The 144179-nt window shown below is 41.7% G+C and overlaps 3 protein-coding genes across 4 annotated transcripts; 1 reads left to right on the top strand and 2 right to left on the bottom strand.

Annotated features, from left to right (window-relative positions):
* Positions 1-21858: 21858 nt before the first annotated feature.
* Positions 21859-28451, top strand: STMP1 (short transmembrane mitochondrial protein 1). The gene is made up of 3 exons (XM_074582882.1): positions 21859-21979; positions 25585-25638; positions 27989-28451. Exons 1-3 carry the CDS (start codon positions 21965-21967, stop codon positions 28067-28069), a joined length of 150 nt encoding a protein of 49 aa, XP_074438983.1. The 5' UTR covers positions 21859-21964; the 3' UTR covers positions 28070-28451.
* A 9029-nt stretch (positions 28452-37480) lies between these two features.
* Positions 37481-64105, bottom strand: SLC13A4 (solute carrier family 13 member 4). 2 transcript variants are annotated; one of them, XM_074582864.1, is made up of 16 exons: positions 63156-64105; positions 56985-57113; positions 54255-54391; positions 53533-53714; positions 52724-52778; positions 51025-51064; positions 50301-50378; positions 48624-48814; positions 47207-47326; positions 44704-44805; positions 43460-43561; positions 42307-42404; positions 41038-41168; positions 40054-40215; positions 38389-38526; positions 37481-37756 (listed from the first exon to the last, which is right to left on the bottom strand). In XM_074582864.1, the coding sequence occupies exons 1-16, from the start codon at positions 63252-63254 to the stop codon at positions 37619-37621; spliced, it is 1902 nt and encodes a 633-aa protein (XP_074438965.1). In that variant the 5' UTR covers positions 63255-64105; the 3' UTR covers positions 37481-37618. The 2 variants fall into 2 exon arrangements, with proteins under 2 accessions (XP_074438965.1, XP_074438974.1); XM_074582873.1 differs by lacking the exon at positions 44704-44805 and having other exon boundaries at positions 63156-63395.
* Positions 64106-65444: 1339 nt separating this feature from the next.
* FAM180A (family with sequence similarity 180 member A) lies at positions 65445-95861 on the bottom strand. The gene is made up of 3 exons (XM_074572740.1): positions 95599-95861; positions 69387-69487; positions 65445-68382 (listed from the first exon to the last, which is right to left on the bottom strand). Exons 1-3 carry the CDS (start codon positions 95672-95674, stop codon positions 68041-68043), a joined length of 519 nt encoding a protein of 172 aa, XP_074428841.1. The 5' UTR covers positions 95675-95861; the 3' UTR covers positions 65445-68040.
* Between the last annotated feature and the right edge of the window lie 48318 nt (positions 95862-144179).

Here is a 144179-nt window from a genome sequence, read left to right as displayed (position 1 = left end):
CAGCAGTAAAATATTTTAAACTGGTTTTGGGTGAAAACAAATTTGTGCTAAAAATACACAGCAGATACAAGCGCCAAGAATACAAGTACAGAAGTAATTCCATTGTTTGTGAAAATCACACTCAAATAGCAGGGGCTGCTAGACATTCAATTTCAATAAAGAATTTTTTTCAAGATGATGTGAAGCTAAGCATCAAAAGGAGAGTGTCTGGATTTGTGTAGTGCACAGTTACAAAGCTCCAGGTACCAGACGAAATGGAGGAAACAATGTGATGTGAAACATAGAATCTTTTAGGTTGGAAAAGACCTTTAAGATCATCAAGTCCAAAGTGTGTGCTGCTACTTGACAGGGTACTCCATAGGTAATGTAAAACAGAATTAAAAAAAAAAAAAAAAAGAAAAGAAAAAAAAGACAAAACCACCTAAATCCACAATTCCAGGTATTTTCTGATTGTGTTTGAAAACAAATTCCTCAGGGCACAACTGAAGCCATGTACACCTAGGAGAGTCCTACTCCTGTCCCTGTCCTGCTGGTGGTAAGGGCACAGGGTGGCAACTGGTGTACTGAGAAGGAGGGGAAAGCAGGCATTTAACCAAATTTCTGATTACCAGTGCATGAAAGCTTCATGGTCTATTACACTTGATCAACTATATTTACCCTCGTGCTCCTTGCCATCACTTCTCATTAGTCCTGACATGCAGCTCAGAGGAAAAATGGCAGAACTTATGCAGCCAATACAAGGCCACAATAACATCTTTCAGGTGTTGTATTTGCTCCTCTCTCAGCTTCATTTTCTGTTCCTCCTTTTTGTACCCACACTTGTGAATGGGCAGAATCTAGACCCAGCTGAGACAAGAATCTGAGAAAATATCTTATTCTTTAGGGACTGCTTAGCAACAGCTGTCAGCAGGCATATAAGACTAGGCTAATATTACATATAAAGGAAAGAGAGAGACTGACAGGACTAACTCCAGTGGTCTACAGTAGCTTCCAGCTGCACTGTAAAAGGATGGTTTTTGGTACACCAGGACAGGGCTTCAAGTGTAAGTGTGTGCTTTCTCACCAGGGACTAATACTAAGGATAGTGAATAGACAGTTCAAAGAAGTTGTGGGATGTCCACTGCTAGAGGTTTTCCAGATGTCTGCCAAGTATATTTTAGGCATGAGGTGCCAACATGATCGTGATGATTAACTGAGGTCCCTTCCAGTCCTATTTTCTATGACCGTATAATTCTGATGTATATTTTAATATATTTTATGCCTCCTATGAAAGAGGAAATGCTGCTGTACAGTTTCTTTAATAGTATTTGGTGGTATATTTTTATTGACAGTGAGGCCCCTGGAGCGCAAGATGTCAGATGCATTGACTCAAATATAAATAATTAAATTGTTTTTTTTTTCTCCTCCATTAATTCTCCTCAGCCCTTTACTCCCATCCTCCAGATAGATTCCTTATTAACATAATTGGAGCACAGAGTTTTGTTTTTCACTTTTCAGTAGAAAGTTTTGTTGTTTTTTCTCCCCCCATGGGAATTCAGGGCGTGAGCTTGAGCACAGTTGATTGAAATGTGCCTTTTAACTTTGTCTTAAGAGAAAACCTAGAAAAAACATGAAAGAAAAACAACTCTAAATGAAAAGTGCAAGACACCGACTACTCCACAGCTCCTGTTTTGAGTGGATCAAAAAAGGTTGATAGAATAAAGTCAAGGTCTGCCTGCACTGGCGAGACTTGTAATGAATGAAATTGCTGGGGACTTCAGCCTGTTTGTTGTAATGAGGAGAACTCTTCTGTGGTCAAGGTTCTTGGCTCTGGTTGTTTTTATCCATTTGCTCTCGGTGCGTGCTTTATAGATGAACCATTATTGGCAGGAGGTAAAGCACATGTGCAGTCAGTTGGACATCCAGGAGCCTCAGTAAATACTGAGATTATCCATAAGAACAAAGGAAGCATTGTCTAGATAAATTTTGACCATAGCAAAACCTGGTAAAATGTCAGTCTGTCACATCCAAAGGCATGATAAGCATATATTACTGTGTACATAGGAGGTGACACCTTTATGCTCTCTGTTTTTCTGAGCCTGAGATGTCCTTTGAATTATTACAATTCCTGGGGGAATTCTGAGTTACCAGCAAATCACAGAATCACAGAATGGTAGGGGCTGGAAGGGAGCTTCAGAGATCATCTAGTCCACCCTCCCTGCCAAAGCAAGTTCACCTACAGCAGGTTGGACAGGACCATGTCCAGGCAGGTTTTGAATATCTCCAGAGAAGGAAACTCCACCACCTCTCCGGGCAGCCTGTTCCAGTGCTCTGCCACCCTCAGAGTAAAGAAGTTTCTCCTCATATTGAGATGGAATTTCTGGAGTTACAGTTTGTACCCTCTTGTTGCCCCTTGTCCTGTTGCTGGCCACCACTGAAAAGAGTCTGGCCTCATCTTGACACCCGCCCTGTAGATATTTATAAGCATTGATGTGATTCCCTCTCAGTCTTCTCTTCTCCAGGCTAAACAGACCCAGGTCTCTCAGCCTTAAATGAGAAGAAGCTTCATGGCTGTATCCCCATCTTCACATTTCTCTTCAAGCTGAGAGAGTTACGGAATTAATTTTCTAGTTCATAATCAATAACTACAACACTAGAGTGGAACAGAAAGTATTTAAATAATTTCATAAATGCCATAAATATCTCTTATATATCATCTTGTACTATGTGATTTAATTTCACAAAGCCAGTGCTGTAGGATATAGGAACCTGTGAATCTTTCCTACTGTGCCCAGGTTCTGTACAGAGACTTTGTTCTTCTCCAGTTCTCAGAAGTGCAGCTCTTACTCTATGCATGAAAGAAGAGAATGTTCCTGTTCCTTGGTGTTTTAGTTGCTCGAGTGCTTTCCTGACTATCTTGCTGCTCTCCTACTAAGAGGAGACTTTAACTTCCATAGTTAACAAGTTTGCCATCTCTCCCCTCTGCTTTTGAAGCACCCAAAACATATGCCAGGCAGTAACATTACAACATGTTACAAAGAGATAAAATGGAGTCGCGATCAATCAGATCCAAAGATGGCATGGATAAGAGAGGAAATTCTGGTCCATTTAAGTTGCTGGTAATACGCTCACCTCTCTCTCTGGAGCTAGATCTTTTTGTCCTGGCTTTTCTTAGTTAAAAACATGACACTTAGATGCAAACTCTTTCCTGTTGGCCACTAGGTGGTAATAGGGCCAATGAAATGGATTGCAGCCAGCCAGACAGTGAGTCTGCAAAAGTTACTGCTTCAGAATGGAAATTAAGAGGTGGATTTTGTCCTGAAAGTACACACAGGCAAACTGCAATGAACTGAGTTGGGATTTAGCAGATCCCTAAGGAAAACAGGATGCCAAGGAGGGCAAACAGAGTGGCTTCAAGTGGGCTCAGCCTCTTACTGCCAGGCCTGCATCCATATCATACCCCAGACTCACTTAGGAATCTGCTGCAAAAGGAAGAGTGCCACCTTCAACACCTCCACTGCCAGGAGCCTACAGACTTTACTTGGCTGAAAGTCCTCAATCTGCCTCTGATAGCCCAACGGTGGCTTTAAAAATGAGAGTTTCTGATGATCTCACTTTTCAGTATCCCCAGCAGATGTTAGGATCAAATCTATCCTCTGAGCATTTAATTTCAGTGCATCTTTTTGTAACATGTCACCTAGAAAAGTCCCTTGAAGATTAACAGTGATCTCCTCAGGAAGAAAGAATTTCCTGAGAAGTTACAGTGCGACAGACTCCCACAGTAGTATGAAAACATTATACCACCTTCCTAATGAAATCATAAACATCTACCCAAAGAAAGTGGATAAAAAAGTGATTTCAAGTGGAAGTACCTCTAGCAAATTTCAAATCAGTTCTGCCTCTTAAAATAACAGAAGATCAGAACAGCATCACAACAAATTAAGTACCTGACCAAGCATAACAGGAAAAATAAAACAAATATGATTTGTTACTCTCCAAATTAATAAGGAAGTATACAGTGCTGGCACAAAACACTTGGTCCCATTGTATCATCCTTGCTACCTCCCCACCCACCATTTCATACTTGAATGTATTCCTGTATGACTGGAAGAGATGGGATCATCTTGAAGGAAAAAAGTAACTTCGTGGCTTGTATTCGATACTTACTAAATTATTATTTCTTTATAATAGCCAATATGTCTTTAATTTTCAGGGTCTGTGATAATGGAAATGTACCTTTTAAGGAATAAAAAAATAGATCACATTGTTCCCTTGGGACAATTTTAGGCAGGCTAACTTCAGCTAACTTAAATGCATTCACTGAAAGGATAAGTTACAGCATTTACAAAACTAGCCTTTGTACCCACGGGCTGGTGTTCTCCTTCACTATATTAAAGTATTTTGTAAAAACATGTTGAGCAACAATCAAATATTGATATAAAAACTATACAAGTTGAATGTTCATTTATCAAAAAAAGCCTATTTCATATTCTACCAGAAGCCTGGCAGAAACACGGTTAGAGCCATTTAGGAGCACATAAACAAATTAGCAATTTGGAAGACAAGCTCAGATCAATAAATGTCAGATCAGTAGGGTCTCTTGAAAAAAAAATTAGATGGAAGGCACAACAGAGATGTGTCTTTTAATGGATTACAAAGGTGAAAGTGATTAGAGATAAGATTATTCTGAACCCTCTTCAATAAATTGTGCTCAATGCCTTCCTGACAAAGTGATTCCTAGTATGGAATAGTATGGAATTATACTTCCAAATATTTCTAGAATATCTGCTAGTATACATGTTTGTGTATATATGTGTGTGCATGTATATGTACAAATACACACACACACTTTAAATAAGATAATGTTGCAGAAAATGTTGGATTCCTGGTTTGTATTCACTGTGGTACTGCCAGAGAGATGAATGACCTTGAATCAAACTCTGCTACTTTTCTATGCCTCAGTTTCCCCATTTGCAAAATGATGCCAATCATACTGACTTCTTCATGAAGTGTATTGACATCTGCTGATGAAAAATATTTCATGTTAATGGACTGAAACTTGTTTACAGCTATTTCTCACTAGTATGACTTAGGTAAAATAATAGCCATGAGCTTGAGTTCAAAAGAAAAACCTGTGTCAGTGTCAATGTTTTTACCTCCTAGTCAGCACGCTGCTTTTTGCTGCACTTATCTTTTCTTTCCATTGGCATTGTGTTACAGTTTAGAAGTCTTATCAGGTCACAGCACTCGCATAGAGAGCACATAAAGGTTTCATTGCCCCAAAGAACTCAGGGATCTATGACAGGAGTTTTCAATGCGTTCGTGTCAGCTGCATTTGTACCCTTCACCATTGCTTTCTCCACAACATTTCCAATATTGCTAACTTTCATGCTGTTAGTGGGTTTTTTCCTCTGAGGCTCAGAAATACAAGGGGAAAGAAGAGAGAAGAGAAATTCTCCCTCTGGATCTAAGAGCCTATTCTCCAATTCCTTTTCACACTCCCACTCTAGCAGGCCCTGAACAGCTACCTGCCTGTCTGGCCTAATGATTTTCACGCTTACCAAAAGCTTTATTGCAGGATGGTTATTTGGTATCTTTTAAAATGTTGCCATCCATCTCTCTCAAAGCAAAAAGGAATCTGAATAATACCTGACAGCCAACAGATGCGCAGTCAGTAGACACAAAACTGTTTTGAAATTCTCCTACTACCAACCTAACAACAGCATAACTTCTCTTTGTTGCAAGATATGAAAAGCAAACAGAGTGAGATGAGAACACATGCATGAAAGGGACCTTCTTTTCAATACTCAAATTTTCCAAGAAATGAAGAGCTTTTTATACCCAGTAATCGGTCACACCTTGTAACTGTGTGGCTGAGGGGTGCAGGAACTGATCAGGCTGATTTTGTAGGTTTTGCACTCTCTCCATCCCATTATTTTACCAGAGAATGAAAGAAACAGGACATAGACCAGCTTTCTGCTAAGGGTGAGAGCAACTGTACCTAACAGTGCAGTTCCACAACAGTTTTAGGCCGTTCTAATGTGGCGCCATCTCTCTCTTCCTGCTGCACGCTGCACACTCCCACCTTTCTGATCCTATGACCTCATTCAGGGAACAAAACCAAATGGTTCAGGGAATGAAATCAAATGAAAACTAGCCCTGGAAGGAAAGCCTGATTTGTTTTTGCCTGGTTTAATGTTTGAACCCGTTCACTGCAGGACCAAATGGATGGTGACGCTGTTGCAAAGGAAAGGGTGCAAATACAGGCTTAAGATAAGGTGTAGTGCCTCTTCAGCATCCTTGCTACCTAACCTGTTTCTGGCTAAACAAGGAGTTGAACATCCTTCAGCACCCTGATCCATGGTACTTCCACAGCTTGAGAGCCCTCCTTCTAAAGCCAAGCATTCAAATATTGCTGCTCCTCTCTCTCTGTAAACTCGTAGGCTACTGAGGAGTGGCCCCTGATCACAACAAGCTCTTGAGCTCACGTCTTAGACTTAAACATGTGTTGAAGAGCTTTGTTGGACTGCAGAGCTCACGACTGCAACCGTGTGGGTTCCTCAGAATGGGCTTTTCTACTTCCACTTCAAGTGCAATGTTACATGGGTCTGCTTGAAGAAAGAGATGAAGTACCACAAAAAGAATAAAAAGCATCGTAGCCATTACTGTCATCTGTGCAAAGAAAGCATTGCAATGGCACCTTGCCTCTTATGTCTAGTTTACCGTCTTCCTTTGAAGAAATATATTCAAATACTAGGGAAGAATGTGCTTATTTTGCCTAGTCTGCAGACTGGGTTTTGCAGCAAAGCTTCTTCTCAGGGTTTCTGAGCTTTAGGCTTTAACCTGTGCCAAAGAGTAAAGGAGGTGGAAACGGTCAGGGCAAACTGCCTGGGATCCTCGGGCAGAGGGAATGGAGGTAATGATGGGAGAAAAATGCTTAACTGGAATGAAAGTCAAAGATAATTTATGAAAAACAGCAACAAAATAGTTTTTCCAAATAAGACTTATTCACATAATTCACTTATTTTTCTGCTGTTTCTATGGGCCTTTTTATTTGAGGTGGAATGGGACTTTGAAAATCATTTAGCTTGCGTTGTGGTTTAACCCCAGCTGGCAACTGAGCTTGCTCACTCCCCCCACAGCAGCATGGGGAAAAGAGAATTGGAAGGGTAAAAGTGGGAAAACTTGCGGGTTGAGATAAGAACAGTTTAATAATTGAAATAATCATAATTATTATTATTATTGTTATTGTTGTTGTTATTAATAATAACAATAATGAAAAGGAAAATAACAAAGAGAGAGAAATAAAACCCAAGAAAGACAAATGATGCAAATGAAAACAATTGCTCACCAAGAACTGACCAATGCCCAGGCAGTCCCTGACCAGTGGCCCTCTGGCCAACCTTCCCCCAGCTTCATTGATGAGCATGACATCATATGGTATGGACTATCCCTTTGGTCATTTGGGGTCAGCTGTCCTGGATGTGTCTCCTCCCAACTTTTGCACACCCCCAGCCTAGTCAATGGTGGGGTGGTGGGCTCAATGGTGGCTCAGCAATAACTAAAGCATTCTTGAATTATCAATACTGTTTCCATCACAAAGCCAAAACACAGCCCCATATTAGCTGCTATGAAGAAAATTAACTCTAACCCAGCCAAAACCAGCACAGCTTGTCCTGAGGCATTCACATGATAAATAATATACTGCATGCAAAATAATTATATATTACACTGAAAAATTAGGGAGTACTAGGATTAAAGAGGCCTTTTCAACTGTGCTGCTTCCCTTTGTGCAATTCAGCTCCTGTATAGCCACGTAAGTTTTCATTTCATGCTTACATACTGTTTTTCTCAGCAGGCACTCTTCCCGCTATAAAGAAGTCTCAAGGCTCTATGGAGACTGTGTTTAAGCATTCCTGCCTGGGGTCCAGGCCATCAACTCAGTAGACCATTCAAAATGAAGTTGTTTTATATGTTGCTGCACATCAACAGCCTTAAAAGGGCCATGTGGCACGACACAGCTGTGCTCTTCTGAGTGTTTTAGACAGAAGGAAAATGAAACTTTTGAAACAGCAAGACAGGATTCTGAAAGGAAAAAAAGATATGGATCTGGTAAAATCTAAATAAGAGGACAGTGTCTAGTGAGGCTTCACTGACTCTGGGATATACTAATGGAAACTGCTCTGATTGGTAATACAGCTCCAGCAGATGCACTTCATACAGTGCAACCTGCGACACATTGAGGTGAGGCTTTCCTATCTATAACTCCTTCTTACCAAGGTTTCTCTGCTAGCAAAGGTCTGTCACTCAGGGATCACACCTCCTCATATCCCTGAGCAATGCCAGCACAAATTTTTAGAGTAGATTTGGCTTCTCTGGACCTGATCTGATATCAGGTCTTTTAGGGGTTAGTTCATGAAGACATGAAGGGAGAGCAGTTTAATTCCCTTTCTCCCTTTATATCTTTAAGATATAACTTACAGTGTACTGTGAAAAATTCCCTAAGTACAGAAGCAGCTTCAACTGCAGCTTAACACTTTGGTTCCACCTTTGTTTCTTACTTTAGGCTTTGACTTAATTCTCTTCATGCTTCAGTAGACGTGAACTGTAATAATTAGAGCTAGCTTTTGAAATGAGCTGCAGGGATAATTGCCTGGGCTCCCTGTGTATGGAGAGATGACAGAGGGACCATTAAGTTATCTTAGGCTGTGCCTATGCTGAGGGGCTGGTGTGCTTTACGGTGTCTACCACAGCCTTGGGCTCCTGGTCTCCAAGCCTGCCAGACCTGGCATGACCCCTTTTGGCCAGCATGATGGGATTTTCTTTCCCTGGAAATCTGCCTGAGAGGAGAATGAGAGGAGGGGCTGTTGCGTTAACTGAAAAGTGTTCCTGGTTCCACAGTCACCATATGGAAATGTCAGAAAGGAGAAGGAGATCCATGAGTTACTTTCTCACTGTAACGCTAACACTCTCTTTGCTTTTTGCCAGTAGTTACCTGCAGTTTTCTGTTCTTCTACAGATAGCTGGTGTTTGCTGAAGGTTACGCTGAAGAAAGATGCTAAAAAGTGGAAGAAGAATATATCTAGCCATCCTTCTTCATGATGTTTAAGTGGACTATACGTGCAAGCAGCCATCTGGTGCAAATAAAGGACAGGAAGGGGAAAAGAATATTATCTTTTGTTTTTGCTAACCACTTTGCTAAACAAGCATCAGTAACCTTAGAACAACATTTGTTTACCCGTGTTTTTCCACAGAAATTCTTCCTCAGATATAAACTGATTTTTAATTAGGCTTTTGACCCTTCTGTGAAGGGCTTTTAAACAAAAAGGGTAGGGGAAAGTTTCCTGTACTTAGGGTATTTAACAGGTGAACGGTGAACTGAGCCAAAGATCTGCTATAATGTTACAAATTAGCTGGTATTTCTTCTAGCAATTTTACTCAGGCTTTAGGAAATGTTTCCAGTTACTATAATAGGGAAATAGCTGAACAGTTGAGGGTTAAATTTGCATTGAATATTGGGTTAAGTTAAATCCTCAGTGGGGAATGAATAGTTACTAAGGCAACGGGAGCATGTATTCGGTACCTGTGATTCAAGTCTATATCCTCATGCTCATTAACTATCACATTGTTTATTAATATTCACTCTAAAATGGATGTTGCCAGAACCTCTTTGCTTTGACCTAAGTAGCAAGTCATGAATTAACGTGAAAAGAACATGTGACTACTATCAATATATTACGATGCCTCTTGAGAAGCACAGATCTTTGTATCTGAAGAACAACTTTTGCTTCCATGTAATAAAACGTCAAAAAAGCATTTGTAAACAGAATTCTGAAGGGACCTCTGCCCAGAAAACAGCAGGACCTACCACGATCTCCTGAAACAAGCAGTAAAAAAATAGCAAAAAAAGCCAGGCCAAAATACCCACTTAGATACTAAGCACCAATAAGATTTGCTATGCAGGATCAGGCTAAGAGCATCTGACTCTATGTGTTGTTGAAGACCATGACCAATACGAAGTGTTTTAGGCGAAGCTGGAGCACTTGTGTATCCCTATTTTTTTCTGCTGTGATAAATGAGAATAATATGTTCAGAAAATATATCCTAGTTTTGGCCTACGATAGTTTGCAGAGGTCAGGAACATTATGGTAAAGACTTGCAAGAGCCAGCACACATTGTACGACACAATAGCACTTCACAAAGCTCTTAAGACACTTTTTTGTAGCCTCCCACAAGAACACAGAATCAAATACACACAGCAATTCATCCCTGAGCTTACTCATTCCTCTCCCATTCACAAATTCAGTAACAGTAACAGATGCTTCAATCTGAAACAAAAAAAATATATTTAAATTGCCTCCTTGTGAGTGAAAACTCTTCCCATTCAGAATCATCAGAGCCTGTTATTTAATTTTATTTAGATTTTAACTCCATGTTAAAATATACACAATATTATATAAAGCTTACATGACACTTAGACATGAACATGGTGTGTTATTTTAATAGTGTACATATATGACAGTGTGACTGTGTCTGTGTCTGTGTGTGTGTTGATGGAAAGCATGAGCTTGCCTTGCTGTTTCTTGAAACGCTACCAGAGAGAAGTCAGAGTCAACTGGATCATCTCAGTTCATTACTTCAGTAACCTTTCAGAAGGCAAGGCATAACATTAGTCCCTTTGTAAACTTGGCCCTAAACACCCAATGCTTTCCATAATTTGGAGTTAGGCCTTTGAGTCTATAGCGTTTCCTCATCCACAGAGTTTACAACCCACATAGCCGCAATGCTCCCAAGCGTAACAGAGACATGTCTATCAGCCCATCTTAAAAAATTATGCTATTGAAGCAAAGGATCTCATTCTTCACATCCAAGTGAGTCTACGAAAGCAGAAGCACTCAGTTACTGAAACAGAACTAAATCGCCTGTTCTAAATGACATATTGCAGACAAGTATACAGCACGGAGTTGATCTCACATTGATCAATGTGGCAAAAAAATGAACATTTTTGCTTAAGCTACAGTCTAATATCCTACAATATCCTTGACTTTAACTGTCTGAAACCACAGTGATTTGCACACTCCCTGTAACATCACATTGGCCTAAACACAAGAATCATTCAAAGGATTAAAAAAAAAATCATGGTAGGAAAAAATTTGTACATATTATAAGTTCCAGACTTTTTGGTTCATTTTTATTAAATTATTGTCAGTTTTCCATTCTGTAAGGGCAGCTGTCACATGAGACTTGGCACACACTGGACAGCTATGGAAAAGAGGTCAAGATGTCCTCATAGTTAGGATGCTTTTGAAGATACCATGGGATAAAAAGAACGATTATCAATCAAACATTAAAATCTATGAGGAAAAAAGTATTTCTGACAGAGATTTAAGAAGTGTCTGAGTTTTTCACTTGAAGTAGTCTTTACTTTCCTTTCTTTTGCTAGCCTCAGATGCTTGCTTTCTCAGACGCTATAGTGATGAGAATTAGATTAGCCATTATACTAAATACCCAAGCCTTTCTATAGTTAAGACCAGCACCTCAGAAAAGCATCTGAAGTCTTTTGGATTTTACTAGCAATTGAAACTCTAAATCCTCCTTGGGGTCCTTTAAAATACTTAGCCCAAACACCAAAGCCAGGAGACGGCTGGGGATGCTGTGGGGCTATAATTTCCTGGCAGCAGGACTCTGAGGCATCCAGGCACAGCAGGCAGGGGCAGGGCTGCCAAAGAGCATTCATAGAAGTTGTGCTTCCCAGATTTGGTTGAATGGGTTGTCTTGTTCAGGGATGGAAACTTGGGAAGTGCCAGCACAAAATTTCTTGGTAACTTGGTAACTGGAAGCATTTGAACTCTGATTCCTTGCCAGTGAGCATGACACTCATCAAAGAAAGGCAGAAAGAAAGTGAATATCAAATAACTGTAATCAAGTAAGTAGAGTTTCTCAGTTCTATGTGATGTCTGCAGGTTTTTCATTTCCATTGAAGACTAAAAAGAAATACAAACAGGGCTCATCAGAAAGCATCACTGTTGATTTTCTTGCATCAGAGATTAATTGAATATTTAGACCCACAGTCCTGCAAAGGCATGACCTCTGTGACTCGTCCCGTGAAGTCACCTGAACTTCTCCCAGTGCAAACCTGGAAGCCTTTCCAAGACAAGAGTTTTTGATTGACTTTGAGAGGACTTTTAAAAAAATCTCTTCTTTTTGACATTTCTACTGTAAGGAAAACAAGTGGTAAAATATTCTGACCCTACAGTTGATCTCTAGATTCATTCAGATTATTTTAATAAACTGAAGAAATGATGTCTAAGAAAATAAACCAGACAGTATGAGGGATTTTTGTTTGGGGGTTGGTTTTGGTTTGGTTTTTGGTTTTTTATTATTGTTTTTGTTTTATAAAAAACAGAACAAACAACCTTATCAAAGAAAGAGGAGAGCTAATTAAAATCTGGTCAGATAATCTCATTCTTTTTGAAAAGCTGCTTGGTAAAGTGCAACACTATAATTAGATTATTCCACTAAGTTTAACGAAGTGGGTCAGTTAAACTAGTGTCTCTCTGCCTCTTATGAAATATGGTGGAAATCCGGAGTGACTTTTGGAAGAAAATAAGTGTTTGAAACTTAATTTTTAATAAATATTATCTAACTGTGGGATAAAAATATTAAAAGATGTTGATAATATTTTTCATATTTTGAGAATACTTCGTAAATTCTTACTTGGGAAAAGAGCACCATCTACTGATCGTCACTCTGAAATTCCAGTATGATGTTTCATTTACATGGGTTTTACTTATATACAATATCACAATCTTAATTCCAGAAGCTCTGGATAACTCTTCAACATGTGTGAAAGAATGCTTATGTCTCTTCAGCTACCAGCTGATATCACTGTGATGTTTTATTGTTTTAGTAACCAGCAACACCTTAGCAGCAGAAAGCATGCTTAAGAACTTCAGAACCTATGGTGATATGAAATAAACCCACATTATCACTAAAAGGATGGTACATTCTTCCTAGTACAGTTGCTTGTTACAGATACCTATTTCTTGCTGGCACTTTTTAGTTATGTGAAGAACTAACCTAAACAAGAGAAATGGTTTTTTAAGTAGGACCTGCTTTTCAGCTGCCCCAAGGGGAAAAGGACAAGGACTACCCTTTTCAGTCCCAGCAATGATTTATGCCAAATTACAGCATTGTTTAAGATTACATTAAAAAAACATGCAGCCCTTCTGCACTAAAGAGAATAGTGAGTTCTTGAGTTCACCTCCGAAGCCTTTCTTGAGCTTGTTTTTCTGCCAGAGAACCATCTGTGACAAAGAACACCACACTGAGTATTCACCAGAGAGCGCAAAATTCATCCAATGCCATAAACACTCTCCCCACTCACACCCAGAAGCAGCAGCTATACTTAAATCTCAGGTCATTACTCAGGTGTTCTGCCAGACACATTCTAATTATATTCTTTTAATTACATCGCATATGTCTTCTTTTTATAGCTGCTCTGAAGGCACTGACTTTTCTTCCACAAAGGTTGCTCAGGCAAGTTCTTTTCTTTATTTTCTTTGTCTCAGGAATAAATTATTACACTCCAGCTAGTTTGAACAAAGTAGTGCTCCAGGACCAGTGGGGCGGGCTGCCCAGTGGGGGTGGGGAGGATGCTGGGCACTGAGGGTGGTGGTCCAGCAGGTCCTAGCGGGGCAGAAATCTGGCTGGCCAGGCAGCAAGGCTGTGAGAGTGACGAGGATAGCTGCAGCCTTGCCTTGGACAGAACTGAGGACTGGAGAGCCCGTGTAGCCTCTGACCCAAGGCATGGAGGGCCCTAGTGAGGTTTCTCCCAGCTCTGTCTCACAACCCCAGGGGTGGCAGTAGAGACTGCAGAGCCTGCTGCTGCTCTCAGGGCCCTAACAGCAGCAAGCATGCCTAGCCACAAGTAGCATTTTTTTTCTTTGCTCATTTTCCTGCACATTCTATAGGACCTGAATTCTTAAAAAGCTCTAGTGCTGTTCTGAAAAGCGACTTCAGAAAATTGATGTGCTGGTGATTGCTGTCATCCTATGAGTGACAGGGCTATTTTCCCAGTGTCTCACATCTGATGTGATTGTGACAGTTGTCTCTAAAGCAGAACGTGAGGACCTGAACCAGGAGCTCCCACAGCTGCATGCACAGCTACAGCTTGAAACTGCCAGCTAAATCTCCATGACTGGCACTCATGCCCTCTGCAGGTCTAGAGTTGAAAGGCAGAATTGCTCAATCATTTCTTGCTTGACTCAGCCTTCAGTGTTCTTGAATTCCTTGTCCCAGGGGTATGCGATCATGGGAACATCTCGGTTGGCCGGGGGAGGAGTTGTTTAGAGAACATTTCTAAATCTTGTGGCTTCAGGGTGAAAACTTAAAACTATGACTCCTTTGCATTCAAGATACTCCATTACCCTGCCTAAATATAAAATTATCAGTCTTTTGGGTCTGAAGTTTTTCTTTCTTTATACGCTGGAACTTTTACTGGACAGGCAGGGGTAGATGGTTATTTCGTGATTTTTGGATGCAAGGCTTGGTAAGACTGAAAAATCTGTTTCCTCCGTTAAAAGGAAGAAAAAATGAATGAGTGGACATAAACAGAAAGCATAGTAAAATCATAGGTTAGGATAGTTCAAGTGGGAAATGTCCTCAGAAGGTCTCTAGTCCAACCTCCACTTCCAAGCAGCAGCTCTGAGCTTAGACCAGATCACTTGGGGCTTTACGCAGTTGAGTCTTGAAAACATCTGAGGATGGAGACGGCATAGCCTCTCTCAGCAACATGCTCCACTGCCTGGCTGACCTCATGGTGAAAGAGCTGAAAGCTAAGTGAGTCCAAGTTAAAATATAAGTTGCCTATACATATGTATATGTTGAAGGAATGGAGAGAAAAGGATAAAGTAGAACCATTTACATGGGGAAAACCAGAGCCACTGAGGTGCGCAGTCAGATATTAAGCAGGTAGGTTAGAACCATCTGTAAGCTGTGCATATCACTGGATAATGTATATGATAAATTCATAGATAGAGTTTGCAGGTGTCCTTTTGTGGAAATGCAGGATTAAGTTGCAATGCTGAAGTGGAAGGCATGGCTGAACTGGTCAGAAAATGCATTTTCAGGCATCTACAAGAAAAAAAAAGTGAGGTTGAATTATCTTTTTTTTTTTTCAAAATTTTTTTTTCAAAATATTTCTTTGTAATTCATGTTGTTGGTTTGCTTTAGGAGCATCTCATTATTATTACTTTGCACATAAATTCAGCTGGTATTTTGGGTTTTCTAGCTATTTCTCAAGTCCCTCTGAGTCTCTCCCTTTGTGCCAAGCAACTTAGGGTGTTACTCTAAAGAGGAGCGAGTCTTAGATTTTTAGGTTCATAGATTGAATTAGGACATCCAACATCAGACCATGCCATGAGAATAAGGACAAATTTCTCATTTTTTATTGGAAAATGCAGAAACAATTTTCAATGAAGCTAGGCCAGGCTCCAGCATTGTTGTGTCACCCCAGGACTGTGACAGACCCCTCAACTCCAACTTGTGAGTCATGCTGCCCTTCAGACCTGCTGCTCAGAGACCTTCCGTAGGGTATCTATCTCTTCTGTTTCTCCTGGGGCTCATGCTCCTTATGCTCTAAAGTTTCCCTTTTTCTGGAAAAGAGTACTTTTAGGACAAGGGAAAGCTCTGGAGTTCATTCTAAAGACCCCTGGGCCAGGTGATTTCTGACAGAATATGCCCGTTCCAGCTGTGTCTCTGGTGATGGCCCATTGCCACCAGGACAGCAGAGAGGAGCAAACACTTGCAGGTTGTGTGAGGGCTGATAGGAAAAGCTCAGCTGCGCTCTCTGCCCCTGACACAAAGCTGGGCAGACTCAAGTGTGCAGTTAACATAAGGAAGACTTTAATACTCTCACATACACTATGGGGAAAATGCAATTTCTTTTTTCTAAAAAAGCAGTATTTTTATAAAGTAAATGGTTTGCCACTTTCATTTTACTTTTTTGGTTTTTTGTTTGTTTGTTTGTTTTTCTGTATTGAACTAGGCTAACTGTTTTGTGGTGTCAGGAATTATCTTTGAATCTCATAGTGTTCTCTGTAAAAATTAGACTTTAAAAGAGTCAGTATGAACCACCATAAAACATCTATCTCTTCTAATCAGTAACTACATTTGAAAACTTGGCCTTAGACAACTTCAGGCTCATGTGATAAGTCAGTGATACCTTCTGGTTTTCTGTGAAAAATATACTAGGCTATTGATTGGAGAACTCCAGAGGATCGTTGGGTTACAGTATCTAAGAGGAGAAAGAAGTTATTTTGAAAAAGATGTTTTCAACAAGTTTAAATTAAGAATAACTGCCTCTCCACTGGAAAAGATTTGAGGAGATGCAAACTGAAAGGCTATTTAATTTTTTTTCAGGTCAGCAATTATACTTGGTATATTTAAAGGTGGTAAGTTCTGATAAGTTTTCATAAGCTGATTGCCCTACAATTCTAATTTCTTATTTCATATTGTTCTATACATATTATGTGTATAATACATTCTGTATCTATTGTGTACTAAAATGGTGCATGTCTCCACGGCAAGACAAAAGAAGTCCTGGATAATTACAGCTCCTCAGAAATTGTTCAACTATATCACAGATTATATAAAAGATATTTTACTAAGGCAAAGAAAAGAAAATGGGTAGGACTGAAAACAAAATAAAAGGATTAAACATAATAAAAAGTAAATAGAAGTTTTAATATATGGTTTTCTGGCTCCATCTGGTGTTTATTTTACAGAATTTCTAGCTCAAGAAAATCTGTTTTCCACTCCCCTTTTCAGCTATACATTGGAAATGAGGAGTAGTATTAAAAAGACACTTAAATTTATGCATCCTAAGGGCTTACACTCAAAGTTGTATATTAGCTAATGTGAAGATACAAGAATAACACTTTTTTTTTCTTTAATCAATGTTTATATCCTAAGACTTAAATCATATTCAGATCTGAGAAAGGGCTTCTATGGCCTATAACTTATCATTTTCCCTCATGATGTAAGTTAGATTGCTAAAATACTGTTCCTCCCTACTAACTTTGCCTTGCTTACATCCTCATCATGGCTAAATCATCAATACTACTGCTTTATTCAAATTAACTTTCAAACACTTGCAACACGACTATCACAAGTATTCACATCAAATGTTTTATTGTTGCTGCTTTCAGGTCAGATAATAACATATTTACTGACTGCACAGAAAAAGCAAGTTGGAAGGAAGAGTGAGAAGATCACCACTTGACCACTCACTGGGTCAAATGTTTGTGGAAAAAGTACCTACACAGCCTGGGACATAAATCACTTAGTATCACAGAATCATAAAACAGTCCAGGTTGGAAAGGACCTCAAAAGATCATGTGGTCCAATATTTTGAGGGAAAGGGAGCCTAGATGAGATTACCTAGTACCCTGTCCAATTGCATCTTGAAAACCTCTACTGATGGGGGCTCTACCAGGTCCTTGGGAAGGTTGTTCCTGTCACTGATTGCTCTCACTGTAAAAAATTTCTTTCGTATATCGAGATGAAACCTCTCCTGGTCCAACTTGTACCCATTGTCTCTCGTCTTTTCCATGTGGTTCCATGTGAAGAGAGAATCTCCATCCTCTTTGTAGCTGCCCATTAAGGGCTGTAATACTGCGATGAGGTACCTCTTGAGCCTTCTGTTCTTCAGCGAGAAAAGACCTAACTCCTTCAGTCTTTCCTGCAGAAAAACATTGATCACGACCCTCTGAGTGAGGCCTGTGAGCCAGTTTCCTACCCATCTCACAGATCACCCATCCATTTTGTATCTTGACAGTTTGTCCAGAAGGTGGCTGTGGGAAAGACTGCCAAATGCTTTGCTGAAGTCCGGGTAAACAACATCCACTGCTCTCATGATGTTGACAGAAAAATGCTATTTTGTTGTAGAAGGTGATCAGGTTTGTCAGGCCGGATTTGCCTTTGGTAAATCCATGCTGGCTTTTCACAATCACCTGCTTCATTTGGTTTGTAATATTTTCTAGGGGGTCTCATTCCATTACTTTCCCAGGGACTGAAGTAAGACTAACAGGTCTGTAGTTTACTGGACCCTCTTTTGGGCCCTTCTTGTAGATGGATATGACATTTGCCCTCTTCCAGTTATCAAGGATATCCCCTGATCTCCATGACTTTTCAATTATAGACAGTGGCCCTGCAATGATGTCAGCCACTTCTCTTAACACCCTGGGGTGGATTCCATCCGGGCCCATAGATTTGTGTTGGTATGAGTATAAGCTGTTCTTTGTTAGCACTTCTCATAATATAATGGCAATAACACCCTTCTTTTTCTACCGGGCCTAACATACAAAACTGTTTTGTCCTGGTATGTTCATACACCAGCAAACTTACTGTAAAAAAGAAGGGTAAATTAAATATTATCCTTTAAGAAAGGGATTCTCACTTTCAACGGAGTGTAGTATATATATACCTGCACGTGCATTTTAAACACAATGTTAAATCAACATGAATGCATTTTCAAATATGATTTGGCAATTGAGAGTAATGTAGAATAGCCAGTACTTCCTGACAAACAAGCTTTTTGCATACCTCACAGGCTTGACTATACTTGTAGAGGACCTGACTAAAGTAGATAGCATTGAGAAAGTCTTCACTAGCAGTAAATGTATTAAAAATTACACCTTTTTTGTCCCTATCTCAGTTAGAAAAATGAGTTTTCCAACCTTACTCATTTTAAGTAGCTTACTCTCCAAGATTCTTGGTTACAAGGGACAATCTGTTTTCAAAGATGTTGTTCATTATACGTATGGATATTACTGTGGCCTTTACAACTTGCCTGCACATACTCATTGTTCAAAATTATCAGACTATCTGTATGTCTCATCTGCAGGTGACTGAAGAACTCACTGTACTTGATATTCAGCTTTTCAGCTTTGGTTTTGATTGAATGCATGCAGTAGCTCCTGGGATCTCACTGGTGCTCCATGACTTTTACATTCTCCTTTACACTGCAGATATTCGTACTCCTGGATTCAGACCTGTTGTTTTCCCACACGAAAGACTCCATTTCCCAAAACATGCGTGTGTGATGGCAAGGTGGAAGGAGCTAAAGCAAAGATGCTGTACATCAGTTGTCAGTCTCACTGAGACCAAGTTTTCCTGGGGCAGTCAGCCGAGTGCATACAGCTCAGTACCACACAATGTCAATGCACACCCATTTGGGCTACTGCTCCTCATCCCATCCTTATTCTCCACACACTGTTACCAATCTCTATGGTAACAGCTAGTAGCTACAAGAGAAAAAGCTGCAAGAGCTACCTGAAACAAGACCCAGACAGCCTTGAGCCCCTGGTCTGTGAAGGATTATGACTTGTATCATCCTCTGGCAGGACAAGCAGGGAATGAAAACAGCAAAGCAAAGGAAAAACAGGCCGTGTAACAGACTCATCCCCTAGCAGGCAAAACAAAACTGGTGCCATGTAGCACAAGGGACTCCTTCCACCCCCTGAACATTGCCCAGAGTACCATGAGTGGTGGTGGAGACAGGGAGTCTTGTGTGCCTCTTCCTGGTTCCTTCTCTTCTTCAAGATCAAATAAATGCACTTCAACCGACTTACAGCCAAAACCCAGGCTGGAGTAAGTGCTGCCTGCTTATGAGGCATATCTGGGGGAGCTCAAAAAAAGAATGGTTGTTTCTTTTTTCTTTTTTTTTTTTTTCCCCAGCTATAAAAACACGATTGTTGCATTTGTAGCTGTCATGTATAGCTCTTCTTTCCAATAACAAATGCCATCCACCATACCCACCCTCTACAGTCTCTAACTCAAAATGATTCAGTGTTGGCTGATGTAAATGGAATGGATTTACTTTAAATGAAAAAATTATTTTTGGCTGCCCATTAAATGTCACAGAGGAAATTCATGGCATGTAGGAAAACAACTGCATGCAGTACTGTTGAGTCAAGACTGTCTAACAGATGTTGTACTCATTATAGTCTAAGCATAATAACAACATTTTCAATGAGCAGAAAACAGGAAAAGCCGTATCTCCTTGTGGTGATACTGTGGAGGCATTATTATTACCAAAAGCCTTGTTTCCTCCTTATGATTTCTGATGTGCTCACACTGGAGTCTAATATTATCTCAGTACTCTGATCCTGCACACGTATTGAAGGCCTCAGCATTAGGAAAACACCAGATGTTTTCTTCCTGTTTTCAGAACCAAGCTCATTTCCAAGATTCCTGGGAACGCCAGATGGCAAGGAATGCCAACACTATCTCTAGTGCCACATCCATCCAAACCTTTGCGTGCCATTTCCTCTGGCCCAGGGAGGGAAGCACAATACAGCAGCTTTGGGACAGCCTGAAATTCAGGAGAAAGTTATCTCAAGCCCAGCTCCTCACTACAGCATCACCAGGATCAGAACTGAAGTCACTTAGTATCTTTCTGTGCTTCCCTTCCTAAAACAGGTAAAAGATACTTCCTTACTTCACCAAGGTACCTGCTCCACAAAGGCAGGGAGTTACATGTTTTCTATTAGATGGAGCATCTGATCTTTCTGGGAACAGGGGCTTAGTTTGAGTTAACTTGGTTTCAGGGTAGAGTTGCCTAATAGTTTCACAATAGCCACGTTTTGTTTTAATCTGAAATGGTATGTGAAAAAGAGATTTGTAATATACTGCAATAAAGTCTCCAATCTCTTACTCATTGTCTGCAGGAGAAATCTCCCCAGCTGATATCTACTGCCCAATTCTCAATTAGTTAAGTGTAGCCATGAAAAGAAACTAAACTCAAAAGAAACTAAACTCAGTGTTTCACGAATGACAACTACTCTTCATTTTCTAATCGTGCTAGTAAAAGGAAAAAAAAGAAAAAAAGAAAAAAGGGAATACAGGTTTTCTGAAAGCTCTTGTGAGACCATAGGATGATTCAGGTGTGAGGGGGACTTAGAAAGTCCCTAGTCCAATCTCCTACTCAGGGCAGGGGCGGCTCTGAGCTTAGAACGGGTTGCTCAGGGTTTAACCCAGCTGGGTCTTGAAAACCTCCAAAGGTGGAGATGGCACACTCTCTGTGAGCAATCTGCGCCAACTGTCTCCCAAAAGTGACAAAACACTCTGCCCTTAAATCCATCCCAGACCTCTCATTTCATCCTCTCCCTGCTGTCTCCCACCCTCTCATCGTGCACAGTTATGAAGAGGCTGGCTCCACCTGACCAGTACCCCCCGGTAGGCCTTGGAGGGTTGCCGGTAGGTCCCCCCGCACGGCTGAACAAGTCTTGCTCCTCCAGCCTCTCCTCCCAGGGAGGTCTGCAGCCCTGATCGGCTCTAGGCCCTCTGCTCAGCTTCCTCCAGTTTACCTAAGTCTTTCCTACGCTGGGGATCCAAACCAGGCCATGGGCACCCTAGATGAGCACTGAGTGGAGAAGGCTGGGAAACAAAAGAAGGAAAACTTTTCCTTCAGCCTTCTCCGATATGGGAGGCTGAGATTTCCCAAGCACTGAGGCAGGGGACACACCCAAATCACACAGGATTTTGCCCACATCTAGGTGTCTGCTTCCCCTGACCCTTCCTTGAAGGCTCCGGCTTGAAGCTACTCCTTCTGTAAAAACCCAAACTCTCATTTAACATTTCGGGAACCCTGCGCAGCCCCTCGGGAGCAGCAGGCTCGACTGCTGTCACCAGACGCCTCGCTGTGCGGAGGGAGGGAGGCATTCGGAGATGGCCCGTTGCGCTCTTAGCGCGGTTCCTCATCCCAGAGAGCGGGCGGGAGTGGCCGCCCCAAGCGTGTCCCTCCGGGGGGTTTGGCGGGGCACAGTCCGCGGGGCCGCCCAAGGGGGCGCGGGCGGGCGGTGCTGGGCGCACCCCTCCCCGCGGGGGCGGCAGCGAGGGCGGGCCAGCACCCGGAAGAGGAGCCGCCGCCGCCCGCCTGACTTCCCTGGCAGGCAGGGAAGCAAGGAAGCAGGCGGGCGCCATGCTGCAGTTCTTGGTAAGGCTCCGCGGGGCGCCGGCGGCGCCGCCATTTCGCGGCGGGGTGGGGCGGAGCGAGGCGGGCGGGGACCGCTCCTCGGCGAAGGGCGGAAAGCGGCTGTGTGCCGTCCCCGCCCGCACCCGCGCCCCGCGGGCGGCTCTTGGGGGGCCCGGCGGGCGGGCGGGCGGCCAGCCAGCCTTCCCCTACCTGAGGAGCTGGCGGCGGCCTCCCCCCTCAGCCCCCCGCTGGGTGCCCCCGCCCGGTGGCGTGACTCGCCCTCCCCTGGCCTCGAAGCTGCTTAAACGGGGTGACTGCGCCCAGTTTTGGCTCTCCGGCAGCGCAGCATCCTGGTGGGTGCGGCGCCAGGCCCGCTCCCTTCGTCGGCTTCCCTCAGACCCACCCCGGGCCTTTGAGTCGCTTCGGGGCTTCTCCAGCCCGGTGTGCGGCCGGGTTTGTCCCTGCTCCCCCAGGAGATGGGGCCTTAAAACTGCTCTGAAGTTCCCGCAGGTTTTGTTGTGGGGTTTTTTTTCTCTTTTTTTTTTTTTTTTTTTTCCTTCCTCCCAAGTCTTGCCCTTAATTTGCCTTGGAGGTTCAGCAGATTTCGCTTGCTCATGGTGATGCCCTCCTGCTGTCCACATTTGTGTTAGCCTATGTACCTCCCTCCTCCTGTGGGAGCAGAGGTCTTCGGTCCTTGCCGGTTTGCTCGCCTTTAGAAACCCCCCATCTGCAGCCATAGATTTTTATATATAGAAGTTAAGGCAAGGGGTCATGTTTCACTACTGCCTTTCGTTATATCCCCTTAACAGCAGCTGAATTAATAGACTAAACGTTTTTGCACTTTTCTCGTTTTAATATTCCTTTCTGCATGTTCCCCTAAACTCTTCTGGGTGTCTGAAGTTAAGCGCCTGGCTACCCTTCATTAAAGGCTTAATGGACGCTGGTATTTTTACTGCCAAGTACAGAAATAAATTGCCTGACCAAAAAAGATGTTAGTTTCGGCTGTAGCAAAGCATAGAAACAGTTGCCCCATTTTTCATTCTAGTGATGTGAAGGCTACTCTAGGGTTTTAGCTGTGTTCAGATATGTCCCTGTAAGTACAAACAGTAAGTGATATTCTTTCATCTTTTATTTAGCTGGCTAATCAGCTTCATACCAAGTGTTGATACAGAGCAAGAAGAGATAGCCTGTTATAAGTTGGGAGACTCTTGCGTGTTTTTATGAAATGAATAAATGAAGCCTGTTTCTTATCTCAGCTTCAAAATAAAATGCAATAACAAGTATGAAAGCTTCAGTCATTTCTGTAGCTGTCTTTTGTTGTCTCTGTCCACTCCACTGAAAACATTCAGTAAATACTCTTAGCCGCTCTCAAAGTTTCTGTGTTTATCAACTCTCCTGCTTGCTGCTAATGTTTTTCATTTCAGTTGCTAAATGAAAACCTCTTATGATTTCTTGATTAGCCCCTGAAAGTTAGAAAAAAGATATGCTAATTCTGGGTTTCTTCCCTTTTTGGGTGTAGTTTGTGTATTTGACTCGTGCTTTCCCTTCTTAGGGCTGTAACAAGGAGATAAAGGGATAATCTTGCAAACCATGTATTTTTGCTATCCAGAGTTAAGCATAAAATAAACACTTGTTTAAAATGCAACTTGAAATGCTGGGTACATATTGGAAGACCCTGAACTCTCATCAGCTCTGTTGTCCTTAGTCAACATGCACATTTTAATTGGCTATATGTTTTGATAGCCACATAATCAAAGTCTAAATAGTGAAATGTTTCCTGCTGCTTTAATTGTCAACCATAAAAGTAAATGTAACTGGGTGGATTGCTATTGAATGTGGTGCTAGACCTTTCAATACAGGAGTACACTTAAAGGGAGTACTGATGTCAGTACTGTCTGTACTGAATAAGTCTTATCACACAGCAGAATATGATAGTTGTCCCATCTTTGGAAACGTTCTATGATAAAACCTAGAAAACTGCTAATAAACAAGGACCAGGCTTGTGCTTTCAAGTTAGTTCTCAGACAGTGCGAAAGATACAGGAAATTTTCCTCTGCTAGAACGATGCTCCGCATTAAAAGGAATCACAAGTCTCGTTTACATCCGTGCAATATTTGTTAATATCTCCCAGAGTACTTCTGTAACTGATAGTTGAAACTACAAGAGCAAATGATAACCTGTGCAGTACTCACAAAAAGAACTCTACTTTTTCTTATATTGTTAAAGTTCCTTAAAAAGTAATAATGAACAAAGACTAAGACCAAAAATCTCTTTAAGAAAATACTGAAGTAACTTGCAGTCACGGTTCATTTGACAGTTTTAAACCAGTTTTAGTTTTCTATAACTAGCTTTTCACCAGTGATGCTTAGGGAGTCTGAATCACTGGAAAGATGAGCTGTACTGTATCCTGCTTTGGGCATGGAAAAGATGTCTAGTCAGTGGGATGGCAAAGTTGTTATTGTGGACAGTGGTTTTATTTTTCTTAAAATATTCTTATTTTAACAGCAGTGACCATAAGCAATAACAAATTTCTTAAATAGAACTGGCATCAGCTGTCATATAGAGGGATTGTCTACTGACAATGATTGAAGGCACAATGTTAGTCGTGTCCCCTACCAAAATAGTCAAATGAGCCTTCATAATATAGGTTGTACCTATTATGAAATGTAACAATACAAATAAAATCTCTGATCTTGGGGAGCTGCCGAATTAAAATCTCATCACCTGTCTTTGAAGAGAGGAATTTCCTTCACTCCAGAAATGTTGTTATGCTTGAGGATTTTCCTCAGCTGGCAAACAGGGTCTGGGCCAGGAACTGCGCTTCTGTTTTGCTCTCGCTCCCCTTCTCGAGTGCGTTTTCACAAACACCCTTCAGCAATTACAAGTTTGCACAGTTGTCAAAAGAGGTAGTGCCCTGCTTCCAACCAACAGTGCTTTCCTGCCTTAGAGGAACCCCTAGGTCAGAGTGGATTTGGCTGAAAACTGGTCTCTTGAGGTCAAAGGGGTCTGGAAAGTGCACAGTTGTTAGCTGTTGCGGAAGAGAAGTAGGAGGTTTACATCAGTTTAAGTTGATGGAGGAGCTCTACTCTTAAACCTTTTAAGGTGAGACTGGGATCTTTTTGCAGTCAGAGCCTCTGTTCTGACTTTCAAGCTTGTGAACTTTTTTTTTTACTGTATGTTACTGTGTTATATCTTTGTATATGTGCATCCCTCTCCAGCATTGAGCACCGTTTTAGTGGGGTGTTGCTTTAGGCTTTCCTGGCTTGGACCAAGAGCTCTGTGATGTGTAGGTCCCTGCTGCTCACTCCCTTGTTTTTATAGGAGTTATTGCCTTTGTGGGTGCGCAAGGAATTTTGCAAAGATGATCATAGACTGATCCAATTAGTCTTGGAGATGTGTATTGAAAACACAACTGTGCTGTATTTTGGAAATCATGGTAAGGTTTTTCTGGTAAGGAAGATGGGTAAAATTACACCTGTCTGGAAGAAAGGTGAGAAATTAAGTAGGAATGGAATTGAAACTCTTTAGTCTTCACATGACTGCAAAATTCCTTTTTTTAAATTTTAACCAATCTGCTTTTGATGGAAGAATGTTAACTGTTCTTTTCTCCCTTTCTTCTTCTTTAGCTTGGTTTTACTCTTGGCAATGTGGTTGGGATGTATCTGGCTCAGAACTATGATGTGAGTATTCTTGTATTCTCAGAGTTAAACCTATTCTGAAATGAAAATAAAAGGCTGTTTTCCCTCAATCAGAACTGATTCAGTCTTTATTTTGATGTTTTTTTTTATTTAAACAGAATACAGATCATTCTGACTTTAGTGCGGATGAACTAGAATGTAAATGGAACCAAAACATCTAGCTCTTTGACATCTTCTCTCTAATGAGAGTAATGCTTAGAGCCTTAACTGGTGTTGGGGCCCTAGAGCACAGGCATGGTAAACAGGCATCTACATAGATCGAGACAGGAGAAACAGAAAAAGTTTAGCAGCTGCTCACAGATTGTACTGGCGCTAAAACACTGCTTTCCTGACTCTGATAGTCTGCCTGCTTACAGTGTTCTTCATTCAGTACACAAACAGTACACTGTTTGTTACTTAAAAAAACCTTCCGGGCATCTGAAAGGTCTGTCTTCTGTACCAGTAATGAAAATAAGTTTTGCCAGCTTTTTTTTTTGAAAATTCAGCACCTACTACTACTTCAGTCTTCTTTCCTTCTTTTCTGATAGCAAGAAGAGAAAGTGAACTTTCTCTCCTTGTGTCTCGCAGTGAACAGAGATTTCTTTTCACTGTAAGAGTTAAAGTAGAAGAAGAAGATTTAGAGCTGAGTCTTCAATACAAGCTTTTTTAATTTCTGTAGTCAGCAGAATCCTTTGTAAGAGCAGTGCCACTTAGCTGTTTACAGGCTAGAGTCATCAATGAAATTTAACATAATTTTTTTTCCTTTCTTATGCAATCTGTATTAGCCTAGTTTAAAAAAAAAAAAAGCTGTTGATGCTCAAATCTCTAGTGACATTTATGTTTTGCTTTCCTCTCATCTTCAGTATTGAAGTCATCTTGCTTGAAGAATTCTTATTTTTTGCTCCTTGCTCATGTGCAGACTTTTGTGATGCTTCCTGTCCAGTCACTCCAGTAAGAGTACTAATAAAAGGCAGATTTTTCTTTCCAATATATGTTTTGCCTTGTTATGAAAATGCAGTCAAAAGAACATACTTGGGTGTATCAATATGTATTGTAAGCATGGTGTAGTGTTTGTCTGGCAGCACTAATGAAGTATTGCCACAAGAGGGGGACTTATGCTTTTGATTTGCTGGAAATAGTTCCCTGGGAATATAATAATACTGCCTTGCAGGATAACATGATAATTTTATTGCTGGTATCAAAGATGATTTGTTTTAGATGGCACCTAAGAAAAACTTGCTGTAATGAGGTCCTAATTCCACAGCTGTGGAATCTATGTGCTTAGTTATAACTACATGGAGGGTTCTGCTGACAACAGCAGACTTCTCTTGTTTTAGCTTAAATGTCGGGTGCATTACAGGCCGGGCTTTCGATTTTGTTTGCTCAAACAGAGCTTAACTTTGAAAGGGAAGGTAAGAGAGAAACTTATGATATTACCTGTACTATCAGCCTCAAACCATCCAATGAGAGAACTGCAGTCTGTTTGGATTAACTTTCCTTCTGCTCTGTGGTCAGGTTAAATATGAAGTAAAAGCCCATGATTCTTTTCACAACTGATCATGGGAACTTTGCTTTCATTTCATTTTAATCAGTTAGCTTGTAAAATCTTATGTCGTCAATTCCAAGTTTTAGCTGGAGTCATAAGACAATCTATTCCCTGCCCTTAAAAGTTGCTGCTTTTTTTTTTTTTTAAAGAAGTTAAAATTTACTGTTGGATTGCTTTCTCTAAATACTTTTGTTTGGTAGAGAAAGCTGAAGTTCTGAAGTTCACAAGCGGTAAATTGAATTTTCATTCAAGTGTGAAACCGCAAAAGGTTGCCAATTTGCAATGCTGTAGAAGTCCCTTGTTGGGAATTTTGGTTCCCGCAAGATGGGATTTCTTCATAAATTTCTTGAACCTATTTGCTGCTTTGGACATCTTTTTTCTCTGTGTTTGTGACCAGTATAGTGCAATCTAATTTCCACTCCCAAAGTCATTATTAAAGTCTGTGCATCAGTGTTTAAATCGGCTTATTCTTTGGCAGTTTGCCAGACTGGTCTTACTAAATTTCCTGTAAAATGATCTTTTTTCCTCCCTCCTGTTCCCATCACCACTGGCTGACTTAACAATCTAAAATGTTTCCTGAAGCCTCATGTGAGGTGCTTTCATCTGCTATTTGCTTGATGTTACTTTGATTTTAACCTCTGTGCAAGGTAACAGATCCTGGAAGAACTATCTTTTAGAAATCGGTTTAAACTTCATAGAATTTCTTGCTGTGTTTATGGTATTGTCTTTCCTGCCGAGGCTCATGTAGCTTGGGATTTTTTGTTCATTTATGTGGTTTTTGTTTGTTTTTCGGTTTTGTCTTTAAAGATTCCTAACATTGCAAAGAAGCTCGAAGATTTTAAGAAGGATGTGGAAGCTAAGAAGAAACCTCCCAGCGACAAGTCCTAAGAAAGCAATGTTACCCAGGTCACCTCTGTGCGTGCGTCAAGGATGCAATTTATCTTTGAGGCAACAAAGATCAAGTAGAGGGTTGGCGTGGGAGGTTCCTCCATTTTTAGTCTCCTAGAAATGGAATGTCCTTCTTTTGAAAGAGCAGCCGTGAACTTTCCTGGGACTGATTTTCAAGGATCTAAGGATTTGAATTTGCAGCTGATATGTGACTGGATAAGATTGTTTGTATTTTTCGTTACTGCTTTTCCTAATATTTTGTAACCCATTTTTACCTGATCCAACTGGAGCCCTGTTAGTCCTGTTACTATGCATACCTCACACTCTGTAATACCCTAGTACTTAGAACGTTACAAAAGACATTAAATGCATCAAGAAGTAACTTTCTTGTCATTTGTTGTGAGCAGCGGTACTTCACTGTCCTTAATATCTGCATTCCATTATTGGAGGTGGGAAAGTTCATTTGTCAAACTATGAACCTGGGGGGAAGCGGGGAGCTCCTGCTTTTTCCGTTATGTTAAATGATCGCTTCCAGCAGTGCAGAATTTGCACAAATATGGCTGATTTCTAAAAGTGTAAAAGGCCATCAACTTTAACCTACACTTCAAATTCATTTTTTCTTCTATTATTGTCTCTTCCTCTTCTTTCCCTTCTGCTTGGTTGCTTGAGGATGTCTCTGGAGTGATGGGGAGGATGGGAGAGCGAAGAGTTATCTTCCATAAGTAGTAGTAGGGGCATATGGAGGTCAGCAGTTACGCTGTGAATCCAAACCATTTGCTTTATCTACTTAATGCTTCAGTTTGTGTAATTGTTCTAAATATGCTTTTTTACTGTCTCTTGGTGTGGAACAAGGACTAGAGCTCAGTATTTCTGTCAAATATGTCTATCAAAGAGCTTGGTTAGCAGGTCAAAGGAGGTTATCCTCCCTCTCTGCCCTTCTGAGGCCGCATCTAAAGTACTGTGTCACAGAATCACACAGAATCACAGAATGGTTCAGGTTGGAAGGGACGTTACAGATCATCTAGTTCCAACCCCCCTGCCATGGGCAGGGACACCTCCCACTAGACCAGGCTGCGCAAAGCCCCATCCAGCCTGGCCTTGAACACTACCAGGGATGGGGCATTGACAGCTTCCCTGGGCAACCTGTTCCAGTGCCTCACCACCCTTACCGTAAATAATTTCTTCCTGATATCCCATCTAAATCAACCCTCTTTCAGTTTGAGGCTGTTACCCTGTGTCCTATCACGGGGGCCGTTACCCCCATGCCCAGTTCTGGGCTCCCCAGTTAAGGAAAGACAAGGAACTATTGGAGAGGCCAGCGGAGGGCTATGAAGATGATCAAGGGACTGGAGCACCTCTCTTGTGAGAAACCGGGGTCTGTTTAGCCTGGAGAAGAAAAGGCTGAGAGGGGTTCTCACCAATGCTTATAGATACCTAAAGGGTGGGTGTCAAGAGGATGGGGCCAGACTCTTTTCAGTGGTGCCCAGCAACAGGACAAGAAGCAATGGGTACAAACTGGAACACAGGAAATTATATTTGAACATAAGGAAAAACTTGTTTACTTTGAGGGTGGCAGAGCACTGGAACAGGCTGCCCAGAGAGGTGGTAGAGTCTCCTTCTCTGGAGATATTCAAAACCCGCCTGTATGTGTTCCTGTGCAACCTGGTGTAGGTGAACCTTCTTTCGCAGTGGGGTTGGACTAGATGATCTCCAGAGGTCCCTTCCAACCCCTACGGTTCTGTGGTATTCCCAGTAGTTTCTCATTCCTGTGCGTGGTCTTCAGTCCAGTGCCTTTGCATTTGGCTCAGTTGTCTACCATGTATTTTTTTAGGGTTAGAACCAGTTGTCTGCTGTCCCTCCTTTTGTTTGTCCAGTATACTCTATTCACCCATTGTTGCCACTAAAAACCCTGGTATATGAGAGAATACACATCATGTTGTAGCACTGTCCTCTTCTGTTTGAATGCAAAGCAAATTCTGCATTTAGAAACCATAGTTTTACAAAAGTTCTGTTGTAAATTCTGAAGAAAGTATTGCAGTAATTTGAAGAGATGTAAGTTTTATTAATTCAACAATCTGTCAAATAAAAATTATTTAGATTTCTTCTGTAAAATAGAAGAGTCCTATCAACTCTGTAAGGTGCTTGGTGAAGGGAATTCACAAATAAAGTACAGCCGTGTTTAGTTATTACTGGAGTAATAGTTTGGCTTTCACAGACTTCAAACGAAAGCAACTGTCTTCCAGACAAAATTTTTTCCATAGAGCAAGACAGCACTGCACAGCTGTTTTAATGCTTTCACGAATGTGATGAACTTAGTTTCCCCCAGCTTCCCTTTGTTGTCCCCCTACCCCCCCGTTCTCTTTCCTATTTTTGAGCAGAGTATTGAAAAATACTGTCTCTAACCCATTCATATGTCTTTGCTTGTCATAGAAAATTATGCTAGTGTTTAAGTTTGGATTATTTCTTTCCTCAAACATGCTTTATGTTCTTCCCTTTCTTTATACGGAGATGAGAGGGGAAATAATATTCAAAATCTCTGTTGCCAAACAGGCCTGTGTTACTCTAAAACTGTAATTTGGAGCTGACAGTTTCAGCTGAGCATTCCAAGTAGATGTTAGGGTTTTTTTCCTATCAGATTATGAAGTGATCCAGCTACAGCTGTAGTGCTGTAGAAACAATATATGCTCATTAATATGAAAGACATGACTTCTTAAGTGTTTCTCACTGTTTGAAACACTTTCCATTTTAGCTCAAGCTGTCTCTTTTTTTTTGTCGCAGGTAGTAAACTGGAGGGCTGGATAACATTGTAACACACTTCTTGTCAAATTTGCAACTATAGTGTAACACATTTTACCTAACTGATTCACTCTGAAGCTATCCTAGATGATACTAAAAGTTAACCTTGTATTTCAGAGGGCAGAAAGTACACATAGGTGATGACTGCTTGATGGATGTCTTGCTTTTGAGGTCCCAGGGGGCTGTGGATGCAGTGGTGTCATAGCAGATTGCAAGGGATGGATGCACCTTCAAGATACCTACGAGCAAGTTTCCCCCTTAACATGCATACTGTGAATTTCTGCATGTTCAAATTGCCTATGTGGATAACTGGAGTTGCCAGATAAAACATGCAGTTTTCCTTCCTTTGGTAAAAGCTCTTAGGATAAATGCAGTTGTATCCATTTTCATGTATTAATTCTTTTGAGACATGTCCTAGGAGCTGAAGGTTCAAGGCAAAAGGGGAGGAAAGGAATTTATGAGCTACTAACAAACTTCTAAAATATTTACTGTGGATGGAGACTGTTATCTTGTGATGGAAAATGCTGCCCTAATGTTCTTGACTACCTTCCATTGAATACAGTAAAGAGTTAATACTGAAAACATATGAAATGCCACATAGGAAAGGTAATTATTAGCTTACTGGGCACCAGAGTTCAAATAAAGACAGTGGATTTAGTCACGGGACTTCACTAACATGAATGCTCAGCGTTGCCATTTTATGTCAGAGAACTACAGCCCCGTGTCTCATGATATGTGCTCCATCCCTTGATCTTCTTGGCCCTTGGGTAGGACTTGTGCCGGTACGCCCATGTGCTTTTTGTACTGGGCAGCCCAGAACTGGACATGGAATTTCAGATGTGTTTCACTAGGGCTAAGAAGAAAGGAAGGGTCACCTCCTCCTTCAACCTGTGGAGGATGCTCTGCCTAATGCAGCTCATGTTCAGTGTGCTTACCAGGACCCCGGGTCCTTTTCTACAAGCTGCTTTCCAGCTAGTTGGCTCCAGTTTGTACTAGTGTGTGGGATTATTCCTCCCCAAATACGGGACTTTGCATCTCCCTTTGTTGATATGTTCATGAGATACATGTTGGTCTGTTTCCCTGGCCTGTGAAGGTCCTTCTGAATGACAACAGAGCCATCTTGTGCATCAGCCATTCCTCCCAATTTTGTGTTGTCTACAAACTTGCCAAGGGTGCACTCTGTTCTGTTGTCCAGGCCATTAATAACTACGCCAGCGTTCAATAATTCAGTATTGGCCATGGTGTTTTCCCCTGGGGTGTACCACTCGAGACTGGCCTTCAGGTGGACTTTGTGATGCCAACAACAACTCTTTAAGCCTAGCACTTCACCCAGTTTTTGATCCACCTTACTGTTCACTTACCTAGTCCGTGCTTCCTCAATTTGTCTCTGAGGTTGTTGTGGAAGGCCATGTCAAAAGCCTTGCCAAACAACATGCGTTGCTCTCCCCTCATCCACCAAGCTAGTCATTTTGTTGTACAAGTGTCAGACTGGTCAGGCATCATTTCCCCTTCATTAACTGATGCTTATTAGTCCCAATCATTTTCTTTTCCTTCATATGTTTCTTCTATGTCCTTCATAACAGCTCCCAGGAGGGTTTGCTACATCACCTTCCCAAGGATTGATGTGTGACTGACCAGCCTGTAGTTCCCCAAATCTTCCTCCTTGAAGACAGGAGTGACATTTACTTTCTTCCAGTCCTCAGAGGCCTCTCTGGATCACCATAAACTTTCAAAGACCCTAGAGAGTGGCCTCATAATGCCTTTGTCCAGCTCCCTCAGCATTTCTTTGGATTTCCTTTTGTGTCTGGTGTGCCTGTTGAGGCCCTTGGCTCCCAATTTTGTAGCAAGAGGGGCCTCTATAGGCCTCCCAGGTGAGCCTAGCCAGGGCCCTGGCATTGGCTTTCCTAACCCCATCTGAGCCAGTTAAATCACCAGTACCTCCAGCCGCCTTCTGTAAAAATGAGTTATAATGCAGAGGAATTACTCAGTGACAGGGAAAGTTTAATGAAGCCAACTCTTTTTCTTCTTGGTTTTACATTAGGTAGCATCATCTACATCAGAAAAATTTATTATGAATTCAGGTAAAGATACATGACTCCTGTGAATGTAGAGCATCACTCTTCACAGTGACTTCTGGTGAGCAAAGTAACGTAGTGGTGATCTGGCAGCACAGGACATTTCTCAGTGGTGATACTGCAGGGAGTTATAGTATCACTCAAAAATATTATTGCCTTCGTGAAAGCAGAAATTTTCCACTGTGGTTCTCCGTGGTTCTCCTTTGTCCTCTGGTGCTAGCAGCTGTGTGCACTGACAGCTGTTACAACTCCTCTATGTGTGTTTTCTTGGAGAGATTTGTTATACGTGCCGAGCATCTGGATACGTGCTCTGAAGGGCCCAGACTACTGTCAGCCCAAATTACAGATGGCCCTCAGATTACTGGTGAAATTGAAGTGTTGCAAAGGAAGAAATTATAATTTATGAGTATTTTTATATAAAAACCAATATCCATTGTATGTGATGCAGAATTCTTTTCAATATTAGGAAGTCATGGTAGGTGTTGGAGTGCATACGTTACTGGTAAACTCCATAGAGAAATTTCCTGGACAGCTCTTTTTATTTTTACCTCAGAGGAATAAAAAAGAGATACTTAGTTCTGTTTGTTATATTTCTCGGTGGTATATGCTAACCTTTACTTTACAAAGTCCTCAGCCAAGGTCATTTTTGTTGAATTTGAACTGAGATAAAATAGCTGTGGAGGTTATTTTCTTTTTCACCTGAAACATACATTAATCACAGATGGTCAAATTTACTCTCTTGAAAAACAAAACAAATTTCATAAATTACCTTCAGAATAGATGTTCCCACCAAAATCGACTCTGACTTTAGTCTTTAATACACCTGGAAAATATCTAAATACTCCATTCCTGTAAACCACAGACTCAAACCATAACTACACAAGTAACTTTCCTACCCTGTGAGCCCAAATGCTGGAGTGGAACATACTGTTGGTTTTCTGTGTGAAAACAGGGATTCTGCAACCTTTTATCACACTGATTAGAGCCCTTCTTTGTCAGCTGCACCTTTGGGTCCAAAGGTGCAACCCAAGTAGTAAGATACTAATCAGTGTATGAAAAAAAATTATTAAGGGCCTGTTTTAAATTATGTTACTCAAATTTTCTGCTTATCAGAGAGAACTGAACAACCCTTGTGTAAGTATTAAGTACATCTATCATGCTCTGTTTTTTTTCTTGAGAAATAAAACATTACTGTCAGCTACAGAATGAAAAATTGCTCAGTATAAATCACTCAGTTTACTTCAGTGAAATTATTCAGGTTTTATATCACTGTGAAAAGAAATATATGTAGCCTTAGTAGGATTCTAGTATAAGGTAATATAAAACTGTAAGATAAAATAGTATACTGCTACTAGTGAATATGGTTATACTTTTTGGATAGGAATCTTAAATTCTGGTCTGAAAGTAAAACTTTTGGTTTTAGGACTTGATATATGTGCTAAATATTCAAAGCATCTAGAAATCACTTAATTTAAAATCAGGCTTATCTCCTGTCTGAAGAAAAGACTTCAGCTTTGGTTATTGGTAGAGTCAAATCTGAAGTTGAGTGGCAGTAAATTAGCAGTGAAAATTTCCCGCTTTTCTGTCTCTCTTTGCCATTTATTTTCATTAAAAAAAAAAAAGAGGAGTAATCAGCACTCATTGTTGTCACCCTGTGAGCCATGCAGCTTCCCAGCCCTAATCCTGTAGTTCATTTGCTGCAATTTTCCTTTGTGATATTCAGATTCTGCTACTACATACTTTTTCATGTACTTTCTTATGACTTCAGTGAAACGAAGGATAACATGTATGTATTTCTAAGGGCAGAATCTGGCTGCGGTGCATGCACTGTCTGATCTGATATGGAAAAAGGGCCAGTACAGCATGTTGCCTTCCTGAAAATGCCTGGTGGGACAAGGCAGTGACAAGTGCCAGCAGCTGTGTCCTGAGAGCACTGAAGCAGAAAGGAAGGCTGCTGGGGAAGCTCCTTGCCCAAAACTCCAATTTTCTCTGCACTAATCTTGTGTGATATAAACTCTGCCAGAGAAGTACTGATGGAAATGTTCCTGAAGAAATATTGCTTGAGATGTACAACACAGCATCAGGCAATTTCCATTTACCTAGTGCTGTTGGTGGCCACCCTGTTTGATTTGTGAGTAATTCTAGATCTCCTTAAAGTTGATTGGCGTGCCAGCTGCTTGTCTCTCTTGCAAATGAGACTATCCTGGGTTCATATCCCCTGGGAAAGGTGTGGGATAGCAAGGCCTGATGGGAGCTGAGCTGAGAAATAAGTATTAGGAGGGTAGATTTGCTGCTGAGCAGCTAGGCAATTTGAAGGTGGTGATGATGGTGGTGCATGAAGTGTGAAGCAAAAAGGTTTAGAAGATGAGTGCTCAGTAAAAGGCACAGCATGGCTAAAGCCTTGGGAAGAGAGCAAGCCAGAAAGAGAGCTTCTTGGCAGTGGGAGAATGGTTCAAACTAACTTTGAGGGCTGTAAAGAAAGAGATGTCCTGCTTGATGTGCAGGGGGACAGGACCCTTGGTACTGCAGATACCACCACCCACTGAAGTGCTTATTCCTGGAGAAAGTTGCCCATGGTGGACGGGTGTTGCAGCCCCTCTCTCCTGCTTCAGCGGCTTCGGTGCTGAGTGCAGCTTGCTGGGGGACTGCAGCTCATGCCAGGCAGGAGGCCAGGGCACCTCTGCTTTGAGCACCATGTCAGGATCTGTGCCCAGCAGCAGCCGCTTGCTGGGGAGCAGGAAGAGACCCAGGGAGGGGAGCTGGAGTGGTGTGGAGGATCTGGATCCCAGAGGCAGCTGTGAGGTTTTATGCTGGGGTGCAGCAGAGCAGCAAGCTATGACAGGGGGAACACAGGAACTGGGGAGGTGAGAAAAGTTGAAAAAATGAGGCTGAGGTCATGTTTCGTGGATTAGGAGGGCATGGGGATGCACTGAGCCATTGGTTCACAGGAATATTTCATTTTTCAAAACAAAATTTACAGGAACAACTATGAATATGAATTGTTTTGCTAAAGGATGCTGCCTTCTGCTTTTGGTACAAGGGCTAAGACATGCTTTTGTGATTTTCCCATTTTGCTCGCCCTCTGCAAACCTATGACCTCTTACTGTATCTGTTTATTTCCAAAACAAGTCTGTGGGATCCCTCTGTTTTGACAGAAGCAGTAAACCGACACCTCCTACTGTCTCAACACTACTTCTCTAAGGGCTTGGTGGGTTATGAGGTGAAATAAATCCTATTTATATTCTCATAGAGCACCAGAATATGCAGTAGTGAATAATTTATTTTATTGACATTTTATTTTTGCAGAATAGACATTCACACTAACAGCTAGAGAGTCTAGATTATAAATGGAAAGCATAAAAATTCATTAAAGTATATATATAAAGAGTGTGATTACATGAGATCCAATCATCCTAATGTACAGCTTAAATGCATTGACGTTAAAGAAATGATTAAAAACAGGACATAATACAAGAGAAGGTTTACTGAGTACCGCAGGGATCCAGTCAGAAAAACAGGGCATTCACTTTGCAGGTGATAACGAGATTGGCCTTTTGGTTTGGTAGTTATCTGCTGTATGTCACAGTTTCCTAAATTTGAAGTTCCTGTTCTCTGGGCTGCTAGAGAGCAGGGGGGTGTGATGTTCAAGTGAACGCACGTGATGAGGAGATACACCAGCACCACTCCACTTCAGCCCTCTCCCTTCTTACTCATGGAGCAGCACTGAGTGCCATCTTGTACTTTCTCTCTCAGGGGAATCGTAACTGTGTAACTATCTAAACAGCAGCCAAAGAGAGAGGAGAGCAATGGGTCTGTCGACCTGGTAAGGTTTTGCTGGTCACAGCTTCCCCTGTTGAAAAAACTCCCACTGCAGGACAATGATAAGGAAAGAAGGCATTGAACAAAACTTTCTGTCTGTTTCTGAACTTCTTCCTTCCAAAGTAGAGATCGCAAGTATTGCAATACTGGAATTTTTATACTAGTGCTGTGGGGAAAAAAAAAATATTCTTCTTCCCAGGAGACTTCTTCCTATCTGTTTGGTGGTTTCTATTATCCCTTTGAAGTGCTGTAGCTGGTAGCTGTATTTCTGTCCAGGCCATATGGGTTAGGTGGGAAAGTGTTTTTTTCCAATACAGTGATGGGTGACCTCAAAAGAGGAATAATAATTTGCCTTTAAAAGTAGTAGGCTTGTAAAGCTCTGGGTTTGGGAATTAGACTCACCCTTCATTCATTCTAGGAGTCAATGCTAGGACTGAATATCCTACTACGGAGTATGCTGGTGTATGTATACTTGTCTTCTGTCACTGGAGTCCTATATCCCCTATTTTACAAGTCTTACATAATTGTTCTAGGGCATGAAAGAGCCATAGGCAGAGAATTTGGAGGAGAGGGTTTTTTTCAGAGTTATGATATCCCAGGAAACGAAACAATAGAGCAAAGCTAATCTCGCCTTTTAACTCATGCTGATTTTCACAACTGAAGAGCTTACACGGAAGACCTCCCTGTGGATTTTCTTCATGGTTTTGCTATGGATCCTGGTTCTATGTATACACAAGTTTTCTCCTTTCTTTCATATGTGCAATGTAAGTTTAATATTTTGTCCCAACTCGCTTTGGTCTTGCACTTTTTTCTTTTTTCTTTTTTTTTCTTTTTTTTCTTTTTTTTTTTTCATTAGAGATTATGTTTGGCTAGTGATGTTGCCAACTGCTGCCCATTCTGGAAAAGTATTCAGCTGGAAAAGTCTAATTCCCCAAGTGTTGATTGCCACCATGACAACAGCCAGGCCAATCAGGTTTACGCCCAGGCCAGCTTTCACCTACAAAAGCAAAATGCATCAGGGTATGATCCATGACAATTTGATCAAAAACAGTTAACATGGAAAACAGAAGGCAGTAGGGTGTATGTATGTATGTATACTGACATATATAGTGATAAATTATGTATACTGATTTCTAGAGCCAAAAAAAGCACAATGAGTGTTATCTATTAGAGCATACATTGTAGGAGTATTCAGGAGTGATGCAGCTCATTGGAAAACTGCTCAGTTTATCACTTGAACTTCTCAATCATGTAGTCAGATTGGGGTGTTATACCACACATAGCAGGGTGATAACTACATGGCTTAGTGGGGAGCTACGTGATAAATCTAATTTCTCATACTCTCCTGGGCTTGTCTTAACAGGTCAGTGCAAAGGATTGTATACTCCTGTTCTTTGATACCTCTTTAGACCATTGCATTCATAAAAAATAAAGATGAGAAATGTGCGTATCCTACAGCAGATATGTGGATGTTCTTAACCTGACAGCTCGGTTGCTTAACAGCAGTACAGATCAATATGACTTTATATTACACCACCATCATCATTATTATTATTGGCTGCTGGATGTGGGGACAAGGTGTCGAAGTTGCATGAAGCATGGGAGGATATACCCGATCTCAAGACTCACCATATCTTTAATCTGGCAGTGCCCATAGCTGAAGACAATGGCATTCGGAGGATTACCCACTGGTAGCATCACCGCAAATGAGATACACATGGTGACAGGAATCAGGGTGTATAAAGGGTTGATAAGCAGCGTTTCTGACTGGAAGGAGAGAGGTGTTTCACTTAACCAATAAAAGCCACTGCTCACAATTAGGATTAAAAGACCCTGTCTGCTTTATGTGAAATCTCCTTGGTTTCTAAACTTAATTGTGGAAGTGTTTTTTGGTTTTTGGTGTTTTGTTTGTTGTTTTTTTTTTTTTTGAGTAGTGCTATAATTTGGAGCTGGTCATGCTTGAGGGATTTCTCTTGAGATATTTCACACTGAGGGAGGGTGGAGATTGCTACTATTAGGCCTCCTTTGCTCTTTCTCCCACTTGTTCTCTGTATCACTCTGTGTTGTGTCTTCTGGATCTTAACACTGACTGCCACTTCAGACTTCATCCAATAGAAGTCACAACAGGTTGACACGAAGAACTGACTTCTTTCAGTTGCTGAAGCTACTGAGAGCCTTAAATAAAGTCCTCCTGAACAGTGGTTAAGAAAACTAATTGTTCATAGTCCAAACTCGTATGGCGAGAAGACAGTGATGATGGAATATTCTTTACAGTGGTCTAAAGAATTGTTCTTCCACTGCAGCCTTCAGTGGTGGTGAAATTTTGCATTTTCATTTACATCTCTATGGCCTAGTTTTATGTCAGAGGGAAAGGGAAAGGCTACAAGACTAACTTCATTATGGAGAGAGAAGTGTCTACAAGTTACTTTTACAGTCAAAAAAGAGAGACTACCTTAAGATGGCAGTTCAGACTACTAAAAGTGGATTACTGCTCTAAATTTCTCTTTAGGAGAGCCTCTCTGCATGGAGCAGAGGTAAATCTGAACTCATAACCATACTAACATAATTAACTTATTCTCATCTGACCATATCTTCATATTACCTCAGAGCTCATCACAAAATGTACTTTGGGACAATCCCATAAAGTTGATATAATAGGGAAACTCGATTAATGACTTGCATTCTTGGTAAGAAAAGCTTCACATTACATAAAAGAAAAGAAATAAGACAGTTTTCTGTAACTGCTGTTCCAATGTAGAATGAAATTTGTATCTCTTTTCTCTGCCTTTGTCACCAATCTCCTAATTTTTTTCTACCCATTACAAATATCTCTGCTTTCCATGCTGGATGATAGTATGCTTACCAAATGACCCCCTTGAACACATTTAAATCTGATATAATATTAACTGCTACAGTCTTTTTTTACAAGTAGTGAGCAGGTGACTACTAACTAATGAACAGCACATGTGAAATAACAATGATAAGAGTATCTCAAGCTTTATGTGGACCTCACCTATCTTGTTGATTGCATCGTTACCTTTTCTTGTCCTTAGACTGTGAGTCCTCCAGTGCAGGAGCAATGTTTTCACTTTGTCTGAGAGGTGCTAAAATATACTTTAGCTGCCTGAGTTTGTTGTTTTTCCTGAATCCAAGACTGCAGATCTGCTACAGACAGTAGCTTGGGAAACAAGGCTGGGTTTCATGCAGTCAGAGTGCCAATACCCTGACATCCTGAAACATTCCCACGAGCCTGTCAGGAAACAACGGACTGAAAATGTCATTGGTTTTACTCACCATGCTGCATAAAATAGGCAGAAAGATGGTTATGGTTGCTGGATTACTAACAAACTCTGTTACCAGGGACACCAAAATGCAGGCCAGCAGAGTTACAGCCCAGTAGGGAAGGCTGCTCAGGGAGAGCATTTGGCGTCCAATCCATGTAGAGAGGCCAGAGGTCTGGGGAAAGGACAGAAGCACAAGAATAACTAAATGCTTAGTAGGCTTGTAAAGCAGATTCTTCTCTTTGAGGCAGTTTGCGTCAGAGAATCCCACCAGCAAATAAACAAAGTTTAGGTCAATGCTTTCTGCATTTCCTTTTCTTCAGTAAACTGGATTTCACTGCAGTGCCTAATTAATAGCTGTCCATAGTAACAAAGAGATACATTTGGCAGTTAATAACATTTAAAACGCACCAAGGCTGATCCCTCTTTCTTCACCATGTGAACTAGAGTATTGCAAATTGGTGATGAAGGATTGCACAGTCTGGGTAGAATTCATTCTGAGATTAAAATACACAAATTTAATCTTCTACACGTAGGAGTCTATAGGAGACCTAGATGTGTACTGACGAATTATACTGAGTGTAGATATAGTCAGCAGAGCCTAGAGTATGATTTGTCTAGTCAGCACTAGGAGCTTGACTCAGTTGCCAAAAGAGGAGCATCCAGTGGCAGCTGAGAAGTTCCCCCTCTGTCTGGTTAACTGTTAGTTGAGAAAGTGTGAGGTTTTCCTCTGATCCTGTGTTGTGTCTGCCAGCCTTGAAGGAATATCTAGATATTCTAAAGCATCAGAAATGGCGGATGCTTACACAATTGACTTGAGCCCTAACCATCTTTTTATTCTCTAGAAAGCTCTCAATTGAGTGCAGGGAGCAGGGACTAGCTTATATACAAACTTGAAAGTATCCACATTGTATATCCAAAGTGGGGAGCATACAGAGGGATAAAAGTCCAGGTTTATAATTTTTTTTTAGAAAGGAGGATAAATCTCAATCAGTACCTTGCATCCAGCTGCTAAGGCATAACCTCCTCCAACCAATACTACAATCTCCCAAGGCATGGTCTTCTGGAAGTCCTTCCAGGTAATGATGGGATCCAATGCATTAACGTCTGCTGACTTTTCACCATCTCCTATATCAAAATAAAGCAAATGTGTGACCACTATTACGTTGGCCTTTTTGCAAAAATCTTCACATTTTTCACACTCGTAGGAATAACATAATATCCATGGGAGTTATCTTGAGAACTATGTGTGAGAGAGGTGAAGAACCTATTTCTCTGGTTAGCTTGGCCTCAGAAAATGCCGCATATTAATTCCAAATGTCCTGACTTCCCCTTGGCTGCTCTGTTGATGTGAATAGTTATAAACCCCTGTGTTTCATTCTGTAGCTTTTTGAGGGACTGTACTCTGTTGTGTATACACGTGTGCAAATTATCTGTAGACTAGAAAGATGGAGTTACAACGTGATTATTTTCTCAAAGAAGGACATTTTCTCTCTCTGGTAGGCCATGAAGCTTCATAAAGTGCATTTATGTCCCTAGTTTTTATCTTAGGACATTATTTTTTTAGATGTCTGAGTATTTTCTTGAAGTAGGAGTTAGAGAGTGTTATTTTTCCTAAATGCTGCATATATGTCAGTAAGAAAAAGAAACATATCTATGTACCTTTGTAATCTCTACATAAGATTCTATGCAGACTCTGTTTTCATACGTGACTGCTGAAAGCCTATCACAGCAAACTAATCAATATCTCTGAGTGCTACCCAAACCAGAATGTGAAATAACAATCATTATTATTATCAAGAAGACTGTGAGAGAAGCATTGCCCAAACTTGGAACTTTGTCTGACATTTACTGACCTCTTTCATGTTTACTTGATCAATGATTTCTGCTGTATAAGTGATGACAAAGTTATTTACTAGAGCTTATCTTCAGCCGATTTTGCAAACATCTGCATTATAGTTCTCCATATGGAACTTCATCCCAACCTTTCCTAAAACTCAGTCCTAAATTTTGATAACTCTGTAAACACAGAAGAGATGGTGGCCTCAGGTACAAGGTCTGTTTGTAATCTGCTGGATGAGACAATATGAACTAAAGCAACAAAATCCCAGGGGTTTGGTGTAAAAATGACTGGTATCAGAGAAGAAACTGAACCCTGACCTTCCACAATGAAAATCTCTTTTGGGAAAGTTTTACAGAGAACAGAAAAGTATCATTAAAGCATTGGAAAATGTGCCAGGTCTCTTTCTTCCTACATCCTCCTTACCTTTTTCCCTTTTTCCAAAACATGGCTTTTTTGCTGGAATGAGGAAAAGGAGAAAACCAAGAAATACAGACACAGTGGCATCAGTCCGGTAACCTTTCCTAGGAAAGGAACAGTGGAGTTATTACAAGAACACGTAAACAGAAACATTTCCAAAGAAGCTGCATGGCTCCAGGCACATTGTTGTAGGTGAAGTTCTATTTCCACATCTGAAACCTTACTAACAATCCACTAGAAAATTATGTCTGCATATCAAGGGTACAGATTTGATTTTTTTTCCCATTTATTAAACTGACTCCAATAGCCAACCTCAATCACTGCTCAGCAATTTTTAACAATACGGTGGAAAAAAAAGAAATTCCTTTTGGTTTACAAATCTATTAACTCAGAAGTACGGAAAAGCAGTGTGTTTATCAGAAGTGAGAAACAGTAAACACATTCTGGGGAAAGTCAAACCCAAGTGATCCTTCAGAAATGTACTGTAGATTGATCTTAAATAAAATGTTTAAAACTCAGACTGAAAAAGTATTTTGAGGAGCGCTGAATTCAAGATCCTCAGGAAATCCCAGTATTAGAAATTGGTTTTCTGTCAAAATCAGGCTGAAAAAAAATTTATGCAGCAGAAACTTCAAGAAAATTTAAGTTTAAATCACTTATTCTTTGATATACGTTGTGGTTTATAGTTTCTTTTGATATAATTTGTTTCAAAATTATTAAAAATAAAAGAAAAATTATTTGCTTCAGCCACCATTCTGAGTAGTATTTAATTGAAATGATCATTTTCTTGACAAAATTTATCTTCAAAATAAAATTGAAAATAACCCTTACGTTTTAATTTGAATTGTAGTTGCCATCTGTTCCAGTGGTAGCTTCTCTATGACTGCACTAAAATGTTTTAATTTCAGAATCTGACCCTCCTATTTTTTACATTTGAAATGTTTATTTTACTTTCTCTAGTTAACTCACTCTGCTTACTGAGAAAGAATACAATTTGCCACCCTGTGAACAGATGTAGTTTTAAAAGCAAAAAATCCTAATTCATTTTTCACCACCTTGTTAAAAGCAGATGATGATGTTTTATGGCCAAAAATTATTGCAGAAAGTCAGAGGATGCAAGGCCATATTCATGTGCAGTTGTTTAGGGAATTTCACTTACTTCTCAAAAAAAGATGACCATCCTGGTACAAAGCCAGGCTCACGGGTGAACCAAAGCAAGGTCATCAGAACGAAGAAAAATCCAGTCACCATCTCAGGATAGCTAGAAATAAAAACAAACAAAAAAGCTAGGAATTCCATCCAACATCGGTCTGAAAACCTGAGAGCAAATGCCAGAAGAAGTAAGAAAGTAGAAACTGGTTTCAACAAAAAGGGTAAAAAACGTATGCAAATTAGAAAAGAAGATTAGTTTGAACTAAAGAATTCTACATTTGGCTCCCAGCTGAGAACCATCTAAACCTACTAAAAAATAAGCTAAAAATCTCAGCCTGTATTTGCAATTCAATCGTTCACGGGCAAGACCTGAATGAAAATATTTATAAATGCTTGTTTTGTATTTGCATTATTATCTGATTAAAAGTGTGGTAACAAGGTAGAGCTTATGTCACTATTCCACTGTAAACACTTTCTATTGCATGTTTTAAAAGTGTAGAAAGCATAAGAGCAAATGGCAATGTAGATTAGCACAAATATTTTAAGCACGTGAAATAAAGATAAGATTAAAAGTGACTTGGGGATACTGAATTTTAATTCAGGATAGATTTAAATTAAGTATAGTTTCATATTTAAACACAGTCTGAACAACAGTCTAGATTCAGAGTTGATCACAGCAAGTTGGTCTGTCAAAATTTCAGTTGAACAGCACAAAAATGTCTTGGGAAGAATGGGTTTTATGAGGTATCATCCCTTTTGAAAATTAAAAATCTTGCAAAATAATCTTTTCAAGAGAGATTTCTTGCCACCATAAATAAAGATTATGGGCAACTGAGAGGGTGGACATCTCACAATATGGGAGGTTGCTGCAAAGCCGTTGCTAACAGTGAACCTCTATCCACCAAAATAAGTACGTGCCTGAACTGGGAAGGGGGTTGTTTAATGATTTAGTTCAAAGGCAGAGACAAACCTTGACTCAGATGGTGTTTGGACTCTGGTATAAACCTGAACCCTTCCTTTTATTTCCCTTTTCTTTAGAAATAAATAAATGACTAAATAAATGCATGCTTGTAACAAAATCTTTGATTTTAGTTCATTTTTGCATTTAGTTCTATTCCTATTCTGGGAAGGAAGAGAAAGGCTTGACAGTTTAAGCATAATCTTCATAAGCCAAAGGCAACGTGGAGGGCAAGAAGAGAGGATGGTCCTGCCTAGAAAGGCAAATTCCTGAGGAAGGCAGCTCCATTTTACCTAACATTTCCCAGTTTCTTATATTCTTCTTGAATTCTTCTCTCTGACATTTCTTCCCGTTTGGTTTTCTTCTTCTTGCTCACAGAACAGGTCTCTCTAAAACTGAGGTAGATAGCACAGTAAAATTAGACAAGGGTATCAAATATTAAAAAAATAAATAATAAAAAGTAATAGCAATGAGGCAAACTGAAAATAAGAGTTGCCAAAGGCTCCGAGACTTGTGAGAAGATGTGACTGGGGCAAGGCTTCATGGCAGTGGGAAGGGAAATTATTACGTGTGATCTATGCATAGTCTAATTTCCAGATCTTCTGAGAATCAATCCTAGACATAGTAGGAATGTCCTCAGGGTGCTCAGACGAATACTGACTGGTATCACTGAGCCATCCCGAGCTGTGGCTGGGCTCCCTTTGTGTAGGCTTCCTCAAAGAGCTGGTGGCGGCCAGATTTTTCTGGTGCCAGAAACCTCCAATCCTTTCATTTCCACTATGGCTAATTTCTATCATCACATGGAAAGACCGTGACAGAGGCCAGCTATCAATAGGGTTTTTTAATGGGGGAAGTGTATGCTTTCCAGTCAGATTAGGGGTATCCAACACATATGGGGCCCAGTCTGGCTTTTGAGCCCAGGTTTGACCTGAATATTCAGGATTCACTGTAAGTAAAGGGGGAAAGCTGTGCTGAGGATCCCAATACCTTCCATGACTGGTCTGCTTCTACTAATAGTAGCTGTTTCTAAACCAGACGTGATCAGTGTAGCACCAAATCGCCTCTGCCACAGAGGCCAAAGCAATCATCCTAGTGTTTTGTCCTGGTGAAAAATGCCTGTACTTCTGCCAGGGATGTACAAGCACAAGCCCATTTCATAACTGAATATATTTAAACAAGAAGTCTTCAACAGGCTTTTCATTTAACTCGTAAATGGGCATCTATGTGACACTTGTTTTTAGCACACTTAGCACTGCCCTGCACCTATAAGTATTTAAATTTCCTTGCAATCCTTGCTGTTAGACTCCAGTAAAATTCACCAGCAGTAATGCAGCTGCTGGAAGAGAAGAGCTGTATGATTTATAATGGCCAGTTCTATAGGAAGAGTTTTACCCTTAGCTGTGCTTTGCTGGCAAAAATCGTTTGGTGGGTCCGTTATCCTTCCCCTTTGACCTAGTCAAGAGCCTAAAAAGCAAGTCTGACATGTTATTCCAACTGGGCCAAGTAAAACCAGATTGACGACACTATGATTCCTAGGAAAAGAACATGAACGTTATGCGAATTCGGTAAACACTTATGCAGAGGCAGCTGTTTCAACATGTTGTAAGTGTTTCCAGGCTTAGGAAGATGCGAAGGCAGAGTGTTGTAGCAAAGCTCCTAACATAATATGTTCTTTAATGAGCTGCAGTGAATAGGAGTCAGAGATTAAGGAGGCTCAGAATCAACCAGTACTTCTCAAAAAGTCCATAATGCTTCAGTTTCTGGTATTATTTAGAACAACATTAATCAGCATGAGGTCTTGGATGTAATGTGGAATTATATTTTATTTAAAAAAAAAAAAAAGGTAATTGAGGGTCATGTTGGGGCTTGTTTCCTCTCAAGATTAAAAAGAAAAAAAGGAATTGTGTTAGCCTTTTAATTTGAAACTACAAGGATCAGGAGACTGACTGAGAGAAGGACACCGAGCTGTTCACCTCTAAATTACCTCTTCAAATCTAGTCAAGGTCAACAGCAAGCAGAAGTCATTATCATTTATTCATTGTCTTAGGTAAAATAAATTAGTGATGTCAGTTCATCTTACTTTTAAGAGTAAACTAAATCAAATTAAAGCCACTTTAATTCTGAGTAAATGTGTCTGCACCACAATTTAATGCAGATTAACTAATCCACTCTAAGTGCACACATTTAGTCAATTTGCATTAACTTTGCTGAATGCCTCTGCAAAGAGAATATGTGATACAAATGAACAGGAGACTGAGCCCTGTTCTTATTTTGAGGCTAAGGGACTTACTGGTAGCAAAAGGTATTCATCTCTTAGGCTGTGAGTCCTTTCCACTTTAAAAATAAATATATATGGAGTCTGTTTACCTTTAATTTTAGCTGGTCTTACATCATTGAGCTCATTGAGCTGAGGGCAGATCTGAAAAGTGACTTGTTCACTTGCAGCTATTTTTCTATTCATCTTTTAAGCTGTACTTTTCCAAAAGGACTTTTAACAAGATTTTAGATACACCACTCCTCATGGTCGTGAGAGTCAAAAATCAGTTGAATGCACCATAAGGATTTCCACCAGCAATACCTAGGCACTTCACTCTCAAGCCGCGATACTGTACAGTGCTGTCTATGCAGCACAGCTAAGCAATAAGATTTCCTCTGGTAATTGTTCTGGCAAGAAGAAGGAAGTTGTGCCTTAGCTTTTGTCATTTGCAACTGGAAACACCTTTATGAGACGTGTTCTAGAGGAGCCACAGTTGCCCTGCTTTCATAATCCATGCACCTTGAAAAACCTGCACTCACTTGCAACCCAAGAACAGCCAATGCATCCAGAACCAAGTCAGGACCAACATGATGAGGGAGATGGGGAAACTGAACAAAAACCAGGTTCCAAAATTCACCACTTCAGCATTTGGGTAGTGGCTGCAAAGGAAAGAAAGGATGCAAGGGAAGTTAGTATGGTAAAAGGACAGGCACCTCCAATATGCATAGATGCACACACACATATGTGTATATGTATTTGTCATGGCATGAAAGAAAAATTACATCAGTATGTATTTGCAACAGCTGCTTCGCATGCGCATAGTGAAACGAATTGCCAAAGAATGTCGATCACTGACCACGCCTGACCACCAGATGAGACATATAGCACTTCACACCATTAAGACCAGATGGTCTGGATTGCCTAGCCAGCTTCAAAAACCCGTAGAGTTACCAGGAGTGAAATTCTGGCCCTACCTGTGTTTTTCTGTTAAAACTCTTTTTAGTGTCAGCAGACTTAAGCATGATTTCACCTGGAGTATCTTTGTATGTCTTATTGTGGACAACGCAAATAATGACTATAGTCTGTTGGGGTCTGACAATGTGTCTGATATGTGCATTTGATGGAACTGTTGTAACAGCAAGATCTTTGGAAATTCTGTAAAATCCAAATCCTTGGGTTAAGGATGGCTTCTGAAATTAGTTTTCTTTGCTACCACCATTCCAGAGAGAGAAATGAAGTATACCATGGCAGCAGATGATCAGAATCAGGTTTGAGCTTGGACGCATATCTGTGTGTGAAAAGTACCACCAGTCTTCTGACAGCAGTAACATTCATGTCTTTGAGAACCCTAGGCATATATGATAAATGAAATTCTTAGCTGATCAGAGAGCTGTTTCCCATCTTCTCTGAAGCAAAGGTGTAAGGCCACACTTCTACATTTATTTATTTTTGCATTATGTGTTGAACAGCCCAAGTACCACTAGTGATGCCTCTAGGTTCACCATAAAAACTCACTTTCTAAGAATCCACAGAACAACTTGAAGCTGATTTTATGACATTTCTTCTTTTGTGAGTATTTCTTTTCTCTTCTTTGCTATATCTTCATGGCTTTAATGTTTACTTTTCCAGGGTGTCTGCTGCCTTCATGATAATCAGTTTGTTAAGCCAAAAGAAGTTTCTGAAGAAACTTAAATGTTGCTGAGGAATTTTTATTTTGCATGGGAGGAAGACATGGATATGTATTAACTTAAGCTCCCCTTTTCAAGCACTAACCATTAGTAATAACATTACAGTCAAGGACGAAACAAAATTGCCTTCAGGGAGACTGTCTTACAAGGTACTTGTAAGTCCTTGTACTGTCCTTGAGGTAGTAAATAACCCATGGGGAAAATGGGGAAAGCCACAGAGATGATAGTGACCCAACAACCACTTTCACACAACCACAATATCACTTACTTGTTGAAGTGCTCTAAGAATATGAGGCTAGTGGAGGTCCCTATGATGGTTGTCAGTCCTCCAATGGTTGCCGCGTAGGAGATACTCAGTGAGAGGCATTTACAGACCATGTGGTCATGTCTTGTCTGATACCGATACTTAGTGCTCAAGCCGAGTTCTGAGGGCTTAGGAGGCAGGACCAGTATCTGAGCCTGTGAGGGGATACATTCACCAAAGAAAGCAGGTGATCAGAACAGCAGCCCAGCTTGCTCTAATGCCATGGTGATACTGGTCCCAGAGAAACAACAGGTTTGCATAAGAAGGGGCAGGTTTTTTTCACAGGGATTAACTGGGATCAAAACTTGAAACATGTCCAGTGGCCTGAAATTGCCTGGTCTGTGGCAGAAATGTAGGACAAACAGTAATCAGAATTCTGGCTATGGTTTGGGCCAGCTCCAGTTCTGGCTGGAATCTCAGTGGGATACCAAAAACCTTTGTGGTCTGCAGGGGTGGCATGCCAGCACTGCAGCAGTAGGAACCCATAATACTTGAGGCTTATGAGCAGACACCAGACAAATGCTTAGTGGACTTTTTGCACTTATACTGGCTCAGGGCCTCTAATTAGGAGCTGAGTCCTAGGTGTCTCAGAAATGACATGAAAAAGTCTGGGCAATAGGAATACGGAACAAAAAGTTACAGGAAAATATTGCTGCAAAAGAAACTTTCTTAGCAGGAAAGTCTCCATGTTGGTAAATCAAATTCTTGTACTGGAAAAAAGAGGTACAGTACTTCAAAGCACTTCACATGCAACTCAAGGCTGTAATTTAGGATCAGGAAAAAGGCGGAAAGCAGTTCGGATAGATTTTCAAAATGCATGAATTTGGATTTGGGTTTATGTAGTAAAATCAGTTATGCTATAGGCTCATCATCATCATGAGGATACCCTGGCTAAAATCTCTGTAGTTTAAAAGTGACGTGTGTATATTTGTTATAAAATAACCACGGAATGTGTATGGGAAATGGGTATTAGAAGAAATTAAGTATCAGGAGCAGTGCATTAGCCTTTTTTGGAAACATACGCTCAGATTCTTTTGACCTGTGAATGTGAATTTGTGTTGATTTTAGCCTAATCTTTCCTGGACATCAATTTATGCCATTAAGATACTACATAACTGTAGTCCAAAAAGCAATCACTTCTTGGATCCACTTAAGAGAAGTAGAAATACTGCAATGGACTGATGTAATGGAGATTGTTGAGGTGGATATTTGGCAAGACAAAAAGGAGGTAGATACTAAGACTACCTAATGAACTGGCTGAACAGTTAAAGGGTCCATGCCCACTGCCGATTTAGTTCTGAGTAGGATATTGTGTGTCAGGGATTGTTATTTTTGAGTTGGGCTCTTTTCCAAGGAGGCTTTGCAAAAATAAAGTGGGTAGGACAGCTGAATAAGAAAGGAAACTTGTGATCACAATGTAAAGCTAAGTGTACTAGCCATTGGGAGAGGGTCTTCTGAAAATGCCTGTGCTGGGGGCATCTAAATGTGAGTAAGAACTAGCAAAGGGCAATGACTGCTGTAAGATGATGGAGAATGATTCCATGTAACGCAGCTCACAAGGAACAAGTACTAGACAGTGGGAAGCGGGTGATGTTCACGTCTCCCTTTTCATTCATCCCCTGGATCTAACAATCTGCTTACCTGAGGTAGGTGCTGCCCATTGCTCTTAGGATTCATCGTTCCAATAGGGTTGGCTATCATGTGCACACCATTCATACTCTGTGGGGAAGCAAATGCCTTTGGATTAGCCTTTCTTCTGTTCCTTGGGGGACTTAGATTACAATTAATGATACTTTGTAAAAATCATGGGAAGTGGACTTTTGAAAAAAAACACCAAAACAACCGACTAAAATTTCAGCTGTAAACTTTACACTGGAAAAAAAAAATTGAAAAAACCCAACAACCTGATTCAAAGTGATCTTAAAGGTCAGATTATAATAAATTTAGGTATTCTCCTTCTGCCATGTAGGAGAATCTAACAGATCCTTTGCTAGAGGCTATGACTTTGTGATATGTGTAGGTTGTTCTAGTAACTGAGGTGTCTCACCTGCAATAAAAACTGCAAATAAAAGATCATATCTGAACTTGCTAGAAACCATATGGAATTGTTAGTTTGCTGACTTCATCTCAGGATCTCCAGTAATAAGTACAACAAACACTACAGAGTTAGTGTTTCCCAACTTGATTTGGTCTAATAGGTTAAATACAAAGCAGGACATTCGGCAATACAACATTGTCTGCCAACAACCACTACTTGTTTGAAATAAAGGAAACAGCAGTTTGTTGCGGAGCTGTGTGGACTCTGCTCTGATGGTTCCTGCATTAGAAGACAGTGTAGCTCAGAAGATACTACCTATGACAATACCTTCGAGTGCATCAAGGAGCTGAAGTCAGTAGTAGTAGCACTAAAAACAAAGAAAGGAAAATATACTTTAAAAATGCCTTTTTACCCAGCTCCCTCAAAAGGCACACATCATGGGTAGGAGGGGCAACATCTGCAGGAGAACTAGTGCCTACTGAAATGGTGAAGAATACCGTTTATTTGTACCTACTATGTGGTGTCTTGACCAGATATATAAGTCTTCATTATGTTTCACAGCTCTGTCTCTAGCTGTATAGCAATGAGGTTCCACCTCCATGAAAGAAAAAATATGTATTCTAGGTAGTATATACCCCATTCTAGGAATGGACTCAATTCACAGTGGAGTGAATCATCGGGCAATACAGTGTTACTGCTATCTTGTTCTACACAAGTTCTTCCTCCACCAGCCTCTCCAATGCTGTTTCTGAGCACCTACCTGTACCACATTAAAGCCTTCACCAAAATCTGTCCTCTGTGGTACATGGACCATGCAAACAATCCACTGAAATTTTGCTTTGACATTGAAAATATATTTAATGCCAGATGTGCTATTTTTCCCATCAAATTTCAAGCTCTTTTTCAAGTAATGCTATTTTAATAATTGTTCTGTTATGAAATATCCCACACATACTCTTCAATAAGGCTTAAAGGGATTAATGGCACAATGCCAGACTGAAAATTTGATTCTATACTGCACAGAAAATATGGCAGGGATAAAAAGAGATAGAGCAGAGGGAATATTGGAGAACCCATTAGTCTCCCAACTAATGAGAAAGCTATTTTGATCTTGCAAGTTAACTTAAAGTCATCAACATGTGCTGTTTGAATGATAATGTTTGTTGTAAAGTAAATTTTTAAAGGTGTAACAAGAACTTGTTTCTCTTTTATTTTGAATAATTGTGAACAAAATAGGAGTTCAAGAAGGGATTATGCAATTTATTCTCACACCTTGTGAAAAGACGCTCCTCAGTATTTAGCCTATAACATAGTTTTAGGACAATGACTTTGCGTATTCTCCTGAGTGTCTTGAAATGATGGTTAATTAGATAATTTGACAAAGAAATCAATCCTTTCCTTGATTTTCCCTTTTCAGTTTACTAGATTTTACCCCAAATAGAAACCTGGTTTAAACTCTTAATGTTTCAGACTTCTGAAGAACTTTGTCTATATTAAAGGAAATACTGTACATTTTTTTGGGGGGGAGGGGTGTGTTTTATTGGTCTCCCTCCCTCCCCCCCGCCCCTCTCTCCTCTCTCTCTTGAATGGTCTTGACAGTTCAGGCTTTCCTTAGGAATCCTCTGTAATTTTTTTCCCTCTGGATATCTCCTGTGGGCACTCCATACTGTGCTTGGATCCTCTCTATTACTGTTCTTTCAGAGAACAGAAATAAAAATCTGTGGACAGCACTCTTTTATACAGCACAAACACAGACTTCAAAAGAAGATCTTTCAAACCCTGAGAAACATTTTCCTTCTCTCTAAAATGGCTATAGTGTTAAAAAATACATGAATCCTGAGAAGCTTTAATGAGATCCAGTCCATTACATTAACCCCATTTCTCATAAGCCTTCCTTGTCAGTCATGTCTAAAACATTAACTTGTAAGCTTCTGCTTGCCCTTCCTGTCTCTACTCCTAGGTTCATTTCATTGCAACCTGTGTAGGGTTCAAATCTCCAGTCGTGATGTACAGGGTTCATTCTTACTCCTCATTGATGAAGATAAGCTCCAGTGAAGGCTGGCCATGTTTTTCGCTGAGACCTGCGACAAAGGAAGAGAAAGCAGACCTTGGGGTAAGAACTGACCTGAGCCCCTGGGCCACACCACTGAATGTGGAGGAGCTATTGCAAACAAAAGCTTGTCCCAACCGCCTCAAGTACCCTGTGGCCCTTATGAAGCGTTTTATTGTGTCATATTGTCCTGATCACGTGCCTCTGGCAATTAGAAGACTATCATAACTAAGTATAATAGGAAAGGTTAGATGACATCATTTTCAGCCTGGGAACTGTAAATGGAAACAAAAGAGAGATTCTTTTCTTCCCAAATCCTTTCTTTCTGGGAAGGAATGAACAAAACAAACCTTAGAGGTCTTATAATTATTTTTTTTGTGGCACCTGCTCTGACCTGGACAGCCTCGAAGGGCAGGGGTAGAATGAGCAAACGTAGGATTGTCAAAGAGCACACTTTTGGGCCTCTTCTATATTTCTTTGACTTTCTTCTCAGATGTTTCCTTACAACCCTGTAAAGTCCTATGATCTAAGAGCTCATCACACACAAACTCCAGTACATGCCCTAATTCAACATAAATAGTTTCCCAACTCCAGCTCTCCCATCACACCTTGTAACTTTCATTTTTCAAAAGAAATATCAGAATACACAAAGAAAGACTACAAATCAGCATCTTTGGCAGTTCAAGTCAGATGGTTCTGACCTCGATAGAATTAGAACCATGTGTATCAACAAGTCTTATCACTGATAAACAAATGAGGAAAGAATGGCCAATATTGACAAATACCTATTGGCTCGTTTTCTTCAACAATTGTGCTGCCTGCAGTACTGATGACCTCGTGCTCCTCCTCAGCATTCACTAGCTCCTGGAGCACTGCCTCCACGATTGGCATCACCATGGCTGTGGTGGATGTGTTGGAAAGCCACATGGAGAGCACCGTGGTGCAACACATAAAGCAGAGAAGCAACCTGGAGTACAACACAGGGAAACCTTCTTGAGGCACTTTCAGAAATATTCAAGGCCTCCTTGCCTGATGTTTTCATTAGTCAACTGATAACTACATGGGGGCTTTTCCTTTCTGTGGGTGCCAAAATACCATGCTGTGCACAGATAAAATGCTGCCTTGTGCTGAGAACTGTCATAAGACAATGTATAATTGGAAGTTATTTGCTGCCCCACCTAGAGATCAGCATGTGACATAAGAGCATATCCAGGATTTAAACATCCTTTTGTGTTTGCTAAGCAACAGGCAAAGAAGGAACAGAGAGATGAAAATCAGTATCACTAAAAAAGAGAAAGCAAAGGGACAACAAGCCAAGGAGTAGGAGGTGGCAAAAAGAGGATGGGAAAATTTGTAAGCTTTCAAACTCTGAAATGAAAGGTGGGTAGGAAAAGAGACCCAAACCAAGCTAGCTTTTGTCCCTGGATGGGAAAGTTGGAGTTGTTATTTGCTCTTTCAAGATGCTGCTATCAGCCTCAGACTGCCCTGAAGTCAAAGGTTCACTCACATGCCTGGCTTTGCTCCAGCCATCATGACCATACGCAGGGCGATTCGCTTGTGGAGATTCCACTTTTCTACAGAAGCTGCCACACAGATCACACCCATGAGGAGCAAAGTTGTGTTCTTGAAATACTCAGCAGCCACCTGCATCAAGGGCAACGGGGAAACAGTCAGTTAAAAAAGCAGTAACTACCCTAAACAGAGAGCATGCTGACTGAGAAGACATATGGTACTGTGGACTTTTTCCCCCTAGAGAAAGAATGACAGGGAGCTGGAGAACATGAAGAATTCATAAGTCAAAATGTTCTCTTTAATCTCTTTCATGTTGTATTTACAAATAACAAATCTCTATATGCACTTGTTTGTAAGTTTCCTCAGCTTTGAAGAGATCAAGAGAAATTTTACTTCGAGAAGGATTTTCACTGCCTGCAGTTGATGATGCTCAGCTAAACCCAGACTGAAACTGCCGCAGACAAACCTCTGCACTGAAGGTAGCTAATATATGTGCTTCATCTGCTTTCTGGAAACGTTATTGTCTGTCTTGTTTGTTTTTCTTATGTCTTGCTCAACTGTTGGGCAAAATGTGGCATCCCTAGAACCTACAGGAAAAGTCCTTTGGGATGTGCTGTCTGCATGCAATAAAGAAAGGTTGGGGTATAGCTGTGATGATCCACAAACCCTGTGCCAGAACTTTTCACAATGGAAATCCATCTCCATTGTACCATGAAAATAGGGCAAAGTTTCAGAAAAGTGAACTTTAATTTAAGGGGATGAGCAAAAATCATCAGCTGGCTCAGGAAAAAATTCAGAGGCCATGCATGGTCCTCCAAAATGGCATTCTTGAATGTGTGGCTTGCTAAGATATGAGAAGAAGTTCTGTGAAGTGACTGCAAAAATAACGAATGAAGCAAACCAAAACATTCTCTCTCTCATGTGAAAGCATACAAAATGGGAGAAAAGAGAAGTTATAAACAAATGCTTGAAGTCTAACTAAATTTTTCATTTCAGTCTGATGCAATCCTTCCCAAGCCATTGCTGGAATATTTTTCCAAAACCATAGTTTCTTCAGTTTAAAGCTATTCTTCTAACCAAATGTAGGCGTCAGCATTTTAAAACAATTAAAATCAGTACAACCAGTACTTTTTCCATTGTCTTTAGTTATGCTAACGCTCCTCCATAAAAGTGCAAGAATGACCCTAATGTTATTTTGTGAAAACTGCAGCAAGTATTTAATTATATTTATTTAACAAATCCCCGTGGTGACCTAAATAGACTTGGACATCATAGTTGTGTGCCAGAACTTTTAAATATCACTTTTTTTGGCTTTCTTCCACTGCCTTCTTTCTCATTAACTTTCTTTATTTTCCTGCTACCTTGTTAAAAAAAGATCTTGAACTGAATGAAAGAAATCCATCAAGCTAGGAGCACAAATAATCTGTTTTTTTCCTTTATTCCTTTCACAGTCATTTTGGAGAAACAAGTGAATACTAATATTCTTATTAATACGCACGTACACATATACCACACGCTGGCTCATGTTCTTAAGCCCCTGTGAGTTATTTGTAGCTTAAACTGCTAGGCAAGAGCCCTGGGTTTCTATGGTGCTCCAGAACAGCAGACTGGAAATACTGCAGCAGTATCAGAGTTGTTTATTTTAAAATGCAGGGGTTTCTTTCTGTTCCTAAAGCAAATAATAAATTCTCTGCAATAGTCCCACTGCCATTTCATTTGATATTGTATTGAATTTCTGTCAGCCTACCCTTAAATTTTCCTTCTTCAATATGCTGCAGAATTTTGTAACGAAAATGAGTAACTACTTTACCTTTATTTTAGGAAAAAAAAAAATCCTGAAAATATTTAAATGTATTGGTATGGAAATGGACCTGATTATATTCCACAGTTGTTACACCATTGGGAGAAATAAGGCAGGTCATAAAACTCTTGGTTCGTGCTTCACTCCATCCATTTATGGGCATGACCAGTGCCAGATTGTGTCAGAAATTCAACAATTTTATGGTTGTGATATATTCTTCTGTGTTTCCGTATGAATTTCTGGCCCTTATAAATCAAGTGTGATGCCCTCCCACCCCCCGCCTCCCTCCAAAAAAATAGAAAAAAATCAAGAAAAAAAGAAGCTGTTGGTGAAATAAAATAAATTCTTGGCATATCATGAAAGAAAGTAACATTCACCAAAACCTCAAGTAAGCAAATTCAGAACTGACCAAAGAGACTTTTTTCTACAGCTACTGCTTTGCCTTAGAACTCATGGCTACAAGGCAGCACTAAGGTTACAGCTTGGAAAAAGGTCTAGACATTCACATGGATAACAAAATTACCCAGCCTTATACAGTATATGGTAATTCTTTTTAGAATGTCTTGCCTCATGCCTTATACCTCATCTATAATAAATATAATTGGAAGGAAACTTCGCAGTTTATCCTATAACTGCTGTTTACATGCTTTTGGAGGAGGGGAAAGGTGGGATCCTTTAACCCAATAGGTTTTGGAAATTGTTGGTGATGTCATAGCTGACAGGATGGACACCCTTCTTGACTAATATAGCCATTTCTATATGTGTCTTCAGTAAAAGAAAGAGCTGGTCGGCCCAAGTTACACATTACAAGGTGTACACTTCTTCCTCACACACTTCTTAGTCTTTCTGTTCCACTAAGTTTAGTTTTATTCAAATAATTAACTGAGGCTGAGAAGATTAAATGACAAAAAAGTGCATACTGACCTCACTGGACTTCATGACTCCAAATAGCGGGTATAGGAAAGCAGGAACTAAGGCTGCTGCACCAAGAGGTACCGCTTCAGAGACCCAGTATACAGCCGTCACGATCAGCACGTAGGCACATGAGGCTTCCTGTAGGCAGAAAGCATGGAGGTTACACGTTACGGTCACACCATCTGCTGTGGAACTCTTTGTGAACACGTTCATAGGACTCATCAGACTGTGGGTGCCTGGACTTGAAAAACTCAACAAGGACTGCATGAGGACCTCCTAAGGCACAGCTGTTTGGATCTGAATCTAGGCTACGATCAAAAAGGCCAGTTCCAGAAGATGATGCTAATGAAAACTTTTGCACATTTAGCTAGGGCAAAACAATGGCATAAATGTATTTATCACCAAAATAATGGTTCCAAGTGCATTTACAGTTTTGCTAGAATTTCATAATCCACTATTTACCAAACATTCAACTATGACTCCTCAGATTGGGCCTGTGGAGCTGATATTTCTACACAGCTATCTCTACAGTATTGGACAAGAACAGGAGCTCATAATTTTCAGGATCAGATGAGAATGTTCACTTTTGCCGTAGCATGGACAAAGCCACATTGTGGCTCTTTTGGGAGATTTTCTGAAAGATCCGTTTTTTTAAACAGCATGCAAACCTACATTTTTTGTCAGCTGATTTTATTTTCTCAGGTGATTTCTACAGACCCTTGGGAGAAGGCCACAGACCCGAAGGGCTTAGAGGCAATCGATTAACAGAGATAATCAAACACATTTGCTGGTGTCCAAGGTTCTGGTAGAGAAAGCCATGTCAACCCCATGCTCAGCATTCATGGAGAGCTGGTATATGATGGAGAAAGGTGCTATTTGCCAAATATTTTTACAGGAAAACCCAGCGAGTCCACAGAAGTCTTCTGGTTCATTTTTTTTAGGTAGGTATGTCTTTATTTGTGGCATTCAGTGGAGTTCTCCTTAGGTTTAGTTTGTTATGCTTAGAAACATGGGGATATTTCCTGCAAATAATTGCAGAAATTATCTTCAGGAAAAGGTTTTTCCTTTCCTTCTCTCAAATTTGAAACCAGCTCCTGTTCTGGGTCTAACTGGCAGTTATATAGAAAATATGATTTACACCAGCTATAAATCTACCTGTTCTTCATTATTCACTGGATGTTCTGTATGAATTTATTGAGCCATATGGATTCACAGGTCACAATGGCTATTGTTTAGAAAATTCACGGTTCACAAATGCTATTTGACTGTGTTAAAATATAATTTCATTGTTTTTGTTTCCTCATTGGATGACTCACAGATTAAGCAGCTTTCAAGAAGTCACACAAGGAATTCCCACAGATCCTTGGGCAAATCAACGAGCGTGTATTACACTTCAGTTTTGTGAACAAGGTGGTAAAGTGTAATGTAAGACTATATGGGAATGTGGGTTCAATGGAATGAGTCAATAGCTTCTATTTAAATTCATATTCATACGTGTCCTTTTTACATTACCCTAACAAAGAGCCACAATCAGCTGTTCCTCTTTTTTAGTACAGCTTATAGTAATAACAGGCAGAACACAGCCCAGAGAAGAAGTTAAGATAGATCGCTATGTGCCATTTCCATTGCTTGCTTAAAAATTGCAGCCAAGCTTGGGTTTAAATTAACTGCCAGACCTTGCTCTGACTCCTATTTCAGAAAAGCATAACATTAAACAGTTTTGATTCAAGTAAGCAGGGCCACCAAAATACCCGAAATAAGGTTACCAGGAAAAATAATTTTCTTGAATCAGATAAACTCCAATTATTTTAGAGATGATAAAGAGTATCTGAAGTGCTTTCAGAGAAATTTAGCATCCTTTATGGATGGACAAGTACTCTGAACCACACAGAAATGTGCGTATTTGTTTCTCTTGCTTAACCATTATAGAAGAGTGGTTTAGGTTTTTAGCTCTCCAGTACAGGTTTCACTGTGCTCTGTGATCAGGTCCTTCAGCAAAATATTACAATAGAAGGTTGTATTGCAGTTGTAGCTTCATTGCTGCCAAGAAAAAAAATTATAAGAGAGGCTATAGAAGGTAGGCTTAGAATGGATGAGATCAGAGGTGGAGTTTTAATATTCATGGATTATGATGCAGGCATTGTACATAATGGAATTGCTATGCTGTTTGTAACTCCAAAGACTGGTGTTCAGTTTGAAACAACTTCAAGTGATCACTCAGTAAAAAAATGAAACAAATAATTTTGACTTAAAGATGGAAATAATTTAAAAACTGAGATGACAGACATTAGGGATTTTTAGTAATCTGTACTAGGAAGACAAAACTATTTTAGATGAGAGTCACATTGCTGATGGATTGGCTCATAAACATTAGCCAACTTGCTGCTCAGTCATCTTTAACTACATTATACTTCATGGTTAATATTACACAGAGAGCAGGGCATACGATCATTTTTGTGACCTAGCGACTATTTGAGACATTTATTTTTTTTTTAACTTATTAATTTCTTTTAACAAACTACTAGTTTGCATGGGATCTCTATGATATCCAGCAGTTGTCTGAGGAGAAAAATAAAAATGCCTTTTAATGAAAAAGCATTGATTTTTATTTTAAAGCAGTGCATATGTAAGATCCAAGACATATATTTTGCCAAAATTCATAAAATTAATTTCATCTGAACCTGATTCCAAACCACTTTCTCACTCCAAAAACATACTTCTCTGTAATTTCTTTGAGCATCGATCGTTATTTTCTATTGCTCCTCTGTGTGTAGCGATAAAGTAGACTGATAGTAGAAATGGAATAGGGCAAAGGCAAGTTGCATCTCTATCAAAACCTAGCTGGGATGGGCACTGAGCCTTTGTGTTTCCTATACTCTAGGCTGTAATCAGTTTACAAACAAAACTCAAATAAAGTACACTTTTAAATCGTATAAAACTGGGTCACAAGTACTAGGAAAGCCAAGTTTGATAATCTCTACTAAAAACTTAATCAGCTTGTCTAGCAACTCTCTTCATTTTCTCAGTGCTTTAAACAAGCTTGTTTCCGAGACAAACCATATTAATCTCTTCTATTTAATTGAACTGAATTTATATATTTAATTAATGGTTACCAGAGCTACTAAGTACTGTACTGAAGTAGCAGCTGTACTATTTTAACTGTTTCACCCTTCTCACTTCATGTTGTACAGCTGAACATTACTGTTAAGCCCACCTCGGGGCTTGAAGCAGGAACAGGAAAACATGTGAAGGTTGGAGGGACTGACACCTACCTTCAGTCATTCCCTTGGGGAAAAGAAAAAAGGAGCTAAAAGGAAGCTGTGGCTCAAAAATTCCACAGTAAGGGTCATGCATAAAACTTTTGTAACTAAAACATCTGAGGATCTCAGAATGATTAAAAAGAATAAACTGTGTTGGAGATTTTCCCACTTATGGATGTCCATTGTATACCTTGCTTTGCAAGCATGTGGATAAGCTGTGCAAGGAAGAGGTAGTCTGGCCTCTGGACTATCATCTTTGAGCTGGTGGGATCACACTATAATTCCCTCCCTTCAGCTTGTGTAAATAAAACCAAAGGTTAATGGAAGTATGCCATCCGTGGCTATTCAGGGCATGTTCTGTGCTTTAAGGTCCATTCTGCTGACTTGGCGTGTCAATGTGTCAACATCACCTGGCGCTGCAGGTCTCACAGTTTACAGCAACCCTGACTGACTTTTGAGGAGTCATCCCTGTGTCCTTCATTGGGTTCAGTGAGGCCACAGGATCAGCAGTCAAAGGAGACCCTGGCCACAACTGACTGGATTCACGTGGATGCTTTATGGTGTCACTGGTGGCTTTATGGAAAAAGGTGGGGAAAAAAAAAAAGAGGCAAACTGCTCCCATATCACTGTTAACTATGAGGGAAATAAGGAAAGGAAGAAAAAGATCCACACTTTGTAAAGAACACAATGGTTTTTTCTGTACATGTCATGACCTGAAAGGCACATATGTGTGTCCCAAACTTGCTGTACAAATCATAGTTCAGATATAAACTCCAGAAAGGGAAGAAGAATTCAAGCATATTTTCTCAGGTTTATTTTTTACCCAAACTTTTCTTGTCATAAAATAATAGAAAAGAAGACATGGACATTATTCCCATAAGCTCTATCTACAAAAAAATTCTGAGTCCTTGTGCTCCCTTTCATCACTCTTGCCACTACACATGTAATGCTCCTTTGACATTTCCAGAGTTGTGCCAATATCATCAAAGAAGCTGCAAGCTGATGTTCTGCAGAAATGCAAAAGTAAACCACCTGGTAATTCTGAGCTTTATAAGACAGACAGAAAACTAATATAATTGTCTGATAAATGAAAATATAAGTAAATCAGCAGGTGAAAAATTTAATCTTCAGGTTTAAGAAGTAATCATAGTCAATGGGTTGTAACAAAGTAAATACTACACTAAACCAATTGAATAGTGTACTGTCAACTGAGTTTATTTGGTATAGATGTTTTCTTAATAGCATTATAAACATTAGTCCAACTCAGACAGAATCACGGCTATACTTTGCCATCTGTGGTCATTCATGTATATATAAAGTGGATGTAAAACATCATCTGATGGCTTTTCATATCACTTTGCAGTAAAGCCACACCATGAGGTGCAGAGTAATAGCGCAGAGGAGCTTGTACTGTATAATAGCAATTCTTGCAGCTATACTGACAGTGAACATCTGTTTTAGCACCCATACGATGCTATTACAATTCCCTTGGTTATTAGAGTTTCCTTATTGCATTCTGTGCCTCTGAATCCGGTAGGGAGCAAACATGAGTAACAAATTTTAGTGCAGTGAATCTCATGTTTCCTAGGAGAGTTTCTCAAGGGACATAGAGCATGCTGCAGTTACAGTGCCACAGGGGAATGTCAGGGAGTATCTGTTCTTATGTTGCCCTTCCAGTGACATTGGGGGAGATTAAACCCTTTTTTAAAACAAGCCTCTGTGAAATGGTGAGCCTTGCTGTTCTCTGAAGAAGAGCATAGTTGTCTGTCATTCATTCCCTCCTGAGAGAGACGGAAAACTACTATAAGAGGACAGTCAAGATATACATTGAAGTTCAGAGAAGGAAAACTCATTCAAAGTGCAACATACAGTTCAGTGGTGTAGCAACATTTCCTTTCTATGAACCTGTTTTTCTTTCCAAACAAAAAACTGGAGTTTTATTTTTGAAAACTGCTACACAGTTTCTAATCCTTTGGATTTCTATTTGATAAAGTAGTAGTATTCATAAATCCTCTCGTACTAGAAGGAAGAATTAATCTTAGCAGGGTAGAGGAAGAAATGGAAATTGCTGCACCATTTGGCCAGATTTATGTCTGGTGCTATGGAAGCACCAGCTGCAGAATTTTTGATACATTGCAAATTTTGATAAGGTAAACATCACCATCTCTGTAAGTTAGGAAAACGTTATTTTATGGTTTAAAACTGCAGAGGCATGCATAGAGAAGAGATAATCACATGGCCAAGGGTACTCAGTAGCTCCAAAACAGCGTCAGGAATCAGCTGCATTCACTCCCATTCCTTGGTCTTCCTGTTAAAGCACCGACTATTCCCTCCTTTGTATTGTTGTGTATGTCTCTGAGCCATCATTTATTAGCCACTGCCAGAGCTGCAATGTTTCAGTAGAGATGCCTACACCTGCTTTAGAATAGTGGATGCCATATGGGGTCCTACACGTCTGTCACTGAGTCTTAGCTCCTGCCTCACTTGAATTGCTATCCTATAAACCCAGACTAAACTGAAAGTTCCTCCATGCATACTTATTATTAAAACCTAAAGATACTACAAGTATTCCTTTTAAAGGCTTATCTTTAAAGAAAATTTTGTTGGATATGTTTGTTCTGTTCCCCCTTACACACACACATTATTATAGAAAAAGAAGAGGTACAGTATTTCTGCTTTAAAGTAGTGCTTTACTAGCTTTGCCTGGTAGTTCAGCTCTGCTTGTGACAAGACTCAAGGTATCTCTGGTTCTTACTGTGACGACTTCTCAGTGACCTTCCCAGTCCTTCAAATTCGAGTCCTTGATTTTTCTAAGACCAATGCATATTTAGGTCTTAGCACTTCTTTTTGCATACTTATCCAGCATGACTACCTATTGCACACAGAGGCTTTGTTAAATAGAAAATAAAAATGTACTTACGCTGCTGGGATATAAAAGTGGTAGAGGAAGCAGCAGAAGCGGAATGAGAACAACGAGCAAGAGGTTTCTGGATCTGAGAATTTCCTTCATCACTGCCATACTCCTTTATTTTCTGGTGGCTTTCTTCTCCTTGGGTTGCTTCTCCAGTTCCTCAGATACTCCGACTTCCACTCCACGTTTTCCTTCACCTGTACTCAGATTTCCCTGAAAGGTGTCTCACTGCCTCATTTCCTATCCTCCCCCCACCCCCAACCCAAGTCACCTGAAATAGCTTTCTTAATTTGTTTATTCTTCAATCTGTTGTTTTGAAAAGAAACCTTAATGATTTTTCAATTAAAAAGACTCTCAGTTTAAGTAGGGCTCACCAGCACATCCAAGTTATTATCACACCATAACACACAGAGGTTTGCAAGTTGGAGCATAGTGATCTTTTGACAATTTTTCTTTTTAATTCAGAATCACAGGTATAGATGTGTTGCATTCTTATCCCCATGTTTTAGAAGGGTTTTTTTCTTCCATCATCCAGCAATGTAATTCCTGTTTTTGTTAACTGGGTGAGATATGTTTCAGGCTGCTTCTTTTCCTCCTGTTTGATGGTCTGAATGTCTCAAATACAAGTTACTTTTCTGATGGAAAATTATTAAAACCAAAAATCTCTTGTTCAGTGCACAGAAACAAACTTGCAGGTATTCCTTCTTTAAAAAAAAAAAAAAATTAAACCATCTACAGCTTCTCCAGATATTGTCTCTTTGCTATAGTTTCAGCTTCTACTTTGTATCTACCTTTACCCTACTTTTGCCCTGAGCTTGGAATTCACAAGGCAGCAATTCCAACACAGATTATACTTGGTCTCAAGATAAAAACTTGTTAAAAAGCTCCATGCAACTCTAATTCACCAATGAGGACTGTGGAAGGTAGTAGTTGCTCCACCCATTATCCAAAACCCAGTCAGAACATTTGAGAAAATCAGCAGCCTCCTCTTTCTGACACACACACAAACAGACAAAAAGATCTTTTTTAGTTGCTGAACAGTGTAGTTGTTTCAGGGTCCCAGTACTGATGGTAAACAAATAATCATTGTTTTCTAAACAGTGTCTTTTGTCTTTCATGTTTCTTCCATCCTGATCCATGAACATCACTTATTCATAAGGCATGGGCTGATCTCTGTGCTGATTCATGTGCCTTCAGTAACAGTAGGATTCAGACTGAAATTGAGAATTTTTAGGCTTTCACTCTAGTCTTCTAGGGGAGAAACATTTCTACAACTCTGCCATTATTAATGCTCTTTGTAGGGCAGAAACTTCTGGAGATTTAGGACTGAATCTATTGGTTGCTTGCATGCACGACCTGTAGATAGACATCCATTTGCCCTGTATCTCGTAGGAAGATACACACCTAGGGTTCTCCATGCTCCCAAACCTTGCTTGTCTATCATCTACCCACACTCTGCTGGTCAGACACAAACTGAGCTTCCCAGACTGAACTGGGATGCCTCCGGGACACTGAGTCCTGAAGAACTGGCAAAGGCAGATGTGCAGAGGAAGCTGATGTACAGCATGAATTCTTCCTGAAATTAGTAATTGTATCTAAGACTGTGTAACATTTCTATACCTTGAAATTTCCATCAAACAACAGCATCTTCTTTAGCAATTAGTTCTGGAAGCAAAAATATAGCTAATGTGAAGATTTTATGTTGGCCAGTACAATCCCAATTCATATCTGTTTTGTCAGTTGTTTCAGAGAAACTAAAAGTATGTCAAAGAAACTAAACCTAACAAAATTAAAATATATTTTCTTCTAAATGAAAAAAAATCTACGTTTTATTTCATCTTTTTATGATCTGTAAAATCAAAGGTGGATAAAAAGTACTATTTAGAGGCAATGTCTCTTTACACCATGAGAGAACTGTCTATAAACGTGACTCAGTCTGGAGGAATGAGACAGAAACAGAGCTAGGGAGAGCTAACAGTCTTTCCTCTCTCCCTCCTTTAGGAGCAGGCAACCTACGCCTGTGTCTTAAGCAGTACTGAAGGAGGGAAGCTGCCCTAAGCCCAAAGAGATGTCCTGATGCAAAGTGCTCTTTCCCACTTCAACTCTGGAAAAAGGAGGCACACTTGTTCCTGTTTATTACCTCCTCCTCCCTGTTAGAGGGAAGGGCTGTCCCCCCTTCTCTCCTGTACTGTTGTTCCCTTGAAGAGTTTTGCAGAGCAAGATAACCAGTTACCCAGGCTGCAAGTTGCTAAGTAGTAAATCTGCTGCTGCTGAAATCAATACACTGCAATTAGTTTTATGTAGAATATTTTTATTATTACATTGACAGTCTCTGTTAAATTAACCTGGGCAGTCCAAGCACATTCCCAAGGAATAAATCTCTTTTCCTACACTACACACAGTAATGGGAGGAGGGGAAGAAACTCAGAAAGACTTTGTTTTCTGTTGGGGAGGTAAAGGTTTCAATTACCAATTTGTAAGGTACAGGAAGATATGTATGCCATAGGCAATGATTGGATATTCAAAACTATCTGTAATTCTTTTCCATGGGATACTTACTGTTGAGTAAACTCTGACTGCTGGACAGGCCTGTTGTGGGCTGAGAAGAGTGACTGGGAGGTATTTGTCTGGATGGCAACTGCTAGTAATTAATACTTGCTGTGGTGCTCTTTCTTGTTATCTTTGCAAACTTGGAGTCATTGACTGTAAGGGATTTATGAGTTGCCCTGGTTCCAGGCTCTTCCGGCAAGTGGTGCTTCAGGGAGCCAAGAAGAAGCAGAGCTCGAAAGGCAGGAGTGCACTCCTTCGCATTTCCCCTGCATGTGTTTATAAAGTGTAGCATGGGAAGAACACACAAACGGGTCGTCAGTGTTTATGCTGAAGGCTTCAAGGATATGTGGTCTGTAGCCAAAGCTGCTTTGTGGACACTGAGCTCTGTGTGCCAGTAGAGGAGACGGAGATACTTGTGGCTTATAGCTTTGTGGTTGAGGTTTTCAGTTTCCTTGGCCATATGCCAGCCAGGCTTTGAAGATGGCCAACAAAGATCTTCAGGTATAAAAGTGCACCTACACATATGCGCGTCTAAACACGAACATGCACACTCATGCATACACATACAGAAACTGCTGAGAGAAACAAGACTGACTCTGTCCTTTTTAAGCCCTTTGTCCAGCTGCTTATGGCGTTACCAGCCTGCCCCTAAGGCTGCTGTGGTTCCGCATTCCCACGGGTGATCGCCAAACCCAGCGCGCTCTGTCTGCTTGCACTATTTGCTGTGTCCTGCAACAAGGTGCTGCTGGATGGATCTTTTCAGCTCCAGTCCTTGGAGTATCCCTGTTAAGGGACACCGAAGAGTTCATTCCTTTTGCTCAAGTGATGCAAAAGCAGTTAAACATGATTCAGAACTGGGGATGGAATCTTGAATTCTCTTTTACAGCCTCAGGGATTTGTGATTTGGGCCTGTCTGCTCAAGATATTATGCAAATAGAGAGATAGGGAGTCCTGGTATGAAAGGATTAAATAAATGTTCATCTCTTTTCCCATGCTCTGGAAGTAGAAGCACCTCTAATATTAACAGAGAAACAAAGTTCATATAACTTGTTCACAAAAATTAGGGGATTTGGTTTAGAAGAGTTTGGATTTTTCATTGCTAGTCATCTGTTTGACAAGATATATCTCCTTTTTCTGTCCATGGTATTTTTGCAGTTTATAACGATCAGTTGCACTGTTTCTGAAGAAAAAAAATAAATTGTTGCTGTAAACAAGTACTGCTTTTGCACTGCTCCCAAATTCATAATTCCCACCACTGGATTGGTGAATGGCCTTTTCTGCTAAGTGGTCGGGTGTAATTGTTCCCTGACTGAACAATTTAGGATTCTTCCCTGTACTCAGCATCTACGTGCACACACATGCATGAACATATACATACATATACACAAGTGAATATATAATTTACCACCAAAAACGAGGCACACCGCTGAATTCAGCACCAGGTATGTTTTAATGCACCTTCCTCCTTTGCCTCAGGGGGATTCTGAAGCATGGGTTTAGATGACCGATGTTCAAGTGATAGAACCAGGAAAAATGTGTCATTGTTAAATTAAACAGGGCCTTTGTCTTGCCTTTGACTCTGCTGAGGACAAATCCATGTTCCCTTCACAAGAACAAGGAGCAGAAACAGAGTCATGTGCAAATAATGAAAGAATCATTGCAGACTGTTTGGGAGGGTGTCTCTAGGTAAATGGGGAATATGTTCACAGGCATTGTTTGCTGCTAGTGTTCACAATGCCCTTTGTCTTCTGCAAATGTTATTGCAATTAAAATCTGGCTCAGCCAAATGAAGTGAATCAGACAGTGCTTAGTTACAAGAATATTTGGAATGAATAATATTTGGCATAATTTCTGAAGGCTGACAGTTATGAAACCTCTTCCTTTTACAGAAGGCCTTTGCATCTCTCTATTATTTATATTCTTTTACTGGCCAGCCAAAATATGAACTTGATTCAGCTAGGAAAGCAGCATTCTCCAGCACATACTCATAGGTATGTGAGCATAAGCATAGTATACTTATGTATTGCTTATTGGAAACCCACAGGATGAAACAAGGGCATGTCTGTCTGGGGTGTACATCAGACTCCCTTCTTTGCCTGCCACAGAATGTGCCTCCAAGCCAGCACAAAAATCGAATTCCCAGGACCAAAGATAACATTTTTCCCCATTTAACATGGAACTATAAAGTGGATTCCACAAGAGGGAGCTAGAAAACAAATAATCTCAAATAATCTTTCATGAAGCAGGCTATTAAAATCTTTACAGAATAAAGTGGAGGACGTGCTACATGTGTCCCTTATCGACCAGAAAAGGTGGCTGAGTTGCCGTTGCATCAAGTCTCCCACTATGATGGCTCTTTGTTGTATGGGAACATCAAGTCGTGCTTCAGGGCTTTGTAAAGACTGACAAAGGATTCAGCCCAAGCGTCTTTTTGGTGCCCCTGGGACTGAGCAGCCCTGTAGGCCGTGTAGACCATGGTCAGCACTGTCCTTTCAAAGTCTTCTTTCTTGAGGACCCTTGGGTAGGAAGACAGCCTGCTACTCAGCCTGCGGATCTCTGTGATGCTCTTGGGGATAATCTCATTGCAGATGGTGTCAAACTCAGCAGCCTTCCTCAGTGAAGCGAGCTCCTCGTCTTTGATGGAGATCCTCTGATGTTTGTCAATGTCAAGCTCAGCTAAAAGAAACTGGTACAAAATCAGAACACAGAAAGCTATTTATCTTCTCCAAGAGACTCTAGGCAGAGTAAATGTGAATTAACAACATGTCCTTAAGTCTTTACTTTAGGTCAAATGGCGACAAAACTCATTGCACTGGCTGGAGTTGAGGCAGACCAGAAAGCCTCTATGTGAACGCTGGACTCCTGTGTTACCTACCTGGGAAAATTAGAGACAGGCTATGGGGAAAGGAGGGAGGCAAAGGAAAAAGCAGGTAGTCTTCTGTTGTCCAAAACAAGTAGGGGTTGCTGCTGGTGCCACATGGGGATTAGAGAGATGGAGGCAGCAGCACCTCTGGGAAAGGTCGTTTACCCTCCTAGGGATAGCGGTGGTGGCGTAGCCCTGTGTGAGAGAGCACAGCAGTGGCTTCCCAGCCCATCTCCCCTGTTTGGATATCCAATCCCAGTTTTGGAAGGCGTGGGATAGATAGATTTGACCCACGCACCTTCTTCAGGTGGGACACTTTCCTTTATGACACTGTTCCAGACTGTGCATTACATCTGCAGTCTCCACTGCTGTGAAAGAGAGGACCGGAATCATTTTCAAGTGAAACAGTCATGCCCTTCTCATTACTTTGCAATGACTGATACTTGTGGCCTTAATGATTTGAACAAATAATTTGCAACTGAGACTTAGACCAAAGAATTTAAATGCATTGTGTTGTTAATACATAACTGTTCTGGAAGAAAGTTGCTTTCAGTGGAATGCCATTTGCTCTGCTTTTCACTTTGCCTGTCAATGAGCTAGAACCCACATTTGAGGTACTGCAAGCAACTGCTGCCTGCTTAAGTGCTGAAAGAGCCGAGTTTGTCATATATATATGCCTGTTCCCTCCCTTCTGCTGAGCTTTTACACGGTCAGCAATGGGTTTACTGCTGGGATGAGTAAAAGACACATAATGGTTAGCCCCAACATGGACAATAACCCCTGTCTTGGTTAGGGCTTAAGGTACCATCTGCTCCCAAATACTGAACCTCATAAAGCAGGACCACATCTTCCAGCGAGTTCTGTAGCACTGGGTTAAGGAAGGCAGCTGAGGACCTCTTGAATCGCTGAGCAGCTGGGAAAAGCATGGCTGGAAAATAATAATGGGAAAAGAGGAGTTCCATAAGGCAGCAGAGAAAAGAGGAAGCACGTTTCAATATTAGATTCAACCAAAGAACTACCTGTTGCAAAGACTTACTGTACAGAGTGACTTCTCACTGTAAATAAAATGGGCAGCATGGACTGCTTTGACCATAATCTACTAGGGATGGAGGTTAGCTGTTTGTCTGTATCTATACAATGTCTAACAGAGAATGCTTTATAATCCAAGCCTGGGACTCTGAGGTGCAGCCACAGTGTAAGGAATAGTAATGATAACTGCAACATCAACATCGCCTGAAATACATGTTCTTCTCCTGTCTGTGCAGGGGGAAATCAATACTGACCCTCAACACAGACTACTTTCTTCAGGCCATTCACCTACTGACACGCGTCTAAGACCCTGCATTTCTCCTGTTTTCAGCAGTCTCTCTGCTTAGTTGGTAGAAACAACTCCTCCAGAGAGTAGATCACCTCAGCTGTCCTGGGCATATATGTCTGGAAGGAGTGACCCACCCTTTGGAGACGCCTATGTGTACTTGTTGAGCCTGTTACCAGCTTAGACAAGACAGCTACATTCAATAAGGTGAATCTGAATTTATTATGACTTTAATACTTCACAGTGTTATAGCTAGAAACAACAAAGTGTGCTATGATCAGGTATTTATTCACCACTGTGAAGTGCACTACAGATATTGTCTCAGGGAAATGAGACAGAAAACATAAGTATAGGCCCTGAACTCAACACCCCAGTGAGGTAGATCATCTGTGGAATCAATGACCTGTACAGTCCGGAGTATAGAAAACATCTGATGCTACATTACAGACCACCTAAGTGCTTTGAGTTACTAACTAGGTTACTACCCAGATAACTAGGTACTATTAAAAGGTATAGGTTCCTTTCAGAGCAGAGAGGAAAAACCCTGTTTTGTTTCATGTTAAAGGTATATGATTCAGATGTTGATGTTTAGGGAACCATAGTTTAGCTTTGTTGGATTTTTTCTAATAATCAGGAACAGGAAGTGTTTTTTTAAAGCTGTATTTATGTGACTATTGGTACCTTTCCTCATAAACTTCACTTCTCAACTGTAGCTGTTATTTACCAATAGATAAACTTGGCAAACAGTTTAAGAAAAAGGAAAAAAACACCAGGCATAGACTCTGTAGTCTAAATTCAGTCCTGTTTCCTAGGCCTTTGCCAACTGTTGACTTTGTTAAAGTTTGACTTGTCAATGATATTTAAGTTCAAGTAATGCAAGGAAAAAGAAAACAGGCCCTCAGACACCATGTTAATTAGGACCTTTACTATCTAGCATGAAGAAAATTAACTGGGATAATACCAGCTATGAAGTAATTAATGCTTGACCCAACAAAGGATGTTTCGGCCTTGAATTAGCTAATGAATATAGTATAGGTAAAATATTTTGTTGAATTGCAATAAACATACTGCAGCTGGGTACTACTAATTCCAAATGCATCCTGCAGGGATGGGTTTCAGTATTTTGGTAAGCCACCTACAGAGCTAAGTGTTTCTCCTTGAATCCATGAGAGTTTAGATTAAAACTTGTTTAAATAACCAAGTAGTACTTGCAGGTTATGTGACTAAAAGCCTGAAGGATTGAATGCACGAAGTAAAAGAACAGAGGTGTTGAAAATTATTTGGTCTCTGCATTAGCCTTTCCCCAGCATGAAGCCTTTATGACCCGAGCATCTTGCCTGGCCCAGCTGAGGAGGTGGTGAGTTTGGGAAAGACCACAGGCTGCCTGCAGGTTCTGCTCTGTGAGAGTTTGCCTGGCTGACCCCAGGCAACTGGGGCTATACCCATTTTCTCCTGCTGCTCCGTCACTGATGTTCACCCCTCTTGCTCAGAGCTTTGCTGAGACACATTGGAGCTATCCATCTTTCGCTCTGGCAATTCGAGAATGCAATCAAGTGCATGTGAAGCACTTGAAACTTCAAGCACTAATTGCTGAGTAATTAAAACTTTTATTACCGGGCAATTAAAAGTCTAATTACTAGGCAGCTGGCAGAAATCCAGTCCGTAACGATGACCATTCATTTTTATCTCTTTTAGATGCCCTTTCAGTGGAAATGGCCTCAGAGTGCAGAATACCTCTACATATGCAGATGGTTTACATCTCAAATATTCCCTGAGCCATGGAAAAGGTGTCTATGGCATCTTGCTTCAGTGCTGTCACGCTTATTGTCATCACACTGTTCGATTTAGCTTTCAGGCCAAGTGCAGATTCCTACCAAGGAGCTGAGTTAGGAGATTCAGCCCATCACCACTCACCCAGAAAAGCCTCAGTGAAGGGCTCACACAAAAATGAATGCCGCATTATTGATTTAGTACTGACCCATTTGTTGAATCACAGGTAACAGCTCAGAAAGCAGCTGGGTTTTTCTACCCAGCTCTTCCCCAGATGACAGGGATTAGATCAGGAGATTCAAAGGGACAAGAACCTGAGCTGCTATATTGTGAGAAAGGACTTTGCCTGCGTATCAGAAGCATGCCATGCTCTTTAGGGACCAGGCTAGCACTGGTTCCCTGATCTCATTATCTTGTTCCCAAAACATATCAAACTTTGTTACAGTTCTTACAGACTCTACTCGTTCAAAGCTCATTTGTCATGGTGATCTGATTTTCCCAATCCACATTTTATTTCGGTCCTTCCTTTTCTCTCTCTTCCTGCACAAGTCAAATCCTTCCACCGTCACTCCCTCCACAGTCCTCTCCATGAGTTCATGAGTTCCTCCGAGATTGTATGAGCATTTATAGCAAGCATTCTTTGATTTTCATCACCCTGATTTAACACACGTGTAAGTTAGGCACAAAAGCTGAGGTAGAGGGAGATTTACAGCCAGTTTCTGCATTTAGTGATTCCAAATTCCACTTGAAACTTTTCTGCTGACTTTACTTCTTCCTGCATTTACTTCCATTTCTGACATGAGTTAGCTGGGCAGTAGTAAAGAACATCAGAGGAGTATTACTGTGACTTACATCTCATTACTATTTTCTTCCCCAAGGGAGTTCTCTGTAAGGCTATAAAGCAATTATTTCATAGAAAGATGCAGAGCAATGTGCACATTTTACGGTGATATTGCAGATAATTCATTTCAATGGTGGTAGCCATAAATGTCTGAGGAGCAAAGATCCATAACCAGTGTTGATGGAGAAAGCCCAATGCAATGATCTCTGAAATCAATGGAGAGACACCTATCGATTTATTGCTTTTACTTCTCTTACAAATGTGTCAAGACATCTCCAAGGGACATGTGGGTGCTTCTGTCCTAAGGGCTGAACAGTCACATAACAAAAAGCTTATGATCCACAGAGGTGAGGTAGGAAAAGTAAGGTTTTGATTATCTTTATTGAAAACACTTTCTATTATATGTCTGTGTACTATCAGACTCATCCTCTTTCAAATCCCTTCTTCAGAGGGGCCTTAGGAATGCTCCCTGATCTGACCTCCCTCACTGCCCACTGAGGCCTCAGGGCTGGTGGTGGATGGGAGAAGCCTGCCTTAGCCAAGCCACCCACTCCCAGCCCACCTGCCTGACCCTGAACAGCCTCCTCCTGTGCCCTGGAGTGCATTGCTGCTTGTGCCTGAAGATGGCAGGCAGCCAACAAGCCTAGCCCTAAGGGTGGCTAAAAATGCCCATCAAAATGTGCTCAGGAGTTTTCTGCACCGCTCACTGCAGGAGTCCATCCGGTCTCCTACAGCTCTGTAGACTCAACTCTGCTTCTCCTTAAGGACTACTCTGGGTTTTAACCAAAAGATGCAGCAGTGTTTGCTAACTCGTTGGCCTGCTTCTAACTATTTAGCTCATGACAGCTTAGAAATTTCTGTACGGTTGAAACATAACATCACAGCTGAGGCTGACAATAGCTTTATTTTAAAGATGCTTTCATCTTTGTTAAGAACTGTGCCAGAATTTTCTGGAGGACCCCATTAGCCACATGATAAACACTTGTGATCCTCTCACAGGTTTTCCATGCGGATTCACTGGTGAGGGTACAGATGCCTGGTTTTGCTTTCCAGTCCGTGCTCCTGCTCATGATTTCCCAATTGCTGCCTGTGATGTGTTTGCTCAGTAAGTACAGAGCGTAGCTGCAGGAGTGCTCAATTATTTGTGCATCGTCAATACCCTTGTCTTCTCCTACAAAAAGATATGAAGCCAAGAGCATGAATCAGGCCCTGCACAGGCCATCGCTCCAAAGCACGTACAGCTCCCTGGGGCTCCAGGACATGAACATAATTTAACTGGGGTCATGACTCAGTAGGAATTATTTTGATTGACTTCAGAGGCATGGAAAAGAGCTATCTCATTGTGTCAGTGGGACTTCTTTCATGAAGGACAGGAGAAGCAGAGGAACAAGAAGGACTTGTGGGCCAAAACTCCTGACCCCATGCAAGCAAGGCAAAGCAGAGACACCTATTGTCACAGTGAAAGGCAGTGGCCCAGCTGGAGTTGTCCTATAAGCCAAATTCAGTCAGTAGGCTGCCAGTTGTGTCCTCCTGTCTTAGATTACTAGGGCCTGACTCTAAAGAAACTCATGAAAATCATTTCTTTGGGCACCGCTGGCTTTCTGGGACCAGCCCCCTATTTCTGGGAGTATAAGGCAGGGAGCAGTTGCACAGGTAGCAGCAGATCCTGTTCAGTGATGGACCTAGGAAGGAAAACCAATCCCTGGAACTCCTTTATGTGTTCGCCAGCAGTTGTAGCAGGCATTAATAGCGTCTGCAAAACCATATCCTCTCAAACCACCACAACGGCCTTTTTACTGCAAGCTCACAGCCACCCCTTAGTATTGAGAAACTGCCACAAGATCAGCAGTACATCCAGCTTGATCCCTCACAGCAAAAGTTTCCTTTTCCTGCTCAAACCTTTTGAAGTCAGGACTCCTAGACCTCAATAGAAAGAAGTTAATAGATCCCAAATTATGATGACAGCAATTTCTCCCTATTTGGCTTTATCTTATTGGCAAAGCAGGGAATAAAAGTGTTGTTCAGTTTTTCAGTGTTCTGGGTGCATTTCTGCATGGAAACAAATGTGCATGCTGCCCCCTAAATGAAAGGAAAGGAAAACGAAAATGTGAAACTTTATAGGTTACTGTTTATGAAGGCATGGTTAAAGTATGGAAAGCATTTTTTTATAAATTCATTGGCTATTGTTGTTTTATTCTGTCCTATAACAAGCCCAGAGAAACAGAGCATTTGATTTATACTCCAGTGGTGTGAGTTTTTTCCTAGTCTAAACATCACATGACTAGAAAAGGAAATAAATAAAAAAATCCGTGGCCGTGCTCAGCCTTTTTTTTTTTTTTTTTTTAATTCCAGCTTCTGCAACAGTCAAAAAAGCCATCTCCTGGGCCAGATGCATTACCCTTTTAAGTTGCTGTTAGTCAGCCTGGCGCATATGCTGATTCCACTAGTGAGCTGGAAATTTTCCTTGTGTCATGACATTTTTCTCTAACCTGCCTGGAATTTGCACTAAATGGATCTCAGCACACCCAGAGGCTCCTGTCAAGAGAAAAAAATTGTTGATTACCTGAAAACAGATTTTCTCACTAGCACTGACTTCTCTGAAAGATGAAGATGATTCTTCAAGATGAATTCAAGCATTTTGCAAAGCAAATGAACTCAGCATTGTCCACAAGATGATTGTATAGGCAGATGCAGCAACCATTATAATGCCATGCAAAAATTATAAGTGATCTAGGCTGGCTGAACCTATTTTGTTGCAGAGACTGCTGGGAAGTTCCTAGAAGTCATTGTTACTTTGGATCTCAGGGCAAATGCCTGAAAAGCTCACAAGAGGATTTTCTTTAATAGTGTACAGGAAGCATCGTTTTGAACTCAGACTCTACACTTCTCCTTGACCATGCACTGCAAAAGAGAAGAGGACGAGTGTCAAAGTTTGCATATCAAAGCCTTGATAAAGGCTTTTTGTTTCATATTCCTCTTTGATCACCTTGCTTGTGAGGGTTTACAACCAGACCAGAAGTATATTTTATACCTAAAGTTTTATTTCTGTCAGGCGAGTCTTTGTTGGGTCGTTACGCTGAGTTGCTCCACTGCTGGAGTAACAATTCACTATCACCAGTTTACTGCCTCAGGCTAACTGTGAAAGATCTCTCCTTACCATCCTACAGTCAGTCAAAGTCATTAAATATTTTGCTGCCCTGAGCAACTACCTGCTTTCTGCCTGCAGCAGATCTTGGCACCAGAAGCATTGCTTCCTCCAGAGTGAAGTGGTGTTGACCTATGAGAGGTGTGTGGTGGGCAGTGAAAGTAGGAACGTAAATCACAAAAGGTGCAGTGTTAATAAGTGATGAACAGGTTTCATGCCCAGTAATGCCATCCTTCTTTACTTCTTGTCCTGCCCTTGCCTTATCTCCAGAAGGATGTGTGTTCACCATCTGCAATGTGTTTATACTGCCCTGGGCCTGCAATTGTGGCCAGGGCAGAACCTGAGCTTTGGCTGGCCAGCCCTGCAACACAGTGTGCTCAGGCATAGCTCCTCTATGCTTCCTGACATTTTGCTTTTCTGTATCAAAACTGCTATATTAGAAATGATTGATCACTTTGCCTAGCACAGGAGAAATGAAAAGAGCAAGAAGCTGGAGAAAGACTAAGAGGAATGAAACACATACAAAAACCTAGAAAGACAGGGAAAAAACACTGCAGTGCTATAGGCTAGCTTCTGAAACTTGTATCTGGAATTGCAGTTACTCACATAAGTAGCTCCCATGACAACAAGAGCAATGCAAAGGCTTGTGCGTTCCAACTTTAATACATTCAAATCTCCATTATTGGGATATTAAATCCCAATGCCCCTTAGGAGAACACAGCAGTGGGGTGGAGAAGACATTTTAATTACAAACTAACATGAACTAGCACATTTTTAAAAGCAGCTACCAAGAGAATTCACCTCTTTTTACTTTCAGCTCCATATCCTTACTCTCTTAGCTCCTAAGGCTAAAATTAATAGCGGCAATGGTCTCTCTTTATTCCTGCCTGCTGGCTAAAAGTGAAAATAGATATTTGTTTCTTCTTTAGTTATAAAAGGAATAGAATTATAGAATGGTTGGGTTGGAAGGGACCTTAAAGATCATCTTGTTCCAAACCCCTTGCCATGGGCAGGGACACTTTCCACTAGACCAGGCTACTCAAAGTCCCATCCAATATATTTAATAATATCTAATCTAAATCTCCCCTCTTTTGGTTTAAAACCATTACCCATCATCCTATCACTACACTCCCTGATAAAAAGTCCCTCCCCATCTTTCCTGTAGGCCCCCTTTAGGTACTGGAAGGCCACTATAATGTCTCCCTGGAGCCTTCCCTTCTTCAGGCTGAACAACCACGACTCTCTCAGAGTGTCTTCATAGGAGAGGTGCTCCAGCCCTCTCATCATCTTTGTGGCCCTCCTCTGGACTCATTCCAACAGGTCCATGTCCTTCTTATGTTGGAGGCTTCAGACCTGGACGCAATACTCCAGGTGCAGTCTCATGAGAGCAGAGCAGAGGGGCAGACTCACTTCCCTGAACCTTCTGGCCATGCTTGTTTTGATGCAGCCCAGGATGCAGTTGGCTTTCTAAGGTGCAAGTGCACATTGCCAGGTCATGTTGAGCTTCTCATCCACCAACACCCCCAAGTCCTTCTCCTCAGGGCTGCTCTCAATCCATTCTCCACCCAGCCTGTATTTGTGCTTAGGATTGCCCTGACCCAGGTACAGGACCTTGCACTCAGCCTTGTTGAACTTTATGAGGTTTGCACGGGCCCGCCTCTCTCAAGCCTGTCCAGGTCCCTCTGGATGGCATCCCTTCCCTCTAGTGTGTCGATCGTGCCACACAGCTTGGTGGCATCAGCAAACTTGCTGAGGGTGCACTCAGTCCCACTGTCCATGTCACTGACAAAGACGTTAAACAGCACCAGTCCTGATACCAACCCCTGAGGAACACCACTTGTCACTGGTATCCACTTGGACATCAAGTTGTTGACAATAACTCTTTGAGTATGGCCATCCAGCCAGTTCCTTCCAGAGTGGCCTATCTGTCAAATCCATGTCGCTCCAATTTAGACACAAGGGTGTCGTGCAGGACAGTGTCAAATGCTTTGCACAAGTCCAGGTAGATGATGTCAGTTGCTCTTCCTTTATCCACCAATGCTGTAACCCTGTCATAGAAGGCCACGAAATTTCTCAGACAGATTTGCCCTTAGTGATGGAATGTTGGCTGTCGCAAATAACCTTATTTTCCATGTGCCTTAGCATAGTTTCCAGGAGGATCTGCTCCAAGATCTTGCTGGGCACAGAGGTGAGAATGACTGGTCTGTAGTTCCCTGGGTCTTCCTTTTTGTTGAGCACCTCAGCCTTCTCCATATCCAGGGGGACCAGTTCTCCTGTTTCCTTCTGGAGAGGGCCCACATTTTCCCTAGTTTTCCTTCTATCACTGATGTACCTGTAGAAGCTTTTCTTATTACCCTTGACATTCCTGTAAAAATTTAATTCTCTCTGGGCTTTAGCTTTCCTAACCTCGTCCCTGGCTGCTCGGACAGTTTCTCTGTATTCCTCCCAGGCTACCTGTCCTTGCTTCCACCCTCTGTAGGCTTCCTTTTTCTGTTTGAGTTTGCCCAAGACCTCCTTGTTCATCCTGACTTCCTCTTTGTTGGGATGCATTGCTCCTGAGCTTGGAGGAAGTAATCCTTGAATAATAACCAGCTTTCTTGGGCCCCTCTTCCCTCCAGGGCCTTATCCCACAATACTCTATGAAACAGATCCCTGATGAGGCCAAAGTCTGCTCTCCTGAAGTCCAGGGTAGCGAGCTTACTGTGCACCCTCCTCTCTCCCCCAAGGCTCCTGAATTCCACTATTTCATGGTCACTGCAGCCAAGGCTGCCCTTGAGCTTCGCATTGCCCACCAGCCCCTTCTTGTTGGTGAGAACAGGTTCCAGCATAGCACCTCTCCTCATTGGCTCCTCTATCACTTGGAGAAGGAAGTTATCATCTACGCATTCCAGGAATCTCCTGGATTGCTTATGCCCTGCTATGTTGTCCCTCCAACAGATAACGGGGTGTTGAAGTGTCCTATGAGGACCAGGGCTTGTGAACGCGAGGCTGCTCCTATCTGTCTATAGAGGGCCTCATCCACTCAGTCTTCCTGGTCTAGTGGCCTGCAGCAGACCTCCACTGTAATGTCACCTCTCCCTGCCCTCTTTTTAATGCTGTCCCATAGGCTCTCAGTTGGCTGATTAAAAGAAAAAAGCTCTTTCTTGAAAATCTAAGTTTGTCAATAAGAATGTAGAAAGTAGATCTCCCTACAAGAGCTGGCAACAAGCAACATTTTCCTTTGAAAAAAAAATCAGTTGAAACCACTTAGAATTAATAACAGATTGTATTCAATTCCTTAGTTCATCACATAATTAGTTTTTTCAAAGTTACCTTTTACTAATTTATCTCCTTTTTAAGAAACACACATATTCTGAAAGGGTATCTCAGTTCCATAAAACAGAACACATTCAAATCTTCATAAACATCCTGAGAGGTGTTAGATTAGATTACTGTGCAACAGAGTTTCTATATAAAAACTAGAGTGGTAATAGCCTTTCTAGCTTCTTGACATGAGTAAGACATGTAAAGGTGTATTAGAAGGACCAAAAAAATCTTCTGTTTACAGAAATGGATATTGCTAGAGAAGGAAATGGTGCATCTGAGCCTGTGTTTGTGAAAGGCAGAGGATATTTTTTTCTTTTATGATTTAAATGAAATTGTTTCAAAGATATGACTAGCATCAACCAACTGAAATAGTCTGAGAATTTAGTCCCTCAGGTGGAATTTCCATTATGACACATTTTCACATGTTCCCAGACAGAAGCAAGGTATGCTGTGTTATTTTCTTTTCCCTTGGTCATAAGGACGGGGTCCCCACCCGGAATTATTTATGCTCACAAAAAAGATGCAGTCAGCCAAGAGAGGTCTTTTACATGTTGGAGTAAAGATGCGGCAGAAGGTGTGGAGAGAGAAAAAATGCACACAGAGAAACTGAAGGAAGGAAGAAGAGAAATATATTGTTATCCTTCAGTTTGCTGCCATATTACCAGGAGCTTGGGACAGGCTATGGTGAACACTATATGAGTGAAGGGCAGCAATAAAAGAAGGAAATACCAACCCTGTTCCACAGGTTTAACACAGGGGCAATAAGCCTCACACAGGAAATTTCAGGCAGAGTTGGGAAATGAAACAGTGCTTTATATCCCTGTCTTCATTGCAGGGTCACATCTCCTTCACTATCTGAGTTGCTCACAGCAGCCCTTATACAAGGGGAAGGCACAAAAAAGTCTAAATTAAACACACTTGAAAATGTTTCTTAGAAATGAACAAGTGAAGGGCTATAATGATGATCCAATCTACTTCCATTTCCCCCAGAAGGGAGCAGAGATGGGAAGGAATGAGAGAGGGGAGACATACAGCTGGAGGTTGGTGTTTTGGTGTTGAGCTGTGGGGAAGGACCTTAGGAGCCGAGCGAAGTGGATGACTCTCCTCTTGAACAACGGAGCGACAGGAATGGAAATCAGAGCTCTGCTTCATGGGAGAAGACAGAGCTGCAGCAGTTCCAAGAGCTCTAAGCATCATGCTATTACTGCTCTGAAAGGAAAGCCCTTCGAAACCGAATCTCTCTCTTCGATTCTCTGCCCTTTTTATATTAGCTTCATAGAGCCCAAAGGGGTGGGCTCAAGCCCTGCACCACATCACAGGTATGTATTTATGCAGGGCTGAGACATTGAGCACAGAGGAGACATGTCCAGTAGTTAAGAATGGCCTTTTTACACTCTGTTGTACTTTCTTTTTCTGTCGGGATTCCTTGGTTTCCTGGCAGGCAAAGTCGATTCAGTAGCTAGGGTTTTGCTGAGGCTGACCTAATCACAGCTGCAGCTGCAAGGGGCAGTCCGGCGCGCCTGCCCCACGTCGGCTCTCCCTCCTTCCCTTTGTGCTGACGCCGCTTTGTGCGGCCACACAGTGAGCCAAGCCGGGGATCTGTCTGGTCATGAATGAAGGGAAAAAGCAAATAAAAAAAAGAATAGTAGATTTTATCTGTCTCACTCCCCATCACAGTTGCTATGCCAGCAGCACTCCTACATATGAGAAACTCCCATGCAAGTGTGGTCCAGCTGCTCTTAGGATATTTGGTGATGATTCCAGTTTTCAGATGACACAAGGATGGATGTCAGCCCTGGAGAGGAAAAGCAGAAGCCCTTCCTCATGCCTGCACACCCTTGATCAAATCATCAGGCTCATGGTCTCATTTCTGTGGATGGCCACCTCACCTACTGTAGTCATTGCTCCTGCTAGAGGTGAGGATTCGTTGCAGGACCGCTAGTTGCCAAACACTTCTTTCCCTTCTATTCTTACACCCCCCCTGAACATTTAACAGGGTAAATTCAATGGCACGAAGAATATCTAAAATTTATTCCAAGACTGGATGGTGAGAAAGGAATCAAAGGTTCAGTTTGAACCACAGACCTAGCAGAGGCAGTATGAATTTTATTCCACTATCGCAAATGACAGCTCAGATTTTTCAGTCCAGGTATTAACTGTTGTCATTGACTAGTTCTGTAAAAGGTATATTCAGAGATTAGGAACAATATCATGTGCTTTATCTAAACAACCAATACTATGTAGATTTAGGAGCTCTCTTTGAAATTACCTTGCCTTTTTATCTGGGAGAATGGCAATGCCCTACTACATGCTAACAAAGGAATTAGATTTCCATCTTGTGATGTCTTCCAGTTCAAACTGTTTGCCTTTTCAGAAAATATGCATTAATGAAACACAATGCATTGGATCACATGAAATTCTGTGCAAGTGGCCAAACTGAAAAAATACGTGGTCATTCTGACTTTAAAATCTATAGCCATATAATCTGCACATTGAGAAAACAGTGACGGTTTCTTGTTATTGCTGATTAATTTTCCTATGCTAAATTATCCTGTGGGAACTCTTCCACTGAGATCATGGAGCTGTTAGTTGAGGTGAAGAAAAACACCCTAGACCCTGTAATTATTCACTTAAGTCATATGTGAATAGTTTAAACTAGCAAGTAAATGCAAGTGTTTGATGGTGGATCTGGGAATGGCTATTGAACTGATAACAAACTATTTATTATATTATTCATGTATTAATTGCTCACCCACATACAGTAAGACACACATGAAACAACAAGCTATTCCTTAAACTCACTGGGTATCAATATCGCAGCTCAAAACTGGGGAGGAATAAACATTATATTGACGATTTCTTCCCCCTCAGATTAGAAATAACCAGCATTGTCTTCCTCTTTCCTTCAAATTCCTGTCTGAGTTGAAATAAATTGTTCGGAGGAGAATACATAAATCACAGTTTTCTGCTTCCTCTGCTGTGGGATTTCACTTGTTCTTCAAAAACAGGGAAACCCCAGCTGCCTTCCCAGCTGTTCATTGAGCTCCAAATGTCAGTGCACCTGCTGGTTTTCTTAATGACACGAATATGTTCTGGATGGAGAAAGGGTATAAATCAGCCTTGCCCGATAAACAAAAAGCAGGAGGATATTGGTCCTTTTTGTGAGGAAATGAGTTATTTCTGGAGACAATGCCTTTCCAAAACATTGTGTGTTTTCTAGTAGTGATGATAAAGACAAGAAGCCTGAGAAAGTAACTCAGAGCTAAAGATGGATTCAGGTATGTTTCTGAACTGGACTGTCACAGCTGTTTTGCCACCTGAGCAGAACATGAAGGGTGAAAGCTGTGCTGCATCCCTGGCTAAGAGGCGTGGGAACCACGTCTCTCCTGGAGTGGTGAGTGAGGGTCACCGTGCGAAGGCATCTCTTCGGTTAAGTTCACACCTGCACGAATGTCTGGGCCCCATTATGTTAATTTCTGCATCTGCATGAAAATAATATTGAAAAATTAATGGAACTCAAATATAAGTATCCACAAAACCTAATCGGTGGATTTCAGTGTGTGCAGATGCAATGGTGGGCCAAGACAATCTTTGTGATATTGCCAGAAACATAGCAAAGAAATCTGAAGGATGAATGCAAAATGGATTATTTTTAGAACTGCCTTCCCCACCTCACAAACATGCATATGGGATTTACATTTTACGAAGCTGTCATTTTTTCCCTGTTCCTTGTTATTTCACGCTCTCCTGAAATCTGACTATTCCTAGATCTTTCAGGTTTCACAATCAGCTGAAATAAAGCTGAGACTGATGTACAACTGGATTCACCATTACATACAGAAAGCCCTGCCCAGAACCTTGAGTACTGCAAATTGCTGAAGGCAGCTGGACACTGGGGACAAGGTCCTCAGATGACCTGAGCTGGCACCACCAGCCCTGTGATGCTGCTCTGTGGGCAGCCAGGTCACAGAGAGTCCTGTGCTGTGAAAGGCACACTTGGGATCGGAGGGAAGAGACGAAGGTTAAATTCAGGCTTACAGAAATCTTACAGCCAACAAAATAACCCAAATATCTCGTTTTCTGAGTAGTGGGACCTGAAAGGCACAAAATGCTGACAGTTGCTCCTGAAATTGATGGAAATTCAAAACTCGGCATCTTTTACTGTTGCAGTTCCTGTCCCTACAGATGTCATTTCTCAATGGCTCCCAGCCCAAGAGGACCCTGACAGTTTGTCTCTTGTATTTGATTCAGCGCTATTCTTCCTTTACCATACATTCTTTTCTCCTGCAGTCTTTTGAGCTGAAATTGTAAAATAGATTTTGGCTTACAGGAAAATAGTCTAAGTAAATGTTTAAGGAAAAAATGTTAATGACCTCATGCTCTAAACTTAGGAAGAATAAATTTTGAGAAAGGGAGGAAGACTTGATTTCCAGTAAAAACCTCCAGCATGCTGCTGACTAAAAGCAGCTGGGGGTTTATTCTTTGATTTAACTCCTCTGTGCATGGGGGCTGGTAAAGAAGACATAATTACTGTGGAGAAGCACTGTAGATAAGCGGCTGTGATACATTGTGAACTTCAACCTGTCTTTTCCTGGATTTGGGTTTTCTTCTTACTAATTTGAACACTCTGAAGCTTGCATAAGAAAATTACTTAGAAAAGTTTTTGCCAGCATGTGTACATTCCCTGGGTTGTCATTATAGGCTGCTAATGAAAAATCTCTTCGTCAATCTGACATCTAACGTCTTGTGCCTGGAGAAGCACTCCTTGCGAAAGCTAGACTTCATCGTGTGATAATTCTGCATGACAATTCTTCCTCAGCTTGGTAGTGATGATGATCTCCCAAGTAAGCTTATAGAGGTCATCTGATTATGAACATGTGATTGGCATTCATCTTACATCACCTTCATATGACTTCCTTTTGTTATATTAGGGGAATTTTATTACTGGTCTTTGGCCTATAGATAAGAGGTAATCATTGTCTGAGATACTGGAGCCTGCTAATACAACAACCTAATCATTTATAGGTGTAGATTGACATTTAGCATGGCCAAACATAAGGCAGGAACTACTTGTCCCCCTATTTGTATTTCTAAAAGCTAGCCCCAGTAATCTTTAAGTTCTGTTTTGATCTCTGAGCAGTGTGCAGGTATTAAGGATGAATCAGAATGCAAACTAGCTTGTTGTGGCTTAGCTCCTCAGACACACTGGATTAGTAGCTGTTACCCATTGCGTTGGCCTGCAGAGAGAGGCTGGCCTGAGTGCTCCGGTTTGTTGTGAAAGGGATACCAAGAAGGCGATTTATAACTTTGTTTAAATAATGCATGCACTACTTTGTCAACAAAAGCACCCATAAGGAAATGCACTGGGTGTTGAAAATAGATAAGTGAACCACAATACGTTCATGTATCTGCTCCCAGCTGCATTGCAGTGAGAAGGACTAGCGCTCTTTTCCATGTCAGCGGGCAGACGTTCATGGGGTGCTGAGGTCCAGCCTCGGGTTGAGCAACATTCATATACAAAGGTGTCAGGGGAGATACATTTGCTACTTTGACAGTTTATGTCTTGCTTAGCGGCGTGAATTCAACCAGGAGTGAAAAGCTCCTGAGGGACATCGTAGATGGGTCTGAAAAGCCAGCTGGACATGATACACACTTCCATCTTTGATCACGTAAATAGAAAGGAGGGAGTGGTATAGGGTATTTAAGACATGTGATAAGTTGGTTACATTTACCTCGCTGACAAATTTGTGCAAGTAGAAACTGAGCTCTTTGCCTTGATGGTGATATTTTGGTTAAGAGTCCCCATATGTTCCTTTGGAGGATATACGTGCACGTGTTGTTCAGTTTTGGAGCTCACCTCAGCTGGACCAGGCTGGCTGGGCGCAGCATGTACGGAGATTAGGGCTGACATAATTGGATACGTGCTGGATTGACGGTCTGTGGCACATGCGGTTAGTCATTCAGGGTTTGAAGGGCATCCAGAAATTCCCAGCAAGTGTCCAACAGCCCACTCCCTAAGCACGACTTCTGGCTAGAAAAGGAGTGTCTTTCTAGGGAAAGACAATTTCCTATGGTATCCCTAACACTTAGCTATTTACCAGACAGACCTCTTCAATAGCTGGAGCCCACAGCATTTCCCTGCTGTGAACATGAGAAATACAGCACCACGGCGAGACAAGCCCCTAATCTGTGCGATTGCCAGCTTGTGACTGCCTCATCTTTCTCAGTCCCGTTGCTAAACATCTAAATCCCCCTCTCAGCTCTCCGCATTCCTGGAGGATTCCCTCCATCCACAGCATGCAGCATTGCCCAGACCTCAGCCAAGTGGCTGCTGTCTTCCCTCTGTGCAGCAGGGCTGGTTTTGGGGAGAGATGGGGCACGGTGAGAGACAGGGACCTGGTACAGGAAGGCAGGAAAGTTAGATAAAGCAGCTAAAACCCCTGAGCCTCGGCCAAAAAGCGGACTTTGGCTGTTCCTGATGGTTGACAGAGGAGACCTGGTATCTATAGTCCATTCACAAAAATTGAGATCCTCTGAGCTAAGCTCAGACACTGTGCTGCCTCTTTGTTTCACCCTGGCTTCTCCCAGACATCCCGTGTGGAAGCAGGGCCACATCATCATCTTCCTTCTGCTGGAGAGTCCAGCGTGGCAGTCACACACTGCCCTTTGCCACTTGAGCCTAACTGTATCTGATCTTTATTGGTTGTATCTGATTCCTGTTATGAGACATCTCATTGTGGAAAAATCCTTGGGTACTTTTTCATCCTTGTATCACTGTAAGGACCTAACTGATCTTTAGCTTTGCTAAGCACAAGTCAAGGTAGGCCAGCCCCTTTGAGCTGCTTAGTAAAAACCCTGGTGGTAGAAAGCAACAAAACAAGCAGTATATACATTTTTATCATTAGACTTATTACTTTCCAAAACTTCCTGCCAAACTGGCATGGCAATCCAGAAAACCAGAAGCTGCTGCGACTATGACAAATTAATGGTTTCACTTAACACATGCTGTACTATATTAGGACGTCTACAAGTAGCGTTTAACTGGAAATGGAGTTTGTTCAATGCCAAGCCATGAACAATTGCAGTAAATAAAAATGAGGCATGCCTTAAATGTCTTCCATTTTAGAAGGGGGCTTAAGACACAAACAGTTCCTCCAGACATAAAATCTGTGTTTAATAAATAAATTCAATAAACAATTACTTTGTGTTTCTTCAGCACCAGTCATAAACAAAAATGTAATGTCATGGCTGTGAGCATTATGAAAATCAGGGAGGAAACTGAGGGCTTGCAGAACTTGATCCATTCCTCCAGGGACTGATAGGGAGAAACAGGGACTTTAACTGTGTCACTGTTAATATGACTGGTGTTAACAGGAAAGCTTGATGGTATTAATGGGAAATGCTGTAGCCCCATAGCCCTGTAAAAGAGCAAATTTCTTGCAGCTTCCATGGAATAAAACAGGCTGTTTCTTGGGCAGTGGGAAGAGAAGAGACTTTTTTCATAGCTACGTAGTTTAGAAAGCTCAAAGGGAGGGGAAAAAGAAACCAAACCAATACAGAAATATGCAGATACCTCGACATATTGTTGATTCGGTAGAAGTAACTTTAACTTTTATACTCTGACTGGTGCTGAAATGCCCAGACTACTGTATCTCAGTATCCTGGTGTGCTGAGAGGCTGGTGGGGGCGAGGCAGGCACGAGTCCTGCTTACACGAGAAAAAGGCAGTGCCAGCTCCAGAGAAATGCAACCATCCCATGAGCCTGAGAAGCAGACAGATAAGATGAAGACCAGCTGCGACAGATGGACATCTTCTGAAGGGAGGGTTCAAATGGGGATGCATACCATGCTGACAATGGGGTGAATTCTACCCTAATCTTAAACGTATGTGTGCTTTAGACTTTCCCATAGGCATTTATCACATTTTCTCCACTTTTCCTTTCTCTTCCTCTTTTCCTCTCATTCATACTACTTCCTTCCATTTGCCAATTTTGCCTCCAGCTTTTTCTCTATTCTTTCTCGGCATCTCTGCTTTTTGCCTTTGTCTCTCTTGTCTCCCTCTCTGTGGTTCAAATAAGCCCTGCCACACTGGAAAGTCTGTACTCTTTCCAAGACAGAGAAAGATTAGAAGCATCAGCTCCATTTGGGGCATGCCGCCACCTGCCAAATAGATGGAGATGATGAAATCCTGATGTTCTAGTTCACAGCAGATATCCACATCCAGTCTGGTGAAGTTTACTCTCTTCACGTTTAGGCAAAACCTAGCCACAGTGTTCTGCTTCCGCAGAGCCACGCCGGGGTGGGGGGTGATGCAGGCATCACAGAAGACCTTGTGCGTTTGGATGGGTCTCCAACACAAGACTGCAGCGCAGCATTGCCCTTCCACTGTCTCATTTCCTCCCAAATAACCTCTGAGCTTTGAACGACTTATTTTTCCCTTTCTCAGCGGCTTTTTTTCAGCTACCCACCTGGCTCCTCCTGAGCGGAGAGAGACTCAGTGAGTTTGGAGCCCGGCTTCTGGCTGGTGACTTGTTTCCCTGTGGCTGGGGAGGAATTTCCAGAGGACGAGTGGTATGCGTGCCGATCTCAAGGGAACTGGGGAGCTGCCAAATCTAACCAGCAAACTGGGCCAGGAAAGGCCCCACATACGCTTTCACCAGAGGAAAGGAATGTTTGTGGAAACTGGAAATAGTGGAGCTTATTTAACTCTGCTCCTCTCCTCCTCACATTCGTCTTAGTCTCAAGCCCAGCGCTGCGACAGTGAGACAAGAGGAGACGCATTATTGCTGCAGCCTGGAGCACCTCAGGGGGGATAAAAAGAGTTTACCAGCTAAGAGTTGCTACTGAGTAGGCAAGGGAGCCCTGTGACTTGTGGGGCAGACTCAGGCTAGTTTAATGTCTGTGTATTAGCAAGTATGCTGTGGGAGATATAGCATAAAGCTGCGGCAGCAACAGCCAAATAAAACAGGATTTCAAGGTAATGAGAGACACAGGGACAATGGAAGCATACAGGATCCCTTCCTGTGCTTTCTTTCTTTCCAGTGGGAGAGAAAACCTCATAGATGACTGACCCTTTCGGGACTTTTGTCTATGTGTCTCTCCACAATTTCCACAAGTTATTTGCAGCTTGTCCTCAAATTGCCTTTTTTTTTTTTTCTTCTTTTTGTGATGCCTTGATATGTTTCCTCCTCTGCTCCCCACCATCAGCTATCCATGTAGCTGACCTGCATGAGCTTCACCCAAGCCAGTGACATTTTGCTGAAAACACTTTAACCAACGAATAATGTGTTTCGGCTGGAAGCCCTTAACACTCAGGTTTACTCCAGGAGACCCAGTTCCACATAGTGAATGAGATTGTGGCCACAACTCCTGAGAGTGGCAAAACTCCCATTGACTTCAGTGGTGCTGGTTTGCAGTGCTTTAAAAGTTAAAGCAAGGAGCCGACTGGTTTGCCCACTTCAAGCCGAGACACGTGCACAGCTCCCTGTTTTGCTGCAGCCGGGTCCACGTACGCAGCTAGCTTCTCTGCATCTTGGATGGACTCATCTCCCTTCAGCAGAGCCACTGGGGAGCAGAGGGAGAGCGGATGATTTTGCAGAGCCCCGGTTCAAGGTGGGTGCAGGCTGTGCGTGCGGGCAAGCACCAGTGTTTGTCTCCAGCATCCTGGGCCGGCCCTATGGGTCCTGCCCTGCCTTGAACCCGAGCACAAGCACTGCGTGCAAAGTTAATTGCTCCTCCACTCAGTGCTTTACCTCAGCAATTTACATCTCGCCTGTCACCATGTGAGTAATCAGAGCCTCTGCAGCCTGATGATGTTCATTAAGACCTGCTGACTTTCCTTTCAATGACATTGTACTATTCAATGCTTCTGACAGGATTTCTTTCTGCCTGAGAAGTCATTACGCTCTTGCAGAATTTGGCATGCTCTACCCCAAGAAAACAAGAAAAGCACTTTATGATCCAGAAACAGAATAAATAAAAATATCACTCCTGTTAACAACATACAAGACTACACGCACACAATCATCCTGAAGAGACATGGGGCAAATGATTTAATTACTCTGTGCCTCACAACGAAAAGGGATGCTAACGTTTCCTCTCCTTAATTACACTGGAAGTTCTTTGGAGGAGGAAAGATTTATTTTTTTTTAAATTTTATTTTTTTTACTCTGTGTGTTTGCACAATGCCAGGTACCAGCAGTCGAGTATAAGATAATCAGGATGGGACTCAGAGTGCTCTACAGTCTTTGCATGTGTACATGAGTTATTTCATTCGTAACGGAGCTGCTTCAGCTATAGAAGGGAACATTGGCTTAACACCATGCAACAAGATCAGTGAGGCGGAGGTTAAAGGTAAGGTCAAGGGAGCTATTTCCATGTGACAGTGTAAGGAGGGATTTGAATGGCAGGAGGTTCTTCAGAACTGGACTTTGGTTTGGACATGAGGACCCTTGTGCAAACTGATCTGGGTCCCATGAAGGTTCTATACCTGGGACTGAGGCAAATAGATGGGACACTACAGCATGCAGGAAGCTGAAAAAAAAAATGACTAAAGTGTCAGCAAATGTCTTACTGACTTGCTAGTCCTCGTTACTGGAATCAGTGAGAAAATCACTGGGATCAGTGAGAAAATTCTACTGGTGTTAATTTTAGCTCATAGTTCTCACTTTGTCTAGTACATACCAAAGAGAAAACAACTTCACCTCATGTGTCTTCCTCTTGTTCCTTACCCAGATTTCCTCAAAATTGCCTAGCTCCTTTCTCTTAACTTTTGATTGTGTCAACCAGTTTACAACTGTATGAGCTGTAAGCTTTAGCCATTTTTTGGCTGCTTCCTGTGGTGAAAAAACCTCAGAATCACTTAGATCCTTCCTTGCTAACAGCATGACTGTTTTTATAGAGTACAATATCCATCTGTGATCTAAACTAAAATGTGGAAGCTTCTATAATCTATCCTCCTTCTGATCTCATCACATCATTGCCCTAGAAGAGATTATAAACTTTGATTTTTTTAAGCATCCTTTGTACGTCTTTCAGTTTCAAGTACCCACTGTGAATTCTGATTCAGGGGTCATCCTCCGTGAAGGTTAAATTAATTAAGTCTGCCCCTAAAGGAGCATTTGGGGAATCGGGACATGCTAGAAAGGATTTTGATTACTGTCACAGCCCTACCCTATTGGATATTTATCCTATGCAGGTTAAATCCATTCAGAGACCGTTATATTCTAGCTACCTTTTGCAACACTGCGCAGCTTTCCTGGGTAGTAATAACTAATCCCTTTTCAGCCCCTTCTTCAGTCCTCTCCCTTCTCTTCCTGCAATAGTGCTTTGTTTAATATTTCACACAGTCACCACAGCTGATGTCCAAGGGATCTGCCACAAGGAATGGGATGGCCACGTCTGCGCTACACAGCAAAGCACAGGGCGGAGATGTCAGACCCAGCAGCAGTGTGGCCATATCAGTGCGGCACTGGATCCAACCAGGTGATCCCTGTTGAAAGGCAGAGCTCCTTCCCTTGGGCCCACGCCATGCTGGTGACTACCACCCTGCTGGGACACCAGCTACAGTCCCTGCACTGTCCTGTGTTGTGCAAGGCAGGCAGCTTGCCTCGGACCTGGGTCTGTGAACTCTGTTCCACACACCATTGTGCCATGCAGATATCCTAGTTGCCTCCTTACTTCATTAATTGTCAAATATTTTCCAGACCTGCTTGAAAATCTGTTTTTGTCTTTGCTTTCTTCTAATTCTTAAAAGGCAGAAATTATTCTTCTAATTCTTCTTTCCTACTACTTACAATGTAGGACAATTTGTTTTTTAAGGATCTATTTTTAGGTCTATGAAGTACATTTATACTCATTTTTTATACAGCTCTTTGCAAAGGAATTCAGAAAGTAAAAACATACATATATAAATTGACTTCTTCAGGTCATCCAGCTGCAAAGCTAATTCCTCTGAATTTTAATCCCACACTGCCCTTCAGACAGTGCCTCCCTCTCTTTACAGGTACAGTTGTGATATTTGGTGTGGCAATAATTCGCATCAGGCAAATAAACCCTCAGATCAGGAGACTCCGTCCTACAAACTTGCATTCCCAGCAACTGATACAGACTTATGGAACAGACTCGGGGCAAGTGGTAAAAACCTCTGCAGAAGATTGATCAAGCCTTTTGCAGCTCCAGGCAGGTCACTGGAATGGGTCCAGCAAGCAAGTAAGTTAGGACAGTTGAGGCAATTTTCCAAGTGATCAGTTGGGAACCAGAGAAAAGGGAAATATTGCATTTTCTCTGTAAGAAGAAACATTCTTTACACATCCAGGCTTAGACAGACTTGGCTGTGTTTTATAACATTTCATATGTCATTGTTTTACGTGGAATATATATTTTAAGAATTGGATAACAATGGCTTTATGGAAATCAGAGGAAGTTGAATAGATGTTGCATTTTAAAAAATTCTTGTGGCTGGTCCATCTGGTGTAACTTCTTTTTACCTTTGGACCAGACCTTTGGAAATCTCAGCATATCCTAAATAAGACCATAACCTGGTATACTCAAGGCCTGCTGAGCATATCTATGTATATGTGTTGGACCATTTGTGTTCTAATTACATGCTGTGTTCAGGCCACATTCACTTTGCTTGTGCTGTCCGAGTAAAACATGTCAAACAAATGTTGCTGTCAGCGGTGGAATCCCAGAAGTTGTTCAAGAAGGGAGCGCCTGGCTGTAAGGATGCAATATGAGGGGTGGGAGGGAAGAAAGGCAAATAAGGTCAAAAGACGTGGGGATGCCCTGATCTCCAAGGCACTCAGCCTTTGCCCACATGGCAAGATCAACAGCAACCTGGTACATAGCAAATGATCACAGAGTACAGAATATGTCAAACACTGCTTCCTTATAAAAGGGCTGGCTGGCTTTCTAGCAACAGCCAGTATCTCTTTCTCTTCTACACAGTCCTCCCTCTCCTGGCACTGGAGAGCTGCCAGCCTCCTGCAGCTAAGCCCACAAGCAGAAGCAGCCCGCAAAAGTTGCTCATGTAGCAGCTGCTCCATCAAACTCACCAACTCAGTTGCCACAACACTAGAGCAAATAGTAAAAGTTTGCACTGTTGTGGGAAAATCAAGGGGGACAGGCCTGCTGTTCTCCCAGGTAATTCCTTCTGCAGAAAGCCTCTAAGGAGAACAAACTGTTCCCTTGCTGTTATGGAAAAAACATTTGACTTTCACCAAGCACTACGGACTGAGTGCAAAATAATGCATATGGAACAAGTAGACCTGGATGTGACTGTAATACTGCTTTTGAGGCCTAGAAGGCACAGCACAGCCATTCCCCAAACATGTGAAACCTTGATGGTGCTAATATAACTAATATATCCTTTTCTCTCCAATGGGTGAAGAGAGTTTTACCTTCTTATTTTGTGTTTTTCTACATCTCCTTTTCCACCCTCCACTAAGGGGCAAACTTACCATTGCATCTGCTTCCCCACTGTCCAAGAAGCCACAACCACAAGAGATCATACTGCATCTTCACTCCCTGAGCGAGCACGTAGCAAGCATGCTACTGTTTGTGTGCTGTTTATTTGAATCAGGAAGGCCTTACAGAAAACAAACTACAGCCAGCTGAGATGAAACGAGATAATAAGGTTTCCTCAGGGAACAGGAAATTCTTATAATGCAGATCTGAAGCTAACTTCTGCTCTCCAATGTATCGGTACTTGTTAGAGCGGTTTGATGAAAACAACTGAGTGTCAAGTGGTGGCACCATCTCCGGTTACCTCAGCTGCATGTTTGGGTTTTTTTATCTTTGTTGTGAAAGAACATGATTTGTTCCTTGATTTCTCCAGCAAAAACTTCTCTTAAGATCTGGGATTCTTATTTGGGACCTTCAGAAATTATTACGACCCCATCTCTAACATCACATAGGGAATATCCCTCAGTAAAGACCCAACTACCTTTTCTCCCTAGACAGGTGCTTCGTAAAATCTGAGAGGGTAATACCATACAGCTAAGCCTACAAGAGGCTCAAGGAAACCTGAGGTCATGATGAGTAAATTATTTCATCACCAGTAAGGATCTTTTCTGTGTTATTCTGAACATGTCCATCCTAGGGACCAAGATTTGCCTGTGACTTCTGAACCAATGTCCACAGCTGGATCTAAGCAGGATGAGGAGTGTGTGAGACTTTTAATGCAAATGGCTGAGGAAGTAAAAAAAAAAAAAAAAAAACAAACAAAAGACCAAATCAGTTTTCCTGCCAGAACTGCTGCTTTTTTTTTTTTTTCCCTCCCCATTCACTGGTGCTTGTAAAAGCAAAAAAAAAAAACAAAGGGAAAAGGGAGGTGGCAATCTGGAGTTCCCACTCACCAGTCAGCACAAGTATGTTCATCTTTCCTCACATCTGACTTTTTTCTTGAGCCAAAGCTTAAATACTCGGTTACAAGGGCTGGGCATCCAAGGCTGCCCCAGTGCCCCCGAGGGAAAAAATGGTAAAGCTAGACCTTGTTTTATCCAATGTTGACTGCTCATTTCTATTGCAAACAACAACTGTTGGTAACTAAAACAGGATCCTTTATCCTACTGTTTTGTAAACAGTCTGGTCTACTAGTCAACATGGAGATGATATGCAGATCTGTCTTCCATTTCCATCAGACCAGATGCTGATCTGTCTTTGCTTTTCCGTTGCAAAATTCAGATCAGGAGTTGGATAAGACTTAAGTGACTGAGGTTTAACCCAGACAAGAGTCAGTTGTCGTTTGTGGAGAGAGGGAAGAGCTCTGAGTCTGCAAAAGGGTGTGTCGAGCCTTGGTACTCAAATTTCTTCTTAGGTTTCTAAGCAATTCAAAAATTAGGACAGTGCTTTGGCCCTCTAGATACTGCAGATTAGGATGGGATTGGTTGGGCTGACACATAGATAGTTTAGGGGACTCGGGGGTCTCTGAAGTAGCTATCATTGAGGGAGTCATGCCTTTAAAACATATTTGGCATTGAATAGTCCCAGCAGCTGCAGAGAAGAAATCTGGTTTCCTCCTCAGCAGCTGTCTGTATACAGTATTTGTGAGAACTGAACTCCTTATCACAACAGGGAATGTATCTTCTCTTCCCTCAGAAGTATCAAAAAAATAGCTCTAGAGCTTCCAGCTTGAAAACAATCTGCTTTCCCAAAAGGCACAATAGAGTTCTGATGTTTTCCTTTAAATATTCATGGTGATTAAAATTGGATGTTAATAGTTGCATGTATTCCTTTTATGGTTGTGGTGGTGTTGTTTAATTAAAATTAGCATGTTAGCAGAAGTGAATAACATCTGTAAATTGCATAGTGATTATTCCTTGGAAATGAACCCCTTTCCTTTTGCTTTTTCCATTTCATAGGTAAGATGATCTCATTCTTCCAAAAGGTAGGGTTGCTTTTCTTTTCATATATGCAGATCTAGTACTGATTTCCTCACTTTTTTATGTGTCATCCCTGGAAAGACAAACACTTATCTACTGAATTAAGGGATTTTGTGATGACAACTGCTGTCATTACCTCTATTATACAGTACGAGAAAAGTAAGGTACAGACAGGTATAATGACTCCATCCAGTATGATCCAAGAGGCTGATGGAAAAGGTGGGGAAAGAACCTGCCATTCTGAGTCCCAGGTCAATGCCCTGTCAGTGAGTCCCCACTAACTGTAAGGAACAGTTGAACATTCATACAGCTTTAACAGAATTGCATAGCTCTTCATTGCTTCATTCAGCCATTGCATCCCCTACAAAATCAAAACTAAACCCAAACAGCACAATAGAAAGAAACCAGCTATAATGAAGAAGACATGGGAGTTTGGGGTGGGGAGGGGAGCATCTGAATGCTTGATTTTTTTAGCAGACTCCGGTTCCTTTAAATATCTGTGAATCTCAATTTCAGAACCAAAGAAATCTTTTGGGAGGTGTTTCCTTTCTCCATTTCCAGCAGCTACCAAACCCATGCCAAATACCGGAGGAGAGAATAAAACAAAAAAGGGAAAGGACATCATCACTAGCTTTTAAGCAACTATCTCCTATGCAATCCAATAGTCCCAAACCGTTTCATATGTTACTGTCACACGCTTGAATACAAATATGTCACAACTATATATTGCCATATTGGCAGCTGAAGCCTGATAACACCTCACGTAGCTTGCTCTATGTTGTATGTACCAGTCTGTCAGGGTAGGGTCTTAGGCACTCCTAGGCACCTCACACACATTCCAGGCATTGTTGTGTTTACTATTACCAGGTATCTGCTTGGTGGAGCAGAAGAATATGCCACCTGTGACTGCAAAGGATTTTGCTTTAAGGTTTCATGACCTGTCATTTTTGTTAATGTGGGAGAAAAAGGAGAAGGAGAGAGAAAGGAAAAAGTGAGAAAAGAATGTAGTTTTGTTTCTTGGGATATTTTTTATATATATATATTTGTATTATAATAGAATAAATATATAATTTTACCTTTATGCATTTATGCATGTGTATTTTTCTATTAGTCTATATAATTATTTAGTTGACCTCCTGTTTAATGCAGAAAAAGAATTCCAGAGTTTGGAGGGAGAAACTGTATATATATGTACATATATGTATAATACAACATAATTTCAGACCAAATCTAACAACTCAAAGTTTTCTCTTAAATAGTTTTTCATGTTTAAATCTTACCTCTGCTCCATCTGTGGGTCACAGTGGCATGAGCACTGTAATAGAACAGCAGCAGCAGCAAAGTCTTCCAAAGCATCCTTCTCTTTAAAATAAGTATGTCTAGCTGTATATTAGCTTTTCAATTTCCTACCTGCTTTCTTTTCAGGAATAAATAAATGGCTTTTCCTCTCCCCCTCCCCCTTTGAAGGAGAACCTGTCTGTCCTTCTGGGTACAGCTGAAGTCAGTGTGCGGCTCCTCTCCCAAACCAAGTCTCCTCGGGATCAGGAAACTTACTTTCACAGACAGACTTTGTTTTTATCCACATCTGGAATGACTCATGGTGCATGTGAGTTTGCTGGCAGCTGTGTGAATAAATATCATTACATTTTTGTAGTTGAGTTTCATTTGTTATATGGGCCAATTGGAATTTATTTTTGCCCAATAAACAGCCACAAGTAACTTCATTAAAGGACACACTTGAATCCCAGCTCTGTAGCTACTCCTTTGTAATGCAGTGGGCTATACGCTAACTCATGTCTAAGGCGAAAGCCTCCTCTGGAATGATGTACAGCTGCCCTTGGACGCTTAAGTCAGGGAGTGGGGCATGTGTTCTGCAAGAACATTTTGCTACTGTGATTCATATAATCACTCCTTTATTAAGAACATATAATGCCGCGCTTAGACTTCAGTTCTGCAAGACAAGTCCTGGCCTTTTCCTCCATTTGGCCAATGCAGAGAACAGGAAGGTCCAAATCCTTAACTGGCTCTCTTCAACAGTACTGTGGGGAACGCGAAGTAATCCTAAAGACAATCTACAATAGCCAGGCTGAATGTGGAGCGGCGATGCTAAACAAAAAGGCTACTGATTGGCATCTCCTTGCTGACATTGGAAGCGTTTATCCTAGCATGGAGGAGGCTGCAGGTATGTACTGTCCCTGGCACAGCTTCAACAGCAGTGTCAGGACAGGGCTGGGGACCACTGTGAGGTGCTTTGTGGGAATACAGCACTGGAATAACAGCAGGTTGCTGTGTGTTGGAAAAGAACAATGAAAAATAGGAACACAAGAAGTATTTAGCAGAATCGAGGGATAGGACATAGTCCATTTGGTGCCTAGAAGTCATCTGTCTAATTTTCTTCTTTTATAGCCAGGAACAAACCCACAGACATCCATGAATTTACATTGGTGTAAAACTGGCACATAAGAAAGGAGACTCCAGCTCAGAAGGTATAAATAGAAGAATTAAGGGAAAGGACCAAGAGCTGGAATGACAGAGGGCACTGTGGCTCAGGATTAATGGGCACTGGCAGGAAGGCGTGGAGAAAACCTGTTCAGCTCCTGTCTGCCTCATGCCAAAGTCTGGCCTTAGCCTCAGTCCCTTCATTCTTTTCTGTCCCAGCTTCAAGTAACACCAGCTGTAAAGGAAGGAGGAGGGTCAAATAAGGTTGTCTTGCTTAAGGCAACTCCACTTCTTTTCCTACACGTACAAATTTTCCTATGCTCATACTCCCTCAGGTTACTCCCATATGAACAGCACATGAATGTAAGACAGTATTTTACATGCCAAGGAGATGACAAAAGATATAATTCAAGCAGAGGGTGGCTAACTCGCTCACTATATACTCTTCTTTTTACCATAACATATTAGCGATGGGCCTGGATGCCAGGTTAAAGCTAGGAGTGGGTTCACTCATATGTGTCTGTCTGGAAATTATGGAACTGGAGTAAACCAGTTTTACGTTCCCTAGAGAAGGGGAGAGAGAAAGAGGGGTAACACAAGAGGATGATTATTCCTACCAAGCTCAGATAAGTCACTTAGGACAGGATGAGTTGCTCTCTGGAGGAGGTGGATCCAGTCGTCAGCATGGACAATTCCGAGACGTTGTGCATCAAGATGATTTGCATCAAGAAGGTGCAAGTTGCACCATATTAAGGCAGTAATGATCTGCCAACCACTAAGGAAAAAACATTGTGGTATGTTTTTTCCTACAAGAGAGACTTCAACCAGTATGTATGGCTTGAGGAAATACACTTTAATTTAGTAAACCAGCTTAGTGAAAACCTTCTAGCAAGCGAACACAGTGGGTATAGATGGCTTCACTAACTTAACTGCATCAGCCTAGCTACCCTGGCATGACAATCTTAATGTCAGCAGGGTCTATGAACAAGATGTTTCAATGAGAGGTAGGCAAGGGACACGCAGCACTTAGGATGTGCATCCCAGGCTTGAAAAATGAAAGAAAATTATGAGAAAACTTAAAATCCTGTGGGGTAACAAAGGAATGCATTTTCAGTGGTGGAAGCTCTTCTGAGGTGCTGTATCATTTCATTGTTTACATCTGAAGAAATAGCCGCTGATAAGAAAGGATGAAGGATGCCAGACAGGCTCTGTCTCCCTCTAAACCAGAATTGGAACTATTTTGCAGAAAGATGGCTCTGCCTCCTGGCTGCCAGCAACAGGACACTTCCTCTGCTCGTTCTTTGTCACTGCTTTATATATCCAGCCTAGAAATGGAAAGGAGAAGAACGCCAGGAACTTTCTCGCAAGTCTAAAGGGAGGGGAAAATGGCCAGTCTGGATGAATAAGGAACTTCTGATGGGACTTAGGAATAAAAGGAGCGTTTACTACCTTTGGAAGAAGGGACAGGCAACTCAGGAGGAGTACAGAGATCTCGTTAGGTTATACAGAGAGAAAATTAGACAGGCAAAAGCCCAACTGGAGCTCAACTTGGCCACTAACATTAAGGACAACAAAAAAATTTTTATAAATACATCAACAAAAAGAGAGCCAGGGAGAATCTCCATCCCTTACTGGATGTGGGGGGGAAAGTTGCAACCAATGACGAGGAGAAGGCTGAGATGCTTAATGCCTTCTTTGCCTCCGTCTTCAATAGTCAGACCAGCTATTGCCAGGGTGTTCAGCCTCCTGAGCGGGAAGATAAGGATGGAGAGCAGAACAACCCACCCATAATCCAGGAGAAAGTAGTCAATGATCTGTTTCTGCACCTAGACGTACATAAGTCTATGGGGCCGGATGGAATTCATCCAAGAGTACTCAGGGAGCTGGCGGGAGAGCTCACCAAGCCTCTCTCCATCATTTATCAACAATCCTGGTCAACAGGGGAGGTACCAGATGACTGGAGGTTGGCTAATGTGACGCCCATCTACAAGAAGGGTCAGAAGGAGGATCCGGGGAACTACAGGCCCGTCAGCCTGGCCTCGGTACCAGGAAAGATCATGGAGAGGATCATCTTGAGTGAGCTCTCACAGCAAGTGCGGGGCAGCCAAGAGATCAGGGCCAGCCAGCGTGGGTTTAGGAAAGGGAGGTCCTGCTTAACCAACCTGATCTCTTTCTATGACCATGTGACCCACCTTCTGGATGCGGGGAAGGCTGTGGACGTTGTCTATCTGGACTTTAGTAAGGCCTTTGACACTGTCCCCCACAGCATTCTCCTGGAGAAGCTGGAGAATCGTGGCATAGACAAGTGTACTCTTCGCTGGGTTAAAAACTGGCTATATGGCTGTGCCCAGAGAGTTGTGATTAATGGGGTGAAATCCTCTTGGCGGCCCGTCACCAGTGGTGTCCCTCAGGGCTCAGTTTTGGGGCCACTTTTGTTTAATATCTTTATCAATGATCTGGATGAGGGGATTGAGTGCACCCTCAGTAAGTTTGCAGATGACACCAAACTAGGTGGGAGTGTTGATCTGCTTGAGGGTAGGAAAGCTCTACAGAGGGACCTGGACAGGCTGGATCGACGGGCCAAGGCCAACTGTATGAGGTTTAATAAGGCCAAGTGCCGGGTCCTGCATTTCGGTCACAACAATCCCAAGCAACGCTACAGGCTTGGGGAAGAGTGGCTGGAAAGCTGCCCGGCAGAAAAGGACCTGTGGGTGCTGGTGGACGGCCAGCTTAACATGAGCCAGTAGTGTGCCCAGGTGGCCAAGAAGGCCAACAGCATCCTGGTTTGTATCAGGAATAGCGTGGCCAGCAGGAGCAGGGAAGTGATGGTGCCTCTGTACTCGGCACTGGTGAGGCCTCACCTCGAGTGCTGTGTTCAGTTCTGGGCCCCTCTGTACAAGAGGGACATTGAAGTTCTGGAGCGTGTCCAGAGGAGAGCTACCAGGCTGGTGAGGGGTCTGGAGACCAGGTCATATGAGGAGAGGCTGAGGGAGTTGGGCATGTTTAGCTTGGAGAAGAGGAGGCTGAGGGGAGACCTCATTGCCCTCTACAGCTACCTGAAAGGAGGTTGTAGAGAGGTGGGTGTTGGCCTCTTCTCCCAGGTGAATAATGACAGGACCAGAGGAAATGGTCTGAAGTTGTGGCAGGGGAGGTTTAGATTAGATATTAGGAAGAATTACTTTACTGAAAGAGTGGTCAGGCACTGGAACAGCCTGCCCAGGGAGGTGGTTGAGTCACCATCCCTAGAGGTGTTTAAGAAACGTCTAGATTTGGCACTCAGGGCATGCTCTAGTGGCAGAGATTGTAGGTTGTTTGTTTGGGGTGGTTTGTTTGGGTTTTTTTTCTTTTTTTTCTTTTTTGGTTTTTTTTTTTTTTTTGCGTGTGTATGGTTGTACTTGATGATCTCAAAGGTCCTTCCCAACCATGAAGATTCTATGATTCTATGATTCCTTCCCTAATCTTCCTCTCCACCTCCAGCCTCTGGAGCAAGCACCCTGGGAACAGCAGAGGAGTGGCAGCTGAGAGAGACAGAGGAGATTCGTGGTAAGACTGGCACACAAGTCAAAGTGATATGAGGGCATGAAATGATTGCTGATTACTCTTCTTTTCCAAACCCTGGGGATGTTGATGTGAAGCTACATTATATGTGATTTTTTTAATTATTATTTATTTCTCCTTGATCTGAGTCTGGCTACAGAGTCCTCTCTAGCAGCCTTTTCCTTATCTAAGCTCAAATACAAACTCTCCCCATCTGTGGTTCAAGGCCCCACAGCGCAGTCTTCAGATGTTTCAACTTCGGCTGCCTCTGTGTGTACTGCAACTGTAGGGCAAATTTGACTTTTAAGACGGTGAATGATGCACTCACATCTGTTTTCTTGCAGGAAATGCAGCTGTAAATATAACAGGTCCATGTAAAATAAATAATGCTTTCCCCGTGGCATCTCCTCAAGAAGTGTAAATGCCCCTTTTCCCCCTTAAAACTGTAGAACTTTTTCTCTCCCATATAGATATATATACACAGAAAGTTATATCCTCCCTATTAAAAAGCCCTCCAGATGAAGCCAGGAAATAAATCTTTCAAACATGCTCAGGGCACTTCAACTATACAGCTTCTATTCATCTCATGACTATATTTTATTAGATAGTTGCTCAGTTTCAGCTCAAGGCAGTTTCTGCCTATGCTGGAGGTTTGAATCACTGCAACGATAATGAATGCTGAAGCTGGGTAGAAATTCTCTCTATTTATAAATATTAAATGCCCCTAGATTGCTTTGGAAGTATCAAGCAGAAGAGCTTTATGGTGACGAATTCATCCTGAAGGTGCATCTGGCAGGAGAGGGTACCATGCTGCTGAAGCCAGGAGGCTGAGCGCTGTTCTGATGGCTGGTCGATATTCAGGTCCTAAATCAGTGTAGTGCTAGACACTGTCGCAGTTATGTTTTGCCAGTTCTCATAAATTTAGGTGTTGGAGCTGCAAGTCCTCCAGTGCTCCCAGTATCTGCAAGACCTTTCAGGCACAGGAAAAGTGTGACTGACTGCCACCTCTGGCAGGCTGTTTGAGGTGAAAAAGGACATTTATGCAACTCTCAGTGATGTGACTAGGTACTTAGGCAGCAGCTTTTCCACTTGATTCCTCCATCCTGATGCTGTCAGTGAGCATCTGTACACTGCTACTCCCACACGGTCTTTTTAAGAAACCTGGAAATAAGGCAGGGAGGAAAGAAGTAGGTGAAGACCAAACAGGGAAGCTGCCAGCTGCCTTTTTGCAGCCCATGCACAGTGAGAGCAGAGGGCTTGTAGTGGTACTCCAAAGCTGTCCTTCCTTCCCATCACAGATGCTGTCATGGTGAATGGACAGCTTCAGCAGGCTGGGAGTGTGGAAACCCCGTATTTCCCAAGTGGCGCTCTGGAGTGACCAGTGCTTCAGGTGAGGCGCCTCAATGTCCTCTTTAGTAGCTCGTTGTGGGAAATAACTTATAATCTAAAAAGAGAATAGAAGGGCAAACAAGGCAACGGGTGATCCAAGATCAGCACCCTGTGCATCTTTCAAGAAAACTAATTTCTTTTTCACAGGAGAATACCAGCTCATGATGTCAGTTCAGCTTCGGCTTTGATGAGCTTCTGCCAAATCCAAGGCGGGGTTTCAGTCTGCCCTGATGCCTCAGTCATTGTGAGAGTCCCTTGCAAATCTTCTGTGAAACAGACAGATATTTTTTAGTTTTGCCCTGGTTTAATCTGAAAATAGAGTGTGTGTGTGGAGGAAGTTCCTCTGCACCAGAAACTCTGTTCCGCAGCCAGAGCCCTGCCCTGCTCTGTAGGCCATGCAGCATCTGCCTGCTAGTATGTCAGCACAGTGGAACAATATTGATGCATGACACAGGCTTTGGTCTCCTTCCCACCATAGAGTCGGATAAATGGAGGCATAGACACAAAGTGAATCATTCACTGAATGACTTGATGGTAGACTGTGGCTAGAAATGAAGAGATGATCCATTCCTTTGCCCAAAATATAAGGTCCCGATCTGGCACAACAGCAGCTCATCAAGAAAAAGGAGAAAGCAGCTTCCACAAGAGGCCAAGCAATACCCTTATAACTAGGAGCACAAAGAGAGAAGAAAAAAAAAAAAAAAAGCTGTACACAAGCTCCCAGGAGAATAAAAGAAGTTATTTTGAAACTGGACTACTGGCATTTGAACCTCATTATCCATAATGACTCTTGCTGGCCCCTCAGCTGAGGTTGCAGCTTCCTGCAGCTGCAGTTTGGATGGCAGAATCTCACCAAGCCTCAAAGCAACAGCAGGCAGGATGAACCTTACATAGCTATAGTGTAATGGAGTTGTAATTTGAAAGGGACTTTGAGGCATCTTTTAGTTGTCCTTCTGCCTCCGAGCTCCCTTGCTACTTTGACCTAGCTGCCAGAGCTCACATTCACAGGAGCACTTAGATGCTGAGCTGATACTTTACAGACCTACATTTAAATAACAAAAATTTAAATTCTGCCCATGCACCTTTGCAGATATTTGAATTCCTTGTGTGCCTAAATGCTTGTTTCGCTGTGTCTGCCTTGAAAACACTGAGTCACTCACATGCTATTTCATATTTCCAACAAAATATTGAAACTTGCCTTAATTTTTACAAAAGTATATGGCTGCAAATGTCCCTCTTCAGGTCCCATGTTGCACATTTCAGTTTTTTTCCACTTAACCAGGAAGCAGGTGGAGCACGCATTTTACTCTGTGACTTGATTTTTTTGAGAAGTCACCTGCTTTATCAGGTGTCCTAGCTCAGATCCTTTCTCCTCCTGAGGAGATGTGAATACATAACATAAGAGATGACTCTAAGATCTGAATTACAGGATCTTCTGGGATGGAGTTTTTCAACTCTGTTGCTGAATCTGTTACTATCTGCAGGAGGTAATTAAATATTCGTTGTGGCAGACAGAAGGAATATGAGGATGACTCTTTTGCCATGATCACAGCACTCACACATGAGATGCAGGTATTAATACCTACCCATTTTATTTTTTTTGGAAGCAGAATACATTCCATTGATATTTCATTATTCATCAGACTTACATAGAAGATGAAAGTTCAAGTTGTCTAAGGAAGAAGAGGTATTTGAATCCAGGTTCTTGGATCCTAGTTGAGTACACTAGTTAGATAAGAAGAGATCCCTCTCCTATTATAGATATAAAAATTCAGGAAAGCATTCATGTTTACAATGAAAACCTGAGCAGAGACAAATTCACTAGCTTTAAGCTCCAAAGAGACAACATTTAATATGCCCCTTTCTCCTTGGTATTTCCTCTTGACTAGCTTAGATAGTCTCTTTGTTTTAGCCTGGATTGTGTGAATCATTCTCAGACATCAGGCTTTCTCCCCAGGCATTGTACAGATGATAGCCTAGATACTGAAACTAGGGCTGTGAATACAGCTCAGGGCGAAGTTAAGCATGTTCATAGTTAAGCCCAGCAATGTTGAGCCAGGGTCTCTCCTAAATCAAGACTTCATAAAACTAATGGGCTAGTAAGGCTGCGTTGGTCAAATGTGTGTCGCTCTATATAAGGATACATTAAGGATGCCACTTTTTTTCCCAACTTTTTCAAGAAAATACACAAGGGGTACTTTGTTCAGTGCCTCAAGTTCCACCAGTCAAGGTGGTGCTACTCACCTCCTGAAGGAGCACTGAGATACAGTAGTCAGCAGAAGCTAGCTTGGAAAGTCACTGATGGGACTCTGACTTCTTTCTCTTGCTGCACCTTATAAAATACGGACTGTTAATTTTCCTTGTGGCTGCTAGGGCAGTTGCTGATATAAATCACTAAAGCTACACCTACCTTAGAGAATCCGTGCGGATTTATACCAGCTTATAAGCATGTAGTCCTTGCCAGGTAATGCAGCATAAGCCTTTTGGAAAATTAAATTTTTCCAAGATTCCATCAGTTTTGCTTTTGCAACCTGTTGGCCGCCAATGTAAGCTCCAGTGGCATGAAGCCAATGTAAACACCAAGGCCATGACTTGCAGTTAAGGAACAGAAAATGCTGTTAACAGTGCTACTGTAGGATGAGGTCTGAAATGAAGCAGACAAAAATTTTCTGTCACAAATCACTGCTAATATCATAAAGGAAGGTCAGCTATGCGGAGAATTTCCTGCCTTTCAGTCTAGAAAGTCAATAATGACAGCAGTGAACGTTCATAGGGGGAGTTTTATGATAAAATCCTCAGCAGAAAAAAAAATATAGCCATGAAATATTAAATCCAAAACAAAACAAAACCAGAGCTTGACAATACAAAACCAATAACTGATGCCATCTCTGGAGCAGAGAAACACCAAATGACAAACATAAGCTTATATAACAAATTGTTACCAAGAACAGCCAGACAATAGCTTTCTACAGATTTTATGCTTTAGTTTAGAGCATGACCTTATATTCATCAGTTTGTTGAAATCATGGAAGAAAATTGTCCTGGGGTGAAGAGGGAGGCAAAGGCTCTGGCTAATAATTATAAAACTGAGAGATTAGAGACGTGGTAAAGATGGATTATGTGGTGATAGTATTAGAGGTGGGGTGTAATGCAGTGGCATTACGTAAAGAGTCAGCCGGGAATGGGATGAGGCTGGATCTTACAAAGAGGATGACAGAAGAGGGGAGGGATTAAGAATGAGGACCAGATGCGGATGAGGTTATGGCATCAGCATACAGGCACAGGAACTGAACGGAGCTGGGCTCTTTTTTAAAAGGCATGAGATAAAACTTGAGTCAATGCGAATCACAGCATGGAAGTTAGATCCCACTTGTTCCTGCCCTGAAAACTTCTTCCGCCTATTGCTTCTGCCAGTTATCACACTGACATTCCCACTTGCTTAGTCCAGTGTAGCACTGGTGGGCCTCATCAGGGGAGTGCGGGTGATTTAAAAAAGGAGTGAGAAGAGAGGACAACTCAACCCATCCCCTCCAGGTGGAAGCAGAAGAGTAGTCCTGCTCTTCCTTTCTCTTTGGGCAGCCACGTGGGCAAAGCAATGAGAGATGAAAGAGGTGACCTGTAAAGCAAAGTCTGAGCCTTAAAATACTCTTGTCTGTAGACTGAACATTCCCCTCTGCAAAATGAGCATTCCTCACCCCATCAAGCATTTTTACATTGAGAATTCACAAAGCAATTGCATTTTCGCTGCAAAATGAAATATTGCTAGTTTCTAGTTGCCTAAATAAGCCCCTTAAACCAGTTTGCAGGTAGGGAGGATGCAGGGAGTCAAAACATCCTCAAAAAGTGGGAGGCCTGATGTGTGCCTGACCCCTCAGATCCACTGAGAATGTGCAGATCTTCACAGATGCAAGAGTTACTTTTCCATGCTACCAGTATGTTTGGCTGTCAGACCTCCAGAGAAGCAATTCATCATTTTCTGAAGCAGTAAAGTTTTCAAATATGAAACAAACTTTGTGGCAAAGGTCTTTGAGAGGAATTCAAGAATGCTTCCATTTCTTCCTCTGTGTCATGAAGGCTTCAGGTAAAAAACTGAGTAAACCGTTGACTTTTCTCTGCCTTGATTCCATGTGTGCAGAAAAGGGAAGACAATGCTGCCTTTGTTCCTCTCCTGTTTATCTCTTTAGACTGTAAAATCTTTTGGCCAGAGACTGTCTGTGCCATACCAGGCACACATGAGCCTTCACCTCTGCTGAGAACCTGGTTCAATCAATCCGCCATACTGTGTCTCTGATTGTACTGAGCCCCAAAGACAAGGGAACATAGAAAGGAATTTTCCCTTTTTTTTATTCAAACAGGTCACATCCAGATTCATTCCCAAATGACCTATCCAACAGAGATATTTAGCATACAGATTTGTTTAGCAGCCTTAGGGGATGAAAAAATGACCAGCTTCTCCAAGTTTAAAATCAAGACATCGGTTGCAGCAGTGGGAGGGTGTGAGGACACCCAAGAGTGGCAGCAGATACCAGCTCCTCACTTCTCCAGGCCTTTCCTCAGCTCCCTTTTATGAAACAGCAACTTGGTCATAATGATAAGAGCTGAGACACACAGCTTTACAGACTGCACGGAAAATAACGCAGAGGTTGGAGAGGAAAAGGTCAGAACCAATTAAATCTCCTAGGCTGCACAGACTAAAGGAGCACTCAATACTCTGAACACATGAAGTGTTGGATGATTGTTCAAGACAACTTCTCCCACTTGTGAACCAGGATTTTTCTTGATAAACAGCTGTAAAGCGATTAGCATCTTAAAGCCCTAGACTGTATCTTAGGCTTCAGGAGGAGAGACACTTCATTGATTTAACAACTCATGCTTATAGCTAAAATCTGTCCAGGATGGCAGATGCATTCAAGGATAAAGGAGCAAAGGTGAGCATAAACCATGGGTAATGCCCTGGATTCAAAAGAGCGCTCACAGCTGCTTTGAACCATTGCAGCTTTCAAGAGACTTTCTTCCCAGCTGTGATCCCTCTCTCTCTGCTCAAGCTCACAGGGCATCCTCTCACCTTGTGTGTACATACGTGGCAGGGCAGAGGTAGATGCAAACTTCCCAGCTGTCCTGCCAGGCTCGAGGAGCCGCCTGTTGCTGTGGTATGTCCTCATCCCCAGCTGGCTGCGGCCGCCCAGTGCCACGTCGCTTGACAACCTAAAACGCTACAGTGTGGTGATGAAACTGGCCCAGCGCCTTTATAAAACTGTTTTCAATAGTGTCAGTTTCCTAAAAAAAAACCTAAAGAAAACCAAACAATCAGATTGTGAGAGTGAATAACAGGCACACAACAGAGTTCCTTCTCCTCCAGACAAATAATGGATGCATACAGCAGGCTATTCCCTTGCTGGAGATGTCCACAACCTCTCAAGTTAATGTATATTCCAGCTAATGGGAATTGTAATCATTGGCACCAGGCCCACATTTAGCTCAGTACCAGCCCTAGCACAAGGGAGGCATTCAGAAGCAGCTCACATCCAAGGGCAGAAGAAATGAGCTGCCAGTTGTGTCAGACGTGTTCCCTCAGGGGAAAATCTAGCTTGTGGTGCTGCTGCCTGCTACTTTTCTCTGATCTCTTACAGAAAAGGCTGCCTCTTTTGTGTCTAGCACCCACAAACCACCAAAGTTAATAGCGTAGTGTTCTTATCTGCCAAGACTTCTTGATTGTGTATGGCACAGTGCATGGGTGACAACAGAATGAAATTACCTTTCTCATTGCTGAGAAGGGTGTGGGCTGGTTTCTTTCTGAAGTGGTCTCGCTTTCTTCCTTCCTCAGCTTGGCACAAAAGCTTGAAAGCAAACGTAATGGAAAAACCAGCAAATTCTCACCTTCTTTTTTTTTCCTTGAAGAACTATACATACAAGTGTATATGCATGTGTGTGTGTATTCATACGGAGGGAAAGAGTGTACTGCTTAGAGCAGTTCCCTTAGTGAGAGGGAAAGCTGTCTTTCTTACTTGTGAAGCATGGCAGTACGGAATCATTTGCATTGCAGTGACCTTACCTCTCTGATGCTTGCACTTGTCATTCGTCAGAAGCTGTAGCAGCTGCTCTTTGCATCCTGGGCTGTGCTATCTGGTGCCAAAAGATCCAGAGAAAAGTCTCCTTAGCTCCAAACTTGCACCAAACCCGCAGTGAACTAATGGTGACGGCCGCAGCGAGAGAGACCTAGCTTTTATCTGTAAGCTGAACAATTCCCTGTTGCTAAGCTGCTTTAGTTCAGAGGAGTTTGAACCCTTAGCATTGTTTCCAACATTTTGTGCAGCACACAATAGAAAAAAACTGTAATGCAGGCCACACCGACCCCATTTCTTTTACGGCACCTGTGGCTAAAAAAAGAGACTGTCTTCCTTTTCTAAGCAGTAAAATCAATGATATTCGGGTAATCTAGAGGTGGTAGGGAGCTGTATGATAAGTAAGTTTCTTCTCAGAAAACATCAGCTGAATGAAACTGGAATTTGCTGAGGTATGGGAAAATGTGTGTACCAATTCTGGGAGGAAAAAATTCTCAGCCCCAGAGGGAACTCTTGGTCAAACTTGAGAGAGCATTCAGTCCTCAGTGGATGAATGAAATCTTACAGTGCATTGCTACAAGGTATGGAAAACTTGTATTCAAGTCCTTGTAACTCCCACATCTGAGACAAGAGCCTTATCTGTCTATTGACTACATGAGGAGAGAGTCCTTCAGGCTCCTCCATTGTAAGCACTCCATTTCCTTCAAGCAAACCAATATTAACTGAGGCAGGGATCCCAACTCGGCTCCTCCACATCCCATGAGAATGTTGTAACCCTGGTTACAGCCTTCCTCTCTCTTCTTCTTAACAATTAATTACTTACACAACGTGAAAACACTTTAAAAAAAGAAGTGGTGAATTCAAACCTCTGTCTTTCTCTGAAAGGTGCTGGATTTGTCTTAACACAGAAAGACCATTTTTGACAACGGAAAAAACTTTTGCAGGGCAGGAAGCCTGGTTTCCACTCAGTATTAATTGCCTCTGTAATAGGAGATATGATAAGCAGAACTAGGCTTAATAAACCTCATTAAATGAGGTTTGGGTACTAAAATCCAAACCAAGAATGGCTTGGATTTAGTACTTCTTTTAGTTGAGCTCACAAAGCTCAAAAGGATTATGTAAACAGTTGAAGAAATGTTTCCAGTTTGGCTTCTCTTGGAGCCAAATCATTATGTCAGGCTCCACAGAAAGCAGCGGTAGGGTTTTATCTACAGATACAGGTTTTATGAATATCCACTTTGGAGAAACATGCAAATGCCTAATACAAAGCAAGATGCCTATCTATATGTCTCCCTTTCATACATCTGTGTTCACACGGCTGTGACATCCTGTCTTTAAACCAGGCTTCAGATATTAGGTTTCATCAAGCAGAATTTACATCTCTAATAATGTGGATCTGCCTGGAAGAGTTCAGCATCAAGAGGGTGCATCGGTATTGCTATCTGGAGTGCAGGAAAGACAAGTGCATCTGGCCTACAGGCTGCAAGAAGGTAGGTGCCATCAACAGAGCCGGAGGAAGGTATGATGGGAGCTGGGAAAAATCACAGCAGACCCATCCAACTGTTTGTACTAGGTGCCCAGTTGTAGGATCCCACAGTAGGACAGCTATGCAACTCTACTGGTGTGGTGGGATTAACTGTTGCTGCAGAGGCTGGAAAGCTCTTACAGTGCTCTCATGTAGAAACGAGGTGGTCAGGAGAGCATGCAGAGGTGTAATGGGAGATAAGGAATAACCCCACTGCTGCGGTGCTGCAGGGCAGACAGCAAAAAGAAGAAGAGAGCACAGGAGGAGAAATGTGGAAACAAGAGGAGAAACATGGAAGAGGCAAAATCCTGACAAATGCATGTGCAGTTGTAGCATGGAAGCAAAGGTTTGAGCCAAACTGCAGATCATGGCTGGAGATGAGAAAAAAAAATTACAGAAAATCCTTTTTAGCACATTGATGTTCTGAGGATTTAGTCACAACATGACTCAGGAGCTTTATAACCTCAGGATACTGGGAATTCCCAGCCTGATGTTTCCACTGATTATTACAGGAGCTGATTTACTGAGGAACTTATTGGGCCATGAACATCCCCATCCTTCCTAGACACCAGGAGAAGGCTATGCTGGGGGATGAGGAGAGGTTCCCCTGCTCCCATGCCAAGACAGCATGGCCAGCATGGTTCACTCCTGTAGCCTCCTTACAACTCTGGGCCCCTAACTGGTCTGTCTTCCTGGTCATTTCACTGGTGCAGCTGGGAAGAGCTTGGCCTCGCCGGTCTGGAGCTGGTTCCACTCCAGGGCAGATCTCATGCCTTGTGCTAACAAGGGAATGCAGGGCTGGTTGGATATGGAAAGCAATTGCAATAAATTTTATCTGAAAACGGCTGGGCACAACTACAGAGATAACAACGGTGTTGTGCATGGTGTGTGCCAGCTGGTGGTTTAGGAACCAAACAGCACTTGCAAAAAAAGGGTAGGAAAAAATGTCCAGACACAGTCCTCTTCAGACCAATTCTATGGCCCAGTGAATGTAGAGTCCATATCACTATTAAAGTTGTTATTAGGTAACACCCTTTTGTGATCTGTATGACTTCTTGGCCATTAAACTAAAACAAGAGGACCAGATGCTCAGAGTGTTACAAAATTATGTACAATTCCTTTCTAAAAGGTCCCTCTGTCTCCTCACATAATTCTGGCCATTGCAAGCATAACTGATGGAAAAGTAAAATGTGGCCCTGTACCTTTAAGAGCTGGATCTAAGGGTTATGCCACATTTTAGTCAAAATGGGAGAATAAGGGAAGGAAACAGATTATGCTGAAGCAGATGCTGGTTAGTATCAAAGTGAGATTAAACGTGAACGTTAGCAAACTGGGGAAGCAGAAAAAAAAGGCATTTAACATAATCCTTTTTGAAATTATAAAATAAAGATGGTTGATCCTTTCTCTTCTCCCCCCCACCTCTTTCTGCCACTATCTTCATTTTTTATTTTGATTTTGACAGTAAGCCTTACAGAAACCACCAACAGCTGAGCTAAGTTTCTGAAACATTGGACAGCAAAGGGAAAAGATGAAGGCAGCTCTGCAGATTTTGCAGGTTACTGCCTCTGTGACAATAACCCCTTTTATTCCCTCCACCCCCTCCCTCTGGGGATGTGCATGTCCTGCTGTCTTTACTTGGAAAGCAGAAAGAAACTTAGCAGATAAATGGGTTCAAGCATGTGTCCCAGGGAGATAATAGCTCTGACGTTATTCTAATTTTCTCCTACTAAACTAGGGCTTGGTCCTAAAACACCCTCTTAGGCGAGGGCCCGTACATATGTCAGGAGTCTCATTTTAATCACAGAATATTTGCAACAGAGCTGTTAGGTCATTATGGACAGCTGAATGGGGAGGAACTTTATATTTGGTGTCTGACTGCCAGAAAGGAGACAGGATATGCAGATGCTGAAGCAGAGACAGCTTCCCCCAGTGGGTTGATCCAGTAGCAGCCACAAAGTGGGGAGGATTTATATTCTCTCCAGAAGCCATGGTTGCTCTGCCTGTTGTTCTTACCTCTCTCTACCTCCTTGTTCCACAGTCTCCTCTTACAGTGAGCCAGTGTCTTGCTTCCTCCTGGTATCAGCCCCTGGGGTAGGGGGAATGGCAGGAGCAGAGGAGAGCTGGGAGCCAAGCGCTACATGCCAAGTTTGTGGCTTTGAACAGTTTACCTGTGGTTGTTTACTCTGCCTCCCTCTTTGTCCAAATGCTCTCATTAGTTTACTCCTAATTATAACATCCACAAGTGCCTACCCTCTGTGGTTCCCTGTGGCTTGCTAAATAGTCTGCTGAGGCATTATTGAATTCCAGGAGAGGCAGAGAAGATGTACATGCCAATGCCTTCCCATCGCTCGCTCTGTCTCCCACGTGCACACACATCACCACAGAGGAAGCTGCTGACCCCATTGGCAGAAAAAGGTAACCAAAATATCCAAGACCCCACCCAAGGCAACTGAAGTAATTAGGAAGACGCCCAATGGGCTCTTTGTCAGGCTCGTGATGTGCACATACTTTTAAAATTAGTGTTCATCAATGTGACAGGGAAAGGAAAAACGTGTTTCATTTAGCTTGTGGCTGTGTCTTAGCCTGAATCTTCTCTGCACAGTTAAACCAGGCTCCCACATGGAGCAGCCTCTGACCTGGATTAGTGGATTTCTATGTCTAGTGGTCACACGCTGGGATCTGCCTGGGCTTGGGCTGGCATCCCTTCTCTTTGCTCTGAGGAGACAGACCAACCTATATGAGTGCAGAAGGACATCTGCAGCCTTTTCCCAGCAGTTCACTTTCCCTACTCCCGTCCCCACAAAGAGCAGAATAGTTTTCCTGCAGTTGGCTGGGAAAGCGCTCTAGACCACCCCCCTGTAAGAGACATGGAGTTAGGACCACGGGCGCTGCTGAGGGGTGCTGACACCTGTAGTAGGCTAACAGAGAATTGCACACCCGGGGGTCAAAACAAACCGCTCAGCATTTGCTGTGTCCTTGTACACCATGGCCCATCTCTGATGGTGCAACTGAGGTATACAAAGGTGGAAGGAGGGGTGTAACCTTCAGTAGCAGAAACAGTCTGTATGGGAGGGAGAGAAGCTCTCTGCAGGAGCTAGCTGTGCACAGGTGCTCTGCAGTGCAGTAATACCTGGAAAGGGAACACATGGCACCTGTTCCCGCTGTGACCACAGTCGGTCATCTGGGACACCACAGGAAGAAGTTCCACTGTTGTTTGGAGGCCCCTTTTTAAAAAGAGGAAAGTTGTATTTACACAAAGAAAGAAAACACACTTCTTCCTCCCACACAGAAATTAAATTTTCAGGATCTTAAACTTGGCCTGAAAGCTATGAGTCTTATTTAAATGAACTGTTTGCTCTTAATGAGGGAGCATTACATAGATTTTTTTATTTCTGTTAATTGGCGGTTTGTGGTGAGAAAATTAGACCATTGATGTTTGGTGTCTGTGCTAGCTAGGAAGGTATGTTGCTGTTTGATATGAATTGCACTTGGTTTAAATTATCTTGAGAAAAATAATGTCATGTTCTTTAGAGCCTTATTAACATTAGCCTGGGCCTGGATCTATTTCTGTGTAGATGGTTATAAAGCATGTTCAAAGACACGACAAGAAAAACATCTCTGTAATACATTTGGAAGGTCTATTTTTAAGCCAGCTGTTAATTTATTTTTTTTTACATAAACATTTATTCCTGGATTTAAAATGCCTTGTCCCACAATTGCAGGCAAAGAATTCCTGTTTTCTGAAAGAAAAATTTCAACATATGACTGATTGCAAGACTGAAATTCTTCCCACAGGGTGAAAGCCCTTCTGACAGTCTCTGTAAATACATGAGGGCTACAGATAATCAGAAGAAAAAGAAAATATTTGCTGAGTACAGATCAATATTTGGAGAAGCAATCAAAAGGTTAAAAAATAAGAAATCAACACACACTGTGAAAAAATCGTAAAAGCAGATCTCAAATTGTGTTGTTGAAAGAAAATAGTGCAACGCAAGTGCGCAGGCACTGCACTAGGAAAATATTTCCTGAACGCCTCGCTAGGAAGAATGGGTTCTACCAAAAAAGGGTGAAATGCTGCTGTTGCTACCTGGGTACCGCCCGCTTCTAAGAGTTCAGGTCTGACCTTGGTCAGTAGAGACCTGAATCTTGTGACACCAGCGGAGGAGGAAACATCACACAGGAACCCACAGCCTTTGCAACTTCTTCCTCTCCCTCCTAGAGCTTGTGCTGTCTGTATCCAAGGAATGATATGGGGCATGGGACTGGAGCTTGCCCACAGATGGGCAGACCTTCCAGCTGGCCCTGGGGCCTGCCCAGTGGCCATGGGTCTGTGGCTGCTCCTGTCTCCACCAACCCAGCACAGGGCTGAGGGCCATGGACTGCTGGACAGCTGGGTCTGGTCAACAAAGTCTCTGCAGTGCCAGAAGGAGATCTGCTTTCCAATTACCCAAAAATGGAGAAAAAAAATCATTAATATTTTGTTCACTTTTTTTCTGAAGTTTTCAAAGCCCGATGAAATTGAAGAAAGAGGCTGGACTTCGAATTTAAGTGCAGATGACAAGGCTGAGGTTCACATTTCGATTGAATGCTGCATTTCCCAGCTTCTGATAGTGACGGACTTTAGGACTTCCTTAAAGTTTGTTTCTAGCTTTTTCTTGAAATAGGAGGAACAAGTTTTGGTTTTCCTATTTCAAAGTTTAAGTAAGCTTTAAGACATCTGTTTGAAGCCACAGGGAAAGAGAAAGAGCAAAGAAGAAAAGCTATTTGAATTATTCTTTGGGACACCACCATAAGCACACTTTCTGAAAACATGAAAAAACTTTACAAATAGTCTTTCTAATAAATATCATAATTAACATGTAAAATGACTTAATCTGAAATACTTTCTCAGTCATGAGATCTGGATATACATTCTGGACATTTGAACCACAAAAAATCTGTTCTGCTAAATTTGCAGATTTGTATGATTTCTTTTATAACCATTTAAAGGAGACAAGAAATTACCCTACATTCCTTGTGGTCACATGAAAACAGAAAAAAAAAAGTGTGGATTTGGCTATAGACAAGACTCGTTAAGGCTTTTGAAGATTTAGTGTGTTCTGAAATAAAAGGAAGTAATAAACATCATCTGAAAACTAGCTAAAAAGACAGTCATTACAAAGAAAACTAAACTTTAAATAATACTGAATTGTTTCCATTCTTAATTGACTAGCATTGCATTTCCAGACGGCTCATGACACTTTGCAGTTGGATCAAACATGCCCTTTGCTGCAACGCTAAATATTCTCGGATGCCCTCTATACTGTTGTGTAGCCAGGTGTTGGGTGTCTTAGGTATAGCCTGCTGTATGAAATGTCGGTGTGCAAACTTAACACATCCACACAACATTACTGCTGTATTCCTCCTGCTGTATCTCTCCGCAGAGGCTGACAAAACTACTGAGTGGCAGGGGAAGACAGCTTTGGATGAGGATCTGAAATAAAAGTGTTACAACGTCCATCTTTATTCTGGGATTTAATCATTCTAGCAAAACATCAAAAGGAACTGTGGAAGTCATGAAAACTGAGCTATGGAAAAGCACCAGTCACAAATGTGGATCCAGTAATTTCCACGTTTGCTCCGTTGAGCAAAGACGTGTTTGACTTACACGTTTGGGAAGCAGTCCTATCTTGGTAAAATTATGCAAATTTATGGTGAATTTTCCAAGTCTCTTCTAAATTTGTTCCAAAGTTCATTGTCCTCATTGTTACAGCTGCCCTGTACATTCTCCAGGTAACTAAAAATTCTTGCCAAAATGAAGCATCTCTAGAGATAACAGGAACATGTCCTCTACCAGAATATCTCTAGCCATATCGAATCTCATACAATCCAAACAGGTGTCACCATGAAAACGTTTTCAACCTTTCGAAAATGAGGAAAATCACTGCTTAAAAGGAACTTAAATAGGCCTATGGATGTTAATTTGAAACAAAAGTCTGAAGACACCAAGATGCAGAGCATAGTCACATCAGCTAACGGGCACAGGTAAGGTGCTCTTCACAGTAGTGCAGTGGATGGATGAGCTCAATACCACAAAACCTGCTGAGTTCACAGGAATTCATACTCTTGCCTTTGGCTTTGCCACTGCATATGGATAATATCTTACACCAGCTTTGTACTGTTTTTATGGCTACGCAAAGCAAACCGAGCCTTAACCACAACTACTGTACTTTCAGATGGTGCAGCTGAGATTAATTGACCTCATAAAACTGTCTCATTATCAAGACTGCAGTGCTTTAATCTGAAGCCACACAGGAAAGAACAAAATGATAAACAATGACTTACTTTTTTAGAAAGACCATTCTCACTTTTGTCCATTATCTTTTAACCCAAGATTGCTGAGGTTTCCTAGAAAGCGGACATCTAAATGAAGACTCCCAGGGCTGTTCCAGTAAGCAACTCTTATGGGGTTTGTCTTAATCACAAGCTCCTGTAGATATGCAAAATGTTGAATTCATGTTGGTTTATTGGATGATTTAGCTGTGGAATGTGTAAATGTCTGCTTTGATTGCTGACCCAAATACAGGCAAATTAAAAGTAGAAATGGTTCAGTACAGAAATGTCAGCAAGCATTGCACTTGGTGCTTTTAGCCTTTCCACATACACTGTTTAATTAGTAAATGCTTTATACTTAATCTCTCAAGTTGATTAACTGTTCTTGTAATTAGGTAACATATACACAAAAAGAGCCTGCATTTTGTTTTTACTTATTGCATTGTAATTACTAAGGCAATTTAAGCAGAGAGATAATTTACCACGCGTTTCTGGTATACTGGGACTTCTGTGGCAATTGTAGTTTGTGTTTTGCAATAAGTAAAAAGTAAAAAGTTTAACTGAAAAATGTGCTAAGGAAACTTAGTAGCAATCTATCCTCACTGAAGAAGGGGTAGATTTAACATAGATAAACTGTACTGAGGTTACCTATCAAGTTGGGGGAAGAATAGTTATTTTACGGCAATAGAGGTTCTGGACTGGGACCATAGAGATGACATTGCCCTACCTTTAATACATTATTATCCTGGGACTCTTCAGCAAGACAGGATGAATACAGCCACAGGATAGAGCTATGACCACTATGGAAAACCACCCGGCCTGAAGACCTTGACAGCAGATTGAGGTGATTCTCCCCCTCTACTCTGCTCTCGTGGGACCCTACCTGGAGTACTGCGTCTAGCTCTGGAGCCCTCAGCACAAGAAGGACATGGACCTGTTGGAGTGGGTCCAGAGGAGGGCCACAAAGATGATACGAGGGCTGTGGCACCTCTCCTATGAAGACAGGCTGAGAGAGTTGGAGTTGTTCAGCCTGGAGAAGAGAAGGCTCTGGGGAGACCTTACAGCGGCCTTCCAGTACCTGAAGGGGGCCTACAGGAAAGCTGCGAGGGGCTGTTTGCAAGAGCATGTAGCGACAGGATGAGGGACAACGGTTTTAAACTAGAGCAGGGTAGGTTTAGATTAGACATTAAGATGAAGTTCTTTACAATGAGGGTGGTGGGACACTGGCACAGGTTGCCCAGAGAGGTGGTGGAGCCCCCATCCCTGGAGACATTCAAAGCCAGGCTTGATGAGGCTCTGAGCAACCTGATCTAATTAAAGATGTCCCTGCTTAATGCAGGGGGGTTGGACTCCATGACCTTTAAGGGTCCCTTCCAACCCAACACATTCTATGATTCTATGATCTGCAGGTATGCTAGAGCATGGAAAAGGTGGCATACTGGTAGGTAAGAGGAGGACAAGGATTCATCCTTTTGTGCCTCCATTGAACAGATGCTCCAGTATTGATTTACATCATAAGCGTCATTGTGAAACTATATTATTACTGCCTTTGAGGCTCTGAAATACTTTGTAAGTGGCAGTAAAGCTGCCTGTGTAAAAAATGAGATGGTTCACTTCTGAGCTAGGAACAAGCGACATTATATTGATAAGAAGAGCTTTTGTTATGCTAGGCTGAAGACCAAGCCTCATATTATGCTTTCCATTTGTTAGTTCATTCTTCCTGATGAGTACTGGCACTTTGATGCAGTTCCCAGTAAAGGAAACATCACTTAAGGGCCAAAGAATGGGTGAAAAGAATTTTTAAAGTTAGAGACTCGTTATGTTCTTTGGTTTCCCAGCAAGGGGAAGTTGTGTCAGGATCCAGAGACACAGTCACTCCCGCATGGAACAGCTTGACTGGCCAGCATATCAGGGGACAATATTGTTTTGGATCAAATGGCCTTCCCAGTGGCTGAACGACACCTTTCAAACCACATATATAACTTCATTTTCCTTCCAAGGTGCTTTTTGTTTTTCCCTTTTATGAGGTCTACAGCAGCAGGTGTTTCTTGGTGCCAGCTCTGATAGTTATATCTGAGATGTTTAATGCCTTCCCCTAATCCACAAGCTGCCAGGGTCTAATGTTCTCATGAGAATCCAGCATCCCTTACTGCGAAAATAAAACAAAATCAATTCACACCATTTCTGCAGTCTTCATGGCAGTATAAAGAAGCCTGAATTACCAGCCTTCAACACAAATAGGAGATCTCCAATTTAGATGGTATGAAATAAAAACACGAGATGCATTGGTCTGCATTAGCAGAAGAGTAGCTAGCAAGTAGAGGGAAGTGGTTATTTCCTTCTCAGTACCAGTGTGGCCACATCTAATGTGTGTCCAATTTCAGGGCATGCCAGTACAAGAGAAACCAGTAAATTGGAGAGAATCCAAAGGAGGGCCAGGGGCCTGAAGGACATGAGATATGAGGGAAGGCTGGTGAAACTGAGCTATTTCCACTTGGTCAAGAGAAACCTAAATGGGGATCTAGAGAAACCTAAATGGCTTCTAAAGCCCCTAGAAGGAAGTTATGGGGAAGACGGAGCCAACCTCTTAGAGATGCTCAGTGAGAGGCCTCAAAGCAGCCACAGACACAAATTGCAGCAAAGGGAATTCTGGTAGGAAATGAGGAAGAAGGTTTTCCCCCAAGGATTGCACAGTACTGGAAGAGCTGCCCAGAAAAGCCGGGAATCTCCCTTTGTGGTGATATTTAAAACTTAAATAAATGAGCCCTTGGGGTCAGCTTTGAAAGGATCCCTGTTTTTAACAGGAGATTGGACTAGATGATGTCCCAAGGTCCCTTCCAGCCTGAATTTTTCCATGATTCTACAACCTCATTTTTTTGGCAAGGGATGTGGAGACACCCAACTTAGAGTGTCTAAACTGTCAGATTACATATCCATTTTTCTGACTTTTTAGCCATTAATGTACTTGGTAAATCTTTTGATTGTACACACTTTTGTATTATAGGGGAATCACATGAGCACAAAGAAGAGCAAATGACTGCATTTCCTAGTTAAATGCTTCCTGCTTGGGAAATGCCCATTTTATCAAGATAAGCCTTGAATAACTCATGATTCACATTATGTTTCTGAGAAGAATCCTTGTGAAACATGGGAAATATGGCTTCTGAAAAATGGGAAATAGCCACAAACACAGGAAACCTCGTGAGATGTTTAAAGGCACTCTCATCATGACAGTGCATGACAGCATTCATAAGGCTGATGGTAAGCACAAATGTTTTTAATAATTTTCCACAGGGTAAATCAGTTGCTTTTAATTACAGTCATTCCTAGGATAACTGTGCTGTGTAGGGCTATTACACGACAGCAAACATTTACTGTCCTTTCCCACCACTCAGCAGATGCTTTTTTTTACGGCACAGACAGGCCTTAGTGTTTATGTCAGGGATGGCTGCCTTTTAGTGATAGCAGTAATTTCTGAAAACAAAGGGGTGAAGAGCATTGTCAAGGCTCTCAGACTGTAACAGGGGTAGGTTATGACAAAGCATTAAGTGTGGTCCCTCCTAAGGGTTGTCTCAGATGCCACCGAATTGGACAGAAATCCAGGATGTATAGCCAGTTTCAAGTGAGGCCATTTTTTCCCTATAGTCCTTCAGTGTTCCAGGATTATTTTTGTTGCCTACCACATACTGTCATGTTGACAGCCTAACATTTCTTTTACAGTGATGTAAAAGAAACATCATAAACTCAGAAACAAAAAGAGACTGTTCCCAGAATGATGCAGTGGGTAGGCTAGGATTAAAGTGATTTATTTCTTTTTAAATCAGAGAGTTTGCTTGTTTTCATATCACCTTGAATCACAGCAGGGATAAGTATTTCCTGCATCACAATCCCGAGCGTAAATTATGCAGTATGAATAGCTGTGTCAGGCCAACAGTTCACTCCAGGCTGAAATGAGGGGAGGGCCGACTCCTGCTACCGCTGCTTCTGAGTGAGTGACTTTGCTGCCCTTCTTCCACCACTTTGGCACCTGCTGGACCCTTTGTTGAGCCAAAGGAGGTCTCTGGTCTTCTGCATCGCCAGCAGGCATGCAAACCTCCCTGGTGTGGCCTGGGGTTGAGACTATGCAGCTGAAACTGGGGGCTGCAGCTTAGGAGGCAGGGGAAGGAAAGGGAGAGCTTCCCACCTCAGTGGTAGGGAGTCATTAGATCAGCTTAAGCTCTAAGTGTAATTTTATCCTCAAAACCACTCTTATTTTAGCCTGTAAACCATTTGTTGAAAAACATCTTATTGCTTCTTGAAGTGATTCAAGTCCCCAGACAATGCTGTCTTAAAAGGCTGTCTTAGTGGGAAAATTTTGCTGACACAAACTCCACAACAAATTTAGAACAAAACACAGAGGCAGTATGGCAAATAATCTGAAAATGATGTTCCTGTGACAGGGAGGTGGCTATTTGTCTTTCACTATTATAGCGTCTTCTCCAGTTCTCCCTCCTTTCTGTCATTTAATGGAAAGCAGCTACCACTGCCCCAGGCCTGCTGTTTTCGTATTTGATGTGGTAGAATGAAAAAAACGTGATTCAAAACAAAATATATTTTTTTGTTTGGTTGGTCTGTTTTGTAAAATGCTCATTTTTTTCCCCTCTTTTAAGACTCATCTTCATTCCAGGTCTGTTTCTTCTCCCAGATGGTAACTTTCACAGGGGTAGTTTACTGATCACTTCAAAGAGCCTGTTATTAAGTCAAAATATAACAGGAAAAAAAGATCGATATATAAAGAGCATAAATAAAAGATATATTTTTCCTTATATTTAGGTGCCACTGAAAGGCGTAGCGATGGTGAATGTGGTAGTAAATGTTTTCAGGAGGAAAGGTCAATTACAACAATATCAAATTCTCATAAAACTCTTGTTTGAGTAAATGAAGCAATAAAATGAAAGAAGATAAAATATCTGCTATGCGATGTCAAGCATGCATAAGCCTCATTGCAACAATAGCATAGGGCACCCCTTCTTGTGATCCTGAAGTGGCTATCAAAATGTTTACATGTTGTGCCTGTCGTCTTCAATCAGCACTGAAAGTGAAGGCAGTACAAACCTAGAAATAACTGTGTTCTTTACAGGTCCTTGATTTCAAGTAATTATACAAGCATACATAGAGTCCTACTCTGCAATTACCTTTTGACTTTTACACTGGGAAGTCCAACATGAGCTTTTTGCATGAAACTAGATATAACATCTCCATACCCTGCATGGAAGAACCGAAGCCTAATCTTGGTTGTTACCTTTTAATACTTAGTAATTTATTTTATACATATAGAAGTAATTCACTGTATTAATTGTTACATAAATTGCTATATACGTGTCATCAATGTATTGCAAGTGTTCGTGCTATACATGAATATACTTAGTCATTTAGTAATTATTTATTAGGTCATAATCAGTGCCTTGTGTGACACAGAGAAATCCACTGAAATTAATGGGCTGGACAAGTTTCTTTGCACTGATGTCTTATGGAAAAGTTGTCTTTGCTGCAGTACAAATTTGCAGTGAACCTCAGGTGGGGACCTGAGCTCTGAGGGGCTTCTTCCTAGGACTTGCTCACCTGCTTGAGGGTATGAGCTGACATACAAGTGCTGCTGATACACATGCTGGTAATTAAGTTACAAAAAGTCATTAAGTAGTGAACCTAGTCATTCTTTTAATTGAAGTACTATTAATAAAAATTGCTGTATTTTCCTGGGTGGTCACTCCAACTTAAACTAATTTCATGGGGAGATAACTACAGAGCACTAACTCCACCTGTTAGAGAGCAAACAAATTCTGAAAGCCCAGTATCTGGAAAAAGAATGCTGGAAAGACTTGAACAAGAACTTAAGAAGATTATTTATTTTGGCTGAGACAATCAATCCAGAAAACATAACCCATAACTGCTTCTTATAAAAAGATACAAAACAATAGTATGTACATGTACATTGAGGGAAGAGATGAAGAGCAGAACAACTCTTGCAAGATTTGATTTTTTCCATAGAGTTGTAAATGTAACTGAACACATAAATATTCTCATTTTCACATTCTGAAAGGAATACTTCTACGCTTCACATAGAAATGGTACCTGATGCTCCACATAAGAGTAGCTTCTTGGATAGTATGAGTGACTGAAGCACTTACCTAAGCAGAGCCATCCTGTAAACAGGACAACATTTGTCAACAGTCAACAGACTGATGTGATCTTTTTATAAAAGCAAAAATATCTACTTTTACCATCACAGACGTGGAGTTGCTATGAAGTAACTCAAGTGTGACAATTTTTAATACTGTACATCAGTTTTGGTTGATAAAGTTATAAAAGACTGAAAGACTTTTGTGTGAATATGCCGTTATGCCTTAATGGAGGGTGAGAAAGACATAAGCTGGAAAAATGTGGTGCTACAGAAACGTTCTCTCTCAGCAATGGTGGAGGGAGTGTGTGTGGATAATTGCAGGATGACAGTCTATTTTCACGTACCAAAACACAGTGTGACATCTGCTCTGCCAGTACTGATATCAGTCATCAAAAAGGCCATGAAGCTGAGGGGTCTTCTGAGAGGGGGAGGCGAGCACAGGATTTGCAGTGGTCTGTTGTGACCCAGAGGTAGCCTGAAGAGGCTGAGTTCTCCAAAAAGCAAGAACGTGTAAGTCCTCAGATGTCATCTAAGCACGTAGACTGACTAGTTTGAAGGGATTCATTCTGAACATTTTGGTTTGGGGAGGCCATTTGCTTACTGAAAATCTCTCTCAGTGCTGTTGGAGGGAGAAGAAATGCATTGCTCAGCCTGTGCTGGACCTGCTGAGATAACTGTAGCTGATAATACAAGGACTGCAATGCACAGACCTGTCAGAGAGCACAAGAAAATTGTGGTGCCTCCCCTCCACACATGGTCATTTAAGTGAGGCGATGGCTAGGAAGGGTGAGCTGGGAAGGCCGGAGTTAGCCAGCCCGGTGTCCATGTTACATTGCACTAATCTCTTTAAATCCTGAAACAATGTGCTTGTATTTAAATTGCAAGCTCCTTAGCAGAGGATTATTCTTTGTCACATTTTCCCTTCCTACTGTTGGGTTTTCACGTGATTACACAAGCATCCCTCCCACCTGCAGCATATGATTACTGGTCTAAACTGCAGCAGGACAGGAGAGCTTAGCTCGCTCTGCTCCTCAAGCAGCAGCATTAACAGGATTTAATGTGGCGCCTCCAAGGGCCCCCGTCCCAAGAGTTCCTGTTCCTGGTCTGCCAAACTCAGTGCCAGTTACTGTGCTGTTGGCCATGCAGGATGGCAGCACCGCCCTGCTTTTCCCGGGAACAAGAGCAACAGTGAGGTTTCATCCAGCAGGGCGATAAGCCAGGCCAGGAGCCTGAAACCTCTCTGCCAGACATGGATTAAGCTGGAAATTAATATTTGAACTTTCCATCTGCTTCCTCTTAAAAACAAACAAAAAATCCCCAACCCGCACACATTTCTCAGCAGCCTGCCTTGTGAATACTCACTGATAAAAAGCCCTTGCTCCTTTCTTTATAGCACCTCAACAACAATTACCGAAAAAAAAACCAGCTTCCCCTCACTGTTACAACTGCTCATTACTAAGTCTGTGTAAGACTGTAAATAAGGTGAAAGACCTCAGTTCTCCAAGGCAGGTGTTTCTCACTCACTCTCACTACTGAAATGAAGACAATAGGGACTGGATATTAAATGTGGATTGCTAGCCTGGCTGTAGCATAAGAAGCAACAATAAAAAGCAGCCCTTAACATTAATTGGGTATCGTCTTATTAACTGTTACAGTCAGTATTGTTATAAGTAAAGACAGAAAGATAAGAAAAGACTTTTAATAAGGTTTTCAACAACAGCAGTTTCTCAGTGACACTAAGCCGTGAGAAAATAAACAACCCCGCTCCCTCAGGAACTGAACAGAAAACCAGTAAATAATTAAACTGCAAACCCAATAAAAATATGCTTGTTAACATTTCCATAAATAAAACCTCAACACGGGGACTGATGATTTATTGCATGCATGTCCAAGAGCAACACTTCTGGGAAGAGTCAGCTCCCTTGCATATGAGCTGGGCACTTATTCTGGGCCTGGGTGCAAAGCCCCATTGTGTGCCAGGCATGACAGCCGTCCAGTGATACAGGAAGATGGATGGCACGTGCCCTTTCCCTCACACAGGCAGAAGACCCTTACCTCAGCTCACTCAGCCAAAAACCGAGGGGTGGGCGTCATGATTTTAATCTGTTAAAAGAAGCAGAAACAATCCTGGGGTTAGGAACTGGAGCCTCATCTCTTCCAGCTGACTGCTTGTACTTTCACACTGATCCTAAGGAAAATTTGATGAGGTAGTTATTCCTTTATAAAGTAGCAAAAAGGATTCAGCATTCACTCTTTTAGGCAGGAAATCTGTTTTTTTCCTCAGTGGGCTCACTTTGCCCCCTTTAACTCAGTGGGGGAATAATGTTTGCTGTCGTTCTCTAGTCCTGGGATAGTTCAGTTATTCCAAGCAAAATCACACCTTCAACACAAAGAAAAGACTAAATGTATTGTGCAGTATGTACCTTAGCACCTACTTGTCAGGAAACTCTGTTAGATCTTCTTCAAACAGGTAGCAGCTGATCTGGCCTTAAGTTTTGGACTTAGGTACCTAAATTTCACTTTATACGTCAACAGCCTTTTGCGGACTTGAATCTTTAAAAACCCGGGTTCTTGTTCCCAACCAATAGAGGGGCTTTCAAAAATTATCTTTGGTCTTCCTCTGCATGTTTACATATCTGAATAACTTAGTAAGTTCAGCCTGAAGTCATGTAAACAGTTTTGAGCTCTTTGTCATTTGTCACACAACTCATGACTCTCAAGTCTTTGATCCTGCAGATTAAACATCCAGCACATTGGCATTGCAACTGAAATTGGGGAATTACACGTGTGAAAACGTTAAGGAACATTTATAAGATCACTTGCTTAGGGGTGTCTTAGGGTGAGAAGATATAATGTCATCTCTGTGTGAAAAAAAATAATTTTTATTGTCTCATTTTTGGTGAAAGGGACAGTGAGTCAAGTCAATAAGCAACATGGAAATTACTATTATTGTCATCTGTTTCTCATAACTAATGAAGTATCCAGAAGAGCTTAAGCCAGGTAAGCCTCAGAAAGGCATTTAAATGTGACCATATTCTTTAAATCATATGTTTTATATATGGCCATGTTAGTTGAATTAAAAATGGTTATGTGAAACTAGTGTTTAGTAACCTATACACTTGGCCTATTCTTTCATCCCACTGAAGTTTGAGCAGGTACCTCATGTACTCAGTGATTCTCCAGAAATCCCTGAAGTCACATAAGTACTGAAGCCTGGAACAGGCTCTCAAATGGCGTAGTCATCATCTTTCAAAATTTATGAATAATACTTAAAGAATGACTAATAGTGTGCTAGAGCCTTCTTGTAACACTAGATTCATAGAATTGCAGAAAAATTAAGTTTGGAGATCCTTGGAGATCACCTAGTTCAACCTGCTCAAAGTGGTGACAGCTACAAGAGCAGGTGACTCAGGGTCTTCTCTAAACAAGGATGGACACTTCTTCCAGTGTCTGTTAGAGATTTGTTAATCAGAATCACATCACTGGTCATTTTGATGAGAGGACATCCCCAAAGCATTTTTTTGCTATCCCATTTCCCAATACCAGGCCTTTCAGTAGGCTGAGAAAGGCTTTTTGATGAAGTTGGGTTAGATCTAAAGAGATTGTCTAGCTACAAGTTGAGAAACTGACAAAGCTGTCTTGCATTATTTAAATTGCTTGGGCCAAATTCAGAAGCTCTTCCTTGGGCTAGACTCCCTCTGAAGTAAGTTCCAGTTTAAATGTGTAGCTTATTTGCAGCTTTCTGTCAGATTCATCCCTTACGCCAGCTCCTGATCTGGACTGGCTGTTGACGTTCAATATTTCTGACTCTTGTCATTAGTTAGCAGGAGGATTTTTATGACATTTCTCTCCTTCCTATATATGTGGTACTGAAGGCACAGTTGAATGCATTTATTCTTATAAGTCAGACTGACCTGAACACTCGGGAAGCATGGGAAGAGTAATGAATGAGGAGCTATAACGCGACTGGCCTGGTTTTAAAGGACAGTTGTCCATCATGCTAAGTGTCTGGTCACAGTTTCCCTGTTTGTGCCCCCACTCCTTAGAGCTTTGCAGCGTGTGCTTCAGAGCAATGCCTTTAGTAGCTTCTTCTTTGTTGGTCCTCCAGCATCTTTCTTTGCTGGCTCCCTCAAAGAGGCTCAGAGCTCAACCATACCTGAGACGCCAACTCCTGGCCAAACCTCAGCCTCTAGCAAAGTTATGGATATGTAAAGGGGAAACTTGAGAGCACCCACATTCACTGGGGTGATGAGACGAAGGGATACAATGCTCTCCCACTAGCTTTAATTGTCTTGGGGCTTTATAGGGGAACAATTGCAGCACTGCTGTACAGCTTTTTTTCTTTCCTCTACTCATCTATAGATGGATATGGCTCAAAGAACCATCATGTGGAAGAAATATGGCTCCATAGGAAAAAGATCTAGACAGAAAGCAAGAAATTTGGCAGCGAGTGTATCTCTTGGTAGGAGAACATAAAGGAAATACTATAATCCATGATCTCGGAGGAGGTCTGGGGCATGGCATAGAACAGCACTTAATAGCGCAAAGGTTTAAGTGTGGACATGTGGCATCATAAAAGTGTCCATACGACATATAAATCCAGCATAGATTTTTGAGCACAAATCCTACATAACATTAGGTCTTTAGAAATGCACGGACCCTGAGTTTGCTTTCTTTACGGAGGGAAATAAGTGCAGTGAAAAATTTCACTGATCATGATAGCAATATCTGGCAAAAAAAAAAAATATCTCAAAATCTCAAGACAGTCTGGCAAACTCCAGCCAAAAAAAATACTTGTTAAAAACGATGTGGTTTTAAGGACAAAGACAGAAAACTGCCTGTGTAATTCATCCATAACATAGCCTAGCACCAACTAGATCCAGGTTCAGAAAACAGATGCCGTCATCAGTGCGGAGCAAGGAAAAGCTTTCTTACACAGTGTGCTGTGGCTTGCTAAAACTTTCAGGTGCTGAAATCAGGTCACCTACTTTTTCTTACTGGAAAATAATAAAAATGATGAAAAATTGCCAGCCAGAGTTTTGGAGTTCTGACCCAAAACCTCCAGGGACTGGTTTTAAACCATACAATAACTTCTTTCTTTCAACTGCTGGTGGTTGCTCTAGGCTCATTCTGGCCCAAGGCGATTAGTAACACACCTTTACTTTCTGGGGCCTTAATTGGCTCCCCTGCACTGTGAGCAAGGCTATGAGGGCCTTATATCCTCCTCTTCCACCTCATCGTGTGGGTGTGCAAGGAGGAAAATACAGTACATCCCATGCAGAACAGCTGCTGCTGTTTTGGGGTTTTTTTTAAGCAACCTGTTATGCAGGCAGAACTTGTCACTAGAAAGGGTAGAGGGGAGATTTCCTAGAGAGATGGGGCAGGGAGGAGAAATGATCTGCCTTAGAAGTGAGCCTGTTAAAAATCAGATGGCTGGAAGTTTCCAAGGCTCCTGAGGAAATTAAGCAATAAATCCAGCTGAAAATCGGAGGAGACAAATATCAGTGGAGTTATATGCCAGTTCTTCTTGGGAGTCTGGGCTAGACTAAAAAACCAAAGAAAAATCATTGAAATAATGTCATACATGGACTTGTCAGCAATATTTTGTATATTCTAGATATTTGAAAGAAATTATTTTGTTATGAGAAGCAACCTTCTAACTACATATGGGATGAAAACCTGATCCCAAGCTTTGAGAAATTAAAATTGGATCCAATTTTGTGGTTTGGAGCCGTCTCAAGTTGAATAGCTTGGACAGGGAAAGGGGCCAGTAGAATGTCTACTGCCAGAAGAAACAAAGAACAAGAGGTACGTGGTGTAGCTGGTGCATATCACCTACTGGCCCATGGCAGCTTCTCTTAATGGAAGGAAGGATGGATTCCCATCCTGCAAATACCCTTTTTCCTCCAAAGAGCTTTCTGTCTGCTCCCCAGCACTGACAGAACTTGTCACAGGCTCCCTAAGTTCAACGAATGATCACAATGTCCTGTTCTAGTCAGGGACTACAGGAATTAAACATGTTCCTTAGTCAAAACTCAGATGGAAGTTATATTTTTAGAAAGGTCAAAAACAACTGGGATGAATTCAGAGTAAATACGCAAGAATGTTATTGCAATTTTTTTTATGACACCCGTCCGGCTATGCATAAAAAAGAAACCAAGAGACCAGGGCACAATTAAACATCTGTGCTGAGTTGACAAAGAGGCCATTCAGCAGTGCGAATATGAAGTTGCTACTGGCCTGATTAGTCCTTTATTCAAATACAGTCCCCTTTCCTTCACTGGACAAGATGCTGTCATCATAGGAAGCCCCAATTAATATAACTAGAAGCCTGAGCCTTTCTAAGCGACACTCACCAACAGACGAGGCGATCAGCATATGTTTACATAATCCTTCTTTACATGCAAAAAAGCCTACAGGAACATGATGCTGGTGTTGACTCCTTACTACTTCTCTCTCTCTCTCTTCCCAATATGAAGGCCAGATCCCACCTTTGTGGCTCACTTTCCCTTCCATCAGCTTTACCAAAGCCCTGCTGCGCTCTGCCGTGAAGGACTTGCTGCCACTAGAGGCCGACCATCAAAAGCAACAGCCTTCACGCTTGCCCTGAGTATTAGGGCTGCAGCTGTGGGTCCCCTTGTTGCCAACACTGGCCCTGCTTCTCCTGCATGGCAACAAGTGTGTAAGCCTGCATGCCACAAGGCAGCATGTTGGACAACTTCTTTGGTTAAGTTAAAGGGACAGTGTAACTGATGTTTGGCATTACCTCCTCTTCCTAGCAATCCCAGGCAAAGGGGAAGCTCCGCAAAAAATATCTTCTGAGCTATCTCTGCATGGGGACAGTAAGTGTCTGCTCAGCACTCTGTCTAGGCTGACTTTCTCTGCTGACACACACTAATGTCCACACGAGCAACAGTTTGGCTCAATCAAGGCAGATCAATAGGTTGAAGAATACGCTGCTGGGGGCACTCTTAACTATACTACATGCAGTTTTACTTTGGACCAGGTATAGTCTGGTGTCCTGAACCAAACATCTCTAAAGTGAATATGGCCACAGCAAATTCCTGATTCAACCTGACAATCTTCAGACATTGAACAGAAGTCCTTAATTTCTCTCTCTGGAGTCCCTCTCTTTTGACTTCCAGGGAACAGAACGCAATCAAGCTCCATACTTGGGCCCCTGAGCTTCAAGTTCAGTGGTGTGAATCTTGCCCCACTCCCATTGACCTACACTCACTCAAAATAGGTTCTGCCAACACTCTGGACATATCACATGAACTTGGTGTTTGTTTTGATGCTTGACCTTCTCCTTATTTTGTAACTAACATTCTTGATGTAAAAATAACAAATAACAAATAACCAGACTAAAAATTCTCTCCCCACTACATTGGACACTGTTATATTTGAAGGGACTGTTAATAACAAAGGAAGCTTTACAAGCAGCCAAAGAAAAAATTTTTTTCAGACTTTCTTTTTTGTTGCTTATTAAGACTTCCGACAGTCTTTTTTCTTTTTATTATTAATATCCTTTTTCCTTCCACTGTCTAGCATCTCTCAGTCATTTTTAAATTTAAAGCATGTGTGTCCCAAATATGATTTTATGGCAAGGCATCTTGTCCTAACCTGTGTTTTTGGTTTTTTGTTTTTTTTTTTTCTTTTGTATGTCACTCAGTAGAATTTTCTAATTTTCTTCCATATTTTGCGTTATTTAAATGGCCATGGGAAAGCAGAGCACCTAATGAGACTCATCTGACACTTCTTCCTGTCAAAGGGTAAGTCCAGCTGTGAAGCTTGAGCAGCTTCGGCTGTAAAGAGCTCATTAACCTCATACTTTAGAAGTTGTGTGCCACAGTTATTGAATCAGCTGTGAACAGGGGGCTAAGAGGTGACTTTGAGGGGGCTGCATCAGAGGAGATAGCACTCACTCCAGCTGCTAGGGAGGGAAAGGATGCAGCACAGCTTTTTTTTCCCCAAAAACTTCTACTACCTAGTCTTTTCTTTGGCAGAGGACAACTTGCCCCATCTTTCTTCTCTGCCACTATGCCCTGACCCCACAGATGCATGTTGCTCTTCTCTCATCTTCTCTGCCTTGTGATACCTCTCGCAGCAGGATGCCTGAGCAACAGCAGCCCAGTAATACTTATGTCCAAATGTCTGTTTGAAAAGCATCGTTTTTCCAAACTATATACATAAGCCAAGGATTAGCTGTAGAGCATTTGATCTTTGACCAAGACATTTGTTGCTATTGTCTAGTTTTCATTTTATATTGCTAATATAACTGGATCCTCTTGGATATGAAGTCTTGCTGACTTGCTCTTTGCCAAGAATCACAGAGACTGAGGCTTTGGTGATACAAGTTTTGTCCTGCAAGTTCTGATTTTCTCCTTTTCCCTTGATTTTCATTTCCATCTCTTCTGATCAACCTGCATATTCTTTCCTTAAAAACATCACAGATTAGGATGGCATGAGTTAGCTGGGCCACGCTGATTTATTTTGGGTAAGAGTTAGCCTGCTGTCAAGTCTGCAGCTGGCTGTGAGAATTTTCCCCTCTGGCATTTTTCAGTAATAAATCTCCTGGCTGAGTGTATCTTCTCAATCTTAGAACTACAAAGCCCACGTAAGTCTTTAGATCAGAAAGTCAAACTTGTCCATTGGAGGTTTTGGATCTTCAGTGTTCTGGCTGGAGACTTACCTTTGGATAGTGACCTCCTGAATATTCCCCTAAACATATGTTCACGGAGGCACCTGCCCTTCATTTTGCATAATGTATGCAAAATATATGTGAAGGCATGGTTTGATATTTTCTGCGTTTTCCCACAAGATGGCACACTTTTCTTATGATAACTGTACAGTGCATGATAAAACTCATAGAGTAATGCTTTCTGAGTATGACAGTAGTACAGCAAATTAACCTACTTTGAAGAGGTCCATTGTTTTATTTTGCTCATAGTTGATTTACCCTGGCTAGTTGCCTTAGAGAAACTTGCCTTCTCTCCTAAGTTCCTGTTCTCCCATCGCTTCCTTTCCCAGCCCTCAGAGGACCTGTGTCCATGCCATGACAAGGTAGGCTTCCCACAGGCTTGAACTGCACTGTGTGATCCTTGAAGAACACATTTTGCCCTTTAGCTTGGTGACCGCTTCATCTTGTAGGTGAAAAGGATTCCTGGTGTCCAATGAAGCGACTACTTTGACCTCCATGCTGAGCACAGGGAGAAGGGCAGAGACAAGAGAGTTTCTCATGAAAACACATGTAGAAAACTTGGAGTTAGTTTCTAGGTTTTTTTGGTGTTGGGGTGGGTTTGGTTTGGTGCAAAGCATGCCACCAGTTATCTCTTATTTCCCATTTTTGGCAATGCACTTGACTTACTCCAGGCTCACTGACAAACTAGTTACAATCTGCACAGGAAGGTGCTGTCATCCAATATTTTTACAAATGATCTATGCACGGTTTGGTTGACAGCACTGGATTTTATTTTTTTTTTGGAGGTATGCTCTACTTTAAACAAAAATAGATTTGCAATTTTAGTTTGTGTTATGAAGCATGCATTGGAGTTGTTTCTTTCTGCCTTAATACTCTGAACCAGCCCATGAACAAAATTTAGAATGTATCATCATAGATAAGCTTTTGGACTGTGTGCTAGGCAACTTAGATGTCCCAGGGGTTGTGGCCAAGGAAGGAACTTCACAGTGCAAAATCCCTGGCTCAGCTTAGTTTTAAAAATTTAAAAAATAAGCATTGCGCTAGTGCCACGAAAATCCCTACAGGAACTTTCAGAAACCATTGTCCTCTTTGGAATGGGAGAAAAATAGTCTGAACGTTTCATAGGATAGTGAATATTTGATGCTGTTCTGGACAACTTATTAATCAAAGTCATGCACATTGAGTAGTCCTGTTAAAGCAAATACAGAACACCGCAAGAGTGTCAGTCCTCAAGAGTGTGCTGTTACATCCCCCAACCCCTCCACTTACATAAACAGTCTATTGCGTTTCTCCCCTCCTCTTCTCCTCTCAAAAACAGTCGATTACGTCGCGTGAGAAAGAACTATCTTAGGTCTTAAAGTCTATCTATCTGAAAATGCTCGGGTGAAGGGTTGGTTTGGTTGCTTTCTTTAGTTTTTTTATGTAACAGAGGTGGCCAACCAGCATGCTTCAACCTTTTTTCCCTGCTTAGCTCTGTCTCTATATTATGTAATTAAACATAATGCAAGGTATGCTTCTACTGCAGACGCTCCTTAAATGCTGGGCATATATCTCTGTTTGTAATATGTGGCAAACAGCACTACAGTTTCATTCGGTTGCACAGAGAAAATAAAGACAGACCTCACTGATACCAATTTAATAGAAATAATCATAAAATAAGCTGCGCTAGCCTACCTTTTTAACGCAGCTGTAATATTTTCTATGATATGCTTGCAGCATCATAAACATACTAATAAATCTATGCCATTCCTACGTAGCATTATAGTAACCAAATCAGGTGGAAGGAGAGAGAGAGAGAGAAAGAGGGAGTTAATGCTTCAGCACCCTACCCAGGGCATAGGTACGGTGAATCAATACGTTCAGTAGCTGGAGAAGAAGGACCTGGGAGAAGCAGCCAGCTAATCAGCTACCCTCCTACTGTCTGCAAGTCTTTTTTCCCTCAGAACTGATAACAGACTTTGAAAAGCAGGCTCACCGTCAGTGCTATTTGTAGCATTGTTTTTCTTTTCTTTTCTTTTCTTTTTTTTTTTTTTTTTTTCTTGCACACCATGAACTTGTCTTTTCTTCCTTAAAGTTTGCTACGGATGCCTTTTGGAACAACGCCGACTGGCTGCAGCAAGTTTCACTGTCAGAGACTCAGCGCTGCTCCTCCCCGCGTGGGAACATCCCATTCCTTTGCCCCTGTCATGCCAGTGGATCCTGTCTCCCAGACAGAATGACTATAGGGCATAATCACCTATTCAGCAATACGCTCTACTTGAACGCTTCAAATCCGATTATGTCAGAATTCATGTGACTTATTTCTTATGCTCCATTACAGGCCCAGCTCCTTTATCCCACCCTGTATTTCCCCTGGGTCACTGCAGCTTCACCTCAAAGCAAGTGGCAAGCCAGGGACCTGCAGCACCATTGGCAGAGGTACGTTCACTTTGAATTGACTTCAAATAAAGTTTTGGCTGACTTCAGCAAACCAAACATTCTAATTTGGGAACACCAACGCTATTCATTTCAGTCAAAAATGTTAAAACAAAATATGTCAACTTTCCAAAATATTATTTCGAAAAAAATGATAAAATATCAGCAATTGCTTCGGAAAGGTAATTGTGATTCACAGTCTAGCCTATCTATATGCAAAGGGAATCAGTATATGAATGAGATAGAAAAAGACCTTCTGAGGAAAATCACGGGAAGGAATGCTAAAGAGCCCCGCTGTTCAAGCCCTCGACTACTGAGGGTCAAATATGGAAAACAGTATCAAAGCCACCAACTGATTGTGCATAATCCCACATGATGAAATGATGTCAGCAGTCCAGGTTTTAATAGTCTCTGGCATTTATATAGGCATGAGCCACTGCCATACAACACCCTGAATATTTTTTTGAGGTGAATGGTAATTGTTGAGCAGCCTAAGAGAGATGCAACATCCCTCCCTCACTAGTCTGCCAGCCAGGCAGAAGTCAGTGGAAAAGGGAAGTTTTGGCCTTTATTCATTGTTCCATAGAACTGTCTAATCCTTGATCTTGCCAAATTGTCATCTTCTGACTCACTGCTTGCGTTTTCTTGGGATTTTATAGATATAGATTTTCTTGTTGATGTTTTTGTCTTAAGTCTTTGGGTGGCTATAAATGACTGAATAATTCCATGTCTGTCTCTGTTCCAGCCGTTCTTCTGTTGCACGGCTTTGGCTTACGCATTTACTTCCAGACCAATCATGACTTTTTTCTTCAGGAGAGCTGAGACAACTTCACAGACAAAAGACCCTCACCAAACTAGGCCCTGTCTCTCCCACTCCATTGGCAAGGAAAACCACAGCCCCTAAAGCATCACTGGACTGGTTTATGCCCAAGGTCTTGAAGAGTAGGAGTTCATGGCTTCTAGAGCACACTGGCTATGTGCATGCTGCCTAAGCTTTGGCCTACATTGTCCCTCTGTTTGTTTGCCCGTGTTGGCCTTGTATGCATGTAAGCTCTCAGTCCTGTGTCCAAAGTGATTAAAAGGTGGTGATGCACCCAACGGGTTCTCTTCACAGCATGCTAAAGGTGCGTTGTGTATCTTGATGTATGGCAGGGCACTTGTGAGGTCACACATATCTACAGGAGGGTGCTGGAAGATGAAACCAAACTTGTTCTGGCTCACACTCATCTTTCTAACAGGAAAGGACCTGAAGAAAATGATCCTGCCAATTGCACCCTACCTTTCTTCTGAAGGAAACAAATTGACTCAATCTGTCAACCAGGGGGTGAACAAGCTTGTACGCAGTATGGAAAAACAGAGAACGAGGATCCTCTGTTGAAACACTGTGGACATATCCCTAGAGACTCTTATTCAGAGCCAGGTATTCAAAACAGATCTGAGGTCATAGACCTCAGACTACTTCTTCCTTTTTCCAGTCTTCATTGACAAGATGAGAGAGGTGGGGATGAGAGAAGGTCCATTTAAAACTTTTGGCTACCAGTTAAAAAAAAAAAGGACATTCAGAAGATGGTTTTGAATCTTGCACATATCATTTCAGGAATACTTTCATCCCTCACCTACTGTTTCTATCTCACTTGCTTTCTAGACCCAGGAGAAAGAAGCATATCAATAAACAGTGACGTGTCATGGAAACCAGAGAAAAGAGCATGTGAAGTTATGGACACCTATTTTTTCCTCTGAGTAATGAAATGGAAATAAATACTGGGATAAAACTTTTAATACAGGCATCAGTGAAACAGTTTATGACTTCCTGCTTTGAACCTGCGTCAAGGTCATGTGGATCAGTAGGTACCTTCCTGCTACCACATGATTTTTGCCAGCAAGCTCTGGAGAAGAATGGTGGCTATGGAGAGAATAAGATGCCATTTTAAACTTTTCTTCACAGTACCTGAATTTAAGAGAGGTTGTTGGGTTTTTTTTTAAGTCACCTCAAACAGTCTTTCCTTCCTGCTCTTCTTCATTCTAATCACTTGGGATTTAAATGTATTCAAGTCATGGAGAGATAAAAGAATGAATGTGATTGTAATATTGTGTCTCCTGTCTCTCAAGCACAAGCAGCGAGCTTCCTCCTCAGCAAGGTTATTATTTTCAGGGTGGGGAAAGATAGATAGGGAGAGATTTCATTTTCTTGCACGGGGGACCTGTCAGGCACACTGAAAGCTCCTGTGTTCCCATCACCCTTGGACTCCAGCTCTGCACACACCGCTAGTCCCTGTCATTTCCCCATGCTGGGGCACTGCATTCTCCTTTCCGATTTTCTTCTGTACCTACCCAAGCCCAAGGAAAGAAAGATTGCGTAGGACACAGGTGATACAACAGGAAGGCCAGCAGCAAGACTGGCCTTTGCAGTAGGCAGCACTCGCTCGTGTGAAGAAACACACTTTTCCATAGCACCTTTTCCCTGGTTACCAACCTGCCTTTCCAGTGTACCTTTAGCCATCAAAGGTGGCTGCAAGAGGCAGCCCCTCAACTCCACCTGAGAGGTTGCATCAGCTCACAGGGCTGCTTCACACCAGGGCCAGGGAAGAAGAGCTGGGCTGTTCAACGAACACGGTGGGTAGCAGGGGCTTCAATTCTTGCAGACATCAATTGTATCTACGACATTGGACCCGGTAATTTCCCTGTAGCTGGAGGAAGCCAACCTCCAGACCACCTTGCTACTTTTAATAACATAAGAAGGAAATCTCTTTGTGACAAGATTTTAGAGACAAAATGCTTATACACAAAGAGTGCTTGGATCTTTGACCTCAGGCCAGTTTACAGAGTGGAGAGTTAGGTCCATGCTGAGATCTAGTTTTGACCACTGAAAGACACTTAATGAAGCAACTAGACTCTATCAAGCTGAGGAAATAAGGCACTCCTGAGTGAAGCTCATGGAGCATGAATGATCCATTGGCATTGTCAGCTTTGTAGAGCATCCAGAATACTAAATTAAATACTAACTTCTGAGTCAGAAAGGAGTATGAAACCTGATTTCAGAGAGTGCAAAACATCATCTAATGCGGTGACTAAATTAATGACAGCAGTTTACAAGTCCACTGGATAACCTCATTTTATCTGAGTTTTCAAGTGCAGACACCATTCACTCAGACAAATTATTTGTAGGCACATTTGGGCAATGCTGTACCAAAAGCTGAATGGATGTAGCGTATGGGTAGCTGCTTGGCAGCACAGGAACTCCTGTCGCAAGGGAAGAGGTCCAGACCCACACTGTCAGGGCAGCACCTCAGAGGCAAACCAAAAGTCGTTGGAGCACTGAAATGTTGATCCACATTTAGAGTACTATGTTACATCACTGATTGTTGACAACTATTATTAATGCTATGTTTATCTGGAAGGAAGATGTGTTAATATGTACCTTCAAGAAATTTTTGCAAAAGCCAGTTGTGCTGAGTTGAGTTGTGTAAAGTTGACATTATATGAAGTTTATTATTTGGCATTTGGAAGCTCAGTGAAACAGACCACACCCAAGTGCAATCCTGATTTTCCCAGTGGGACTCCGGCTTTGAGAGGAAGATGATTAAAATTGTGACAAATAATAAATGTCATCACTTTTTGACATTGTCGTGAACATTAGTGGATAAACAACATTGTATCGGGCATAAAAAACAGAACTTCCTGGCTTGCAGAGAGAATGGATTGCCTAGAGATGGTAATTTAGTAAGATAAATTTGGATCTCTACTAAAGGGCACTGGAATAATGTAAATGCTAATACTTCTCTCTGCGGATTTTACCTTTAAAGAGTACACATTTCTGATTTCTCTTCCCCTCTGTAGGATGAGGAATATGCATTGCCATAGAGCTTCTTACTGTTCCCATCGGATGCTCAGTCTAAGAGCTGCTCTAACTAGGATAATAGTGAAGTTAAATTTTTACATTTGAGAATATATTCCACCTGTGTTTTTTTCAAGTTGTCTTTCCAGAATCAAGACAACCAAAGAGAAAAAAAAAAAAGGTTTTGATGTAGTAGCAAATACTTTCCGTTGTAACATCCTTATGTGGAATCTAGACCACAGCCCAAATGCTAACCCAGTCTTTTACTGTCCCAGTGGGGAAAATTTAGCAATATTACAGAAATCATGGTGGGAATCTTATGAAAGGGAGAATATCTCATGTGCTGAAGAAAGTAAAGCTGCTTTGAGATTTGAAATTGTTGCTGGTTTAGCTTTTTATATAAGAAATATCCAGGATAATTCAGCAATTTATCTCTTCCCGCTGCTGTAAGGTGAGATATCAAAATATATCAATGTCCTGCCTGCAACTTTCTCACTCCTGAAACTCAGATCAATTTTGTGTCTGAGAATAAACCAGCAATGAACATCTTTGCATTTCATGACTCACAATGGTAAAAAACGTCATCTTTCTGTTCCATAGCAATTTTAAAATTTTGAGCATACAAAGTTACATATCAAAATGGAATACATTGTGAAGTTTCCTATGGAAAAGGAAACTTCTTCTAAATTCCAGAGAAATAATAAATGTTTTTGTTTTGAAATGGAATTGAAGTCAAGCTCTGTGCTCTCTTGCAGAACACACACTGGAGCAGCAAGACTAGCTACTGCAGTTTGCCTTTGACACCCTTCTTGAATAGTCAAGGTTGGACACCCAGGGTTGTATTTTTCCTGTTCTGTTTCCTTGATGATAGTTTGTACCGCTTGCTTTCCTCTGCCAATATGGTCAAAGATTAATAATGATGCTGTTAGCAAGAGACGATTAGCAGTGTCTGGGTGGTTTTTGGTATGTCTTGGTGAGGGGTTTTGTTTCCAATTGTTTTAAATTTGATAATCAGGCATTTTCTCACCCACTTAAAGAGAATAAGAAGAGAGCCTGAAGTGTTTTCATTTTTAAATTAATGTGTAGCCCTAGACACTGTCACTTAAAATCAGTATGCTGGAAAAAGGAAGAGTGCAGAAAAAGAAATAATGAAATAATCCAGAAAGAGAGATGGATGGCAAGGCATAGTGAAGGCCTTACGTTATAAAGTCACATTTATTTTGGGCAGTTATGACTAACCCTCTGCTGAGTAATAGGATAGGAGGGAAAACAGGACTTCTCCTGGCTCTGCGGTGTTGACAGGCAGCAGTTCCACTTCTTGGAGATATATAATATGGAACTGAAAGGTAGAATTTTCAAGGATATACTTAAAACTGAGCAATTAGTCCCAAGGCAAATTCCTGACTACTCATTGCCTATTATATATTTGTTCAGCTCCCACCTTTTCTTGTGCAAAATCAGAGATTTGATTCTTTATTATAATTGCAATAGACCCTTGACTTAATCAGCAACCACATGGATTACACAAAAACAATGACAGTCTCAAAGTTGTTGAGTATTCTGGCTTCAATCTGTCAAAATCATCAAGCGGAATCATTACTTCCAGCATGGACATGGTTTCCCTGAAGTAAGAACACTGCTGCACATAAGATGTTTGCTGTTTTGGAGTCAGCAACCTTGAGGAAAGAGTACCAGGCAGGCAAATACAAGGGGGAGAGAGAGGGAAGCAGGCACGCTGACTGGGAGCACAGCATAACGCAGCAGTCACTGTGGTTTCAGGAATCAGGGAGGCCATCTACCACCAACCAATGACTTGATCACTCTCTAGCATATACAACTTGCTATATGATTTTGGAAAGCATGGAATTTTTTTTTGGCAGTTCCTGGCATGCTTCACAGAAAGCTTACTGCAAATCTGGACACTGGGACTAGACATATGCTCTTGATGCTCTAGGGTATTGGAGACATCCTCCCACAGGTGGCAGATATGTCATGGGAGCACAAACAAACCTATGCCCTTATGGAGAGGTCACTGGAAGCAAAGTGAGGCATCCTATGGAGCCTCAAATGGCAATAGACACCTATGTGTAGGCAATTGAATTACACCCCTTATTGTCACAGCAGATAACGAAAGCCCACCACATTCTGCTAGGTACTCCTGGATGGTCAGTCAGTATATACATTTACTCATTAATGCTAATTTAGGTAACAAAACCGGCATTTGAAGAATTCCGTATTCACCTTCTTCACAGTATAGGCTAATAGGACACTTTGCTGAATGCCAACAGATTACACTAAGATCTTTTCAAAGGAGGAGATGCCTGCTTTGGTACACTTTGGGCAAATCTGGTGGACAGTCTAGAAGAAATCAAGAAGAATAACCTCTAACTTTGCTGTTGACCTACTGCATGGCCTCAGACAACTCTAGAGTGAGAATACAAGGTCTTGTTTTCAGGAGGAAAGAGAAGAAAACAAAACCTAAACAACTTTCTTATCTGGACTGTGGGAAGTAACATGAGATAAAAGCTGAGGTGAAGACAAGTCAATATATAATTGCCACAGAAATTAATAGGCTGGTTTAAACTACATCTTCCCCTACCAAGTGTGAATATTCATCTACTAACTCAAATGGCACCTGCAGACAGAACTGTATTTACAAAAATTTTATTTTACATCAGTTACCACGTTAAGTATCTTATAGGAAAAATATCTCTTTTTGTCCCTGATGAAAAATACGTAGAAATGCATAAAATGCATTGAGACTAGAAATATTCCTACAGGAAAAATTACTAGGTAGACTACTTGCAGAAAGCAAGCACTAAAAAAGTCAGACATGATTTGAAATTATTTTTCATCACTTGACATGATTTGAAATTATTTAAGAGTGCTGTGAAATGATTACTCAAAGCTCTTCAGCCTGGCCTGACTGTAAAACACAGCTCTGTACTGGTGGAGACAAACTAGTGAACCACCAATGAACTACAAGCATAGGCAGCAGCATGGCTAAGGACCTGAAGCAAACTAACAGTGGGAAAATCAAATGTGAGTTGTTTGAGGTATTATTATTCACAAAGATAAGGATTTCTGACTCTCTGAGGGTGATGTCTCCCTGCAAAGCCACAAATGAGAATAAATACCTTCAGTGAGGTCTCAGACGGTGTAGCAGAAGAGGTTACCATGCCACAGAGCTGAGATTTTGCAGGTATCTACTTAGGTTGTGCATCTGCTGGAAAGAGAGAAAAAATCACACAACTAGGGCTACAAAGGCAAAGGAAGACTTTTTCTGTCTGTTTCTAGAGTGTTTCGCTGTATAACCTTCATGCATACACTTCCAAAAGGAGATAGGATCCAATCCGTCTCTGTCAGTGAGCATTAAAAATAATTTGATTCTAACCTCTGCTACTGTCTTGCCTAAAAAATGAGTGACAGACTGACAGAAGAGAAAAAGTGCATAGGACTACGAACTGCGGCAATCACTACTGCACCAACATTAACTGAAGATGAAACTAGCAACACTGAGAAACACAAAGAAAGTTGTGAATAGGCTGATGTAGGCATGAATTGCGCCGCAGATCTAGTGAGCCTCCTAATAAAGTTACACACAGCTGAGCCACAGACAAATGCACAGTTATTTAAAGGCAGTAGAATTGAAAACAATTAGCAGACACAGCCCAGCGTACCCAAGTCACTACCATAATTTCAAAAAATGGGCTTAAATTAAAAGGGAAGGATACACAGTCACCACTCTTTCTTTCTGTCTTGTTTTGGGAGGGCAAAAGAGTACTGCCTTATTGCACTTGCCATTTTCAAGCCTAGCTAAGGAAACTCCCTCTTCTACAAAGGGTGAAGACCACGAGTGTATTTTCACACCAGAGTGATAGCTCACTGTTAGGTACAATGCCTGCTCCTTGAAGAAGAGTAGTCAGGGAATGCTACAGAAGCTAATTCATATCTCAGCCACACACCTTCACTCCAGCAGTCTGCCCACTCACCCTGCCCTGAAGTAAACAAAACCAGAGCCTGACGGAGTGAGCAGCTGCAGAGAAATCCATAGGTAGCCCTGTGAGTGCAGCGATACTCCCCGCTGCAGCCTGTGCTGCACTGCTCTGGGTTGTTTTGCTGGGACGCAGCTCGAGTGGATTTCTGCAGAATTTATCTTGTGAGATAGTTAAATGATGGGAGGCCTTTGCATGTCAAACTGTTTTAAGGAGGAGTTCAAAACTCTATTATTTTAATGCTTCTTTCATCATTTTTCCTTATCACCTCAAGTTCATAACAGGGCACAGCATTCAACAAGATGCACGTCAAAGGAGTGGGACAGCAGAAAGGCAAGGAAAACCTATCCTACAGACACTGGCAGAGGGGAATCCAGAGGCAGACAGCCTCCTGACAGAGTTTGCCTTTAAAGAGACTGGAAGTGTTTGATTAGGGGGCTGGATGACTGGATATGGTAAAGTCAGCAAGCAGGCACATCAGATGTAAAGGGAGAGCAGCTCAAGATGCATCCTAAGCATTGGAGAGCAGGAAGGTGAGAAGCTCCAAGAGACTTCCAGCTTGCTTTTGCCTTTACTAACTCATCTCCACCCTGAAAGTACCCAACTTCCCAGAAGCAAAATGCTTATGTCGGGCCCATGGGAAGAGGAAACAAGTGGGGAGAGCTAGATTCAATGTTGCTGGACTGTCAAGGTGAGGAATTTAGGGACAGAAAGCAGGATGAGAGCGTGTTTGCACTCACAGAAGTGCAGGTTACTGGGGCTGGGGACACAGCAGTTTGGAGGAAGCTGAGAAAAATAGGGTATAGTGGTCCAGAGTGCTACACAGAAGAAGCGGGAGAGAGACCAAGTGAATCTGAGAACCTCAGCCATCTTTGTTAAGACACAGGAGTTCCAGTTGCTCTCCTGAGCCAACTGCAAGCCAGCACCATGCGAACCAGGGCTGCTGGTCAGCCATCAATTGTTGGAGCAGCAGCAGTTGACTTTAAAGCCATGTATGGGTATCAGCACATATTTCTTAAGAAGATCTTGGGTATAGTTGGGATTTTTGTCTCAGTCTCAGGAGGCTGCTTATACCTGTCTCTGTTGCTTTCATCCATTTTAAGGGCCAGAGAAAGGCACATTTTGCAACTATTTTCTTCTGCCAGTAACGGGGTCTATATGAGCTTTGCTTCGTAGCAGTGTTACATTAACACTTGAGGGTGCCAATTCTTAGCAATCTGACCTTCCAACTAAAGCAGTGTTTAATATTGTGGTTACTGGTGTCTCTCAGTCTTCATTGTAGAGCACAGCACTGATTTTGATTAAAGATTAATATTGCTGCTGGGTACTGAGAAATTATTAGATCTTGCAAGCAGCGTTAAATCTTTTAATCAAGGTCCATAAAATTAAACAGAAGAATTTCCAGGTGATAGGCACCCACTCCAGGTGTTAAGGCATCCTGATGACTTATCATCTTCAGATGTGTCCTGCCCTGTCCTCAGTTCTTGCAGAGGCTGAAGGTAAGACTAAAACAAAGTATTTAGTAGTGAATCAGCTGCTGATATGTTGATAAATTGAGATTTCTCCTCAACAAAACTTCATTGTGCCTCTACAGGGCATTACTTTTTCCTATGGTGGTCTTTGAGACTATGTGAGTACACCTGTACTCATGTCTCTTCTCGGTCTTCAAGGGAGGAACAGGTGGAACAGAACCAGGGAGGAACTAAGAAAAAAGTGTCAGAGGAGCATTAACTTCTTTTTGATGCATGTATCTCTTAGGCCAGGACAGAAAGAGCTCATAAAGCACCTTTAATCGCTCCAAGCTAGGCACAGCGGAGACTTGTTCTTTCCAAAGTTGCCCATGCTGTGTTGTTCTTTTTTCCCCTAACAGAAAGAAAGTGTTGTTCATTGTCAGTGTTGTTCATTGTTACTGGTACAAAAGCTCATCTCAGAGCTCTGGTAGCTTTTGCAACGTTATCAGAAATTTCCACGTAATTGGTATTTGGTTGCATAAGGTAGAACTGTCGGAGCTGTAGTAGTAACAGTGAAGCTTTTAAAGCACAGAGTTCTGGGGGATATGGGCTCTTATGACCTCCTTTATACAGAGTAGTCTCACCTAATGGAGTGTGTTTTGGGTCTAGACAGAATGGTTTCAGACATTACCAGGCTGGAGATTATGAGGTGCTGTGAAGGATCACGCAAGGACTCCTATTCCATTTCAGAGTAATAGCAAGTAGATTACCAGCAAGGGTAAGTCGTAACCCAGGTGACTTTGCAGTGAATTAGATTGGAGATATGTGCAGACCTTCTTTGTGAAGGAGGAGGGAACTTCGTGTTGAGAAGCTAAGGAGCACAGATGGGGTCACCACTTACACCTCTGCAGCTACTCCTGAAATGACTGTGTCATCACACGCCACCGCATACCCTACTTGGACAGTAAAGCAACTGCAAATTACACAGCAGCTCCGCCACTGGCTGCCTCGTGCTCCCCACATGAGGGGATACTGCTGGGAGCTCACCTTCGCTGACTGCCATGTACCAGTGACTTTGCCCTACCCAGGGGTTTCTTTTCTTAGAAGGGAGTTCAAAAGAAGATTTAGAAATTAACATAACTATCGGCAAATCCTTGGAAATACTGACAGGTGTCTGTCATACCTAAGACGTAAAATGCGTTTTTCCAGGCTTTTTGAAGTGTTCAAATATGAACATTTTATATTTTAAAAAAGTAAAGGAAGAACATTTCATTTAGAAGAGAATGTGTGGGCTGGTACCCAAAAGCTGAGAAATAAATCATTGTACTGTTGTTATAGTTCTCCTCAGACCCAGGAGATTTAGAGTGTAAGCTGTATTGAAAAAGTTAACTGATTTTCACGTAGAAATATAAGGTAAGACACTTAAACAAGTTTAACTCAAACAGCTGTATAGAAGTATTATTCAAAGCATTATTCAGGGAAAATGCATCATTCTTCCAGAAATAGTTTCTCGGAAAATATTTTTGCCTCCTCTGGAAGCACAAATATTGAACCTCTTTGATCACGAACAGTCACCTTAAATTCTGAGTGAGCCAGTTCTTGTGTCTGTTTCTCATATCAGTCTGACAATTAAACCTGCAGAGTGATGGAAACGTGGCATTGCACAGTTATTGTCTCTAAAGCAATCCCTATTTATCCAGGGATATAAAATTTAAATCGTGTCCTTTCTGACGTATACAACCTCACCCATAACAAGAGACTCTGCAATCACCAGAGCGTAAACAAATCTGGTCATGATGGTTAAGCAGAGAAACCAAGCTTCCAGCTTCAGCTTTGTGGCTCATCTTTGTTTCCCAAAACCATTCTAAATACAGAAAAAGGTGTCAGGTTACCAACATGCTGAAAAAAGAAGTCCTCAAACCCCCAAGGCAGAAGAAGCTACAAGCTAATTCAAGGAGCCTTGTGACTGCTCTTCCAGCCCAGCCCAACCCATTAATGGTTGGGTTTCCTAATAGTGCAGGTTTTGCGACTACACTGGGA

This window comes from Larus michahellis, chromosome 1 (assembly GCF_964199755.1).
Source record: "Larus michahellis chromosome 1, bLarMic1.1, whole genome shotgun sequence".
In the NCBI taxonomy this organism is placed as follows: domain Eukaryota; kingdom Metazoa; phylum Chordata; class Aves; order Charadriiformes; family Laridae; genus Larus; species Larus michahellis.
The sequence above is the reverse complement of the archived record's forward strand: the minus strand, read 5'-3'. Positions and strand labels throughout refer to the sequence as shown.

What these genes read in the sequence shown, in the direction of transcription:
- STMP1 (XM_074582882.1), top strand. An exon ending in ATCTGGCTCAGAACTATGAT is followed by an intron (nt 25,639 to 27,988) that starts GTGAGTATTCTT and finishes TTGTCTTTAAAG; the next exon opens with ATTCCTAACATTGCAAAGAA.
- SLC13A4 (XM_074582864.1), bottom strand. Translation starts at nt 63,254, where the DNA reads ATGGCAGTGATGAAGGAAATTCTCAGATCCAGAAACCTCTTGCTCGTT. An exon ending in CTTATCTTCATCAATGAGGA is followed by an intron (nt 51,065 to 52,723) that starts GTAAGAATGAAC and finishes CTTTGTTTTTAG; the next exon opens with TGCTACTACTACTGACTTCA. An exon ending in AAGAAACTGGGAAATGTTAG is followed by an intron (nt 43,562 to 44,703) that starts GTAAAATGGAGC and finishes TTTTATTTCTAG; the next exon opens with CTATCCTGAGATGGTGACTG.
- FAM180A (XM_074572740.1), bottom strand. Translation starts at nt 95,674, where the DNA reads ATGCTTTGGAAGACTTTGCTGCTGCTGCTGTTCTATTACAGTGCTCAT. An exon ending in GACCCACAGATGGAGCAGAG is followed by an intron (nt 69,488 to 95,598) that starts GTAAGATTTAAA and finishes ATTATTTTCCAG; the next exon opens with CCATGCTTTTCCCAGCTGCT. An exon ending in ATGTGGTCCTGCTTTATGAG is followed by an intron (nt 68,383 to 69,386) that starts GTTCAGTATTTG and finishes ATTTTGTACCAG; the next exon opens with TTTCTTTTAGCTGAGCTTGA.